Source organism: Nicotiana sylvestris, chromosome 10 (assembly GCF_000393655.2).
Source record: "Nicotiana sylvestris chromosome 10, ASM39365v2, whole genome shotgun sequence".
NCBI classification, from domain to species: Eukaryota; Viridiplantae; Streptophyta; class Magnoliopsida; order Solanales; family Solanaceae; genus Nicotiana; species Nicotiana sylvestris.
The window spans coordinates 118,308,309-118,452,487 of record NC_091066.1 but is presented as its reverse complement, the minus strand read 5'-3'; the positions used below and the strand labels follow the sequence as shown (position 1 = coordinate 118,452,487).

The following is a 144,179-nucleotide window of genomic DNA, read 5'->3' as shown; positions in this document are numbered from 1 at the left end:
AAAAAGAGATTTTGGGAAATTTTTAGAAAGAATGGGAGGGGATCCCGGTTTTGACACTCTGGAATTAAAAATAGCGACCACAGTTGGTCGCTATTTTGGTAGGTAAATCAGTTTTGAATTTTTAGAAATAGCGACCAAAGTTGGTCGCTATTTCTAAAAAAATTATATCACTCTTAATTTAATTTAAAATTATATATATATATATGTAGTATAAATTTAGGATTTTAATTCAATTTAAGCTATATATATATATATATATATATATATATATATATATATATATATATGTCACGACCCAAATCCCGGTCGTGATGGCGCCCAACACACTACTAGGCAAGCCCGACCATTATATAATACAATTTAAAATTATGTACATATGTAGTATAAATTTAGAATTTTAATTCAATTTAAGCTATATATATATATATATATATATATATGTCACGACCCAAATCCCGGTCGTGATGGCGCCCAACACACTACTAGGCAAGCCCGACCATTATTCAACACTTAACCCAATTTATCAAAAATAGCGGAAAGAAATATCAATTAAGCAAGATTAAAGTACTGAAGAATTTAACAAAATACACAATATAATCTCACTAGGACCCGGTGTCACGAATCTGAGCCTCTAGAATACAGAATATCATCCTAATACATGGTATATCCAAAGTCCGATAATGCGGAAATAAAGAGATAGGATAGGAGGGAGAAGATCAATGGCTGCGAACGCCGTGCAGCTACCTCGATACTCCCAGAGGCTGGATCTGCTGATCAACTGGATCTACTGAGCCTGAGACTGCCCTGGATCTGCACACAAGGTGCAGGGAGTAAAGTGAGTACTCCGACCCAGTGAGTAATAAAAGTAACTACAGTCCGAAGATAAGAAAATCCAGTAAATACACAAAGTAAGCTACAATCCGAATATACAGCAACATATGGAACTGAGCAGCTAAACACCAGTATAAATACAAATACATGAATGCAATGCAATGCATATGATGGTACATTCCAGTACCCACTGCGGCGTGCAGCCCGAGCCATCCATATTTATTTATCGTCGACGGCGCTCACTGGGGGTGTGTACAGACTCCGGAGGGGCTCCTACAGCCCAAGCGCAATATCTTGGTCAGTCATTGTTACCTGACCGGTCAGCCATTGTTACCTGACCAATTTATATCATACAGTGTCATTGTTACCACTGTTCAAGTATATCATCCAGTGTCATTGTTACCACTATTTCAAGTATATCATCCAGTGTCATTGTTACCACTGTTTCAAGTATATCACACAGTGTCATTGTTACCACTGTTTCAAGTATATCACACAGTGTCATTGTTACCACTGTTTCAAGTATATCACACAGTGTCATTGTTACCACTGTTTCAAGTCACTTTATAATCAGTCTAGAAAATAATATAATAAGCCCCTTGGGCATTTACAAAACAGAAGTTCCCAGCCCGGAATACATTTAAAAATATCATTTAAGTTTTCAACACTTAGAATTATGGCTGAGTTTGCAAAACAGCATTTAAAACCTTGGACTGAAATTAAATGATATGCAAATCATGCTAAGCAGTAATATCAATCCTCAAAGTTTTACAAATCGGCACAAGGCCCCAAACATGGCATCAAGCCCAGTAATATCAATGAAGTATATGTATCAATCACCAGTATAGTATAAACATCATACGGGATGGACCAAGTCACAATCCCCAAAAGTATCCGACCCCGCACTCGCCATGGAGTGCGCGTCACGCCTCAATATAGCGTTACGATGTGAAAGTCCGGGGTTTCAAACCCTCAGAACAGCATTTACATCTATTACTCACCTCAAGACGGCCAAAAGTCTACTCCGCGATGCCCTTTCCTTTTCGAATCGACCTCCTCGCGCATCGAATCTTGCCAAAACCACAAGGAATATATTACAATAGGCTAAGGGAATATAACTCAATCGAAAAGACTAAATATCGAAAATCACGAAATTTGCAAAACCCGAGCCCCGGGCCCACTTCTCAAAAAATTACGAAAGTCACATCACCGGATTCCTCGTCTCGCCACGAGTCCGTACATATAAAATTTACCAAAATCGGAGTTCAAATGACCCTCAAATCTTCATTTTAGAATTTCAATCTCAAGCCCTAATTTCTTATAATTTGGCTATGTTTTCTTGGATTTCAAGGATGATTCTTCAATAAAATCATGTATTTAACTCATAAAACTTACCTCCAATCGATCTCAGTTGAAACTCCCTTCAATCCCCGTCCAAAAGCTCTCAAAATGACCGAAAATTGTGGGAAAATGACCCAAAATCGAATATAAACTCACTGCCCAGATTTTTCGCAATTACTGTTCACCCGCGCGGTACTGTTCACGTGCGGGTTACTGTTCACTGCTGCTAAAAAAATGCACCAGCAGCCAATTTAAATTGCAGCACAACTATTTTTCACTAAAATGGCTCTAACTCCATCATACGAACTCAGAATTAGACGATTCTTATTCCTATGAGTCACAAATAATAATACGAACACAACCCTTCAATCGAAACTCAATTCGGAGCTCATTTGCCCAGTACGATATCCATTTCGCTCGTTAAACAATTACTCATGTTTCGCGTCAAAAACCTAATCGCGACTTGATGAAATTAGACCAAAATTTCCAGATCAGTCCTATAATTCATTATCAAAATTCCGGAAGTCTCGGAATCAAATTTGGATCTCTAGAACTAAAAATGAACCTTTAGATCATTACATTTATGCTCAAAACGACAAAAATCTTCCAAAAACTCTTCCAAAATTTGTCCGAGCCTCATGGGATCCCAACAAAGTATACTAACAAGTCCCATAATATGACACAAACTTAGTTGTTCCTTCGAATCACCAAAAACAACGCAAAAATACTAAATTCACCACGGATTCAAGCCTATGAACTTTGAAACTTCAAATTTTCACATCCGATGTCGAAACACGTCAAAACTAGTCCGAATGATCTCAAATTTTGCAGACAAGTCCAAAATGACATAACTGAAGCTACAGCAACTCTCGGAATTCCATTCCGAGCCTCGGATCAAAATCTTACCTATCAACCGGAATTCGCCAAAATACTAACTTTGCCGATTCAAGCTTAATTCTACACCGGTCATCACAAAAATATTCCGGACACACTCCTAAGTCCCAAATCACCTAACAAAGCTATCCGAACCATAAAATTCACATTTCGAGCGCTCTAACACATAAGTCAATATCCGGTTGACTTTTCCAACTTAAGCTTCCTTAAAAGAGACTAAGTGTCTCAAACCTTACCAAAATCATTCAGGAATGACTTCAAATTTTGCACACAAGTCACATTCGACATTACGGACTTGCCCCAACTTTCGGAATCGCATTCCGACCCCGATATCAAAATTTCCACTTCCGGTCGAATTTTCTCAAAAACCTTCAAATTTCTATATTTAGCCAAACGGCTCCAAAATGACCTACGGATCTCCGAATTCACTTCCGATCGCGCTCCCAAATCCAGAATCACCATACGAAGCTACTCCCAGTCTCAGAATTCCAAACGGACATCAATAACACTGAAATGCATTTTAAGCCAAACTGATGCAATTTCTTCTAAAATGCTATCTTCCACAATAGGCGCCAAAACGCTCCCGGATTATCCAAAACCCGATCCGGGCATACGCCCAAGTACGAAATCATCATACGAACCTGCTGAAACCTTAGGATCCCAATTCTGAGGTCTTTTACTCAAAATTCCAATCCTAGTTTATTTCTTCAATTTTAAGCTTTCAAAATGAGAATTTCCATTTAGATTTGATTCCAAACTTCCTGAATTTTAATTCTGACCATACACTCAAGTCAATATACCTGAGATGAAGCTGCTCATGGCCTCAAACTGCTGAATGACGCGCCAGAGCTCAAAATGATCGATCGGATCGTTACAATATATATATATTCGATATAATACTACCTAATACACTTATACTTAGTGCATAGTATATTATATATATATATATATATATATATATATATATATATATATATATATATATATATATATAAGCTATATTCGATACAGTATTACCTAATACACTTATACGCAGTGCATAGTATAGCGTAAGTATATATATATAATATATATATATAAGCTATATTCGATATAATACTGCCTAATACACTTATACTTAGTGCATAGTATAGCGTAAGTATATATATAAGCTATATTCGATACAGTACTACCTAATACACTTATACTCAGTGCATAGTATAGCGTAAGTATATATTATATATATATATATATATATATATATATATATATATAAGCTATATTCGATACAGTATTACCTAATACACTTATACGCAGTGCATAGTATAGCGTAAGTATATATATATTATATATATATATAAGCTATATTCGATACAGTATTACCTAATACACTTATACTTAGTGCATAGTATAGTGTAAGTATATATATATATATTATATATAAGCTATATTCGATACAGTATTACCTAATACACTTATACTTAGTGCATAGTATAGCGTAAGTATATATATATATATATATATATTATATATGTAAGCTATATTCGATATAATATTACCTAATAGACTTATATTCAGTGCATAATATAGCGTAAGTATATATATATATATATATATAGAGAGAGAGAGAGAGAGACACACACACGATTCGTAGTACTATTCATCCCTTGTATTACAAAAGTATTAACGGCTTATATTTATATTATTTAGATAGTAAATACAAAAGTAATTTTTAATTTTGACCATTGTTGACCTGAATAGAGACCAACTTTGGTCGCTATTTATTCAAGAATTTAGTTTAGCGACCAAAGTTGGTCGCTATATTTAAATCAGATTTAATTATATTTCATATAATATTTAAATTAATAATATAATTATTAAAATTGTATAACTGGGCCCCATTTAAGCGACCAAAGTTGGTCGGTATCTGCCTACCCTTTAAGTAGCGACCAACGTTGGTCGCCATTTTTATATTATATATATTTATATTTTATAATTTTTTTAAAATAATAATATAATTATTTAAATTTTGTAGGTGGGTCCAACTTTAGCGACCAACATTGGTCACTAATCTCAGTAAATGTTTGACCAAGAAAGTCTGACCAGTCCAGTCAACATTTTGACTAATATAGCAACCAAATAGCGACCAACCTTGGTCGCTATTTTGTTTCTTTTATTTATTTTATTATTTTCGCTAGTTTAGCGACCAACTTTGGTCGCTTTTTCCCACAGACCAATTTTGGTCGCTTTTTTCCGTATTTTTAGTAGTGTCTCAGTTATCGGTACTACAACTATCATGTTTATTAGTATTTTGTTACCAAATGGTGAGCTTTATAATTTTCAATATATCATTATTCAGGTGAAAACACATTGATAACTTTGGAATAGTAAGTGATAGCCACAGTTTCAGTATATAAGCTCATAAGCGTATATAGTGCTCTAAAGCTTTATTCCAAGTATATATGAAATGAAAGGGTCATGCTAGGGAAAAGAGCGAAAGTAAAACGTTTCATAGTACCATGTACCTTCAGAATCTATCAAAGTGTACCAAGACTTGGAAGGACCCCATTTGCAGGAAATCAAGAAAGAATGTGACCAAGTTTGCGCCGAAGTGCGTAGCATGCTAACAAGCTTATATCTAACCAACATGCTATTAGGAAGAACTAGTTAGACTTTGATAAATATGTTAGAAACAATTTTTTAAATTTTTAAAAGATATAGAAATGATTGTATGCCATCACAGTAGTATATAACTTCATTTATTAGACCAGCTAATAGGTGTCATGATCCGGATTTCCCACCTTCGGAAGTCGTGATGGCGCCTACTAATGTGAGCTAGGCAAGCCAATCCTTTAACTACTTACTTCCTTATCCAATTATTTCTTTTTAACAAATATAAGGAGATAACATGGTAACAACGGAAAAATCCAAATTTAAGCGGAAGACAACAATAACATATATGAAATCTGAATCTATTACAAATACTTAAGCCTGAACCATCCAAAACTTGGTGTCACAGACGGTCTAAGATTTGCTACATACAAAGTGTGAAGAAATAATAGTACACTGTTTCTAAATAAAGGGAAAATGAAACAGGAAACAGGGATAGAGGGAGACGCCTACAGGTCTACCTTGGATCTCCGCGTGGACTGAAGGTAGCCTCCAACTACGGTCCAAAAGCTGCTCCGGGATCTGCACATAGTGCAGAGTGTAGCATCAGCACAACTGACCCCATGTACTGGTAAGTGTCTAGCCTAACCTCGGCGAAGTACTAACGAGGATAGGACCAGACTACAAAATAAACCTGTGCAGTTCAAATATATATACAGCGGAAAAGAAATCCAGAAATAAACAAGTAAAGTTGGGAGGGGGAAATATGTTTCAGGGAATAACAGGTAAAAACAGGATATCAAGAGAATTATAAAGGAATCAAAATCCAACCACTAACGAGAATAAGGAAAACAAAGGCAGATTTCACTTTCTTTTCACATCTTGTTGCAGGCGTGCAACCCGATCCCATTTCCTGTATCTCGTGGCAGGCATGCCACCCGCTCTCATTTTACTTATTTTGTGGTAGGCATGCCACCCGCTCCCATTTCACTATGTCTTGTGGTAGGCGTACCACCCGCTCCCATTTCATCATATCTTATGATAGGCGTACCACCCGCTCCCATTTCATCATATCTTGTTGTAGGCGTACCACCCGCTCCCATTTCATCATGTCTTGTGGTAGGCTTACCACCCGCTCCCAGTTACAAGCCAACAATAATCACAAGGAATCCGGTAAGGGAACAATAATATCAAACAAACATCTCGTCAAGGGAACAATGATATCTCAACAATTTCCCAGGAAGGGAACAATAATATCAACCAAACATCCTGGAAAGGGAACAATGATGATAATAACATGTGAGGCACAATAAACCATAACGGAGTCATAAAAGTTTATAACACAAGCCTCAAACACCGCTTTTCCTTTTGAATTAAGCTCCAAATCAATTGTATCTAGACATAATCGACTTAATAACATCAATAAACGCTAAACAATCCAATTCCAATGCTTAATTATAGCTTTCCCATCATTCTTCCCAAAAAGTCAAAAATTGACCTTGGGCCCGCTTGGTCAAAACACGAGGTTCAGACCAAAACCTGATTACCCATTCACCCACGAGCCCGAATATAAAATTTGTTTTGAAATCCGACCCCAAAACGAGGTCAAATTCCCACATAATCAAAAAGCCCTAACTCTACCCAAATTCCTAATTTTCTACCCTTAATCTCATATTTTAGGCCTAGAAATCTAGTGGATGTTGATAAAAATGGAAGAAAATAAGTCAAAGATTACTTACCTAATAGGTTATGGTGGATAAATTCATCAAAAATCGCCCAAGAGGTGTGGAGAAGAAGAAGTTTGTGAAAAATGGGTTAAATCCCATAATGCATTCTGTTTCTTGACCTTTAAAATAACTGGGCGTATTTGGTCATCGCGTTCGCGATGAGTTAGGTCTTACAGACCTTCGTGTTCGCGGAAGATGGCTCGAGTTCACGAAGAAGTAACTCTTCGAGCCTTCGCGTTTGCGTCCAAGTGGTTGCATTCGCGTAGGTATAATTTTCCCTTCCCCCTGACCAGGCCACAAGCCTTCGCGTTCGAGATACTAGGCCCGAATTCGCGAAGGGTAGACCCCCCAAAGCTTCTAGTTCGCGACATTGGTCACGCGTTCGCGTATAAAGAATTTTCCTTCAGCACAATTAACTCATCGCGTTCGCGAGGGTCCTCTCGCGAACGTGAAGAAGAAAGTATCAGCACACCAGAAACTAGAAAAACCTACAACTTTTGAGTTCCAAAAACCTTTCGAAACACACCTGAAACTCACCCGAACTCTCGGGGTTCCAAACCAAACATACGTACTAACTCAAAAACACCATATGAACTTATCTGTGCAATTAAATCGCCAAAATAACATCATTAACATCGAATTAAACCTTAAAATCAATGAATTGTTTCAAAACTTCTTAAAACATCAAACTTTGCAATTAAAGTCCGAATCACGTTAAATGACATCCGTTTCTCACCAAATTTCACATAATCATCTTAAATCATATATAAGACCTATACCGGGCATTGGAACCAAAATACGGGCCCGATACCCTTGAGTTTTAATCAAAATTCATTTCCAAATCCTTTAAACAATTTCAAAAAATATTTTTCTTTACAAATTCATTTATCGGGCTTGGGACTTCGGAATTTGATTTCGGGCATACGCCCAAGTCCCATATTTTCCTACGGACCCTCCGGGATCGTCAAATCACGGGTCCGGGTCCGTTTACCCAAAACGTTGACCGAAGTCAAATTAACTCATTTTATCGTCAAAATTTATCATTTTTCACAGATTTTCACATATAGGCTTTCTGGCTACCCGCCCGAACTGTGCACGCAAATTGAGGTAATGCTAAAAGAGGTTTTTAAGGCCTCGAAACGCAGAATTTCATTTTAAAACACGTGATGACCTTTTGGGTCATCACATTCTCCACCTCTAAAACAACCGTTCATCCTCGAACGGACATAAGAAGCAAGTACCTGACTTGGGGAAAAGGTGGGAAAAACTGCTCCGCATATCGGACTGGGACTCCCAAGTCGATCCTTCAGGAGGCTGAACCCTCCACTGAATAAGAATAGAAGGAAAACTCTTTGACCTCAAGTGACGAACCTGCAGGTCTAGAATGGCTACTGGCTCCTCCTCATAAGACAAGTCCTTGTCTAACTGGACAGTGCCGAAATCTAACACGTGGGATGGATTGTCGTGATATTTCCGAAGTATGAACACATGAAACACTGGATGCACGGCTGATAAGCTCGGCGGCAATGCAGGTATATAAACCACCTCTCCTACTCGATCAAGAATCTCAAATGGACTAATGAACCTAGGTCTAAGCTTTCCCTTCTTCCCAAATCTCATCACGTCCTTCATAGGTGACACTTGAAGCAATACCCGCTCACCGACCATGAAAGCCAAATCTCGGACCTTGCAGTTGGCATAACTCTTTTGCCTGGACTGAGCTGTACGAAGCCTATCCTGAATAATCCTGACCTTGTCCAAGGCATCCTGAACCAGATTTATACCTAATAACCGAGCCTCTCCCGGCTCAAACCATCCAACCGGAGACCGACATCGTCTACCATATAAAGCCTCATAAGGAGCCATCTGGATACTCGACCGGTAGCTGTTGTTGTAGGCAAACTCTGCTAAAGGTAAAAACTGATCCCACAAGCCTCCAAAGTCAATGACACAAGCTCAGAGCATATCCTCCAAAATCTGAATAGTTCGCTCGGATTGCCCGTCCGTTTGAGGATAAAATGTTGTGCTCAACTCAACCCGTGTGCCCAACTCTTGCTAAACTGCTCTCCAGAAATGTGAGGTAAACTGAGTACCTTGGTCCAAAATGATAGACACGGGCACACCATAAAGACAAACAATCTCTCGGATATAGATCTCAACTAACCTCTCAGAAAAATAGGAGACTGCCATCGAACTTCCTCTGAGTCCGTGGAAGTCCAACAATGAAGTCCATAGTGATCCGCTCTCACTTCCACTCAGGAATCTCAATCTTCTGGAACAAACCACCAGGCCTCTGATGCTCATACTTAACCTGCTGACAATTCAAACACCGAGCCACATATGCAATGATATCCTTCTTCATTCTCCGCTACCAATAATGTTGTCGCAAATCCTGATACATCTTCGCGGCAACCGAATGAATATAGTACCGAGAGCTATGGGCCTCCTCTAAAATCAACTCTCGAAGACCATCCACATTGGGCACACAAACTCGACCCTGCAATCTCAAAACTCCATCATCACCTAAGGTAACCTGCTTGGCACCTCCGTGCTGCACCGTGTCTCTAAGGACACACAAATGGGGATCATCATACTGCCGCTCATGGATACGCTCCAATAACGAAGAACGAGTGACTTTGCAAGCTAACATACAGCTGGGCTCAGAAACATCCAACCTTACCAACTGATTGGCCAAAGCTTGAACATCCAAAGCAAGCGGTCTCTCACCGACCAGAATATAAGCAAGACTTCCTATACTGGCTGACTTCCTACTCAAAGCATCTGCCACCACATTAGCCTTTCTCGGATGATATAAAATGGTGATATCATAGTCCTTTAATAGCTCCAACCACCTTCTTTGCCTCAAATTCAACTCCTTCTGCTTGAACAAGTACTGCAGACTCTTGTGATCCGTGAACACCTCGCATGCCACGCCATACAGATAATGTCTCCAAATATTCAACGCGTGAACAATGGCTGCTAACTCCAAATCATGAACCGGATAATTCTTCTCATGAATCTTCAACTGCCGCAAAGCATAAGCCATATACCTTGCCATCCTGCATCAACACCGCACCAAGCCCAATACGAGATGCATCACAATAAACAATATAAGGCCCTGAACCTGTGGGCAAAACCAACACCGGTGTCGTAGTCAAAGCTGTCTTGAGCTTCTGAAAGCTTGCCTCACACTCATCAGACCACCTGAACTGGGCACCCTTCTGGGTCAACCTGGTCATCGGGGCTGCGATAGATGAAAACCCCTTCACAAACTGACAATAATAGTCTGCCAATCCCAAGAAACTCCGAATCTCCATAGCTGATGCTGGTCTAGGCCATTTCTTGACTGCCTCAATCTTCTTTAGATCAACCTGAATACCCTCTACTGATACAATATGACCCAGGAAGGCAACTAAACTCAACCAGAACTCACACTTCGAGAACTTAGCATATAACTGACTATCCCTCAAGGTCTGAAAAATCACTCTAAGATGCTGCTCGTACTCCTCTTGGCTTCGGGAATATATCAAAATATCATCAATGAAGACTATCACGAACAAATCCAAATAAGGTCTGAACACTCGGTTCATCAAATCCATAAAAGCTATTGGGGCATTTGTCAACCCGAATGACATCACCAAGAACTCATAATGCCCGTACCGAGTGCGGAAAGCTATCTTAAGGACATCAAATGCCCTAATCCTCAACTGATGGTAGCCAGATCTCAAGTCAATCTTCGAAAATACCTTGGCACCCTGAAGCTGATCAAACAAATTATCAATCCTTGGCAATGGATACTTATTCTTGATTGTAATCTTGTTCAGCTGCCGGTAATCTATACACAGTCTCATCAGTCCGTCCTTCTTCTTAACAAACAACACAGGTGCACCCCAAGGCGAAACACTGGGTCTAATAAAACCCTTCTTAAGCAAGTCCTGTAACTGCTCCTTCAACTCTTTCAACTCAGGCTGGGCCGTACGATACGGCGGGATAGAAATAGGCTGAGTGTCCGGATCCAAATCAATGCAAAAGTCAATATCCCTGTCGAGTGGCATACCCGGCTGTTCCAAAGGGAAAACCTCAGGAAACTCACGAACAATGGGCACAAAATCAATAGAAGGAAGCTCAGCGCTAGAATCATGAACATAAGCCAAATAGTCCAAACACCCCTTCTCGACCATACGCCGAGCCTTCACATAAGAGATAACACTACGGGTAGAATGACTATGAGTCTCTCTCCACTCTAAACGAGGTAAAACCGGTAAGGCTAAGGTCACAGTCTTGGCATAACAATCCAAGATAGCGCGGTAAGGTGATAACCAGTCCATCCCCAATATGACATCGAAATCAACCATGTCCAGAAGCAACAAATCTACACGAGTCTCAAGACCCCCAATCACGACTATACAAGAGCGATGGACTCGATCTACCATAATAGAATCACCCACTGGTGTAGACACATAAACATGATCACTCATAGAATCACTAGGCATGACCAGATACAGCGCAAAATAAGAGGACACATATGAGTACGTAGACCTTGGATCAAATAACACTGAAGCATCTCTATCACAAACCAGAACCGTACCTATAATAACTTCATCAGAAGCCTCAGCCTCGGGCCTGGCTAGAAGAGCATAACATCGGGCTGGGCCCCACCACCCTGAACTACATCTCTGGGATGGCCTGCTGCTGGCTGGCCTCCACCTCTAGTGGTCTAAGCTCCACCTCTAGCACCTCTACCTCCACCTCTAGCACCTCTACCCCCACCTCTAGCTAGCTGGGGGTCTGTGGAATACCTGGTGCCTGAACCATGGGACGAGAACCCTGATGCTGAGAGCTACTCGGTGCTCGAGGGCAATGCCTAGCAATGTGCCTCGTGTCTCCACAAGTAAAACAAACCCTCGGTTGCTAGGGCTGACAACCCTAAAAACTCTGAAGCAGCGGTGCACTGAGAGGAGCTGGTGGTGCATTGTAGGACTGTTGATCAGAATATTGCATCTGAGAACGACGGCCACCTAAAGCACCGTGAGAAACCTGAAGTGCTGACTGAAAAGGCCTAAGAGGATGGTCTCTACCATATGAATCCCTACCTCCAGACGAAATACCACTGAATCTGCCTGAATAACGGGGCCTCTTGTCCGACCCATGACCACCTCCCTACGACAGAACCATCTCCACTCTCCTGGCCACATTGGCCGCCTCCTGAAAAGATATCTCACTCCCAGTCTCCCTAGCCATCTGAAGATGAATCGGCTGAATAAGTCCATCAATGAACATCCTCACCCCCTCTCTCTCTCTCGGTGGGAAGTATGACAAGAGCATGTCGAGCTAGGTTGATGAATCTGGTCTTATACTGGGTAACAGTCATAGAACCCTGCTGGAGATGCTCAAACTGCCTCTGATAGGCCTCTCTCTGAGTGATGGGGAGAAACTTCTCCAGAAATAGCTACGTGAACTACTCCTAAGTCAAATCTGGCGATCCGACTGGCCTAGCCAAACAGAAATCCCTCCACCAAATCTTAGCGGATCCAGACAAGCGAAAAGTAGCAAAATCGACCCCATTGGTCTCAACTATCCCCATGTTCCTAAGAATTTCATAACAACTATCTAGATAATCTTGGGGATCCTCAGTAGATGTACGGCTGAAAGTAGTAGTGAAGAGCTTGGTGAACCTGTCCAACCTCCACAAACCATCAGCATACATAACTGCTCCATCACCGGTCTGAGATACCACACCCGGCTGAACTACTCAAACTGGATGTACCGTTGGAGTCTGAAACTGGGGAGCTACCTGCTCCAGAGTATGAGTAGCAGCAGTCTGGGCTCCTCCTCCAGCCTGAGAGATGGGTGGTGCTACATGAAGCAAGCCTGCTCGGTTGACACTCTCCATGAGGCCCACTAGACGGACCAGAGCATCCTGAAGAACTGGGGTACAATAAACCCCTCTGGGACCTGAACTGGGCCCACCAGAACTGCTGGGGCCAGAACCTCATCATCAAAATCAACCTGAGGCTCTGTCCCTACCTCGGCCTCTATCACAGTGTCGCCCTCTGCCCCTCGTGGGAGTTGCTACTGGGGGCTCGGGCTATTGATCGGTAGATGAGGAAGCGTGTGTTCTCGCCATCTGAGAAAGAACAAAGTAGAAATTCAATTGGCATTGAGAAACCAAACCGCACGACTAGAAAGAACAAGTGTGAAGTTTTCCTAACTCGGTAGCCTCTAGGGGATAAATACAGACATCTCTATACCGATCTCTCAGACTCTACTAAGCTTGTCTATGAACTGTGAGACCATGTAACCCAGAGCTCTGATACCAACTTGTCACGACCCGGATTTCCCACCCGCGGGAGTCGTGATGGTGCCTACTAACGTGAGCTAGGCAAGCCAATCCTTTAACTACTTACTTCCTTATACAATTATTTCTTTTTAACAAATGTAAGGCGATAACGTGGTAACAGCAGAAAAATCCAAATTTAAGCGGAAGACAACAATAACATATATGAAATCTTAATCTATTACAAATACTTAAGCCTGAACCACCCAAAACCTGATGTCACAGTGTCACAGACGGTCTAAGATTTGCTACATACAAAATCTGAAGAAATAACAGTACACTATTTATGGATAAAGGGAAAATGAAACAGGAAACAGGGATAGAGGGAGACGCAAGGGCCTGCGGACACCTGCAGGTCTACCTTGGATCTCTGCGTGGACTGAAGGTAGCCTCCAATTACGGTCCAAAAGCTGCTCCGAGATCTGCACATAGTGCCGAGTGTAGCATCAGCACAACCGACCCCATGTGCTGGTAAGTGTCTAGCCTAACCTCGGCGAAGTAGTAACAAGGCTAAGACCAGACTACCAAATAAACCTGTGCAGTTCAAATATATATAAAGGGAAAAGAAATACAAAAATAAACAAGTAAAGTTGGGAGGCAAAAACATACATCGGGGAATAACAGGATATCAAGAGAATTATAAAGGAATCAAAATCCAACCACTAACGAGAATAAGGAAAACAAAGGCAGATTTCACTTTCTTTTCACATCTTGTTGTAGGCGTGCAACCCGATCCCATTTCTTGTATCTCGTGGCAGGCATGCCACCCGCTCCCATTTCGCTATGTCTTGTGGTAGGCGTTCCACCCGCTCCCATTTCATCATGTCTTGTGGTAGGCGTATCACCCTCTCCTATTTTATCATATCTTGTGGTAGGCGTACCACCCGCTCCCATTTCATCATGTCTTGTGGTAGGCGTACTACCCACTCCCAGTTACAAGCCAATAATAATCACAGGGAATCCCGACAAGGGAACAATAATATCAAACAAACATTTCGGCAAGGGAACAATGATATCTCAACAATTTCCCGGCAAGGGAACAATAATATCAACCAAACATCCCGGCAAGGGAACAATGATGATAACAACATGTGAGGCACAATAAACCACAACGGAGTCATAACAAGTTATAACACAAGACTCGCGGGCATGCTTGACACTGACGTATAGATACTCATCACCATGCCTATACGTCGTACTCCACAATAAACACGTAGCAAATAGACACAACTCCCAATCCCTCAAGTTAAAGTTAGACCAAACACTTACCTCGAACTTCCACGGCCAACTCAAGCCTCAAACACCGCTTTTCCTTTTGAATTTGGTTCCAAATCAATTGTATCTAGACATAATTGACTTAATAACATCAATAAACGCTAAACAATCCAATTCCAATGTTTAATTATAGCTTTCCCATCATTCTTCACCATAAGTCAAATATTGACCCCCGGGCCCGCTTGGTCAAAACACGAAGTTTGGACCAAAATCCGATCACCCATTCACCTATGAGCCCGAATATAAAATTTATTTTGAAATCCAACCCCAAAACGAGGTCAAATTCCCACATAATCAAAAAGTCATAACTCTACCCAAACCCCTAATTTTCTACCCTTAATCTCATGTTTTAGGCCTAGAAATCTACTGGGTGTTGATAAAAATGGAAGAAAACAAGTCAAAGATTACTTACCCAAGAGGTTATGGTGGAGAAGTTCTTCAAAAATCGCCCAAGAGTTGTGGAGAAGAAGAAGTTTGTGAAAAATGGATTAAATGCATTCTGTTTCTGGACCGTTAAAATAACTTGGCGGATTTGGTCATCGCGTTCGCGATGAGTTAGGTCTGACAGACCTTCGCGTTCACGTCCAAGTGGTCGCGTTTGCGTAGGTATAATTTTCCCTTCCCCCTGACCAGGCCACAAGCCTTCGCGTTCGCGATACTAGGCCCGCGTTCGCGAAGGGTAGACACCCCAAAGCTTCGCGTTCGCAACTTTGATCTCGCATTTGTATAGAAAGTATTTTCCTTCAGCACAATTAACTCATCGCATTCGCGAGGTTCCTCCCGCGAACGCGAAGAAGAAAGTATCAGCACACCAGAAACTAGAAAAACATGCAACTTTTGAGTTCCAAAAACATTCCGAAATTCACCCGAGCCCTCAGGGTTCCAAACCAAAAATACCTACTAACTAAAAAATACCATACGAACTTATCAGTGCAATCAAATCGCTAAAATAACATCATTAACATCGAATTAAACCTCAAAATCAATGAATTATTTCAAAACTTCTTAAAACATCAAATTTTGCAATTAAGGTCCGAATCACGTTAAATGACATCCGATTCTCACCAAATTTCACAGAATCAGGCGTAGGGGAGATCGGAGCAATAGGGAACGCCTAGACGACGTTTTTCTTCCTGGGCTGCAGTAAGTAGATCGAGAGGTCGTTCCGCCCCTTGTCCCCGAATATGGGGAATATGTTCTCATAAAATCTTGCTCCAATCTGACCTAGCTGGCGAGCGATCCCAGTTCGCGACAGAGAACAAGACAGCAAGCGAGCGTACTTTTGTTCGCTTCTTCTCCACCAAGCACGGAAGTTTAAGGATAACTGTAGGTCGGTGGCTACCTAAGGAAACTCCGATTCGATCCGCCCCCCGGCTGGGAGGCATCTACCTCATCCCGATCACAAGGAGAGGTTCACTATGATGGGGGTACTTTTTTTCCCTTAAGGAAAAAATGAAATGCATATTTAACGTTGACCGAAGTAAAATTAACTCATTTTATCGTCAAAATTTATCATTTTTAACAGATTTTCACATATAGGCTTTCTGGCTACGCGCCCGAACTGCGCACGCAAATCGAGGTGATGCTAGAAAAGATTTTTAAGGCCTCAAAACGCAGAATTTCATTTTAAAACAAGTAAAAGGTTATCACAGTAGGTTGCACCATTTGAAATACCTTGTGGAAGCCAGTGTCACTATACCCTGTCAGTTGGTTCAAAGTCGCCTATGTCCAACCGCTTAGCCTAGAGTTAGTAAAAGAAGCTTTATAAGGGGTAAAGTTGATACATGACCGGTTAAAAATGGTTCTGAGTTGTCAGAAGTATTATCGGGTACGAGAGCTTAGATGTGTGATCTTCTTTCCACCCACATATATAAACATAAAATTGGTGAGATATAATTGTTAGAGATATAGTAAATATATCCTAGATCCAATATCATATTTAATTATTTGAATATATTTTTATGAATGTTATTTGATATGAAATATATGGCATTTGATATTCTTTTATCATAGTTATTGTTAATTGTTTGATTAACTTGATAAGGTCCTTGATTAAATTTTGAGACTTGTCATCGTAATGAAGATCATGATAATGAGAGTAAATTTTTTATAATTTAATCTAAATTTGTTCTTGAATGTAGGATTATTAATTTGGACATTAGTAATCCGGTTAGATCAATATTTATGTGATCGTCTTTATTGGATAAAGATTAGTTGATCTCATTAACTAAATCACATAGATAGATGATGCATATAGAGATATGATCATTGAACCGACTCATTGGATAATTCCTAATGGTTAGAATTACCATAAACTGTCAATAGGATATTCTCTTGAAGAATGTGATGTAAGAGTAATTGACACGTTATTTATTGTGCTTTGATACCAGACACCTATGGCCCTAGGGCGATAGTTGAAAGGATATCGGGTACGATTAAATACTTGTAGAATTAGTGATTGATCAAGATGGAATCTGTCAACTCTTGGTAATGAGTTTAAGCTCCATGTTGTCATGAATTATAAACGACCAAACTAAGACCTTGGCCAGGGCAATTGAATGAAAGAAAGAAAAGAGTTTCTTACGTCATTCAATGGTCGATTATATTTGACATGAATACATAGTTGGTCGCCTATTAGGATTTGACAGTTGAACTACATCCTAGGGTGATCCAGAGCTATAAGGACAGAAGAAATTATTACATTATTCTTCTACGGGTTCTTGAAAGTAAATTGTATACTTCATGCTATCCGGTCGTTAAGGAGTGTTGCTAGACGCCACCCATGATTAGTATATTAATGTGATTGATTTACTACCGGTTTAGTATTGAACCTATGGGGTCGCACACTAACGAGTGTTCTGATCTTTGCTAAAAGATTAATTATTTTATTGTTTGGTAATTAAATTAAAGAATTTAATTAGTTAAATAAATTTAGTTATTAGTCCAAATGAAATATTATTATATTCTTTGCTAGCACAGAGGATATAATATTGTGCACAAATTGAAGTTTTTTATTTGGAATAGAAAAATTAGATTATATCTCATGGTTAATATATATGTATATATATATATATTATATTAAGAAAGAAGGTTGATGGAAACTTTATCAAGTGAATTTGGATTCACGTCAAAGTCTAGAAGGACATGTCGGCGGCCACAATTCTATATTGAATGGGATTCAATTTTCCATAAAACTTACTTTTGGTTTAGAATTGTACCGAAAAAAAGGGCACTGCCTTATAACCTTTCCTTTGACATAGTGGAAAAGGATTTTCAGAGGTTATAAATATTTTCAATTGGCATAAAATTCACGGCGGAAAAATAATAGGTTCAAGAAGTCACAAAAATCAAGAGACAAACTTTCTTGACAAGAACATTTCTTGTCGTACGACTTTGGGTTGAAGTTTATGAGAAAAACTTTAGCACAATATTTTCGTCAAATTTGTTCGCGGGTTTCATTGATCAAAGAGTTGATAGCAAGGGATCGGTCTAGGTATGGATACGCATAGAGTCTTCATACTATCGAAGAAATTTTTAAAGGAGACTCTCTTCACCAGGTACGTCTTAGATCCGATCTTTGACATGTAAATAAATTTTAAATACGAAAAGGTATGCCTAGAATTGTTATTGTCTTCCGCTGCGTATTACGAATACCTATACGCAATCCTTCATTGGTATGAGAGCCGTGGTTTATTGTGTCTAAAATATTTATGAAATATTTTAAAATTATATTTGAAGAGTTCAAGCTATAATACATCTGTATTGTGCAATAATCAAATTGTTTGAATGCATATGGATTGATATAATTTTATTGTGAATAAAATATATATACATATAAGTTAAACTATTGAGATAGTTCGTAACTTGAATTTGAAATTTATGTATTAAATACGACGGTAATTCATAATAGGTTATTGGATTCTACTGTTATTTTAATTGTTATTAGTTCATGAGATGTTAATTAATAATAGTTTTCTGACATGAATTATTTTTATGTGATATATAAGATATACATGTTAGAAGATGTTGAATTTCGTTTTTATGTCACGTGCTTGTTCATTACATAATTTTGAATTATTTATTACATGTGATGTAAATTAATTTAGGACTAAGCATGTAGACAATTTGAACTAAATTCACATGCTATAAACGATTTGATCTTCATGTTATTAAAAACTGTTTTAGTAACAATGCCCTCTTACTAAAATTTGAGTTCTTAAATAATAAAATATAAGATATTTTATTATAGAGCTATCCATCAAGGTAAACAATTTTACTTATATCTTGTTTATAAGGAGCGGCTTGACTACCAGGAGACTTATAGTTCGAGAATATATTAAAATTATTTATTGCATTAAATGTATGGATTGAAAGAATTATTCAATTTTAAACTAGACACCTGGACTACCCGGGGAGTATAAAATTTAATAAGTTCTTTGCTATCATGATGGTTGAACTCAACAGTGTCAATAGGATCGACTTGACTACCAGGGGACTATTTGACATAGAGCTATTTAAGGAAATTGTATGGGAATACAATTGGTAAGAGTACCTACCTTTAAAATATATATGAGAAACGACTTGACTTCCAGGGGGCTCATACATATTGTCAAAGGATTCATTTACTCCACTAACAGAAATAAAGATTTCTTAAACTATAATGAGGGAAATAGTTTAAAATAATTAGTGAAAATATCATTTAGATAAAAGTCCATGTCTTTATGATATATGCAAATGCGTTCTTATATTATTGCCTTTTTTCTATATTTTACTTTTCTCAATATGTCTATTATATCACTGTGTGAAATACTTGAGACCAACAAGTTGGTAGGACCAAACTTTGATGACTGGTATAGAAATTTGAGAATTGTTCTCATGCATGAAAGCTCATTGATGTGATCGATAAGCCTGCAAAGATAATCCCATCAGAGAATAATGTTGAAGGCACCAAGGTTTATCAAAAATACATGGAAGAATGCCTTGTTATGAAACACATCATTCTTACTTCTATGAGTTCTAAACTCCATAGGAAACATCAGAATATGGATCCAACTACAATCATTGAATATCTTAAGAAGATGGTTGATACACAGTTGGATATTGAAAACCCTCCAGTTGTACCCTTGTCAATCATATGATTGTTCTTACCGAAGAACATGAGAAGTTGGTACAAGCTTGGTAAAGAGACTTCTGAAGATTTGATCTTGCAGTCAGTATATGATGCTGAATGTTTTCACTGTAAGAAGAAAGGGCATTGGAAGAGAAACTGCAAGGAGTATCTTGCAACTCTAAAGGACAAGAAATAAGGTAAGACATTAATGAAAAATATTTTAAAGGTTTCTTTAGCTGCTACTAATTCCTCACTATGGGTATTAGATACTGGCAATGGTTATCACATCTGTAAGATGTTACAAGGGTTCAAGATAAGTAAGAGGCTAAAGAAATGAGAAGTTAATCTACAAGTTAGAAATGGTGCAAAGGTTGTGGCCGTAGCTGTAGGATCAATTTCTTTAATAATGCCTACGGGAAAAGTACTTATGTTGGATGATTATTATTACGTTCCTAAGTTTGTTTCGAAGATAATTTCAGCTTCTATGTTAGACAAACGTTGTTTTCACATTAACATAGGCAATGGTATTTGCTCTATTTATTATAGTGATAATTTATATGTGAATGGCTATCTCCAACATGATGTTTATGTCTTACCTAATGTGAATACTAATTCGATTATGCATGTTTCAAGTCTTAAGAGGAAAAGAGATGATTAAGTAAATCATGCATACCTTTGGCATTGTAGGCTTGGTCATATTGGAGAGAAAAGAATTAACAAGTTGTACAAGGAAGGGTACCTTGACAAATATTATTTTGAATCATATCCAATTTGTGAATCTTTTCTCAAAGGAAAAATAACCAAATCTCCATTTACTGGAAGTGGATAAAGAGTTTCTGAATTATTGGGACTAATTCATACAGATGTTTGTGGGCCCATGAAAATTCAAGCTAGAGGTGGATATTCTTACTTCATCACCTTTACTAATGATATGTCAAGATATGGATTTGTGTATCTTATGAAACACAAGTTTAAATCTTTTGAAATGTTCAAAAGGTTGAGAAATAGACTGGTAAAAGTATCAAAGTACTAAGGTCTGATAGAGGTATAGAATATCTTGGTGAAGATTTTACTAGGTATCTCAAAGAGAATGGTATTCTCTCACAGTGGACACCTCCAGGAACACCACAACACAATGGTGTGTCTGAAAGGATAAATCGAACCTTATTAGATATGGTGAGATCTATGATGGGGTTCACTAATCTTCCAATAAATTTATGGGGATATGCTTTGGAAGCAACAACATACTTACTTAATAAAATTTCAACTAAGTCAGTCTCTATAACACCATATGAGATATGGAAAGGACATAAGTCTAACCTTAAACACATTAAAGTTTGGGCTTGTCCAGCTTATGTAAAGAGACTACAGTCTGATAAACTTGACTCAAGATCTGATAAGTGTAGGTTCATTGGGTATCCCAAGAAAATAATGGGATATTATTTATATCACCTTTCTGACCATAAAGTGTTTGTGGCCAGAAGAGAAACCTTTTTGGAAAGGGAATTTCTTTTAGAAGAAAATTATAATGGCGAAATAGAACTTGATGAAGATCAAGAAACTAATTAATCAATACAATGTAAAGATCATGAGACCCAAATTGAAGAACCTTTATTGGATGTTTTGAAGTTGCCAAAGAAGTTGCCATCTTTAACGGTTGAAGTTCAAGAACTAAACGTAGTTTACGAACGGGTTAATGAACCAGTTGAAAACTAAATTGAACAACAACAAAATTTAGCACAAGGTGAACAAGTTGTACAAGAACCTCTGAGAAGGTCTACACGAGAACATCATGTACCAACTAGATTAAATCTGATGGTACAAGATGAAGTATCAAATGAGGTTGATCATAATGATGATGACACTGAGACCTATGAAGAGGCAACACATGGTTCTGACAATGAAATATGGCAAATGGATGTGAAAACAGTTTTCTTAATGGTGATCTAGAAGAGGATGTGTACATGACACAACCTGAAAGTTTCACATCTCTGCATAATCATAATAAGACTTGCAAGCTACAAAGATCCATTTATGGACTAAAGCAAGCTTCTTGAAGTTTGAATATTTGCTTTAACAAGACAATTGAAAAGTTCAATTTTGTTAGATGCAAAGAAGAACCTTGTGTGTACAAAAAGGTTAGTGGGAGCACAATTATATTCCTAGTATTGTATGTTGATGATATATTGCTCATAGGGAATGATATACTGGTATTACAAAGTACCAAGATTTGGCTATCTGAACAGTTCTCCATGAAAGACTTGGGAGAAACAACTTATATATTAGGAATAAAGATCTATAGAGATAGATCTAGGAAGCTGCTTGGACTTTCCCAGTCTTTGTACATTGATATCATCTTGAAGACGTATAATATGGATAATTCCAAAAGAGGATATCTACCGATAGGCACTGGAATTACTCTCAGTATGGAGGATTGTCCTAAAACACCTGAAGAGAGAGAACGCATAAGTAGGATCCCATACGCTAGTGCAATGAGATCTATCATGTATACCATGACATGTACACGTCCTGATGTGGCTTATTAACCGATATCAGGCAAATCCTTGTGAGGAACATTGGAAGGTGGTGAAGACCATTCTTAAGTACTTAAGAAGGACTAAATACCAATTCCTCATCTATAGAGATTCTGAGTTGAAACTTGAAGGTTATACTGATGTAAGTTTCTCTTCAGATAGAGATGATAGCAAATCTATTTCTGGTTATGTATTCACCTCAAATGGTGGTGCGGTGAGTTGGAAAAGTTCCAAACAAGCTACAGTAGCTGATTCAGTGACTGAAATAGAATATATAGTAGCTAGTGAAGCTGCTAAGAAAGCTGTATAGATGAAAAAGTTCTTAACTGAACTTGGTGTGGTTCCTTCAAAAGAAGGTACAATTCCATTGTTGTGTGACAACACTGGAGCCATTGCTCAAGCAAAAGAACCAAAATCACACCAAAAATCCAAACACGTTCTGCCAAAAGGATCACTTGATAAGAGAAATCATTGGATGTGGAGACGTCTAGATTCAAAAGGTTGATGGAAAGGAAAATATTGCAAACCCATTCACTAGAGCTCTTGGCGCAAATGAATTTGGCAAGAACAAGTGGAAATTGGGAATGAAGTACAAGTGTTATTGGCTCAAGTGCAAGTGGGAGATTGTTAGGGATATAGTAGATATGCCCTAGATCCAATATCATATTTGATGATTTGAACATATTTTTGTGAACGTTATTTGATATAAAATATATGGCGTCTCATATTCTTTTATCATAGTTATTAATTATTGTTTGATTAACTTGATAAGGTCCTTGATTAAATTTTGAGACTTGTCGTCGGGATGGTCATGATAATGAGAGTAAAGTTTCTTATAATTTAATCTAAATTTGTTCTTGATCGTAGGATTATTTGGACATTAATAATTCGGTTAGATCAATTTTTATGTGATCGTCTTTATTGGATAAAGATTAGTTGATCTCATTAACTAAATTACATAGATAGATGATGCATATAGAGATATGATCATTGAACCGACTCATTGGATAATTCTCAATAGGATATTCTCTTGAAGAATGTGATGTAAGAATTTCCTTTAACCCGAGATCGTCATAGTAATTGACAAGTTATTTATTGTTCTTTGATACCAGACACCTATGGCCTTAGGGTGATAGTTGAAAGGATATCGGGTACGATTAAATACTTGTAGAATTAGTGATTGATCAAGATGGAATCTGTCAACTCTTGGTAATGAGTTTAAGCTCCATGTTGTCATGAATTATAAACGACCAAACTAAGACCTTGGCCAGGGCAATTGAATGAAAGAAGAAAAGAGTTTCTTACGTCATTCAATGGTCGATTATATTTGACATGAATACATAGTTGGTCGCCTATTAGGATTTGACAGTTGAACTACATCCTAGGGTGATCCAGAGCTATAAGGACAGAAGAAATTATTATATTATTCTTCTACGGGTTCTTGAGAGTAAATTGTATACTTCATGATATCCGGTCGTTAAGGAGTGTTGCTAGATGCCACTCTTGATTAGTATATTAATGTGATTGATTTACTACCGGTTTAGTATTGAACCTATGGGATCGCACACTAACGAATGTTCTGATCTTTATTAAAGGATTAATTATTTTATTGTTTGGTAATTAAATTAAAGAATTTAATTAGTCAAATAAATTTAGTTATTAGTCCAAATAAAATATTATTATGTTCTTTGCTAGCACAGAGGATATAATTAATATTGTGAACAAATTGAAGTTTTCTATTTGAAATAGAAAAATTAGATTATATCTCTTAATTAATATATATAATTAAAACTTATTTTATATAAGAGATGTTATATAAAATATTAGTTAAGAAAGAAGGTCGATGGAAACTTTGTCAAGTGAATTTGGATTCAGGTCAAAGTCTATAGGGACATGTCGGCGGCCACAGTTCTATATTGAATGGGATTCAATTTTCCATAAAACTTACTTTTGGTTTAGAATTGTACCGAAAAAAAGGGCACTGCCTTATAACCTTTCCTTTGACATAGTGGAAAAGGAATTTAGAGGTTATAAATATTTCCAATTGGCATAAAATTAACGGTGGAAAAATAATAGGTTCAAGAAGCCACAAAAATCAAGAGACAAACTTTCGTGATAAGAACAGTTCTTGTCGTGCGACTTTGGGCTGACGTTTTTGAGAAAAGCTTTAGCACAATATTTTCGTTCAATTTGTTCGCGGGTTTTATTGATCAAAGAGTTGATAACAAAGGATCGGTGTCGGTGTGGATACGTATAGAGTCTTCGCACTATCGAAGAAATTTTGAAACGAGACTCTCTTCACCAGGCACGTCTTAGATCCGATCTTTGACATGTAAATAAATTTTAAATACGAAAAGGTCTGCCTAGGATTGTTATTGTCTTCCGCTGCGTGTTACAAACACCTATACGTAATCCTTCAATAATATCATATAATATGACATGTTATGATTGTGTATGATGTTGAGACGAGTAGTTGTTCTAATATTCAAACCTATTTAAAGTTATGGATAGTCAAGGTGCAAATGAAACTTCACATGAATTTTTGGGAAATACATGAGTCAGTAAAATATCCTGGACCTCAAGTAAATTAAGGTGAGACATGATATGAAAAAAAATTATTAGCTCGAATAATGACCAACTGACATTCGAGGACGAATATTATAAGGGGGAAGAAGTTTTACTAACTATAACGTCCTCATTCAAGCTCTATGTCAGACACACAGGTATTATTTGATAAGTTGTGAAGGTGTATAATACCTAAATCTTCTGTTTAAAATTATATGGACGTCTATAATGGAGGGGAAGTAATTTTAAAAATCAAAATTGTTAAAGGGATGTTAGCCGCACATGCACTAACTTCAAATGATCATAAATCTTAACAAGGAACAAACTGAGCTATGAACCATATATCAAATGAAAGCTCATTTAGTCTAGCTTCTAGAACTTCAAATTATTTGTTATTCTGACATTCCTACTAAAAGTTATAATTTATTTATTGAAAGATAGCAGGGCATGTTCCGAGAAAAACACCTTAGCACGGCATGTCATGCAACATATGACATGATGTACCAGGTCAAATTTGGGTTAGATGAACAACAATTGAGTTTTTGAAAACTCTCTTGGCATGGGGTGCCATTCGATAGAGAGAAATCCACTTGTTTCTACGGCATTATGGATAGGTTTCTTAGAGTAAGAATGACTTATGGTTTCACCAATCCCATTGTATGCAGCGAAATCAGAGGACTTAATTTCTCGCTGTCAAGACACTTCGGAAGAATACTTCGAGACCCCGAGGACATGGAATTGCGACCGAGTCCCCTCCCTCGGGGCTCGTCGAGGTCCGACTAAGAGAAGACGAAAACCGAGGCTATAGCAAAGGGGGGAATTCACAAGGCACGCGACTCAATCTGATAGAGCCGGCCTATCCGGGGCCTCTGTCGAAGCGTCACGCCTAGCCGTCTCATCTCCGTACTTTACAATTAATACAAGTTGTACTATAACCGGGTTCCCCTCCTATATAAAGGGAACCCACACTACTTTGTAAAAGGGCCGATGTTGCTCCAACTATTCTCCACAAGATCAATAATATCTCTCTCTCTCTCTCTCTCTTCTCTCTAACTTGCTCGTTCTTATTAGCTCGAGGCCACTCTTAACGTTTATTGCTTTCATACTTGTTCTTCATTTATTGTTTGGTATTGACGATAAAGAGTCTTCGCACTATCGAAGAAATTTTGAAACGAGACTCTCTTCACCAGGCACGTCTTAGATCCGATCTTTGACATGTAAATAAATTTTAAATACGAAAAGGTCTGCCTAGGATTGTTATTGTCTTCCGCTGCGTGTTACAAACACCTATACGTAATCCTTCAATAATATCATATAATATGACATGTTATGATTGTGTATGATGTTGAGACGAGTAGTTGTTCTAATATTCAAACCTATTTAAAGTTATGGATAGTCAAGGTGCAAATGAAACTTCACATGAATTTTTGGGAAATACATGAGTCAGTAAAATATCCTGGACCTCAAGTAAATTAAGGTGAGACATGATATGAAAAAAATTTATTAGCTCGAATAATGACCAACTGACATTCGAGGACGAATATTATAAGGGGGAAGAACGTAACATCCAGTAAAAGTTTTACTAACTATAACGTCCTCATTCAAGCTCTATGTCAGACACACAGGTATTATTTGATAAGTTGTGAAGGTGTATAATACCTAAATCTTCTGTTTAAAATTATATGGACGTCTATAATGGAGGGGAAGTAATTTTAAAAATCAAAATTGTTAAAGGGATGTTAGCCGCACATGCACTAACTTCAAATGATCATAAATCTTAACAAGGAACAAACTGAGCTATGAACCATATATCAAATGAAAGCTCATTTAGTCTAGCTTCTAGAACTTCAAATTATTTGTTATTCTGACATTCCTACTAAAAGTTATAATTTATTTATTGAAAGATAGCAGGGCATGTTCCGAGAAAAACACCTTAGCACGGCATGTCATGCAACATATGGCATGATGTACCAGGTCAAATTTGGGTTAGATGAACAACAATTGAGTTTTTGAAAACTCTCTTGGCATGGGGTGCCATTCTATAGAGAGAAATCCACTTGTTTCTACGGCATTATGGATAGGTTTCTTAGAGTAAGAATGACTTATGGTTTCACCAATCCCATTGTATGCGGCGAAATCAGAGGACTTAATTTCTCGCTGTCAAGACACTTCGGAAGAATACTTCGAGACCCCGAGGACATGGAATTGCGACCGAGTCCCCTCCCTCGGGGCTCGTCGAGGTCCGACTAAGAGAAGACGAAAACCGAGGCTATAGCAAAGGGGGGAATTCACAAGGCACGCGACTCAATCTGATAGAGCCGGCCTATCCGGGGCCTCTGTCGAAGCGTCACGCCTAGCCGTCTCATCTCCGTACTTTACAATTAATACAAGTTGTACTATAACCGGGTTCCCCTCCTATATAAAGGGAACCCACACTACTTTGTAAAAGGGCCGATGTTGCTCCAACTATTCTCCACAAGATCAATAATATCTCTCTCTCTCTCTCTCTTCTCTCTAACTTGCTCGTTCTTATTAGCTCGAGGCCACTCTTAACGTTTATTGCTTTCATACTTGTTCTTCATTTATTGTTTGGTATTGACGATAAAGAGTCTTCGCACTATCGAAGAAATTTTGAAACGAGACTCTCTTCACCAGGCACGTCTTAGATCCGATCTTTGACATGTAAATAAATTTTAAATACGAAAAGGTCTGCCTAGGATTGTTATTGTCTTCCGCTGCGTGTTACAAACACCTATACGTAATCCTTCAATAATATCATATAATATGACATGTTATGATTGTGTATGATGTTGAGACGAGTAGTTGTTCTAATATTCAAACCTATTTAAAGTTATGGATAGTCAAGGTGCAAATGAAACTTCACATGAATTTTTGGGAAATACATGAGTCAGTAAAATATCCTGGACCTCAAGTAAATTAAGGTGAGACATGATATGAAAAAAATTTATTAGCTCGAATAATGACCAACTGACATTCGAGGACGAATATTATAAGGGGGAAGAACGTAACATCCAGTAAAAGTTTTACTAACTATAACGTCCTCATTCAAGCTCTATGTCAGACACACAGGTATTATTTGATAAGTTGTGAAGGTGTATAATACCTAAATCTTCTGTTTAAAATTATATGGACGTCTATAATGGAGGGGAAGTAATTTTAAAAATCAAAATTGTTAAAGGGATGTTAGCCGCACATGCACTAACTTCAAATGATCATAAATCTTAACAAGGAACAAACTGAGCTATGAACCATATATCAAATGAAAGCTCATTTAGTCTAGCTTCTAGAACTTCAAATTATTTGTTATTCTGACATTCCTACTAAAAGTTATAATTTATTTATTGAAAGATAGCAGGGCATGTTCCGAGAAAAACACCTTAGCACGGCATGTCATGCAACATATGGCATGATGTACCAGGTCAAATTTGGGTTAGATGAACAACAATTGAGTTTTTGAAAACTCTCTTGGCATGGGGTGCCATTCGATAGAGAGAAATCCACTTGTTTCTACGGCATTATGGATAGGTTTCTTAGAGTAAGAATGACTTATGGTTTCACCAATCCCATTGTATGCGGCGAAATCAGAGGACTTAATTTCTCGCTGTCAAGACACTTCGGAAGAATACTTCGAGACCCCGAGGACATGGAATTGCGACCGAGTCCCCTCCCTCGGGGCTCGTCGAGGTCCGACTAAGAGAAGACGAAAACCGAGGCTATAGCAAAGGGGGGAATTCACAAGGCACGCGACTCAATCTGATAGAGCCGGCCTATCCGGGGCCTCTGTCGAAGCGTCACGCCTAGCCGTCTCATCTCCGTACTTTACAATTAATACAAGTTGTACTATAACCGGGTTCCCCTCCTATATAAAGGGAACCCACACTACTTTGTAAAAGGGCCGATGTTGCTCCAACTATTCTCCACAAGATCAATAATATCTCTCTCTCTCTCTCTCTCTTCTCTCTAACTTGCTCGTTCTTATTAGCTCGAGGCCACTCTTAACGTTTATTGCTTTCATACTTGTTCTTCATTTATTGTTTGGTATTGACGATAAAGAGCCTTGTTTGATCATATCTCAACTATTATCCCATCCCCGACTACCCCCATAGCTCGAGACCGAGCCAGATATCGGCCCCGAAGCTCCTTCATCGACCAGTCCGAGGCTCGGGCGACAAGCCTCTGGGTTTGATTACTGTCCCAGTTCAGCTTGAATCTCTTTGTTAAATCTCAAACTCTTAGCATCAACTGCTCTAACAACTAGCATAAAAATAGATCACGTATTTTTAGAATCCTATTTACAAATTTAATTATCGTTACCATTTTCACGGTAAACAGTTTGGCGCCCACCGTGGGGCTAAAAATAATAGTGATTATTTTCTTGCTGGTTTCATTCCACAAACACAAGTTATCTTTCACACTTTTTCTTGTCCAAGATCTTTTGATTTCAGGTCAAAATGTCTGGCTCGGTAAACAGAGTCGAGAACGACAACCTCAAACACTACAGGGAAAACGGCGTGGTTGTTCCGGCTGCCGGAACGCAACCACAGAATCCCGATAACGCACTCGGACCGATTCTAGCGGACCCAGATTCATAGGACGCACAATAGGTCGACGAAGCCTCGCACACCGACAGAAGTATACGGCATAGCGACCGACAGGAAGCCCAAAAAAACCTAACCCGGGAAGAACAGGAAGTTAGTCTTCATATTAATTTTGAAATGTTGCAAGCACAATAGTTGGCCATCGCTCAATTATAAAGCCATCCGAAGACTCCCAGCACACAACGCCGGAAACAGCTCCCCCCGCCGAACAAGTACCTGAGATCAAGCAAATAACGGATCGGTAGCCGACCCCACCATAGTAAAGATGCTTGAGGACCTCACCAAAAGGATCGAATCGGGTGAGAAAATGATAGCAGCCAACGATAAAAAGGTCGAGACCTACAACTCTAAGGTCAATCAGATCCCTGGTGCACCCCCAGTCCTCAAGGGCATGGATTCGAAGAAGTTCATACAAAGGCCGTTCCCCGAGGAAGTGGCCCCGAAGCCCATTCCAAATAAGTTCAGAAAGTCGGAACTCCCTAAGTACAACGGTACCACTAATGCTAATGAATAGGTTACTGCCTACACCTGCGTAGTGAAAGGCAACGATATAAAGAATGACGAAATTGAGTCCGTATTGCTGAAAAAAATTGGGGAAACACTCTCGAAGGGGACCATGATGTGGTATCACAACTTGGCTCCTAATTCCATAGATTTGTTCGCCATGCTAGCAGACTCTTTCGTAAAGGAACATGTCGAAGCCATCAAGGTAGCCACAAGGAAATCCGACGTTTTCAAAATCAAGCAAAAAGAGAACGAGATGTTGCGGGAACTCATGTCCCGCTTTCAGATGGAACGGATGGAGCTATCGCTAGTTTTTGATGACTGGGCAGTACAAGCCTTCACCCAAGGCCTGAACGAACGAAGCTCGATGGCTTCAAAATAGTTGAAACAGAACCTGATCGAGTATTCGGTCGCGACCTAGTTAGACGTCCACAACTGGTACCAGTCAAAGATTAGAGTCGAGGATGACTAGTGGGGAGCCCCTTCGGGCTCAGTGTACCCAAATAAGCTCCTAGCAAAGGAACCGAAGACAAACAAAGAAAGGTATCAGCCATACCTCGAGGATATGAGGAACGCCCCGAGGCGCAACCTACCCCGCAATGATAGGAGGGTGGATCGAGGACAGGACCCTCGAGGGCTCATCAATAGAACCAGGTTCGATCGAAACATAATGCCAACAGGTGCACCCCACCTATCATAATAAAATCTCAATGTCGATGTGTCAGACATCATGTTCGCTATGAGTAAGATCAGAGATGCCAAATGGCCCAAACCGATACAGTCAGATCCTTCGTAGAGGAATTACAACTTAGTATGCGAATTTCACAACACGCACGGCCACAGGACCGAAGATTGTCATCAACTACGAGAGGAGGTAGATTGGCTACTTAACAAAGGACATATCCAAGAGTTCCTTAGCGATCGAGCCAAAAATCAGTTCCGAAAAGGGAGGAAACCAAGAAAAACGAGGCAAATGAGCCGCAACACGTCATCCACATGATCATGGGGGGCGCCGATGCCCTGCAGGAACCCGTAATGAGAAGAACAAAAATATCCATCACCAGAGAAAAGCGGACTCAGGGATATATCCCCGAAGACGCCCTCACGCTCAGCGAAGAAGACACCAAGACCTTGTCTTAACCCCACAACGACACCCTGGTAATCTACTTCCTTGTAAAATCTTTTCAGATAAAACGTGTACTCGTGGATCCAGGTAGCTCAGCCAATATTATCAGGTCGAGGGTAATAGAACAGCTTGGACTGCTCAACCAAATCGTGCCTGCCACTCGGGTCCTCAACGGAATCAATATGGCAAGCGAAACGATGAAAGGAGAAATCATCCTCCCGGTTACCGTGGCCAGCACGACCCAAGATACAAAATTTCCATGTCATTGAGGGAGACATGAGGTATAACACCTTATTCGGACGACCATGGATATACTGCATGAGAGCAGTGCCATCCACCTTTTCACCAGATGATAAAATTCCTAACAAAGGACAAAATTAAAACCGTCTACGAGGAACAGCATGCGGCAAGGGAAATGTTCGCAATACACGATGTGGTACCAACGCTCATACCTCTGCCCCCTAGTAGAAATCCATACCGCATTTTTTGCCTCAGGTAATTATAACGAATCAATCCCGAGGCATCGCTAGCATATCTCACTTCAAGGTACGACCGTCTCCTTTTTCGTTTCAAATTTAGAACTAACCCTTATGCAGGCCCCGACCGGAGCTTTCGTAACGCTAGCACTGCTTGAAGACCTCAAGGCTCTAAAAACGCACCTGTTGCACTCTTTTCCTTCAACCAAGTTTTTGTCCCAAAAGAAGGGTTTTATCGGCAAGTTTTTTAATGAGGCAACGTTTGTGAGCTGCCTAAGGAAAACTCCGAAAATGCTAAAAACTTCTCTTACAAACAACTTTTGAACGATGAGGGGCGTTCCCCCAGAAAGCCACCCGCTCGAAAAGGTTTTGAAACACCAAACGGGGTTCCTGTACGGAAGCAATGTACCAGGCCAAACGGTCTAAAGAACCGTGCCCGTATAGTCAGGCTCCCGTCGGCAAATAAGTGTACTATCGTACCAAGCAATCAAAAATATCTTTTATCAAATACACCTTCGCGAAGTAAGATAACAATTCTTTTGCCAAAAACATCCCGAACACTCGGGGATAGACGCTATCAATTCATCTCTCAGACGGCCTCCGGGTCGAAACTCCAAAATCACAAAACCTTCAGGTGAGGCGATGCAGAAATCACCCAGCATCACCAACATCAGGGGTACCTTGAGTATTCGGAGATCGTTGCCAGTCACTACGCGCTTGAAAATCCGAGGCCATAAAACCCCGAGCGAGCAAACTCGGTCTAGCAAAGATCTATTCAGCACAAGAATATATAGTTACAACAATAGATCAAAGGGTGTCTGTCACCAAAATCACCCCGTACTCCAAAAAGAAAGTTTAGCATGATTGCGCCAGGGGTCCCTCCACCAAATGCGACTCGAAATACTCGGAGACTTCGCATCAACAATTTGCACCCGCACAACCCCAGGGTCGGAACTCCGGGCTCATAAGGCCCCAACAAGGCAACTCCGAGCTCACGAACAACGGCCTTCCAGCCTAAACAAACTAGATGACTCAAAGACTATCGTCAATCACCATAAACTGAAAGACCCGAAACTGTAAGACCCCCGAGAGGGTAGACTCGATATAACCAGATCTATTCTACATAACCACAAAAACTGTAAGGCCACAACAGGCATGGCAAACTATAAGACCTCCACAGCCATGACAAACTGTAAGACCTCAACAGGCATGACAAACTGTAAAACCTCAACAGGTATGAAAATTTTGTAAAACCTTACTACAGGCATAAAACGCAATCCCGAAATTTAGGCTATATGTCGCTTTTGTAAGAATCCCGAAAGGGCATACCCTCGGTGTAGACGCCTAAACTATCACTCGGGATCAAAAAAGTCTCCGGCAAATCACATATGACTACGGCCAAAACGGCTGCACCAGCCAAATTAACGTGACTCAGAGATGCTCGGCTATCGCTAACAAAATCGCAGGCCATAACTTCGAATATACTTTGAAAAGAACCGATTAAAATAGGCTTCCCTCAACAAGCAAACGAGCTTCGACCATGTCAACTCCAAATCACAAGGCTTCGAGCTACTCAACCTACGAGCTAAGAACCTTCCGAGGTGCTCGAACATCGCCGCTAACGACTTGAAATCGAGGTTCTTCCCGAACCGATGATGGGTCAAGCAAAATCATTTCAAAAAGACCTTCACAAGAGGAAAACAAAGCCTACAAAATGCCCACGGGCAAAAGCGTAAGAGCTATTGTCGCCAGCCAAACGAGCCTCCGGGCCGCACACTAAAAGGTCTCAACGACCAAACAGCGTAAGAGCCATTGCCGCCAGCTTGAAAATTGAAAACTTGAGGATTAAAATGAGCTCGAGTCGTAACCCAATTCGAAGACTGGATCCAAAATAGTTAACTACAAATGCCTAAGGGCACATCGTAAGTGCCATTGTCGCCAGTCAAACAAGCCTACGGGCCACACACTTAAAAGGTCGTTTCGACCCAAAGCGTAAGAGCCATCATCATCTGCCCATATAGACACAAAAAAATTCGAGAGTCAATTAAAGCTCGAGTCACAATGCGACTCGGAGACTGGACCTAAAATAGTTGAAACACAAATGACCAAGGCAAAGGGACAAGAACAATCATCATCCACCCATGCAGGCATAGGAGATTGAAGGTCAGGTAAGCTCTAGTCAAGTCCTGACTCGGAGACTAGGCCTAAAGTAGTTGGGCAAAGCACAAAGGCCCTAATGCCTACTCGCGTCAAAAATCGCACTTAAGAGCCTCCGGGCCTGCCTAATTAGCTCAGGACCCACGGGGCTCCCACCAAACATCGAAACCAACCCGCCTGGTCGAAAGCAATGTAGAAAGAGATACAAAAGAGATAAAGCTTCAAGTTTTCTCTTATTTACATATGCAAAAGGCGCGTTCTCCATCTACAAACATGCTCTGCAAATATCAAATACAAAATGGAAAAACGGCAAAATCTACGCTCTGCTCCAAAAGGCTACAGCCTGCCAGCCCCAGATTTGCTCTCCATGACGTCAACAAGAAGTGACCTAGCATCGCACTCGTCCGCCCTTGCTCGATCCAACTCCTCCGAGAGAACGAAGCCCCTAGCGCCGATCTCCTAGAGTACCTCTCTTCGGGATCTGCAACAAACATATTCCTTGATCATCTTCTCACGATTGAGGGCCCGCTTCAACTCGGCTTGGGCATCAGTAACGCCCTTCATATGAATCTCCATATCCTGATTAGCCTTGGTTCGACTTAATGCTGCTTCATCCAGGGCATCGATTATCTTAGCCCTGACCTTCGAGAGATCGGATTCGAGCTTCACGATCATATCTTCTTGAACTGTAGCATTGTCACGAGCCAAGCGGAGTTGGGCCTCGAAGGCGGGAACCTTTGCCAGGCTCCCCTCTCCTTTAAAGCTTGATCCTGCAGCTAAGCCCTCAATTCACCGCAAGCATTCCTGACGCGGTCGGCTTCACCCGTAAGGTACTCCAAAGCCTCTGTCTTTTTCTGCAGCTGAGATAGGCAAAGGGATTAACCTTAAGGGTCAAAAAGAGTGAAGCGCGTACTATGAAAGGTTACCTACTCCATCAAATATCTATCGAAATTCGAGCTATAATACGCCTCAGATCGCCAGTGCATCAACTCAACCTCGTTCTCCTCGCTAAGGATCCTAAGGGACTCACCCTCATCCAGAGCTTTTCGAAGCCTGGCCCCATGATGGAGAAGCTCAGACCTGAGCCTATCAAAGACCTCCAAAAGAAAGACTCGATAAAGAAAGGAAGATGCAAAATACAGAAGGACTGCGCCGAAACTCACCATGAAGTGAAGCTGGCGGACTTCCTCGAAGGCAGAGCACACTCCTAATAGTCCTGCCCCTTCAGCCCTAGAAGAACCAATCTCGGGCAAAGCATATTCACTCGTAGGAACCACCGTTCTGGAATTAGATGCTTCGGGAACAGCACGCTCGTGCGATGTCCTCTCCTTGAAGACACGGGCCCATTGATCCCCATTAAAAGCTCTATCACACTGCGGGTGCGAATCCCATTTATCGCCATCGTCCCTTAGATCGGAGGCCGACAATTCCTTCCTCTCTTTGGAGGAACACATCCTCGCCCCAAAGAACCGCCCGATACCTGCAACGGCAAAGTCAGTATAAAAGAAAGATGGAAATATCATCTCAAATATATGAGGACCAAGGTAGGAGCAGCATAAGGGCATACCCTGGTATTTTGCTTCCCATCTGTCACGGGACACAACTCACCACTTATGCTTATCGCAAGTCGAATGGTTCGCCAACTTCTAGACCTAGCCGGGCAAATTGAGAACTTCGTCTGGCGTCCATGAATTTGCTGCAAAAAAGGAAGGAGACACAATTACACAACTAGTTTTCGCTATAAGCAAATTTAAGAGAGCGGTAGACACTCCACTCACGCACGTAATTCCATCCTCAGGAAACAACATGAGATCCATGGGGATAACGTCAGCCGTCCAGACCAGGACGAATCGACTAACCCACTCTTGATACCCATCTTCTTCATCATCGACAACAAAGGGTGTAGACGAGCGGCACCGCAAGGTTAACAGGCCTCGGTGATGAAAAGGCCGGTATAGCCTAAAGAGGTGGTTGAGCGTGAATTCAAGCCCATCCTTTGCTGCAAAGAACCTCATCATCAGCACCACTCACCAAAACGACGGATGTATCTGCGCCAAAGTAACCCGATACTTCAAGCTGAAATCAAGCATGTACCCATCAAGGGGTCCAAATGAGAAAGGATATAGGTATACGCTCAAGAATCCATCAGTAGAGTCTGTAATACTCTCCTCCGAGGAAAGCACCTGCAGCATTATCCCCTCACTCCATCCGCAGTATCTTCTCACCATCTCCAGATGTTCCTCTTTTATTGAAGACACAGTCTTCAGAGCGAACTCCCGCAGATCCTGAATGCTAGGAATGGAACTCTACCCTCCCTGCCGGGCCGGCCCCGAAGTAGCTGCCATGCCTATGGTAGAATTGATAGACTAAAGTAAGGACGTGCACCAACGCTTTTTGCGCCTGAAGATATGAAGGACCCGATGCCAAGGCAGAGGGATAGCTATCCAAAATAATGAGATCTCCCAAAGAAGCAAAAGCCACCCCATATATATGTGGGAAACAACAATGATTCGCCTATCCAGAGTAAGCCTCGGGAGTCCAGCGGCCTCGGTACGGATCTCCGGGTGGTACCGACCCTAGAGGCATCCATCGACAAAACGTTAGGCCTCAAGGAGTCAACTGTATCATCTCCAGTCTCGAGGTACTGCCCGACCTCGAGGATCTCCGCCAAAAAAGAAGTCAGGCTTCGGGAAGTCTTCAACGCCGTCATGGAACTCGAAGCGGTACCCGATCTCATGGTTTTTCTTTCTAAAAGGAAAAATAAGCACGCGAAGCCCCGATCATGAAGGCTCTGGGAGGGCTCGAGGCATCGCTTAAGTATAGGCAACCCCTCAACAAAAGTCTATCCACTACGCTTTAAAAGGCTATCTGCATCAAGTTCAAAGCAGACCCCTAGGTACCCGAAGCTGACCTTCGCTCAGGATACAACTGTCAAAAGCTCCAAAACTCAGCATACTATCTCCATGCAACTCGGAGGGCCCGATAGCCTGAGCCTATCAAACCAATTTAGGCTTGGTTTGAGGTACGAGGATGGGCTCGGAAAAGAGCCATGTCAATTGGCAGAGGATCGGAAAGAACGCTTGCATCCGAGTTAGATATCAGCTGTCAACAATAAAGGAAAACATTCAAAGGCCTCGAAGGGCATGAGAGCATACAATAATAGGGCAAGAATCAAAAATAGAAATCAAGGAAGTATCTTCATATTCATAAATATCCATGTACAACAGCCCTCGAAAGGTCCTTACATACAATTACAAAAGCCCGCAAGGGGTTCTTACGCATAAAGGAAGAAACAAAAGGGTGCACACGCGAGATAAAAGCCTAGAGGCTGGTCTACCTCCGAAGGTCCGCCTCCTGCAATAGGTGCCTCCAAGAACACATCCTCAGAAGCCTCATCCTGGCCTTCCACACTGATATCCCCAAAGGATAGGGCGATGAGCAGGGAGGGATGAAAAAACGCCATAGCTCTCCGAAGGTTGAGGACCCTCGCTGGCCAAGAGAACCTCAGAGAGACAGCGGACCGGTCGAGCCTTGGTCTTGATCTCATGGCTACTTAGAGTCCACTTCTTGGGACATCTAGTCTTGCAAGCTACCAGCTCGGGGTAGCAACAACAGACGTAACAACAACCACAACAACAACAGGATGGCATAGTTATGCTCAACAAAGGGAAGCTCCGATAAAAGGCCACAACATAGCCTACGGGAGTTCTACCAAATGGCCTTGAGGCCATGAGCCCTAAGTATAATATTCAAGGATAGAGGAAGATGATAAGAAGAAATGGGAAGATGAGCCAACGAAGGTACTTGAATAGAAAAAACAACGCCAAAGCACCCTCATTTGTAAGGGGCAATGACATGGTCATCGAGGCTTTGGAAGATTGACTGGCAGACGCAATTGCTGCGTTCTTGAAGAACCAAATTGACGACAGAGCATTCATCTTGGAGAATGGGAATCAATAGTGCATTGAATGATGTCAAATACACAAGTCCATAGGACACCCCGGTTGCCGAAAAAACTTGCGCCATAGGTTGCATCATTGGTATGACGTCACCATAAGAAGCTCGTGGAGTCATGTGTCAGAATCATTTCCCATAGATTCGTTCTGGAAAATGCGGAGACTATCTGTATGTAGCAAAATCAGAGGACTTAATTTATCGCTATCAAGACACTTCGGAAGAATACCTTGAGACACTGAGGACATGGAATTGCGACCGAGTCCCCTCCCTCGGGGCTCGTCGAGGCCCGACTTAGAGAAGATGAAGACCGAGGCTAGAGCAAAGGGGGAAATTCCCAAGGCACGCGGCTCAGTCTGACAGAACTGGCCTATCCGGGGCCTATGTCGAAGCGTCACGTCTAGTTGTTCCATCTCCGTACTTTACAATTAATGCATGTTGTACTATAACTGGGTTACTTTCCTATATAAAAGGAACCCACACTGCTTTGTAAAGGGTCGATGTTGGTCCAACTATTCTCCACAAGATCAATAATATCTCTCTCTCTCTCTTCTCTCTAACTTGCTCGTTCTTATTAGCTGAGGCCACTCTTAACGTTTATTGCTTTCATACTTGTTCTTCATTTATTGTTTGATATTGGCCATAAAGAGCGTTGATTGATCATATCTCAACTGTTATCCCATCCCCAACTACCCCTAATAGCTCGAGATCGAGTCGGATATCGGCCTCGAGGCTCCTTGATCGACCAGTCCAAGGCTCGGGCGACACGCCCTTGGTTTGATTAATGTCTCATTTCAGCTTGAATCGCTTTGTTAAATATCATACTCTTAGCATCAACTGCTCTAACAACTAGCATAAAAATAAATCACGTATTTTAGAATCTCATTTACAAATTTAATTGTCGTTACCATTTTCATGGTAAACACCAATCAAGATAAGATTTCTACCATGGATTCAAGTTAGAAACTTTAAGTTATCATTATTTAGCACCTAAAATATCCTAAAACAGACTTTCAACAAAAATTCAAAAGACCTTTCAAGAATACAAGACCTAAGGTTTTGAGAACAATTTTCAAGGGAACTTCTTTCTCCCTACTATTAACGTTAAATATTTTATAGCATATTAAGATATTTAAATTATGAGAATGATCAAATTCATATCACGACCCAGCCTTGGGCCGCGATGGATAACCGACACTAAGTATCGATCATTACTAAACCTACTGATAATCCACTAATCATGAATATAAATTGATAAACTGAACAAGCATAAGCATAGCTGATAAGAACTGTACAATATGGAAAGCCCACAAGGCTAACACAAGCTGGCATATAAAAATATGCTAACTCCACCGGTGTATATATACAGGCCTCCAAGAGTGTTGAACTGAACAAGTACTGGAGGGGACAAGGCCTCTAGCTGATTGTACATATACCAAAAGATAAGTAATTCTGGGAGTAAGCGGAGTGACTTCAACAGCTGGAGGATGGCCTACTGATGTGGCTCAAGCACTGATCTACCTATTCTTGCGTGGCATGCAACACAATGCCCTGTAAAGGACGTGAGTATGATTTGTACAAAGTATGTAGGGTGGAAAGCATACCAAAGTATGACTATATGCTGGAAATCTAAATATAAGTTTAAAGCTAAAGAAGAGTCTAAACTAGCAATTGATCTGAAATTCAATCGAAGTTTAAGCCGAAACGATGCTAAAACTAAACTACTATTTGAATTGGTACATGTGTAGCGTTACGGGCTATATCCCCCCAATCATGTAACTGTACATCTAAACTAGCCTCATGTATAGTAATGCAATTGAAATTGTAGATATATACATGTATATAACATGCATGATTGGTGTTATGGGTTATATCTCCCAATAGGTAAATATTATCAATAAGCCCAGCTACTGTTATGGGCTATCTCCCCTAGCATATAATCAACTGGACTCTCAGGAGTTATAGGATTTATTCCCCCAACATAATCAATGTAATCATGTATGAGGCATAGCACATGTGGTCGCATCATATGGACTCAAGAGATCATGAAGGAAACCACAAACGGAATCACAAACGTAATCAGACGCTTGTTGTCCATAAGTTAGACAAAGGAACCTATCCCTATTTTAGGGAGGAAATGAGTATGTACTTCAGATACTAAGAGTAATTAACTCATTATTATCCCTCTAGAATCAATTTAGAACCATGGAATTCAAAATTTGTCCAACTCTTCAAATTTCCAAAAAATTCGGTAGAGTTTCTCCTAAAACTAGATGATCCCCAAAAAACACAGAAAGCACCATAATATACAAGGGAATGGATACCCATACAAGATAATAACATCCTATTAAAGGAGATATATTTATCCACAATAGTATCAAACGATCAACAAAACAGAATTATGAACGTAGTGTCGACTCATAATAGCTAACTTGTGACATGAGAGTCTAAATATGATTTAGGAATAATATAAGAATCAACACATGATAATTAAGCTTATAAAATCCTAAATTAATCTATTAGGATCATATAGGGGGTTAGGTATACATAAAAATATCAAAGGAACGGAACAAAAGGAAATTTTTATGGCATATGCCAAATGGGCAATTCGCCCTTTTTGTTTTTGTTGAGTTTTGAAGTTCTAGCCTAAAATATTTTCTCCCATACTTGTAACGACCCAACTAGTCGTTTTGAGCTCTAGCATCTTTCGGTGGTTTGAGGATTTGAGTAACTTCACTTCATGTATTATGACTTGTACATGTGATCGGATTTGAATTTCAGGAAGTTCGGAGTTGATTTGGAAAGAAAATTCTAATTTCGGAAGCATTAAGTTGGAGGAATTGAATAAGGTTTGACTTTTGATAAACGACCTTGGAATCGGGATTTGAAGGTTCCAACAGGTTCGTATGATATTTTCAGACTTGGGCATATGTCCAGAACGGGTTTTGGATGACCCGGGAGCGTTTCAGCGCATATTGTGGAAAGTTGGAAAATTGTATTTTAATGCTATCGATATCCATTTTATATTCTGAGCCTAGGAATAGATCCTTATGGTGATTCTGGTCTTAGGAGCGCGTCCGATGTGGATTTGGAGGTCCGTAGGTCATTTTGGGGTCATTTGGCGAAAGTTGGAAGTTGGAGATTTTTGAATGTGTGACCGGGAGTGGATCTTTTGATATAGGGGTTGGATTCCGATTCTGGAAGTTGGAGTAGGTCCGTAATTTCAAATGTGACTTGTGTGCAAAATTTGAGGTCAATCGGACGTGATTTGATAGGTTTCGGCATCGAATGTAGAAGTTAGAAGTTCAATAATTCATTAGGCTTGAATCGATCTGCAATTCGTAGTTTTGATGTTAATTGGTATAATTTGATGCCTCGAGCCGGTACGTGTTATGTTATGGAGTGGGTCACTGTGATTGGACGGGGTCCGAGGGTCCTTGGGTGCGTTTCGGATGTGTTTGCGTTGTATCACACTCTTATTTGATGTTTCAACGTCGTTTCTTTGGACAAAGGGTACCATATTGAGAACAAGACCTTTGATTTGTGATTGTATTTAACCATTAGATTCATATCATATTACGGAGTCATAGCAACAAGAATTACTGAATTTCAATGTCATAGGAGAGAGTTATGCCCATTTCCGTGTCGGGAAAGATTGGTGGTTTCTGGTGCGGACTTTTTTCGGCGCGAGGGTGGTCCCGCAAATGTGAAGAAGGAAGTTTGGGTTGACAGTTCAATGCGAATAATTTCTCTTCGCGAACACGAAGAAGAATAATTGCCTGGACAGTTTTTTAACCCGAGATGTTTCGTATTTTGGGCATATCTTGAGTTCTAAAGCTCTGTTTGTGGTGATTTTTGTGGCGTTGATCTCGTCTCAACAAGGAGGTAAATATATGACCTTTATTTTGATATTTCTCCATGATTATTTCCGTTGGTTATTATTTTTATCCGTGTTTGGATTGTAGAAATTGAGATTTTGAGCCCCAAAGTTGAGAAATAGTAAATCCTAGATTTGAGGATCGATTCATGGACGAAATTGGATGATTTAATAGATATAGACCATATGAGTTATGGGTAATATTTATTTTCAATAATTTTACGAAGCTAGGCACGTAATCCCGCGGGTTGACTTTATTGACCATATGGACTTAAGAGCAGAGTTAAAAATTGTTATAAAAATATTTATTATGAGTATTAGAGTATATTTTTATTGTTTGCACATTGCTTGACTAGTTTTGGAGCAACGGGCACCGGTTTGAGGTGTTGGAGCTGGTTATAGAACTTTGGAGCAAGGTATGTCTCTTGTCTAACTCTATGAGGGGGAAAATACCACTAGGTGTTGTAATTGATATGATAAAGGAGGAGAAACACAGGACTGCAGACGTCAAGCAGCTACCTCGTGGACTCCGATATCTGCGGAGAGCTCTCAACTCGCACTAGCAGGATCCAAAACGCCTGAATCTGCACACAGAGGTGTAGGGAGTAAAGTGAGTACTCCAACATAGTGAGTAACAAATGTAAATAAAGACTCAAACCAAGAAATCACGTAAGGCACAAAACATTCTATAATGAAGCAGTAAAACAATTAAAACATTAAACCAGTGAAAGATAGGTAAAAATTTTTAACTCAAACGTAGTTTCATGAAAAGCCTTTTTCAATAATTAAATAGGTAATTGACAGTCAATTATGAAAAGTAAACACATAAAGGTTCGACCCTCAGGAATAGTATCAACAAATCCGCCCCTCGGGCAACATCTCAGTACAGTACCAGCCCCTCGGGCAATCACATAGAACAATACCAGCCCCTTGGGATCAATCTCACATCACAATGGCTACTCGTGCTCACTGGGGGTGTACAGACTCCTGGAGGGGCCCCTTACGGCCCAAGCACAATATCAAGCCACCTCATGACATCATCACTATGCCATCATCCTCATATCAAACAAGCCACCTCGTAGCATACATATCTCCGGCCCTCGGCCTCATAATCAGTGCCAAATGTTTCCTCACAACATAGGCCCTCGGCCTTACTCAGTCAAAATCCTCGCAAGACACTTGGGCAATAGTAATATATGTTTCTCAGCCCAAAATATCATTTAAAAGATCATGTAAGTGTTAAAACAGAGTAAACATGGCTGAGTACGAAAAACAGTGAAATATAACATGACTGAGTTCAGGTATAAAGTCAAAACAGTGAGGAAATACTAGTAAAAATCCCCGAAGGGTTTAAATAGTTGGCGCAAGGCCCAAATATGGCATTCAGCCCAAATCATGATGATAGCAAAAAGATTTTAGTCAAATACATGGTAAAATAATCATTCGGGATGGACTAAGTCATAATTCCCAACAGTGCACGACCCCACGCTCGTCATCAAACTTGTGCATCACCTCAATATAGCACCACGATGTGCGAGTCCGGGGTTTCATACCCTTAGAACATCATTTACAATCATTACTCACCTTGAACCGGTCAAATCTCTAGCCCGCGACGCCTTTGCCCCTCGAATCGGCATCCAGTCATGTCAAATCTATCCAAAATTAGAACGAGGACGTCAAAATATTCTAAGGGAACGAAGCCCAAACAAAAATAATCAATTTACAACATAAATCCTGAAATTATCAAAACCCGAGCCCCGGACCCACGTCTCAGAATTCAATAATTTTTACATCAATAGATTCCTTATTTTCCCACGAGTTCATACATATCAAAAGTTATCAAATTCGACCTCAAATGGTCCTTCAAATCCTCAAGCAAAGGTCTAAGTTTTCAAGCCCTAGTTTCCCCAATTTTAGCCCTTAAATTCCCTTAATCATAGCTCTAATCCATGAAAAAATAGCATAGAAACGAGTTTTAGGTCCAAATTCCTTACCTCAATGAAGTTCCCTTGAAATCCCTCTTTCAAATCGTCCAAAAAGCTCCAAAGCCGAGTTAAAAAATGGTGAAATAGCTCAAAATTCGCGAAGTCTACAATTTATACTTTCTACCCAGACATTTTCGCATTTGCGGTCCTTTAACCGCTTCTGCGGTACCGCATATGCGATCTTTCCTTCGCTTCTGCGGAAATCACTTAACTAGCCAACAATCGCATCTACGGCCACATCCCCGCATCTGCGACATCGTAGATGCGGCCACCCTAACCGCTTCTGCGGTCGCTGCTCATCAGGCCTCTTTTCACTTCTGCAACAAATGGACCGCACATGCGGTACCACACCTGTGGTTCCCAATCCGCAGGTGCGATAATACCAGAAGCAACAAATTCAGCAGCTACAACAACATCTAAACTTCTCCGTTAACTATCTGAAATTACTCCAAGGCCCCCGAGACCTAAACCAAAAGCACAAACATGTCCTAATACCTTATTCAAACTTGTTCCAATCATCAAAACATCTCAAACAACATCAACTCACCCAAAACACATTGGATTCAAGCCAAACTTTCTACAATCTTCTAAATTCCGCTTTTGATCAAAAACCCAACCAAACCACGTCCGAATGACCTGAAATTTTGCACACAAATCCCAAATGACCAAACGGAACTACTGCAACTCTAGGAATTCCATTCCGACCCCTATATCAAAATCTCGCCTACCAACTAGAAATTGCCAAAATACCAACTTCGCCAATTCAATCCTAAATCTACTCCGAACCTCCAAAACTCATTCCGATCACGCTCCTGAGTCCCAATTCACCTTCCAAAGATAACCAAACCACCGAAACTCACATCTAAGCCCTCTAATACATAAATCAACATCCGGTTGACTTTTCCAACTTAAACTTCCTTAAAACAGACTAAGTGTCTCAAACCTTGCCAAATCCTTTCCGAACTCAATCCGACCAACCCAATACCACATTAAACGGATAAACAAAGCATAAAAAAGCTGAGATAGGGAAAATGGAGCGGTAACTCATGAGACAACTGACCAAGTTGTCGGCCATTTTGCTTTCTAGCACCCCATTCCCCTAAGTAAGACTTCTCATACATGTTTTTACTCTTTTATGACTTGTGGGGATGGTTAGTTCGGGATTTGGAAGGATTGGGGTTGAAATCGAAACACTTGGTTCCTTAAGGTTTGCTAAAAAGGCTAAGTTTGACTTCGATCAACATTTTGAGCAAAAGACCTCGGAATCAGTATTTGACAATTCCAACAGGTTCGTATGATACTTTTGGACTTGGGCGTATGTTCAAATTGGGTTTTGGATGAACCGGGAGCATTTTGGCTCCAAATAGTGATAGTTGATTCTTTGAAGGTTTTTTAAGTTCTTTAAATTTAGTTTGGAGTAGGTTTTGGTGATATCGAGGTTCAAATGGAAATCTGAGATCGGGAATAGTTCTGTAATGACATTTAATATTTGCACTCAAAATTTGGTTTAATTTCGAGTTGTTTAAGTATGTTTTGGTGCATTAGGAGTAAATTGAAGAACTTGAAGTTCATATTTTTGATTCAATTGGTTTAGGGTATGATTCTTAGTTTTGATGTTGTTTTGAGCGTTTCGAGAGTTCGATAAAGTCCGTTTTATGATTCCAAACTTGTCGGTATATTTGGACGGGTTCTGGGGGGACCCGGATGCAGTTTGGACGGTGCGCAAATTGAGTTTGAAACTCAAAAGGGCTGCTAGTGCACTAGTTCTGGTGTAACCGCACCTACAAGCTTTGGGCCGCAGGTGCGAGCCCGCATGTGCGAGCCCGCGGGTGCGATGGTTTGGTCGCAGAAGCGGCTCTGGAGCATTTGTCCAGGGATCGTAGTGCAGAATTTCATGCTCACCAGCGAATGCGTAGGTGCAAGGAGGAATGGCGCAGGTGCAGACCCAGGCATAGCAGCGGCACACTTGCTGCAGAAGCGGGACCGCAGACGCGGGCTCCCGTCCGTAACCTTGACCCTCAACTTCCAATTCCTATTCCGCTCACTGCACCTAACATACCAATACGTGAGAGTGTACGAATTTCATCATAACTCCTTAACCACTAATAGGATACACACTTCATCATATAGAAACTTTTTACTTAGCTTATTTTAGAAGAAACAATGCAACACGCAACTTAATTCTCAGACCGAGGGAAATACAAACCTCATGTCGCGATCTAAACCGCCATGACTCTTCCGGAATCTATTTACTCAACCTAGTCCTTAAAACCAAATACCTCCCAAGGCAATCGAATTCTAGTGGTTGTCAAGCCTCGCACTTACTGCCACAAATCACATATATAACTTAACACGCCGAGGGAACTGATCACGGTCACATTCACGTTGATTCAACCATTACTAACCGACCCAACTTCTTCAAATTTATTCTCAACTTGTCTTAGAAATAATAATAGCTCCATTCATAAATGTAACGAAACCCAATAACACTCATCCCGAGTGGCCCAATCCACGAGACCACATCGTCTCAATACCCATGAACCATCTCATATTCTCCTTAAGTGCAAAATAGAATCGCCAACTGGTATACCCATTCTTCAAGACCATCCGTGAATCCTAAGCTACTTATAGCCTTTTTCCAATATTGCACTGCATACCCAATTATAACATAGAATATTCCTTAGGCACCATACTCAAATTCTTGAACCCACTAGGACCATTATTGAGAGTCACTCACTCTCATTTGGCCCGAATATAAGCCAAACTCTAGTGCTCTGCTAGCACATAAACACCCTATCAAACAAGCACCCAACTGAATTCTTTTCCCTTGTACATTACTTCCACCAGAAGCAGAAACTATGAGTCTTCCCAAAATTGAACATGAATCGATAAGGCCCAAATATAGTACACATTCCTCAAATCCTTTGCTCAAATTACCACTAATGCTTTCTTTCCTTAGTCATATTAACCTATCGATACACCGATAACAAGAAACCGCACAAGCAGACAACCACGTGATCTAATAATAGACGGTGGGGCTCCCCCACTTATCTTGAAGTTACAATTACATAACCCTGGAACCCACCAAGATTTCTTCTTCCCAATTACCATTATAATGCACCTTTAACCCGTCAAATTTCTCGAATTTTTTTGTTAAACCTTTCATGAACATCCCGAATCATTAACCACACATGCAAATTCGACCTTCTGCCGAGTAGTAAGTGAAATTCTTCATAGAAACCTCGTCAACCTCACACCACTACTAACCTGCTCACAGGAGATCGCCCACTTGTGCAAATTCCATGCCGACATCATCAATGACGCTACACTAGGTACAATTACTACAAATCAGTAAACCATTCTGAGCCCGTGCTCATTCAAAAGCTATAAAAATTCATCCACTCCCCATTAACATCACTAAAAGTGCGACAATACATTTCAACCCGAAGTCATGTTGCATTCCTCTTCATATCAAGCAAACTCCTTTCTGTCGTATCCAATCTTCCTCGGTATAGTAGCCAATTTTCCAAATTAAGTCCGTAGACCTAGTCACTATCCACCATGAATCCCAGATCACTCTAAACTCTCCTAAAGATATGTAGTTATCCTACCATAGAACCCATATGCTACTCTGCCACTCTCCTACTTTGGTCAAACCCTCTCCTTTAAGCAACTACTAGACTTCTATTTCTCAAACATGGCCTCCTAAAAGTTTAACCACCACAAGAAACCTCCCGCATGTTCTTCCTCATCTTTCGCTTCCCAGTTGTTTCCTTAAATCAAAATCTATCTTTGTAGCACTTGAACCATGAGACCACTACCAACTTTAAAGCCCTCCATAGATCATCCTTCCCAAGCCATCAACACTAGGAACACCGATTCGATCCTGAACCACTGCACACCCGATCTCTGACAGCCGCTTCTCCGGCACCATTTCATAATACCCTACCCCAAAGGCGAATTAAAGAAGACCATAACACCAGCAAACTTAACACATTCAATCAAGGACGACGATACCACATCATATATGAAAATTCCACCATGCTCCAAAATACCAAGTCTTGTTACTCCATCAACCCAAACCTGAACACATAGTTCGATTGCCTTTCCTCTTCTAGAAATAAAACACTGAACCTTTGAATCCTGCACCGAGAAAAACCTCATTTCAAGTCATTCACTGCCCTAACACATAGACAAACATCATGCCATTATATCCACACTGTCAACTCATGAACATCATAGCAATCTGTGCATAGCTTCAAAACCATCAGAAATACAGCTACTGAGCTGAAATGATGGAACATCCTTCCGCAAGGCAGCGACATTAGCTCAATTGAATACGTAGGGAGAAACACCCTACACTATATCTACAGTGCCATTAAAATTCCTCGATTCCCAGTTGATAACAAGCGCTTAACATCGTATAAGAATGAGTAGGAAGAAAGTAAATACATAAGCCTCAAAGGAATCAAATTGTACAATAAGGAATCAAGAAGAAGAGTGCTCCTTACAGCCCTATAGCCTCTCGAAGATAAGTGCAGACGTCTCCGTACCGATCCACAAGACTCTACTACACTTGCTCATGACTTGTGAGACCTAAGTGAACCTAATTCTTTGATACCATGTTGTCACGACCCAAAATCCATTAAAGGTCATGATGGTGCCTAACACTGCTATCAGGCAAGCCAACAATAATTGATTAACTTAATTACTCATTTTAGAATTTTTGAAATCATAATTTCCTTCAATTAAATAATAAGAGATAAAATTTACAAAGTAAATGATAATATTTTCACAATTACAATACTGAACAACCCATAAGCACCCCTAAAACCCGGTGTTACAAGTGCATGAGCGTCAACTAGGAAATATAGTAAAAGACCACATCTATCTGGAATACAATTAGACAGGGGAGTGTAAATAACTCTGATGGAGACTTTGTGTGCTGCAAACTCGTAACATAGGATGCAGCTCACCTAAGTCTCTGTAATAACCGTGCCTCCGCACCCACAAAGCGATTAAACATATATGTACATGCACAAAAATGTGCAGCAAGTGTAGTATGAGTACGTAAATCAATACGTACCCAGTAAGTATCCAGTCTAACCTCAAAGAAGTAATGACGAGGGGTCGACTCCGACAGTTTCTATGGGCTAACAATAAAATATCAATTTTATAATTAAATATGTATTACATAATATAGTTGAAAACTCAATAATCGGAAATAATAAGCAATCCTTTTACTAATAGGAATTCCCAAATTTATTTTCATCATTTAATAATTTATGTCTCAAGCCAAAGAAGCAATATCAATTATTATTAGTTCCAAAGATTTATCATGCGTAATTCATGCCGAGGTCGTGCGGTCCGATACAACATAATTATTTAAATTGGGCACTACCGAGGGTCGAACCGTACGAAACATAGATGCACCTATCTGCTACCGAGGTGTTTGGTCCACTCCACAAGAAAAGAAAATACATTAAGACAACCAATTCAAGATTTATTTAAGAGGAAAATATTCAAAGAAATTATCAATTCTCATTAACGTTCAAGTAATTGAAGTTTACCTTTTACAATTCCTTTGTCAAGTTTCAATATGATTTAAGCAATTAAATTAACAAGTAGGGTGCAAATATCGCAAGTATAACATGATTTGGGTCCTATACTACTCGAACCTATGCATAATTAGTAGCTACGTACGGACTCTCGTCACTTCGTGCGTACATAGCCCCCCTCCCACAAATAGAAGCACATATTAAATCAATTCACCTATGGGGTTAATTTCCTCTCTATAAGATTAGAAAAGAGACTTACATCACTCCGAAGTTCCATAACAAGCTCCGACGTAACTCTAACACCTTAAACCAAAGCTTGACAGTCCAAAACTACGCAGCCAATGTGCAAATCAATCGAAACACGTTCTAATACCCATAGCTAATCGATTTAAACAAATTCTCAACTCCGCTCGGAAAGTCGATAAAATCAACCCTCAAGCCCACGTGCCCGGATTTCGAAAATTTTCGAAGATAAATATTACCTATAACCTCACGAACTCAAATATATAATTTATTCTCAATTCCATGCCCAAATTCGTGGTCAAATCTAAAAATACCAATTTCTAGGTTTTTCTTCAAAATCCCAAATTTCTATAAATTTTCATGCTTAAATCTACATACATACCATGTATTTAACTTGAAATAGGTGTGAATCACTTACCTTATGATTGATGCTGCAAATGGTGATCCAAAATCGCTCCAAGATTGGCTCCCATGTAGGAAATGAAATGAAAATGGCCAAATTCCTGTTTTAAAAATTTCACTCGACCGCTTCTGCGTTTCTGCAGTTGCGGCAAAAATCCCGCTTCTGCGCCTTCCCTTCCGCTTCCGCATTCATCCAGGTGCAGAAATTCCTCGCATCTGCGGCTTTTGTCCGACCCTTCCTAGGCCGCTTCTGCGAGCCATTGCCCCACTTCAGCGACTCCGCACCTAGGGTCCTTCATGCGCAGGTGCTAAAACACCAGCATTTAGAAACTTCCAGCCCTTTCTCGAGTCCAAAAATTGAGGCCCTCGGGACCTCAACCAAATATACCAACACGTCCCAAAATGCAATACGAACATAATCGAAGCCTCAAACCATGTTAAATAACATGAAAAATCATAAATCGCGCCTCGAATCCAAATTCTATAACTTGTTCCGAAACGTATCAAATCAGTCCGGAACGACTTCAAATTTTGCACACAAGCCACATTTGACATTATGGACCTACTCCAACTTTCAAAATCCGAATCTAAACTTGATATAAAAAGGTCCAATCCTGGTCAAGCTTCCAAAAACCTCCAACTTCCAACTTTTACCAAATGACATCAAAATGACCCACGGACCGCCAAATCAACTTTTGGACGCGCTCCTCAGACCACAATCACCATATGGAGCTATTCCTAAGCTCGGAATTTCCAAACGGTATCTCTACTAGTAAAATACACTTCAATCCAAATTTATAAAATCCTTCCAAATTGCCAACTTTCCACAATAAACGTTGAAACGCTCTCGGGTCATCCAAAACCCGATCCGAACATATGTCCAAGTCCAAAATCTTCCTAAGAATCTGTTGAAAGCTTCAAAACACGATTCCAAGGTCGTTTACTCAAAATTCAAACATTAGATAATTCCTCCAACTTAAAGCTTCCGAAATTAGAATTTTCTTTCCAAATCAGCTGCGAACTTCTCGAAATTCAATTCCGACCACACGTACAAGTCATAAAACCTAAAGTGAAGCTGCTCATTTCCTCAAAATGCCGAACAATGTGCTAGAGCTCAAAACAAAGGGTCGGGTCATTACAAAAGTCTAGAACATAGCTAAACAAAATCATGCTGAAAACAAAACGAAAACCCTACATACCTCTTGTGTATTTGCTACCAAACCTTGTTCCCTTTGGTACACACCCTTTATTATTCTTGTATAGCTAAAATTCAAAGCAGAAAAGATTTCTTAGCCTGAATATCTTCCCAGAAGTTGAGTTATAAAGAGAAAGGAGGATGATAGAGTTTTACCTATGTCGTAAGGATCACATTGATGTGTTGGCTTCTTGTTTTAAGTTGCATATGATGGACATGCTTCAAAACACTATGGAACTTCTTGGAGAGCTATGGAACCTCTGCTTTTGCGTGAATTTGTTGGAAAAAGAAGACTAAGTCTTCTATTTGTAGCAAAAGTCAACCACATATGTGCTTCACCGGCCCTTCTTCCGATATTCATATCTCTTTTTTTAGATGTCGTACGAATGAACGGTCAAGAGAATTGAAAATCACTTTACAAGACCTTCAACTTGGTATATAATATATCCCCAAAAGACCTCATATAACACATAGAATTAATTTCTCAAAAAACTTCATTATAAGGCAAATCCTTAGTCGGTTTTTTCACAACTTAAATTCAATTTTTTTCAAACATTATATTCTATATCCAAAAATCATATATAGGCATACAATGAATTTAAAATCCTTTTAATCGTTATTATCAAGTCATTTACACAATATACGACATTTCAAAAATACAGGGAGTAACAATTCATGGGTAAAATTAAAGTGAAACCATTTATGTCCACGTAAAACCCTAAATTTAGGTAGATAGGTTGAGATTGTGGTTGGGTTAATAATTTTAATTGTTTATTATAGATTTTGAGGAAAGATAATACACAAGGCCATGGAGCGAGATTCTTGGCAGTTGTTTCAGGTATGTTAAGTATATTTTTCTGAGTCAAGGGCTTGACAAGAAAATAATTGTAAAGAACATGCTTGATAGAAATTGTGTAACACCCCATAAATTAGAATCAGTTGTGGATGCATTAAATTAGTATTCATGTGATGGTTATCAATTGGTTATTATAATAAGTGTACGAGGCATATCATAAGTGATTTGGGGTCCAAGGAGAGGCCTAAGTCTAAGTCAAGTTTGAAAATTTCATGATAGACTAAAATTCCAAATGAGCACGCACAAGACCAAATTTTGCACGAGAATATCTACGTTTATATAAGGTATTATATGATTAATAACCAATAAAATTAAAGATCTTTGAGTCTAGTTTCTAACGCTTTAAACCGTTCGTCATTTGGACACTTCTACCAGAAGTTATGACCAAATTACCAAAGGCTCGCAGAATTTTACACTACCGCGCCGCCCCATGCGGCGCGGCTCTGTAGATTAATAGGGCACCTAAAAATTTCGTTTCTAAATACATTTTTCATTATCACGCCACTCTATGTGTCTCCCCATGCGCCGCAGCTATGCAGATCTTTATTTTTTGTCAACCCGACCCTATTTTGATATAAAACCTTCGGGGGTTATTTTTCCCACTTCATTTGGATGAATTTTAGGGTTTTCCTCCAACCTCTCCCATCTTCAAGGTAAGTAATCCCCATTATCTTGGTGTGAATTCCATCATTTATACACTAGTATTGATGAAATCTACTCATAAAATACTTAGATTTTCAAGGGATATCTTTAATAACTCAAAGGAGGGTTTTGCAAGATTTCTTCCAAAAAGGTAATCCTACACCCTTAGACTTACATGTATGGATTTATTAAGGAAATATGAGTATGAATAATTATTGAGACTCTTGGTATGGTGATTGGAAACCATAAGTTCCCAATTTGATTACACAACTATTGTAGAGATTGAAAGATGTTTATTTAATGGAACTTTATTGGTTGGGTGTGGATGGATGGTCATATATGTGATTTTGGAAGTTATAAATTGGTTAATCATGATGGTGGGATAAATCTTTGATGAATGGTGGTAGTTAGATGAACTAATTATATGGTGATGAGATGTAGAGAATTATGCCTACAAGGTATTTGATAATATGCCTAAATGGCTTAAGTTATGGAATTTGTTACTAATATTGGGTTCCAGTGGATGTCGCTATTGTAGATTGAAGGTTCATAGTATTGTGGACCATTTTAGTACCACTAAGGGGTGAAATTGAGGAATGTGAGGCAAACTCTCTATGTTTGGGAATGTTAATGATTCAACCTACATTACGTTTCTATTACGACGTAACCAATTGCCTCAGAAATATAGTTAAGCCTAGTTCCTTGAATAGTTGTAGAACTTCTATTATCTAGCTTCATAACTCGTTCATGACTTTCATTCTGAACGTTGTGAGCTCAGTTCGTATTCAATATAGACTTGGGCTTGATGTCCCTGAGTCTCAGTATAGCTTACTCAGCATGTCATAAACAGTTAAAGTTTCAGTGTTCATAATCATTTCAAGAATACATGTCTCAGTCTAGTCCTATTTAGTATTCCACTATTATGTAACTCAGCGTGACTCAGCATTTCAGTATCATGTATTGTAATATGATTCTCAGTTCCTGATTTTATATTCTTAAATGTTGAACACCTATATTAGGGCCTGAGGCCGCAGTTTATGCTTTATGTATCGTTGGTCCTGAGGCCGCAGTTATGTATACGTATACTTGGGCCCGAGGCCGCAGTTATATATATATATATATATATATATATATATATATATTGGGCCTGAGGCCGCAGTTTCATATTTAGAGAAATAGGTCGTTCATCATTCAGAAGAGGGAGTATTCATATCCTTACTTCCTTGTTCAGTTATCAGTTTATCAGCTAGCAGTTCAGTTTCAGTTTCAGTATTTACAGTTCCTTTCTTTAGTTGTTTTACATATCAGTGCAATTCAAATGTACTGACGTTCCTTTTGCCCGGGGCCTGCATCTCGCCATGCAGGTAATGATTTTCAGGTTGACGATTCTGCTTGCTAGGACATCTCGTATCAGCTATTGGTGAGCCCCAGTCTTTCGGGGCCTTATCTCTCTTTTGTTTTAGTCATTATAGTATTTTAGTTAATAAGGTATACAGGGACCTTATCCCGGTAAACAGTTAGTATTTTCAGTATTCTTTAGAGGCTTCGTAGACTATAACCTAGTCAGTCAGATATTAGCAGGCTGTTATGTGTTATCCTTGTCGGCTACTTGTTTATACTTGCAGACCTTTCAGTATTTTCCACATCTATGATATTTCAATCAGACTCCTTAGTAGATTATCATGTTTCATATTTACCTCTAGCTCATAGTTATACCACATGTTGATTCAGCCATACAGTTGGTTCGCTCAGTCACATGCAGTATGGCACCGAGTGTCGTATTACGCCAATACCATGGTTCGGGCGTGACAATGCTTGGTATCAGAGCCATAGGTTCAAGAGTCCTAATGAGTCTATAAAGCCGTGTCCAGTGGGGTCTCTTTTATATGTGTGTGCACGCCATGCATGTAAATAGTTGACCACTAAGACATATAGGATTGTTTTATTTCTTTCATACTCTAGATCGTGCAGTTAGAGCTATGCTTTCAGAAATCTTTCTAACCCGTGCGAATTGCATATTTCAGAAAAATGCCTGCAAAAAAAAGTACACCAGGAGGGCCTCAGCTACTAGCCAAGGGGCCACAACTAATGCTTCTCAGGAGGAGGACACTCCGGCCCAGGGGATTGCACCGGGCTCAGTGCCTAATGCTTCAGACATGGATGTCAGGGGAGCTATCCAGTTGCTCACCTAGATTGTTGCTACTCAGGCTCAAAGGCAGGGAACAAGTGATGTTCACGAGATGGGTAGTTCCAGGTCTAGGGAATTCCTCAACATGAAACCTCTCGTCTTCATAGGGTCCAAAAAGGATGAGGATCCGCAAAACTTCATTGATGAGGTTCAGAAGATATTTCGAGTGATGCATGCTACGGACACTGAGGCAGCAGAGCTTGATGCGTACCAGTTGAAGGATGTTGCCAACACTTGGTATGAAACATGGGAAGGGTCCCGAGGGGAGGATGTGAATCCTGCGACTTGGAAGGATTTTTGCAGATGCGTTCCTTGAGAACTTTCTACCCATTGAGGTCTTAGAAGCTAAGGCTTTAGAGTTTGAGAGACTCAGACAGAATGATATGAGTGTGAATGAGTACTACCTCAAGTTCGTCTCTCTGTCCAAGTATGCTTCGGAAATGGTACGTGATATGAAGGCTAGAGTTAGGGGGTTTATGTTGGGGCTTTCAGATGATTTGTTTGCTGATGCTAATATAGCTGCTCAGAATAATGACATGACCATCACTAAGATGGTTGCCTTTGTTCAAGGGAACAAAGACAGGTTTAAGGAAGAAGAGCGGCTACGGAGAGAGAAGGAGAGGGGATTCAGCAAGAGAGCTAAGTCTGCAGTAAATTTCAATCATGGGGGATCTCAAGCAGGAGGTAATCGCCAGTTTTTCAAGAAATCAAAATCAGGACTTGCTCCATCTTCAGCTAGCGCATCGATTCAGAGGTCAAAGTTTAACAAGAAAAATCAGAACTTCAGAACAGCAGACTCACAGTCACAGGCTAGTGTGGGCTATAGAGTCCATGGTTACCCTATTTGCAACACATGTGGTAAGAGGCACCCAGGGTTGTGTCATTTGGGCACAAGTGGGTGCTTTGGGTGCGGTTAACAGGGCCACTTCTTAAGGAATTGTCCATCGGCAAAGCATAATAATGGAGGCAATGTAGCTCAGTCCACTAATTCAGCAGCCCATCATAACTCTCAGGCCCAACAAGGGCGCGGTGCAGCAAAGTCTAATAATGCAGGCGGTGGTCGAAATCACTTGTATGCACTGGCAGACCGTCAGGATCTAGAGGCTCGTGGAGATGTTGTCACAGGTATGCTAACAATATTCACTTTTGATATCTATACTCTTATAGATCCGGGTCCACCCTATCTTATGTAACCCCATATATTGCTAAGAAATTTGGGATAGAACCAGAAAAGTTGTGTGAACCCTTTGAAGTGTCCACTCTAGTTGGAGAATCAGTTATATCAAGGTGTATCTATAGGGGATGTCCAGTCAAAGTGCATCATTATCTTACTGCAGCAGACTTAGTAGAATAGGAGATGGTAGACTTCGATGTGATCATGTCCATGTATTGGTTAGAGTCATGTTATGTCACAGTGGATTGTAGAACCAAAATAGTAAGTTTTGAATTTCCCGGTGAACCAGTCTTAGAATGGAAGGGTGATGCGATAACACCTAGGGGTAGGTTTATTTCCTATCTTAAAGCCAGAAAGATGATCTCCAAGGGATATATTTATCACATGGTTCGAGTTAAGGATGCAGATGCTCAAATCCCCACTCTCCAGTCGATACCAATTGTAAATGAGTTTCCAGAAGTGTTTTCTGAAGATTTCCCTGGAATCCCCCCCCCCCGATAGAGAGATTGACTTTGGAATTGATCTACTTCCAGGCACTAAGCCGATATCTATTCTGCCTTATAGAATGGCTCCAGCAGAGTTAAAAGAGTTAAAAGTCCAGTTGAAAGATCTTCTAGATAAGGGATTTATAAGGCCAAGTGTCTCACCTTGGGGCGCACCGGTCTTGTTTGTACAAAAAAAGAATGGGTCTTTGCGTATGTGCATTGACTATCGTCAGTTGAATAAAGTCACCATCAAGAAGAAGTACCCTCTTCCCAGAATAGATGATTTATTTGGTCAACTTCAGGGTGCCCAGTGTTATTCCAAGATTGACCTCAGATCAGGATACCATCAGTTGAAGGTTAAGGAAGTTGATATTCCAAAAACAGCTTTTAGGACTCAATATGGGCATTTCTAATTTTTGGTAATGTCATTCGGTTTAAAGAATGCACCAGCAGCTTTTATGGACCTTATGAATAGGGTCTTCAAGCCTTATCTTGATTTGTTTGTTATCGTGTTTATTGATGATATCTTGATTTATTCCCGTAGCGAGACTGGCCATGTAGAACATCTCAGAATTGTGTTGCAGACACTACAGGATCACAAGCTATATGCAAAAATTTCTAAGTGTGAATTCTGGTTGAAATCAGTAGCGGTTTTGGGCCATGTCATCTCAGGGGAAGGGGTGAATGTGGACTTTCAGAAAATAGAGGCAGTGAAGAATTGGCCTAGACCCACCTCAGTATCTGATATAAGAAGTTTCTTGGGTCTAGCAGGCTATTATAGGTGTTTCGTAGAGGGATTTTCTTCTATCTCATCCCCTTTGACTAGATTAACTCAGAAGAAAGTCAAGTTTCAATGGTCGGATGTGTGCGAGAAAAGTTTTGAGGAGTTAAAGAAGAGATTGACTTCAGCTCCAGTCCTGACACTACCAGAAGGAACCGAAGGGTTCGTTGTTTATTGTGATGCTTTAGGGATTGGCCTTGAGTGTGTATTAATGTAGCACATTAAAGTCATAGCCTACGCGTCGAGACAAATCAAGGCTCACGAGAAGAATTATCCGACTCATAATCTTGAATTAGCAGCTGTGGTGTTTGCTCTTAAGATCTAGTGCCATTATTTGTATGGGGTACATGTTGACATTTTTACAGATCACAAGATCCTCCAGTACATCTTCAAGCAAAGAGAATTAAATCTACGTCAGAGAAGGTGGCTCGAATTACTTAAGGATTATGATGTTGATATCATCTATCATCCGGGGAAAGCAAATATTGTAGCCGATGCTCTCAATCGGTGTTCTATGGGAAGCTTAGCTCATGTTGAGGCAGACAAGCGAACTATGATGAAGGAAGTCCACTGCATAGCAAATCTAGGAGTTTGACTTTTGGACTCCGAAGATGGTGGCGTTGTTCTCTAGAACAAGGCTGAATCCTCCTTAGTAGCCGAAGTAAAAGAAAAATAGTTTAGTGATCCCTACTTAATGCAGTTGAAGGAAGGAATTCACAAACACAATACTATGGCTTTTGAGCAAGGGGGGATGATGGTACTTTGAGATACAGAGGCAGACTATGCGTTCCAGATGTAGATGGGCTCAGAGAGAGGATTATGTTAGAAGTCGACAATTCCAGGTATTCTATTCACCCATGTTCTACAAAGATGTATCATGATCTTAAGGAGGTTTATTAGTGTACAACAACAACAACAACCCAGTATATTCCCACTTAGTGGGGTCTGGGGAGGGTAGTGTGTACGCAAACCTTACCCCTATCCTAGGGTAGAGAGGCTATTTCCAAATAGACCCTCGGCATCCTTCCCTATAAGAACATCCCACCTTGCTCTTGGGGAGACTCGAACTCACAACCTCTTGGTTGGAAGTGGAGGTTATGAAAAAGAATATAGCAGATTTCGTGGCTAAGTGTCCAAATGCCAGCAGGTGAAAGTCGAACTCCAGAGGCCTGGCGGTTTAACTCAGAATATAGAAATTCCCATTTCGAAATGGGAGATGATAAACATGAACTTCATAACAGGTCTACCTTGCTCGTTCCGGAAGCATGATTTGATTTGGGTGATTGTAGACTGACTTACCAAGTTAGCTCACTTCTTGCCAGTGAAGACTATAGATTCGGCCGAGGATTATGCCAAGTTGTATATCAAAGAAATTGTCCGATTGAATGGGACTTCTTTTTCCATTATCTGAGATCGTGGTGCTCAGTTCACAACAAACTTTTGGAAATCCTTTCAGAAGGGATTGGGCACAAGGGTGAACCTTAGTACCGCTTTTCATCCCCAGACAGATGGCCAGGCGGAATGCACCATTCAGACTCTTGAGGATATGTTGAGGGCGAGTGTTATTGATTTTAAAGGTAATTGGGACGATCATCTACCTCTCATTGAGTTTGCTTATAATAACAGCTATCACTCTAGTATCAAGATGGCACCGTACGAAGCTCTGTATGGGCGAAGGTGTAGATCACCAATTGGTTGGTTCGAAGTCGGAGAAGTGGAGTTGTTAGGACCTGATTTGGCTATCAGGCTATGGAGAAAGTCACCTTGATACAAAGCATTTGAAGACGTCTCAAAGTCGCCAAAAGTCCTATTCGGACGTGCGGCGTATAGACTTAGAATTCCAAGTTAATGATTGGGTGTTTATGAAGGTATCACCCATGAAAGGCGTTATGAGATTTGAGAAGAAGGGGAAGCTTAGTCCCCGCTATATTGGTCCATATAGAATCCTGCGAAGGATCAGACAGGTGTCTTATGAGTTAGAATTTCCACAAGAACTAGTTGTTGTACACCCAGTGTTTCATGTGTCCATGTTGAAGAAATTCATGGGAACTTGTGGTTCCTACAGAGATTATAGGGGTTAAACACAGCCTGTTCCAGTAGCTATTCTTGATCGTCAAATCCGCAAGCTCAGAACTAAGGAAATTGCTTCAGTAAAAGTGCTTTGGAGGAATCAAAGGGTTGAAGAGGCTACATGGGAAGCCGGGAAGGACATGAAGTTCAGATATCCCCATCTCTTTGAAGAGCAAAAGGAAAATGTGGAAGGTAATTAACATTTCCATTCAGTTCTTAGATTATAATCTCCATGTCCTTCAGTATTTACTCATCTTAGTATTTAGTGATCACGTGCTCGTTCAGTTTGATATACATGTATTCATGATATTTCAGTATTATCATGTCCCCATCACACCCGTTTAATGTCCATAGATAGTCGTAGTTGCAGCCAGGACCATCATTCAAGGACGAATGATCCCAATAGGGAGATAATGTAACACCCCATAAATTTAAATTAGTTGTGGATGCATTAAATGAGTATTCATGTGATGGTTATCAATTGGTTATGATAATAAGTGTAAAAGGCATATCATAATGATTTGGGATCCAAGGAAAGGCCTAAGTCTAAGTCAAGTTTGAAAACTTCATGATAGACTAAAATTCAAAATGAGCACGCACAAGATCAAACTTTTCATGATCATATCTACATTTATATAAAGTATTATGTGATTCAAAACCTATCAAATGAAAGATCTTTGAGTCTAGTTTTAAACTCTTCAAACCGTTCGTCATTTAGACACTCCTACCAGAAGTTATGACCAAATTACCAAAAGCTCGCAGAATTTTACACTACCGCGCCGCCCCATGCGGCGCGGCTGTGTAGATTAACAGAGCACCTCCAAATTTCATTTCTAAACACATTTTTCATTACCACGTCTCCCCATGCACCGCGACTGTGCAAATATTCATTTTTTGTCAACTTGACCCTATTTTGATATAAAACCTTAGGGGGTTATTTTCCCCACTTTATTTGGACGAATTTTAGGGTTTTTCTCCACCCTCTCAAAACCTTAAACCCCTCCCATCTACAAGGTAAGTAATCCCCATTATCTTGGAGGATAATGATAGAATTGGAGGATCTCTATGACCAAACCAATGGAACCAAGCTATACTAAATTCAGAAGGAAATTAATGATTTATCTCAAGGCGTCCTCGACGTTACAGGTTATTAAACAAAAATGAAAAGGTTATGGGAAGAATTGAAAATTTTGAGTACCAAATCTCAATGTAGTTGCCACTGCACCTGTGGAGCCAAGGAATCCATGCATAAGGCCAAACAAGACAGGCGCCTGATCCAATTTCTGATGGGACTTAATGAAGTATATACGGTTGTGCGAGGTAGTATTTTGATGATGAATCCATTGCCATCAGTGGCTCAAGCATTTTCTCTGCTGATCCAAGAGGAAAAACAAAGGGAAGTTAGGCCAAGCAACTCACTTATGATGGAATCTGCATCTATGAATGTCAACTCTTCTAGGAATATCAGCCTACCTACAATGGAATCTACCTCTTTGAATGTCAATACATCTAGAAATGAGGGCTTCAAAACCAATTATTCAACTAGGAATCACCCAAATAGCAGGCCTCGTCCATTTTGCGATTATTATAAACATCTAGGGCATACCAAAGATAAGTGTTTCAAGCTACATGGTTATCCCCAAAACAACACCTTTAATTCTAGAATCAATAAGGGTAAGAGAGTTTCTGCAAATGTGCATTGTGCACTAGTTGAATCTATGTCAGTTAAGGATGATGGGATGAGCTCTCAAGGGTGTAGTGACAACAACAACATGAATTCCCCTCTAAACTTGACCAAGGAATAGTATGTGCAACTATTAAGTCTACTACAACAATTTCACATTGGGAATGGAGGAGAGAACACCACCAGTCCGGCTATAACCAATGGAAATGTGAATTTTGCAGGTATCTTTGCTTGTTCTTCCTCTGTCTTGTCTATTGATTTTGGTTTGCTATCATGTAGGTGCTTTACACCAAGTGCTGACCTCTGGATTTTAGACTCTAGAGCATCCAACCACATGACCTTTAATAAATCCCTGCTATCTCACACAAAAACTCTTTCATATCCTTTGCTAATTATTCTACCCAATGGCTATCGAGTGAAAGTGACAGAAATTAGAATTGTAACACTTACATCTCACATAGTATTACATAAAGTTTTTTATGTACCTTCTTTCAAGTATAATCTCATTTCCATTCATTGCCTTACTTCACAGCTTAAAAGCTTAGTTGCCTTCACTGACTCTTCATGTCTTCTGCAAGCCCCTTCAATGAAGAGGCCTCTGGAGATTGGTGGGATCAAGGATGGATTATATCATCTTTGCTCCAGCTGTCTAAAGAACTCAATTTCAGCTTCAGACTCTGCTCCTTTGAATTCTTGCACTATTTTACCTACTTCATGTCATGTAAATAGTTTACATTCTCACATTCACTCACATGTAAATGTTTCACATACTCACACTCATCCATGTTCACTTGTAAATACTTCCAATTGAAATAAAACACAGTGCTCTACTTCACAATATACTTTGCCTAATACAAACAGTGTGGACCTTATATGGCACAATAGGTTGGGACATGTACCTTTTGTGAAGATGAGGGGTATATCATCAATTCCAGTCCAATTTTCTTCAAAACAACCTTTCCTTTATTCAATTTGCCCTATGGCCAGAAATCCAGGCTACCCTTTCCTCAGAAAACAAGCTCCACCAGTAATATCTTTGATCTCCTACATGTTGACCTATGGGGACCTTATCATGAACCTACTCATGACAATTTTAAATACTTCATTACCTAGTGGATGATTATAGTAGGTGTACCTGGACACACATCTTAATATCCAAAAGTAATGCTTTACAGATCATTAAAGCCTTTGTGTCTATGGTCAGCACCTAATTTCAAACTAAAATCAAGTGTATTAGGTCAGATAATGGCCTAGAGTTTACCAACAGTGAGTCCACTTATTTCTTCCATTCCAAGGGAATCATTCATCAGAAAACATGCCCCTATACATCTCAACAAAATAGAGTAGTAGAAAGGGAACATAAGTACCTCCTTGAGACTGCCAGGGCACTATTGTTAAAATCCAAATTACCTCTCAAATATTGGGGAGAATGCATATTAACTGCCACCTACCTTATCAATAGATTACCTACTAACCATCTCAAAAACAGAACTCCTTTTGAATACCTATACAAAAGAGTACCTACTTATTCTCATCTTAGAAGTTTTGGTTATTTGTGTTTCCCTACCACTCCTAAGCCTCACAGAACAAATTTGAACCAAGAGCAACACCCCATGTTTTTGTAGGTTACCCCTATGACACAAAGGTTACAAGGTCCTTAGCCTACTTACCAAGAAAATCTCTGTTTCCAGAGATGTGGTGTTTCATAAGAGTGTATTTCCCTTTGCTATTTTATCTGACTCTATACCTTCTCCTTCTGTCTTTCAATCTGTCCCTTTTGTTGATGATTTGCCTCCTCCTTATACCAATACTGATAAATCTACAACCCTTTCTCCTTCATCCAACATACCATCCTCATCCGTTTCTCCATTACATTCTTCTTCTACTCTTCATCCCATTTCTCCTCCTATAGCTACTAGAAAGTCTTCTAGACCTCATAAGTTACCTGTTCACTTAGAGGATTATGTGTGCTCTCTTCCCAACTTAAAAACTCATGTCTCCTCTGATTCTCCTTTGTCTCTTAGTGCTTTGTTCTCCAATCATCACCATGTGTCCCTTACTTCTTTACTCTCAGATAGTCAGCATCTTGTGCAAACTGTTTGTCATGATAGCGAGCATTCTTCTTATGAAGAGGTAGCCTTGCACCCTGCTTGGCAAGAGGCTATGTCTTTGGAGTTTGGGGCCTTACATGCAAATAACACTTGGGACCTGGTTCCTTTACCTTCTGGTAAGAAAGCCATAGGTTGTAGATGGGTCTACAAGGTTAAACACAAGGCTGATAGGAGGATAGAGAGATTCAAGGCCAAGTTAGTTGTCAAGGGCTATACCCAGCAAGTTGGGATTGACTACACAGAAACCTATTCTCCTGTTGTGAAAATCACTACAGTTAGAGCACTCATAGCCACTCCTGTTAAGAAACACTAGGGCATCTTCCAACCTAATGTGAACAATGCCTTCCTCCATGGTGATTTGAAGGAAGAAGTTTACATGCAATTACCACCTGGTTTGGTAGTAGACATATCTGGAGTTTTCGGCAAGTTAAGAAAATCTCTCTATGGCCTAAAACAGGCTAGTAGACAATGGTATGCATAATTGGCAACTGCTCTATATTCTAGAGGTTATGTTCATTCCTTGCATGATTATTCTCTCTTCTACAAGAAATCACCTTCTTCCATAATTTTTGTTGTTGTGTATGTTGATGATGTTATTATTACTGGGACCAGTTCTATAGAAATCACTGAATCGAAAACCTTCTTACATGACTAATTCAAGATTAAGGACTTGGGTAGACTTCACTATTTCCTTGGTTTAGAGGTCCTTTACAAAGAAGATGGAGTTATCATCTCCCAGAGAAAGTTTGCACTGGATCTCCTGAAGGAATTTGATTGTCTCCATTGCCCTAGTCTTACTTCTCCTCTTGATCCCAATGTCAAACTAAAAGCTAAGGAGGGAGCTGATCTTTCATATCCTACTTACTACAGGAAGCTCATAAGCAAACTCAACTTTCTTACTAACACCAGGTTGGACATTGCCTTTGGTGTCCAACACTTGAGCCAATTTATGCAGGATCCCCGCGAGCCCCACTGCTGCCCTTCACTTGCTTAGGTACCTCAAGGGTGATTCTACACTTGGTATTTTTATGTCCAATGATCCTGATTGTACCATCAAAGGGTATTGTGACTTTGACTGGGCTGCCTGCCCAGATTCCAGAAGGTCTGTCAGTGGTTACTTGGTGCTGCTGGGTACTAGTCCTATTAGTTGGAAGTCTAAGAAACAAGAAACCATCTCTCTCTCCTCTGATGAAGCTGAATATAGGTCTTTTCAAAAGGTAGTTGGAGAATTGAATTGGTTGTGCAGATTGTTTGAGGAACTGACTGTTTCTTTTCCTACACCTGTGAGTGTATATTGTGACAGCCAATTCGCCTTACACATTGCTAGGAACCCTGTGTTCCATGAGCGGACCAAACACATCGAGGTTGATTGTCACTTTGTACGGGATAAACTTCAAGAAGGTCTCATATCCTTACATCATATTGGCACACACAACCAACTGGCAGACATTCTCACCAAGGCTCTCACTGGTATCAAGCATTCCACTGTGTTAAGCAAGTTGGCTGTGAAGACCTCACCTCCAACTTGAGGAGGGTATTGAGCTATGAATATTTATGTATTTCACTTACTGTTAGTTAGCTTAGCTTAACTGTTAATTAGTTAAATGTTAGTTTAGCTTAGGTGTCAATTAGTTGGCAATTAGTTAGTGTTCCATGTTATAAGTGGAGGACCCCACTCATGTATATATGTACTCACTTACTGAACAAAACAAGAGTTCATTTCAGAAGTTTATTCTCTCTCGAAGCAGCTTCTGCATTTTCTCCATGACAGCTCAAGCTTGAGCTCAAGGATCTATGTGGCTTCTCCCTCTTTACACATTACGTTTTCAAATTTATGTGTTTGGAAGAAATGACCAACCTCCATGATGGTAAAAATTGCAAGGCCGGGAAGTGGACCATCCCACAGTCACATGTACCATTGTTTGTTAGATATGAGTTTCAATGTACAGGATCTTAGCCATGTTTAGTTTCAGCACTTAACTCAAAATTTATGGCTTGTTTCAGTTTTCAAACTTATGTGCTAACTGAATAAACTGCTTACTTAATCATTATTATATTTATTATAATTTATTATCCCATAAAGGTCTTGTTCCTCCGCTTAGAGGGTGGTAAACAAGACTTACTAGATACATTTGGGGATACTTAGCCTGATTAAACTTACCACAAAGCATGACAGGCGCTGAGTATGTAGGTGACAAAACCCATAGCTAGTGGCTGGATCCGTAGACTCAGAGTACATGTTCCATTGATTTCCTCCCCGCCATAGCGAACCTTCTCAGACTCTCATATTTTCCAAACATTGTTAGTTATTCCCATTGAGTGGCCCATAGACTTATATTTTCAAACTTGCAATTAGATGCTCATGACTTTGTTAGTGGATGTAGTTGTCACACATGTTAACGTTTATAATAAAATTCAATTTTCATACAATGATTTTCTTATTATGAATTTCTTGAGTATGATGTTAAGTGCGGACTTTCAGCTAGTTAAAACAAGGCTCGCTTGATGGGTTAGATAGCTCGGGTGCCATCACATCCCATCCTAGTATCGGGACGTAACAAGAACACACATAATTTAGTCTTAGAACAAATGAGAGTATGTTCAAACTTTTTTGCCCTTTCAAATGTATTAATTATTCTTCACCTACTCTCGAAAGTAATTTATTACTCCGCCTCATCCTTTTCGTATTTGTTTTTTTAAAGTTTTAGAATACTAGCAAAAATTTAATAATATTAATCATATGAATTATTCGATTAAATTAATTTTTTATCTCTTTGCAAACTTATTCTGAAGAAGGGTACGCAGGAATTCTTTAAAAAAGATTTATAGTCATTTACCAGAAAAATAATATATTTTGAGAAATATGCTTAACCATGGGCGGATTTATAGTGTACCGAAGGATTTACGTGAACCCGTGGTCTTCGTCAAAAATTATGTATATTATGTGTATAATTTATATAATTTATCTAAATACTACCTTTGTGAACCTATAATTATATTTGTTGTGTTGGTTCACTAGTTAAGTAGCTCTAATTTTTCTCTAAGGATCGATTCTTCTTGAGTTCATTTATTCTATTTTTTTTATACTATCAAACTAGTGGTGAACTTATCCTTTAAGAATCCTAAGTTCGCCCACGTGCTTAACGTCTATATTGGCTTTCTAAATCAAAAAACTATTTTATGCCAAATAATACAAAGCATAGGAGGAAACAATATTATATTTTAAAAAAAAAAGTCAAAACAAAAAATGAAAAGAAGAGAGAAAAAGAGCAAACAAATGAAACACAGGATTTACTGTATGGGAAATTTTATACTCCACTATCTTATCAGGAAATAAATCCGAATTCTCTTTTGTCCTCCAATGGAAGACTCCCCTAAGCAGCCTCTTCTTTCACCTTGTGAACCCCAAATCACCGCACAAACTTCTGCATCTTCTTTTGTTGCTGATATTCCCCCTATCACTGGAATCCAAGATTTCTTCAGAGAGTTTTTTGTTGAATCTAAGAAATTATGGTACCTTGCTGGTCCAGCTATTTTCACCTCCCTTTGTCGCTACTCTCTTGGTGCTGTCACTCAAACATTTGCTGGACATCTTGGAACTCTTGAGCTTGCTGCTGTTTCTGTTGAAAACTCTGTCATCGCCGGTTTCTCTTTTGGTATCATGGTAATGAAGTGCCACATTTTAAGTGGCACTATTTCCTCTTTAGTAATTAAAAAATGAAGACACTTTTATATTTGAAACTCTTTAATCTTTAAATTTTATTTTATCTTAAATTAGTACTTCATTTATGATAGAATCTTAATAATACCAAATATGTCTAAGATGAATATACATGGAACGACATGGTCATTTAAAAATCATATAGCCGACCGATCCCAACTTGCTTAAGATTGAGGCATATTTTTGTTAGTGTTAAAACGGGGCAACAATGACTAGTAGATCTCGTGTTTTGCAATTCATATTGGAATCTGCTAGTTATTGGACAGATTCATTCATCTTCACGTAGTGGTGGAAAAGAATGTTTCGGAGGCAGAGAGCGATTATAAACTTCACCTCTTTTTGGACCTTTGACAATTTTCGTAGACCTGAACTGCGTGTGCGCTTCTGCCATAACATAATCCTCTGTGTACTTAGTGTATAATTTCAACATTATCTTCCAGCAGAATTCCATATTGGCTACAAATATGTCGGAACAACCATGTTACTGATTTTACTATGAATATTTTGATTTATGTTTGAAATTTTAATGGTCCTTTTTTTGTTATTTTGGACAGTTGGGAATGGGAAGTGCGTTAGAAACACTATGTGGACAAGCATTTGGAGCAGGACAAATTGACATGCTAGGAGTATACATGCAAAGATCATGGGTTATTCTTAATACAACGGCAGTAATTCTAATGTTATTGTACATTTTTGCGGCGCCATTTCTAAGATTGATCGGACAAACAGAGGACATATCACGGGAAGCAGGGAAAATGGCTTTATATATGATTCCTCAGCTTTATGCATATGCCATGAATTTTCCAATCGCCAAGTTCTTGCAGGTATAGGTTGATTCAGGATTCAATTTGATGGTTAAATTTTTAAGTTCTTGTTATTGAACATATTATACGTTTGAAATTACGAGTTAAACATTTAACATTTGGTAGAATTTTAGTAATTTTCTCACACACACATATAAACACTCTCAATGTCAAAATCTGCATTGCAGGCACAGAGCAAGATTATGGTCATGGCATGGATTGCAGCAATATCTTTGGTTCTGCATACTTTTTTTAGCTGGTTATTTATGCTAAAACTTGGGTGGGGACTCGTTGGCGCCGCCGTGGTACTAAACTCATCGTGGTGGTTCATAGTGGTGGCGCAGCTGCTGTACATATTTAGTGGGACTTGTGGACAAGCTTGGTCAGGTTTCTCATGGAAGGCTTTCCATAATCTTTGGGGTTTTGTTAAGTTATCTCTTGCATCAGCTGTGATGCTATGGTAAGTTATCCACAAAAATTTCATCTTCTTTCATTTTGTTTTGGCCTTTAACTCTTAGTGGTGCTTAATATTTGGTTTTATTATATTTGAAGAATCAATTTCTTTAAATTGCATTGACAAATAAAGAGTTTACGTTCCGCGTATTAATTGCTTACAAATCTTTTACATCACCAGGTTCAGTTGATTTACAATAATAGATAATTTTCGAAGAAAGATAGAGCCTAATTTTCCAAGAAAAATACTTGTACCTTTGTAGATTAGTGATCTATTATGTTTCTGATAATTATGGTTTTCTTGAACTGATTTAGTTGGTATCTAATTACTATGCAGCCTGGAAACTTGGTACTTTATGGCATTGGTCCTCTTTGCTGGTTACTTAAAGAACGCAGAAATCGCTGTTGATGCCTTGTCCATTTGGTGAGTGCCGGATTACTCATTTGACGCTTGTTGTCTGGCCATAATAAGAAGTTTTGACTCTTTAAGGGGCCGTTTGGTATAAGGGATAAGTAAAAATAGTGTTGGGATAAAAATTTAATACCATCTTATACCTTGCTTGGTAACCTAATCTGGATAAGTTATCCGGAGATTAAAATAAGTACCGGGATAACTTATAACTTATAGGGGATGAGATAATTAATGCTGGGATTATTATCCTAGGACAAAATAGTGAAATTCAAACAATAGCCCTAAGGTCCTCAAACCCTTTTTCTACGTCATTCACAAAAAACTGGTGGATCTTGGTTGAACCTCTGATGTGCATTTTTTTTTTTTCAAATCGCAACACATTCCATGAATATTGAGAAGACCAAGAAATCAGTAGCATTATATATATGGAAATTAGCTATCTTACATCTGAAGGAAACAGGTTAGTAAATATGATAACATTGAGACCAATTAATTTAACAAGAGTTATATCATTCCTTGGGGTGAATACTTTGCACGACAGCCTCAATCACTTCCTTGGCTCTTTCAAATACATATGGTCCTTTAACTCATCAACTGGGGTGCCTTCATCAATGTCATCACTAGTTCCGTGAGTTTCCTTGTGATGCTGAGGTTTTTTGTCCTTGTGAATCATAGCCTCAATCTCTTCCTTTGCTTGATCTATCAAATTTGGTGCTTTTACATCTTTTGCGTCAGCAGTAGATGTTGGGGCTTCATTGCCTCTGAAGTGGAGTTGGTTGTGTGTAGGATCTGGTGAAAGTGAAGATCATAGCATATGCAATATTTTTTATATAATGTTTGATGCTTTAAGTAGTATAAGTCAAGTTGTTGAACCGATATTTTTTGTATGGGCACAACTCTTGTTGCCAGGAATGGTAGAGCAATATTTCTTCAAATTTGGTTCTGCAATAGGGATTAAAGTTAGGAAGAAGATTTAGAAGAATGAAATCAGCAAATATACAATAACACAACAACAACATAGTCGGTATTATCCCACACACCGTGGGGTCTGGGGAGGGTAGTGTATACGCAGACTTTACCCCTACTTTGTAATGATAGAGACGTTGTATTCAATAGACCTTCGACTTAGGAAAACATAAGTACCACATTAATGAAAATATAGATAAGAAGGGATAGTAAGAAATCAGCAAATATATTTCAAAGAACTGAAAACTAGAGCCTCGAAAGATTATTTAATACTTGTTGATGTAAGAATTGGAAATTGACGTATGTCATTTGGATAAAGGAGCAAGAAGATGGAGGCTAAATAAGATGGAGGATATTTTTGTAAACAAACAACTTCTTCTTAGAAATTATGCAATGCATATTATTTTTAATATAATATACTAAATAGTGGATAAAAAATAATACCGGGATAACTAATACCAGCATAACTAATCCCAGCATAATTAATTTTAACGTTACTTATCCCATCATAAACTATCTTCGAACCAACGACCCCTAAAACTATATCATACTATTCTACTTTAGTGGCTATTGTAGACGACAAAGGAGTAGTTGGGGTGGTTTGACTAATAATTGTTTGAGGACAACATTTGACAGTCCCTCACTTGTCCTTTGGTGCAAGGTAATTAGAGATAAAATCTAGTAATACTAATACACTACTAGCAGGGAGTAATTTAATTAATAATTTGCAAAGATAATACTGATTTAACAAAGAATTAAAAATAATGTCATTTTTCAGAAGAGGCTTGCGTTATACTGCTATTGCTTGGAGATAAAAACAAACTTTGACAATGCAGAGAGAAGAAGTGGATTCCGCCAATGCCTAATTGTAACTTGTAAATATCATTTAAATGAACTTAAAATGTCAATATCCAGAGGTTATCTTCCCATTACATGCATTAATTGTTATTATTATTATTATTATTATTATTATTATTATTATTATTATTATTATTATTATTATTATTATTATTATTATTATTATTAGAAGTAATAATTGGACAAAAACTGAGACAACGAAATCAACTACTAAAAGAAGAGCTCTTTAATTATTCCTCGGAAAAGGCCTCCTATCTAGAACACAATTAGGGGTGTACAAAGAAAACCGACAAATCGCACCAACCCAATAATCCGAGTCAAACCAGGAAAAAGAATTCGACTATGGTTTGATTTGATTTGGTTTGGTGTTGGGAAAAAAAAAACCGACCATAATTGGTTTGGTTTTAACTAAAGAAAGTCATACTGAAACCAAACCAACCCGACATTACATATATAGAAATTTTAATAGATATATTTAATATATAAATATATTTATTGTGATGTAATTTATAAATATTTCTTAAAAAATTTCATAATTTTATCTTTTAACGTATTATTTCAAGGTTGGACTTAGAACTTTTGAATGTTCCAATAATTTTTATAGCCATTAATATTGTAAAAACATCACGATATAGCCAGTTTTCAGACTGGTCATTCAAAAATAGCCAGCGTTTACGAAGTCAATGAAAAATAGCCACTATTTGCTGCAACAGAGACCAGTCCAGCATAATATATTGGAGTTCGGTGCACCTGTGTATGAACTCCAGCATATTATGCTGGACCGGTATACTTTGTTGACTCCAATATAATATACTGGAAACTAGAGCACCGGGGCTCCAAACTCCAGTATAATATATTATACTGGACAATTATACTTGCTGGAACTCCAGTATATTATGCTGGAGTTCTAGTGTACTTATGCTAGAACTCCATCATATTATGCTGGAGTTCCAGCATACTTATCCTGGAACTCCAGTATAATATGTTGGAGTTCAAGCATACTTATGTTGGAACTCCAGTATAATATACTGGCGTATTTTCCGGGTTTTGAACAGTGTTTTCGCTCAGATTTATCTTTACATGAAAAGTGGCTAAATTTCGATTACTTTTGAAACTGGGCTATTTTTGAACGACCAGTTGTAAATCTGGCTATTTTTGAATTTCTCCAATTAATATTAGTGAATGAAATAATGCTAACAAAAGCCCAAACCAAAATCAAATCAATACTAATGCTAACAAAAGACATTCAATTCCATACATTTTTTGTTTTGCAATAATTTAGATAAAAATGCATAACCTATTTTTATTTTTTCTTTAGCATTTAGTCATGTAATTGATACTCCCTTATTAGTCTACTTATTTTAGCATGACTTAGTACTTTTAGGTTATGTTTATTTTTATTATGGCTTTTTAATTAGCAATATTTATATTACATATCTTTATTGTCTTTTTGTTGAATATTTTAGGATAATGCCATGACACATCTCATATTTTGTATTATTTTCTTGAAAAATACTTTATATAGTTATATCTTAGTAGGATTAAAGGAATATTTTGAGCACAAGTTATATGTTTGGTTCTACAAAGATTTTACCGGAAAAAAATCCGAAAAAACCCCGAATAACCCAAAACCCGAGAAAAACCGAGATTGAAAAACCCGAGTTTTATTGGTTTGATTTGGTCTTTGAATTTAATAACCCGACACAATTGGTTTGGTTTGGTAATTGTAAAATCCGAACCAACCCGACCTATGTATACCCCTGAACACAATAATGAAAATACGGAAAGGAAAGATCCTACCTAGATTAGCTGAGCGAAAGCTAACTTTAGGCATGTTCCATGAGAATTGAGATGATATTATTTGTATACTTTGGATTCAAGAATATATTCACTAGTGACACTTCTATAATTTATAATCTAAGATTTGTAAGGCTATAGTCCCTAAAATGATTACTAGTCCTTTTCACTATGTTTCACTTTCGTACTCTTTCTCTCCCTTTCACTATGCTTCACTCTCTTACTTTTTGGTACACTAATTTTTTCTTTATTTTTTTCAAAAATTATTTGAAACATCTTTTCTCTTTAAATTTAGCTACTTATATTTGAAATTAGATTTTATTTCTGTAACATGCATAGGCAACTGAGCCTGACATTAGTTCTAATAAGTAATGGTATATATGTGAATATGCATGGTGTACTTTTTTTCTCCGCATAGCTTCTTTGGATATGGGGGATGGGTTTTATTTTTTGAGAAGGTGTTAGAAATTCGGGAGGTCGTGATCGTCAAATATGCATAATGCATCCATGTATAATAATTTCTATGTGGATGAGTCCATGCCACTGGTCCAAGGAGAGAAAGAAAGAATAGAATGAAGAAGGAAAACAATAGGAAAATATATAATATTATAGTAAAATTAATGTTATAAAAATAAAAAAATTTAAACATTTTTTGGCTTCTCACTCTATTCAAGAGAGTGCATTTCACTCTCTGCCACATCAAGGGATAATATTTAACTTTCTTACCACCAAGTATAGCATGTAGTTGCATGGAAAACAAGCTATCGTGATTTAATGTTTTCACTCACTTCAACTTTGAGCTACGCAACTCAACTCCTCGGCTTACTTTATATATATATATATATATATATATATATATATTAAATCCCTTCCAATTTAGGAGGATCTATAGTGTTTCCACACTTTCCCTCCAACGTGACTCGAACCCAGGACCTAATGATAGTGGATGAAGGTGTTTTACCAACTGAGCAAGCCTCGCTTGTCTCCACGGCTTAATTCCTTGTTCTACCTTAGTCAAAGCTTTCAATTTCATTAATTTTTATTTAACATGGTCAAATACACCTATCAGATTACCTCAAATAATTTAGTAAGTGTAAATCCACAAAATCAAGGCAAAACATACATAAATTAATGTATATGATGTTGAATGATTGAACCCAATCAATTACATTAATGTCACACCCCTTTTTACAACCTCACTAACCCCCTTATAAATAATAAAAAAAAAATAGTAAAACATGAAAAGGGGTTTCAGTTAGAAAGTGACAAAATTGTGTTCAAAAGGAAATAACTCAGAGTAGCCACCTGACATTTGATTTCGATGTGCAGGTCACCATAATTTTTCCTTTAAAACACTTTGTACTCCAAATTGAGTCTGCACCAGAGATTCGGGTAAGGGGGTTCGTTTGACTCGGGAGAAAATATTAGGCACTCCCTAAGTCCCGTAACTAGTACGGTTGCGTACATGATCAAGTTGGCTTTAAAGAATGTTCAGATTGAGGTAAAAAAAACACAAAAGAAAATAAACAATCAAAAGGCTTGAGGTCGTCCCCTCCTAATAAAATAAAAATAAATATAAAACAAGAATAAAAGTACTACGAGTTTTGCTCTCGGCCTCCAAATACAAATACCTCGGGGCATACCCCGGAAAAAATATATATACAACTCCTTCGGGGCATTTTCCGGATAAATTTAACTAAGGGAACGACCTCTCGCCTCGAAACTAACAAAATCCTAAGGCTTGCCTACCCGGATGTTGCCGGCCTAAGCATACTACTAGCGGGTAAATAGAAATAAGAAGGTAAAATGTGACAAGGAGTACAACACATACAAATTGCATTTTTTAATCTCCAAGTTCCCAATCCCACTACTAGATGCAGTACTTCTAATTGATGTCACTAATGTCCTTTAAATTTATTATTTTAACTAACCTAGCAGCCAATCATTCAAACTCCAAACAAAGCTCAATTCTATGTATTAAGAGGACAATTTCATACTTGGCAAGAATTTCATCATCACAAACAAACTGAACAAATTTCCAAAATATATTGAACAAATTGATGATATAAAGGAAAAGAATAAACCTTTTGGCGAGCAAAGTTTCTCTTAATAACAGATTGATGAACTGGAATTCAACACGGTGACCAAACTACGAATAAAGTAAGCGAACTGAACCTCGAACAGATGTGAAATCCGATTGTCGGACAGTTAAACGATGCTAAGCAACTCGCGCACAAGATCCAAACTGAAAAACCTCGCCGGAAAACCTCGTCGAACTCTGGCCGGAACCTTGAGCTGACCTTCGATGGCCGGAATCTCGCTGACGAAACCTTGATAAATAGGACCGCTTTAATGGAGGTTTTGGGCTAAAACAATGGTATTCCTGCAGGTTTTGTGACAGTTTGAGCAGCTCTAGTTGCTGCGTTTTTTGGAGTAGGGCTAGCGGCTGCTTAGTGTGGAGAAGAAGGAGATGGCGTGAGGGAGATGGAGTTTTCGCTGGTTTGATAAGGGTGGTCGCCGGCGTCCAGTCAGGCGGGGGTGGCGGGGCTTGAGAATCGCCGGCGTTGCTGTGGCTTGGAGATGAAGAAGAAAATGAAAGAGGTCTAAGGCTGAAGCTTGAAGATGAAGAAGCAAAAAGGGCCGAACATGGGTGGGTGGGTCTGTCTGTTTGTGTCTTGGACTCTAGGATTTGTATTGTTGTCTAAGGTTGAAGAAGAAGCCTCTCCTGTTGTCCAAAAATGGCCGATGCCAAAACTAGCTCTAAGTTTTTTTTTTCATTAAGGAAAATGGGGTATGGGCTAACAAGATTTGGGCTTCCAAATTGGACTCTAGTATAATGGGTTTAAATTAAAAGAGATGGACTCACACCTTTGGGCCTACAAATTTTTTTGTTGGACAAAGACAAACTCAAAAAAATCCTACCAAAAATGTTAATTAAACTTAGTCAAGTAAATAAACAAAATTTTAAAATGAAACTATTTTTTGTATTTTTAAAATTTTGTATTTTTTTTTTGTATTTTGTATTTTTAAGTAAAGAAAACAGGCTAAAGTCATGATAAAATTAAGATACCATGAATAAAAATATACTAATTGATCTTAAACTAAAGATGAAAATATATAAAAGCGATAAACACGATAAATAAAACTATTTTATATATGTCTTAGGACTAAAAGTAAAAGATTAAAATTATGTTAAAATAAACTCAAATAAATATTTTAAAAATATTAAAATACTAAAATTACCTTTAAAATTTGCGCGGGTCAAAAATTACGTGCTTACAGCTGCCCCTCTTTGCTTGGAAACACGAAGAGTTTTCGGAGCAAAGAACAATAAGCAACGTAATTGATTTATGACCCGACGCTTATTCAAAAAAAAAAATAAAGATGACTAAAAAGATTGTGACCAAGCCTTGGTATTTGAGCTGCCTACTTATCCTTGGCTATAAAGGAATCAAGCCACGTGTAGTTCAGAAGTGAATGAGGTGATGGAGATACCGAGGTAGAGAGACGGTCGAGGTGCCGTTCCGTCGAGGTTCCGGTCCGCGGTCCTGTTATTACATCAAAATCAAAAAAATAAAAAAGACTAATTAAGCCTGTCAGCTATGAGTTACAAAATTCCTATCTATAAGTCTTCTGAAGCTTGATCTTGAGTCTTGAATGGTTCTTCATGCAGACTTTAGATTTGAACCTTGACGCTCGCTAGCTGCAGGTGTTGATTGACTACTTCTGTTGGTCACCTCGGACTGTTGACTCGAATTCTTGTCGCGAGCTTCTACTACTTCTAACTTAAATTGAGTTCTGAAATGGCTTCCCTCGTTCTCCAGGTGGATGCCTGCTACTGACTTGAAACTTGAAATGACTCTAAAATGAATTCTGAAATGTCTTCCCTCGTTCTTCAGGTGGGTGCCTGCAATCAAAACAACAAAATAAACAAATTTTTCTCCCTCAGTTTGTACTAGGAAGATTTGTGAGTTGTTAGCAAAACTGTAAATTACCTATGCTATTGATGCAATGATGCGAGTAAAACTAAAGACTTGATTGGGATGTGCGTCTCCCGTGAATCAAACCAAGAATATTTGACTAGCAAGTGTGTCTGCTAAGGATAGAACCTGAATAACCCAGACTAGGAAGTGTGTTTCCTAGATTTAAGATTGAGCTTGCGGAAAACTATAAACTAAGCTTGACTAAAGTAAAAACTGACCCTATTCTCCAGGTGGGATCCCTAACTTCAAGGAAAACTAAAGATTAATAACTTAAGAAAACTAAAGATTGATCCTAGGAGAAAGTTCATCAGACTAGGTCTTTTTTGTTATCTTAGGAGAAAGATTCATCCGACTAAGATTTCTATCCTAGGAGAAAATTCATCAGACTAGGTCTTCTATCTTAGGAGAAAAATTCATTAGACTAAGATTTTGATCCTAGGAGAAAGTTCATCAGACTAGGTCCTTTTTTTTGGTTATCTTAGGAGAAAGTTCATCAGACTAGGTCCTTTTTTTGGTTATCTTAGGAGAAAGATTCATCATACTAAGATTTTGATCCTAAGAGAAAGTTCATCAGACTAGGTCTTCTATCTTAGGAGAAAAATTCCTCAGACTAAGATTTTGATCCTAGGAGAAAGTTCATTAGACTAAGTCTTTTTTTTTTGGTTATCTTAGGAGAAAGATTCATCAGACTAAAATTTTAATCCTAGGAGAAAGTTCATCAGACTAGGTCTTCTATCTTAGGAGAAAAATTCATCAGACTAAGATTTTGATCCTAGGAGAAAGTTCATCAGGCTAGGTCCTTTTTTTTGGTTATCTTAGGAGAAAGATTCATCAGACTAAAATTTTGATCCTAGGAGAAAGTTCATCAGACTAGGTTTTCTATCTTAGGAGAAAAATTCATCAGACTAAGATTTTGATCCTAGGAGAAAGTTCATCAGACTAGGTCCTTTTTTTTATCTTAGGAGAAAGATTCATCAGATTAAGTTTTTGATCCTAGGAGAAAGTTCATCAAACTAGGTCTTCTATCTTAGGAGAAAAATTCATCAGACTAAGATTTTGATCCTAGGAGAAAGTTCATCAGACTAGGTTTCCTATCTTAGGAGAAAGATTCATCAGACTAAGATTTCGATCCTAGGAGAAAATTCATCAGACTAAGACTTCTATCTTAGGAGAAAAATTCATCAGACTAAGATTTTGATCCTAGGAGAAAATTCATCAGACTAAGATGTTGATCCTATGAGAAAATTCATCAGACTAGGTCTGTATTGGGAGGAAAATCCATCAGACTAGAACTTTTTTTTTATCCTAGGAGGAAAAATGTGAGGAGAAATGGTAACATTTTATGCACACTAGCAAGACAGGCGACGACAAAGATTTGAGAAACTTCTCTTTTTTTTTCTTTTTTTTTTTAAAATCATACATGTATTACAAGAATCATAAAATATATGGACTGATCCACCTCTACTTGATCTCCGCCAAAAAGCCAGGAAAGATATATTGATTGATCCGCCTTTAGCTAACAAAATTAATACGATTCCAACAACTTCAAAGGGGAAAATATTAAAGTAAAAAGACAGTAGACAAATATGTGATTGTTATTAGCAATTACAGCACTAGGATTCTTCACCTGCATCGAGGAGTAGTCCATTTGATGCAATATTTCCTACCAGTGGCCTTTTCACAGATTTGATGGACGATCCAGTAAGACAAGTCAGCCTGGATTTTGTATTGGCCTCAGCCAGTGGAATTGGCTTCTCTTTCCTAGTCATGCGAACATCCCAAACACGTATGATCCCATCTGATGACGCGGATGCTACTATGTGTTGGTTATCTTCAGCATCCCCATCATTGTTTTTGTATAAAACAACAATGCCTTTCACACGGGTGGAATGTGCATCTTCAATGCTATATGCAACTTTCCCACTAGTTATGTCCCAAACTTTAATATTGCTTGGAACTTCTCTATATGAAACTTCTCTACCCTCCTACATCAGTACACAACCAATCCTAACTCTTGAAGCATCACAATACATGGTATATGAACCTGAAGTTGATGGCAAAACCAATACTGGAGCTGTGGTCAAAGCTGTCTTAAGGTTTTGAAAGCTCTCCTCACACTCGTCCGACCATACAAATAAAACCCCCTTCTGAGTCAACTTGGTCAAGGGCGATGAGATAGATGAGAATCCCTGAACAAACAGGTGATAATAGCCTGCCAACCCAAGAAAGCTACGAATCTCTGTGGCTGAGGATGGTCTGGGCCAACTCTGAACCGCCTCTATCTTCTTTGGATCAACCTGAATACCCTCGCTGGACACCACGTGCCCTAAGAAAGCCACTGAACTCAGTCAAAACTCACACTTACAGAATTTTGCATAAAGCTTCTCCTCCCTCAATCTTTGTAACACAGCTCTCAAATGCTCTGTGTGCTCCTCCTGACTACGTGAGTACTCCAGGATATCATCAATGAATACTATAATGAACGAATCAAGACAAGGCTGGAACACGCTGTTCATCAAATGCATGAATGTTGCTGGGGCATTGGTTAGCCCGACAGACATTACAAGGAACTCATAATGACCATACCTGGTCCTGAAGGCAGTCTTAAGAATATCTGAATCCATGATCTTCAACTGGTAATAACCAGAACGAAGATCAATCTTGGAGAACACTCTCGCTCCGTGAAGTTGGTCAAATAAATCATCAATGCAAGGCAGATGATACTTATTCTTAATTGTTACCCTGTTCAATTGCCTATAATCGATGCTCATTCTTATTGTGTCATCCTTCTTCTTTACAAACAGAATGGGTACACCCCAAGGTGACACACTAGGCCGAATGAACCCATTATCTAGGAGTTCCTGAAGCTTTTCTTTCAATTCCTTCAACTTCGCTGGTGCCATACGATATGACAGAATAGAAATGGGCTGAGTGCCCGGCACCAGGTCAATACCAAAATCAATATCCCTGTCCGGTGGTATGCCCGGCAGGTCTGCAGGAAACACATCGGAAAAATCCCTCACAACTGGGACAGAATCCATACTGGGAGTCTCAGCTCCAACATTCCTCACAAACGCTAGATATGAAAGGCAACCCTTCCCAACCATACGTTGGGCCTTCAAGAAAGAGATCACTCTACTAGGAACATAATCAGTCATGCCACGCCAATCGATCCGTGGTACACCCGGCATAGCCAAAGTGACTGTCTTAGTATGACAGTCCAGAATAGCACGACACGGAGATAACCAATCCATGCCCAAAATGATATCAAAATACACCATGCTCAATATCAATAGATCCACTCGGGTCTCTAGACCCCCAATAGTCACCACACATGACCGGTATACACGGTCTACAATAATAGTATTACCCACCGGGGTAGATACATGAACAGGTAAAGCAAGAAACTCACGGGGCGTACCCAAATAATGAGAAAAGTATGATGACACATAAGAAAAGGTGGAACCGGGATCAAATAATACAGAGGCATCTCTGTGGTAGACTGAAACAATACCTGTAATGACAACATCTGTAGCAATGACATCTGGCCTGCCTAGAAGTGCATAGAAACGGGCCTGGCCTCCCCCTGATCGACCTCCCCCTCTGGGGCGACCCCTAACTGCCTAACCTCCACCCCTAGCTGGGTGGGTGGGTGGTGAAGTAACTGGAGCAGCAGCCAAGGGCTGACCCCTCTAATGGGACGAATTAGCAACCCAACGAGGACACTGCCTCCACCCATGCCCAAACTCTCCACACTCAAAACAAATCCTAGGTGCTGGAGAAGGGGACTGAAGGGAGCCCCTTGCACCGGAGTGACTAGCTGGTGCACTCGGCATAAAAGAACCTTGAGCTGACGGGGCACGAGATGAACTCTGGGCTAGAAGGGCGCCGAATGAAGGCTGGACCTGCTGAGACCCATGATAACCACGACCTGAAGAAGCCCCGCGATATTCTGGACGGGCCGACTGAGCAGGCCTGAAAGAACGACCTCTACCATGCTAGAACTGGCCCCTCAAAGGAGCACCACTATAACTGCCCGATTCTCGAGGACTCTTGGTCTCCCTCTCCTCTCAATCCTAACGGCAAACCATCTCAATATCGTGGGCGATATCAACCACCTCCTCGAACGTAGCACCCAACACACTCTCTCTGGTAATAAGAATATGTAGATGATAGTTAAGGCCATCAACAAATCTCCTGATCCTCTCACAATCTGTCGGATCCATCCAAACGGCATGACGAGCCAACTCAGAATATCTCGCCTCATACTGTGACACAACCATATCCCCCTACTTCAGCCACTCAAACTGCCTACGCAACTCCTCTTTGCGGGACTGCGATACATATTTCTCTAAGAAGAGTGTGGAGAACTCCTGCCAAGTAAGGGGCGCTACACCAACCGGCCTACGCCTCTCATAAGCCTCCCACCAAGTGAAGGCAGCCCCAATAAACTGAAAGGTGGTAAATGCCACACCACTAGACTCGAGAATCCCTGTTGTATGGAGCATCCGCTGACACGTATCTAGAAAACCCTGGGCATCGTCTCCCTCAGCACCACTGAATGATGGAGGCTGGAGTCTACCAAACCTCTCAAGACGACGCTGCTCATCATCTGGCATAACTGGCACAACAAACTCCTAAGCTAGTGCAACCGGCTGGGCTGGAGGTTCCCCTAGCGTCTGAAGTTCCTGCACTACCAGCTCAGGTGTGCGAGCAGCTGGAGTTTGGGTGCCTCCCCTGGCCTGTGAAGTAGTTGCGGCTGTAGTGTCTGAAAACGCCTAAGCCAGGCCAGTGCAAACTGATAAGATATGTGCCAAGGCCTCCTGAAGACCCAGAATCACAATGGGCACAGCTGGTGCCTGAACTGGTGCTGCTGGAGCCTGATCCAGAGCTGGGGCAGTTGGTGGATCAACAGCTACTGTCCTCGCTGCTCTACCTCTGCCACAACCACGACCGCATCCACGGTCTCTGGTGGCCTCAGTAGGTGGCACTCGTGGTCGTCCACCTCGTTTGGTAGCTCGCGTCCTCACCATCTGTGAGAGGATATAATTAGGGCTGTGCATTTGGATCAGATATCCGAAATCCGATCCGATCCACTCTATTTCGGATTTTCGGATTTCAAATTTTGGATTTTCGGATTGGATACAGATTGTGTTTTATGAAATTTCGGATTTTCGGATTGGATTCTGATTGGTATGATTTTAATCCGATCCGATCCGATATCCGAAATTATATGTACCTATATAAATACACACTAAAATTTTAGGGTTATGCTTATTCATTTTTCACACACCCCCTCACTCACTTAGATTTTTCCGCCTCTCTTGCACCTCTCTTCTCTTCAGTGAAGACTAAAAGAGTCTCAATGACTCAAACTTCCGATTTTACTTTGATTTTATGTCTCTTTCTTCCGCCTCTCTTCTCTTCTCTTCTGTCTTTTATGTCTATTTCATGTTCTATTCTTCAACTTTTGATTTTATTTTGATTTTTTTGTTTGTTTTGGTAGATGGAAGATGAGATAGAGACACCGAATGAACTTTAAATTGTTGAAAAATTTTGTGACAATCCGATCCGACAATCCGAAAAATTATCCGATCCAAAGTTTAAAATCCGATCCAATCCAATGTTAATTCGGATCGGATTCGGATTGCCCTTTTCAGAATCCGAAATCCGAAATCCGAATCCGAAATAGGCTAAATCCTATCCAATCCGATCCGTGCACAGCCCTATATAGAATAACAGAAGTTTAGTTCTCGGATCAACAAAGCCGCACGACAAAAATTTCGAGAATATGAAGTTTTTTTTTCCTAAAAAGGTTTTGCAGCCTCTAGAGGATAAATACAGATGTCTCCGTACCGATCCGCGAGACTCTACTAAACCTGCTCATGACTCGTGAGACCTAAGTAACCTAGGCTTTGATACCAACTTGTCACGACCCTAACCCCGAACCCGATTGTGATGGCGCCTCTCGTGAAGACAAGGCCAACCAGACCAAAGTAGAACACCTCATTTAAATAGTTAAATACCATAAATAGTTCTAGAACATGATATAATAATCATAATTTGCAAAAATAACGATAACAATAGTAGAAACCATCTCGACACAGCCCAAACCGGGGTGTCACAAATCATGAGCAACTAATAGTTCCGGATACTAGTCTACTAGATACGAAATCAATTACAGAAGTTCAAGAACATGAAAATAGTAAGATAAGGGAGGCACGGGGGCTGCGGACGCCAATAGCTACCTCGTAGTCTCCGAAAACACTGCCTGGACTAGGAGGATCAACACTCAGGAGCGGACTATGCGACGCCTGAATCTGCACAGACAGTGCAGGGAGTAATGTGAGTACTCCGACTCAGTGAGTAATAATCATAAATAATGGCTGAAAGCAAGAAAACACGTAAAGGCACAAAGCAATTCTATATCAAGCAGTAAAATAACTTAAAGCAGTAAATCCATGAAGAAGTCAAATGAAATTCCTTTAAACCAAGTAAAACAGTTAATTTAGCAGGTAAATAACAAGTAGAAATCTGCCCCTCGGGCACAGTAACAATCACTCAGAACAGTATCAGCCCCTCGGGCTCACTCTCGGTACAATATCAACCCCTCGGGCTCACTCTCAGTACAGTATCAGCCCCTCGGGCTCACTCTCAGATCAGTATCAGCCCCTCGGGCTCACTCTCAGATCATTATGGGTACCCGCGCTAACTGTGAGTGTGCAGACTCTGGAGGGGCCCCTTACGGCCCAAGCGCTATATCAAGCCCTCGTGGCATCATCTCTCAGCACTCGGCCTTGCATCACTCAACATATCCTCACATATGGTCCTCGGCCTAACTCAGTCCGAAAACCATCACAAGCCCCTCGGGTATTAGTAAAACAGTAGTCCTTAGCCGAAAACATCACTTAGAAATATCATTTAAGTTCAAATAAGGATAAAAGTGGTTGCGTTTGTAAAACAATAAATATCAACAGGACTGAGTTCAAGTAATAAGTCAAACAGTGAGGAATTAGTGATAAAAATCTCAGAAGGGTTCAAATAGTTGGCACAAAGCCCAAATATGGCAATCAGCCCAAATCATGATGATAACAAATAAATTTCAGTCAAATACGCGGTAAAATCATCAATCGAGACGGACCAAGTCACAATCTCTAATAGTAAAAGACCCCACGCTCATCACCCGGTGCGTGTCTCACCTCAATACAACACTACGATGTGCAATCCGGGGTTTTAAACCCTCAGGATATCATTTACAATCATTATTCACCTCGAACCGGCTACAACTCTAGCTCGCGACGCCTTTGCCCCTCGAAATCGGCCTCCACGCGCGTCGAATCTATCCAAAATCAGAAGAATACATCACAATATGCTGAGAGAGCAAAGCCCAAGCGAAAACAATCGAAAAATATCAAAAATCTCGAAATTAGCAAAACCCGAGCCCCAGGCCCACTACTCGAAACTCAGAAATTTTCACATCATTAGATTCCTTATCATATCACGAGTTCATACATACCAAAAGTTCTCAATTCCGACCTCAAATGGTCTTTCAAATCACAATTCAAAAGTTCAAAATCCCAAGCCCTAGGTCTTCCATTTTTAGCTTAAGTTCCAAGAATTTCTAGGTTAATTTCACAATAGATTCGAGTTTGAGGTTCAAAAATCTTACCTCCAATCAATCCTCCTTGAATCCCTCTTTAATCACCTTCAAAAATCTATCAAAATACTCAGCTATGGTGGAAAATGGCTCAAAATCGCAGATGAAATGTTTAATAAACTTTCTGCCTACGGGTTTTTTGCATCTGGGGGCAAAAGCCCACTTTTGCGGTACCGCATATGCGGCCCAAACAACCGCTTCTGTAGTCACTCACTTACTAGCCATAACCGCATTTGCGATGGCAAATTCCGCATCTGCGGCTTCGCAGATGCGGCCACCTTGACCGCTTCTGCAGAAACTGCTCACCCCGTCCACTCTCGCATCTACGACTTTTCTTCTGTACGTGCGACACCGCACCTGCAGTCCCCAAACTGCAGGTGCGAAAACACCAGAACCAGCAAAATCTGAAATTGCAATCAACATCAAACTTCTCCGTTAACCACCCGAAATCATCACGAGGCCCCCGGGACCTCAACCAAAAGCACAAACATAACCAAATACCTTATTCAAACTTGCTCCAATCGTCAAAACACCTCAAACAACATCAAATCTACCAAATCACATCGGATTCAAGCCTAAGTTTCTAAAATCTTCCGAAATACGATTTTGATAAAAAACCTAACCAAAACACGTCCGAATGACCTGAAATTTTGCACACACATCCCAAATGACATAACGAAGCTACTGCAACTCTCAAAGTTCCATTCCGACCCACGGATCAAAATCTCACCTACCAACCAGAAATCGCCAAAATACTAACTTCTCCAATTCAAGCCTAATTCTACACTGGACTTTCAAAATCAATTCCGATCACACTCCTAAGTCATAAATCACCGCCTGATGCTAACTGAACCATTAGAACTCACATCCGTGCCCTCTAACACAAAAATCAACATCTAGTTGACTTTTCCAACTTAAACCTTCTTGAAAGAGACTGAGTATCTCATTTCTTACCAAAACCACACCAAACGCAAGCCAATCAACTCGATCACATAAAACACCGATAACGAAGCATAAAGAAGCAGAAATGGGGGAAACAGAGCAGTAACTCATGAGACGACTGGTCGGGTCGTCACATCTTTTTGCAACTTCCGATCCATGCCGGCTTGCATCTCTTGACACACAATTTTCATAGCAGAAGATATACTGGACTCTATGTTTGCCTGATGTGTGTGACTCTTTTTTGGGAGGCTTCTTTCCATACCCTTTTCCACGAAATAGGATTTCTCTACAAGATAGTTCCAGAGAAAACATATATAAGCAAATATAAAAATAACAAATATGCATATGTGATAATAGGGGAATAATATATTTTCACCGTAGATTTCTCTACTTCTGCAAAAGACCTTGTACCACAAGCATGCTTAGTTATTTGCTTTTCCCATTTTTTTTGTTCCTTTCACTTACAACCTGCAGTAAGTCAATAGATTAATAAACAACCATTGCAAGATGGGTGTGGAGCCATTCGGTTGGCAGAATCTTCAGGTATTAAGTTACCTTAAAATTCGGACTTCCAAAATATTGTATTAGGTATTTCCAGTCCTCAAGTTCAACATCTTCAGGTCGATGAGACAATCTTTCTTTATTAGTACTGTATTTAGAATAGTGAATGCTAAGTCGAGCTTTCCAATTCCTTTCATTTCCTAAAACATCACATAAAAAGGAAAGGACTGATTAAAATAGAGAAAATATTATTAATTCATATATCAGAGCATTAAAATTAGTTAGTTGATAAAAATGTTAAAATAAAAACTGATTTTACTTCACTGTTGATTCAATTATGAAATTACGGTTTTAAACATCATGAACAAATTACATTTAGTCTAATAAGGATACAAATACATGGAACTTTCTAAAATAAGATGCAAATATAAAGCTACAAGCATCACAAACTAATATCATTGTAAGTCTAATAATTACAAACATATAGAGAACTTTTAAAAATAAGATATAGACATAAAATTTCAAGCATCAAGAACTAATTCATTGTTAGTTTAATAAGGACAAAATATAGAAAATTTTCAAAACATAATGTGGACATCTATATAATCAGTCTTTTTCTTCATAGTCTTCAAGAGGATGTATCTGTATCCTCCCCATCATCATCATCATCATCAAATAACTCTTCTTTGCTATCTTCACTCTCGGATATATTTATATAATTGCCGTTAATGAAATCATCTTCCTTATTGTGTATATTATTTTGAAAAAAGTAATTCGAGGAAGAATTACAACAACCTAATCATATAGATTAACCACATTAAACTATAAAGTGTGTTATGATAGGAAAAAAGGGGTCATTCCTTCCTAGTCCTAATTTGTTATATCAACAAAGATTATGGTAATCCTGTTCTTGCACTACATCGATAGTTATTGTTAAATTAAAAGCAAGAACACAGTTTAGAGAGTCACTAAGAAAAAAGTCTGAAGTAAAACATAAATTAGAGTAATAAAAGCAGCAAAAAACTTGGAAAATGAATTTAACATACATACCAAAAACTTATTTTTACGACGCGAACACAAATTAGTACACTATCAACAACAAGTCATTTTCACATACCTAAAGCAGAAACAATGTAGCAGAAATAATAAGAAAAGATACTTAACTGGTTTGACAAATAATATGCAAATATAAAATGCTCTTGTTTGAACACAATAAGGGAAAGACACATGGTAAGCCTCTTATTCTTAGCATAAACAATAAGAGAAAGACACTTCCGGTTGTTACTTTAATTGTTAAGAAAACCCAAATCTATAATCTAACATAAGAGTCTCTTGCCAAAGTTCCATTCTCCTCAAAGCTTCACATAATGCCAATGGAACACAGGGTAAGCCTCTTTATATAACATTAAGAAAGCGCTCTACAATTAGCAATTATCATTTGACGCTGAATCTTCTATATGATAGTTAACTGAAAAGTTGCAACAATACTAATGGCATAAATGTTTATCTAAGAAAAAAACTAAAAAACTGAAATAATAGATAAATAGGATCCTTGTCCAAAAAATTCTACCAAGTCATCTCCTATTTTTCCTACTCTAAACTCCTTTTTTTTGTAAAATAATTGGCTTCATTGATTTCATCAAGAAGATGCAAACATTACAAGAAGCAGCAAAAGCATAGAAGCTTCAAAAAGCAAAAAAGATCACTTGTTAGCTTACTACATATATGCTATCTTAGATACAAAGAACTAACAGAGTTTAAAAAGTTTCCGGGAGTTTCTATAGGGGAAATATTTGCCCAGCTAAATAAAAACATAAGGCATTTAGCTTTTAGAGTGTGGTTAGGAGTTGGTAGTCCATCTAAACTCCTTTTATAGATGACAAGAAAGCATATTACATTCAAATTATTATTTAAGTAGCCAAATACATGCATTTACCAAAGAAGTATTATGTTTTCTTATAACCTTACAGTAACATATATGTTCCTTATTAATTTTAAAAGTATGTATGCACTGATTTAGGCACATAGTCATAAAAGAAAAAAATAAGCATGGAATACCAACTTGCAATAGGTCTCTCAAGAAGAATCTTTTAACTTACCCAAAAAGAGATAGGTGAGTGTCCTGTCAAGACGGAAAATCAACAATAACAACACCAAATAGGCTTCAAATGAGTCTTTTTGCATGTTTTTTTGTATTCCAGTAGATTATCAAATGGTTAAGAGAAATTCAAGATGAAATCTAAGAATACAAATGTAAAATCACTGAAATAATAATAATCCTAACTGCATGTTGAAAATTTTACCTTACAGAATACAGAATCCTTATTAAAAAGCCCCAAACATAAATTTATATATAAATTAATATGAGTTTTCAGTTAAACATATGTACAAAACTCAGAAAAGTACCCGAGATTAGAAAAAACATTAGGTCACCAGCAGCTATATGAGATTAGGAAGAGAAATTGGATGTGCGATTCTTCCTCCACAAAACTTGATTTTGTTTATGAAGCTTCCTCCACAAAACTCGATTATGCACTTCAGTTTTTTTTCCTAAAAGAAAAAGGGGAAAAATTAGGGATTTGACCACAAACCTGATAAATGAGATTCACATCTTGATTTGAGAGATTTAGAGCTAGGTAAAATTTAAGCAGAGAAGGATTTTAGAGAGAGGGAGGAGAGATTTTAGAGAGAGAGAGAGAGAGAGAGATGTTTGAGCGTCTCTGTTTTGTGTCCTTTAATTAGGAAGACTTTTATTTATTTTATTTTGTTATTTTTAATTAAAATATAAGGGGTCTAGTAGCGACCCAGTCGCTCCAATAGTACTTTAGCTACGAAAACTTAAAAGTCGCCACAAATAATATGGAGCCAAAATTTTAGTTTGAGCGGGACAGAAAATTTCAGCCACATTAGAGGTGACCTTAGAAAAGTCGCTGTTAAATAATCATTTTTAGTGGCGACCTATTAAAGTCGCTGCTAAAAGTATAACTGTTGTAGTAATATATAGGGTCGCCGCTATATGTTGCCGCTATATGTTGCCGCTAAAAATCCAATTTCTTGTAGTGCTTGGGCTGCAATGATGTTATCTCTTTGAGATCTTTGTAATTTAGGTTGAGTACATCGTTTGTGGTTTATAGCATTCACCACCAACATTTACAAGGGTTGGTTTTCACTTGCTCACCAACAAACGATAAAGAGTTGGTTTTCATTCTCTCACCAATGACACTTTGGTTTTCACTCGCTCACCAAAGAAACGAACAATGACACAACCTCTTAGTATTTTTTCCTTTCTATCTATCTTTTATGACACTTGTAAACTTAAGAATACAGTGCTTGACTGAGGTGTAGAAAGAATAGGAAAGTTGTCTGCGTAGATGGTACATTCTTCATTTTCAAAAAGCTCCTTTCATAGTATTCTTGAATATCTTACGTTGCTCCATATGGTACTTTTTTGAGATATAAATCTCCTTGATTTCTAGACAATCTCTTCCTTAAATTCTTTTGTCACGACTCCAAACCATCCCGGTCATAATGGCGCCTATCAAAGTAATATGCCAACCGATTCAACACTAATAACATAAATTTCTTTTGTAAATTTATTTATTTTTCTAATCAAATATGATCACAAATCTTTCATTTTTAATATCTCAAATAAGCGGAAAACAAATACGCAAATACAACAACACCGCCCGATCCTGGTGTCACTAGTCATGATCCACTAAGATACAGTCCACTACTGTCTACTTAATACAAGATAAGATTGAAATATATAATACTAAGGATAAGAAGGAGGAAGGCAGGGATGCGGACGCCATGTAGCTACCTTGCTATTTCCGGAAAAATATTTAGAAGTTGCTGGATACTCTCTCTCGGATGCTCTGGCACCTGGATTTGCACACAAGGTGCAGGGAGTAACGTGAGTACGCCAACTCAGTAAGTAACCAAAGTAAATAAAGGCTGAGTGTAGTGACGAGCATTTAAATTTATACATAGTATAACATGGAATCTTAATACAAATAACAAAGTCAAATCCGTAGTTCAATTTCCGAACATCTTGTAAAACTCCAGTTTCAATAAAAATTATTTAACACATTTGTTCAATATTTTTCAATAGAGGCTCAGTATTAAAAAAGAGTAAAAATAGTAATTTCATAAATAAGCCCCTCGGGCAAAGTATCCCTCATATATATAGCCTCTCGAGAAAGCCTCTCAGTCACTCGTGACTCAACTCTCATCAATCATCACTCACACTCAGCACTCCCTCTCAATAGATATCTCATAATGATAACCGCTGGGCGTACAACCCGATCTGTAAATATATATAGCCGACTGCGCTCACTGGGGGTGTGCATACTCTGGAGTGTCTCCTACATCGCAAGCACTATATCGTTGCAGCGTGCAGACCGATCCAATATATATCGCTGCAGCATGCAAACCGATCCATATACATATAAATGTCGTTGTGGCATGCAACCCGATCTATAAATATATATATAATCCTCACCATCAGGTCCTCGACCTCTCTTAGTCATCAACCTCACAGTCACTAGGGCATTTCAATAAAAAATCAGGGAACTCAGCCAAACAGTTTTCATATATTTGAAAGTAGAGTAATGAAACTAAATCAAATAATAAACAGGTAAAAATCATGACTGAGGATATGCTTTTGGATCAAAACAGTGTGAGGATAGTAGTAAAATACCCCTGAGGATCCAAACAGTTCGGTACAAGGCCCCAAGCATGGCATTCAACCCAAGTTAACAGATTCATTTCTAAAACACATAGATATCATATAGAGTTTATCAAAATATGCAACTCTACGATTGCCACGGGACGGACCAAGTCACAATCCCTACGGGTGCACGCCCACACACCGTCATCTAGCATGTGCGTTACCTCAATTATTAAAACAGTACGAAAGTCCAGAGTTTCATACCCTCAGGTCTAGATTTACAATCGTTACTTACCTCAAACCGAGAAAAAATCTACTTCGTGATGTCCTTACCTCTCGATCCAGCCTCCAAATGCTCCGAATCTGACCAAAATCAGTATATTATCATTAGTACACGCTAAAGGAACAAAGCCCATGCAAAAATTACCAAATTAACTCAAAAATCCCGAAATTGGTCAAACCCGACCCCCAGGCCCACCTCTCAAAATTCAATAAAAATTATATCATTAGGATCCTCATCCTCCCACGAGTCTATAAATACCAAGATCACCAAAATCGGACCTCAAATGGCCCCTCAAATCCCTAATTTTAACTCTCCAATTTCAAGCCCTAATCTCCCAATTTCTTCTCTAATTTTCCCATAAATTGCATGATTAAACAATGAAATAATAACCATAAACACAAGATACAAACCCAATTAGCTTACCTCTCTGAATACACTTGATTCGCTCTTGAAATGGCATCTTGGAGCTCCAATATCGGCCAAAAATGGTGGAAGAATGACTAAAATTCGGGAAGTGATGCTTATATAGTTTTTGCCCAGGTATTCCGCATCTGCGGCTCCTTTTCTCACTTCTGCGGACCGCTTATGTGGTCAAACCAACCGCACCTGCAGTGTGCACTTAAAGGCCCCAGGTTCGCATCTGCGCCCCGGGCACCGCACCTGTAGTCCCACATATGCGCTCAATATACCGCACCTGCGGTTCTTCTTTTGATGGAAACCTCCGCATCTGCGGTCTCCTCCACGCACTTGCGACCTCGCACCTGCGGTTCCCAATCCGCAGGTGCGGAAATGACAAAAGCAACAGCTAAAGCTGCTCAATTTCAAGTCCAATCTTTCCAACAACCGTCCAAATTCATCCCGAGTCCCCCGGGACCTCAACCAAAAATATGAACCAGTCATATACCACTATTCAAACTTATTCCAACCTTCAGAAAATACAAAACAACATCAAAACACCAAATCACCCTCGGATTCAAGCTTATGGATTTCAAAACTTCCGAATTCCGCAACCGATCCAAAAAACCTATCAAACCTCATCCAAATGACCTAACATTTTGCACACACGTCACAAATGACACAACAGACCTACTCCAATTTTCAGAATTCCATTCCGACCATGATATCAAGATTTCCATTGTCGACCGAAAAATGCCAAATTTTCAATTTCGCTAATTCAAGCCTAAATCTACCACGGACCTCCAAATTACATTCCGAACACTCTCCGAAATCCAAAATCACCTAACGAAGCTATCTGAACCATCAAAATTCACATCTGATAATTTCTACACATAAGTCAACATCCAATTGACTTTTCCAACTTAAGCTTCCAAATAAGAGACTAAGTGTCTCATTTCACTCCATGACCATTCCGAACACAGAACAACCAACACGATATGACGGAATACAGCTGAACAACACATAAAGAAGTATAAATGGGGAGAAAGGGACTGTAACTTATGAAACGATCGGCCGGGTCGTTACATCCTCCCCCTCTTAAAACAAATGTAAATCCTCTAACGAGTCAAGAAACATAATTGAAGCCTCAAATAGGTGAGGATATCTGTTCTGCATCTCCCACTCGGTCTCCCAGGTAGCCTCCTCTACGAGCAGACCTCTGCGCCACAATTTCACTGAAGCTATATCCTTTAATCTCAGCTTTCGAACCTGACGCTCCACAATAGCCACTGGCTCCACATCATAAGTCAAATCACCATCTAACTGAACCGTGCTGAAATCCAAAACATGAGATGGATTGCTAATATACTTCCGGAGCATAGAAACATGAAATACCGGATGCACACTCGATAGGCTAGGTGGCAAATCTAGCTCATAAGCCACCTCCCCAATCCTCCGAAGCACCTCAAAAGGCCCAATGAACCGAGAACTCAATTTACCCTTCTTCCCGAATCTCATGACACCCTTCATGGGTGAAACCTTCAGTAGAACCTTCTCCCCAACCATGTAAGACACATCACGAACCTTCCTATCAGCATAACTATTTTGTCTTGACTGCACTGTACGAAGCCGATCATGAATCACTCTCACCTTTTGCAAAGCATCCTGTACCAAGTCTATCCCCAAAAGCCTAGCCTCGCCCGGCTCAAACCATCCTATTGAAGATCTACATCGTCTCCCATATAAAGCCTCATATGGAGCCATCCGAATACTCGACTGATAACTGTTGTTATATGAAAACTCCACAAGAGGTAGAAGCTGATCCCATGACCATCCACAATCAATGACACAAGCGCGCAACATGTCCTCCAATATCTGAATAGTGCGCTCGAACTGCCCGTCCGTCTTTGGGTGAAAGGTTGTGCTCAACTCAACCTGAGTACCCAACTCTCTCTGCACGACCCTCTAAAACTACAAAGTGAACTGGGTACCTCTGTGTGAAATGATGGAAACTGGAACCCCATGCAGGAGAATAATCTCTCGAATATAAATCTCAGCTAACCGCTCCGAAGAATAGGTAGTACACATAGGAATGAAGTGTGTGGACTTGTTAGCCGATCCACAGTCACCCAAATAGCATCGAACTTCCTCAAAGTCCGTGGGAGCCCAACTACAAAATCCAAGGGTATCCGCTCCCACTTCCACTCTGGAATATCTAACCGCTGAAGCAAGCCACCCGGTTTCTAATGCTCATTTTTCACCTGCTGACAATTAAGACACCGAGCTAAAAATATCACTATAGCTTTCTTCATTCTTCTCCACCAGTAGTGCCATCTCAAATCCTGATACATCTTCGCGGCACCCAGATGGATAAAATACTGCGAGCTATGGGCCTCCTCTAGAATCAACTCCCGAAGCCCATCCACATTAGGCATACATACCTGGCCCTGCATCCTCAATACTAAGTCATCACCAATAGTCACATCTCTGGCATCGTCGTGCTTAACTTTGTCCTTGAGGACAAGCAAATGAGGATCATCATACTGGCGCTCTCTAATGCGATCATACAAGAAAGACCGAGAAACCACACAAGCTAAGGCCCGACTGGGCTCTGAAATATCCAACCTCACGAACCGATTGGCCAATGCCTGAACATCAACTGCAAGAGGTCTCTCCCTAACAGGAATATAAACAAAACTGCCCATACTCATCGCCTTCCTACTGAAGGCATCGCCCACTACATTGGTCTTTCTCGGATGGTACAAGATAGTGATATCATAATACTTTAGCAGCTCCAACCATCTCCGCTGCCTCAAATTGATATCCTTCTGCTTGAACTAGTGGTGGAGGTTACGATGATCAGTAAACACATCACAAGACATACCATAGAGATAATGCCTCCAAATATTCAATGCGTGAACTATGGCAGCCAACTCCAAATCATGAACATGGTAGTTCTTCTCATGGGGATTCAACTGACGAGAAGCAAAAAACAATCACTCTACCCTCTTGCATCAACACACACCCAATACCAACTCTAAATGTATCACAATATACTATATATGAACCTGAAGCTGATGGTAAAACTAACACTGGAGCTGTGTTCAAGGCAGTCTTGAGCTTCTGAAAGCTCGACTCACACTCATCCGACCACCTAAATAGAGCACCCTTCTGAGTCAATTTGGTTAGGGGTGATGCAATAGATGAAAATCCCTGAACAAACCGACAGTAATAACCCGCCAAACCAAGAAAGCTGCTAATCTCTATGGCTGAGGACGGTCTGGGCCAACTTTGAACTTCCTCTATCGTCTTTGGATCAACCTGAATACCCTCAGTGGACACCACATGCCGCAAGAAAGCCACTAAACTGAGCCAGAACTCATACTTGGAGAACTTTACATAAAGCTTCTCCTCCCTCAACCGCTGCAACACAACTCTTAAATGCTCAGAGTGCTCCTCATGACTACACGAGTACACTAGAATATCATCAATGAAAACAATCACAAATGAGTCGAGATAAGGCTGAAACACGTTGTTCATCAAATGCATGAACGCTTCTGGGACATTGATCATCCCAAAAGACGTCACAAGGAACTCATAATTATCATATCGTGTCCTAAAAGTCGTCTTAAGAATATCTAAGTCCCTGATCTTAAGCTGGTGATACCTTGACCGAAGATCAATCTTGGAGAACACTCTCGCTCCCTGAAGCTGGTCAAATAAATCATCAATTTGAGGCAAAGGATACTTATTCTAGATTGTGACTTTGTTCAACTGCCTATAATCAATGCACATCCTCATCATGCCATCCTTATTTTTCACAAATAGAACAGGCGCACCCAAGGCGACATACTAGGCCGAATAAACCCCTTATCTAGGAGTTCCTGAAATTGCTCCTTCAACTCCTTCAACTTCGCTAGTGCCATACGATATGGTGGAATAGAAATGGGCTGAGCGCCCGGCACCAAATCAATACCAAAGTCAATATCCCTGTCCGATGGCATGCCCGACAGGTCTGCAGGAAACACATCGGGAAAATCCCTCACTACTTGAACAAAATCGATACTAGGAGTCTCTACAATGACGTCCCTCGCAAAAGCTAAGTATGAAAGAAAACCTTTCCCAACCATCCGCTCGGCCTTCAGAAATGAAATCGCCCTACTAGGAATAAAATCAGTCAAACCTCGCCACTCAATCTGTGGCACACCAGGCATAGCCAACATTACTGTCTTAGCATGACAGTCCAAAATAGCACGACATGGAGATAGCCAATACATGCCTAATATCACATCAAAATCCACCATACAATGTAACAAAAGGTCCACTCGGGTCTCCAGACCCCCAATACTCACCACACACGACCAATATACGCGGTCCACAACAATAGTATCACCCACTGGAGTAGATACACGAACATATGAAATAAGAGACTCACGGGGCGTATCTAAATAACGAGCAAAATATGATGACACATAGGAAAAAGTGGAACCAGGATCAAATAACACAGATGCATCTCTATGGCAAACTGAGACAATACCTGTAATCACGACATCTTAAGCAATAGCATCTGGTCTAGTTGGGAGTGCATAGAAATGGGCCTGACCACCACCGGATCGCCTTCCCCTCTGGGGAGAACCCTAGCTGACTGACCCCTACCCCTAGCTGACTGACCCCTACCCCTAGCTGACTTGGCAGGTGGTGACGTAATTGGAGCTGAAGTCGAGGGCTGACTCCTCTGCTAAGATGGACCCCCAAGAAGATGAAGACACTGTCTCCTCATATGCCCAAACTCTGCATACTCATAATAACTTCCTGGTGCGGGGGACGAGGATTGAAGGGAACCCCTAGCACCGGGATTACTAGCATAAGAAACTATTATAGAAGAGCCTTGAACTGATGGAGCATGGGACAAACTCTGGCTGGAAGGGCATGAAGTAATGAATGGCCCTGATGAGAACTGTGAGAACCATGGACCGATGATGCCCCACCATGAACTATGTGAGCTGACTGAGCATGTATGAATTGATGGCCTCTATTGTGCTGAAACTAGCCTCTAGAAGGAGCACTACCAAAGCTAACGGATCCCCGAGACCTCTTGGCATCCCTCTCATCTCACTCTTGGCGATGAACTGACTCAATCTCTCGAGCAATATCAACAACCTGCTCAAAATTAGCACCTGACACCCTCTCTCTGGTCATGAGGATCCGAAGTTGATATGTGAGGCCATCCAAGAACCTCCTGATCCTCTCTCTATCCATGGGAACCAACCAAATAGCATGATGAGCTAGCTCTGAAAATCTCATCTCATATTGTATCACAATCATATCATCCTGATGCAACTGCTCGAACTGCCTGTGCAGCTCCTCTCTGCGAGACTGTAGCACATACTTCTCAGAAAAGAGAGCAGAGAACTGCTGCCAGGTAAGGGACGCTGCATCCACAAGCCTACGCCTCTCATAAGCCTCCCACCATGTAAAAACAACTCCTGAAAACTGGAATGTAGTGAAAGAGACCCCGCTGGTCTCCAAAATACTTGCGTTCCGAAGCATCCTTTCCCTGGGCATCCTCGCCCTCTGCACCACTGAAAGTCGGAGCCTTAAGTCTACCAAACCACTCTAATCGACGCTGCTCGTCATCACGCATAACTGGTACTACATAATCCTGAGCAGGCGCAATCGGCTGGGCTAGAGGTACCCTCGGTGTTTGAAGTCCCTACACAACCTGCTCAGGTGTGCAAGCGGTGGGAGTCTGGGTGCCTCCCGCAGCCTGAGAAGTAGTTGTAGCCGTAGTAACTGAGACCGCCTGAGCTAGGCCTGTGCACACTAATAGAATCTAGGCTAGGACCTCTTGAAGGTCTGGAATAACAATCGGCATAGCCGGTGCCTGAGCTGGTCCTGCTGGAGCGTTCGCAACTGGGACCTGATCGTGAACTTTGGCGGCTGGTGTAGACATGTCATTTTTGACCCTCATCGAAATTTCATACTTTTTAGCGTAATATATTTAGTTTAGGTTTAATATTGTTATTTTAAATAGTTTTGACTCTTTTACTTTATTCTATCACAAAAAAAATACAAAAAAAATATATTTCATCTTTAGTTTAAAGATAATTAGTATATTTATATTTATAGTATTTTAATTTCACTATGGCTTTAGCTTCTTCTTCCTACTTTTTACTTTATTATAACATTTGAAAATACAAAAAATAGTTTCACTTTTAGTATTTAGTTTTATATTAGTTTATTTTAATTAAGAGTGATTTTACACTTTATAGATACATTGTATTATTTGGTCTTCTTAGCCTAAGTTCAAACCCAAAAGACATGGTCCAACTCAATTACCCTTAGCTCATTCTTCCCAACTCATTAGCCCACTTAAGTGCAAGATTTAATCCTAGCCATTTATTTCCTTCTAATCCAATGGCCATCATCCCTTCCCACCTCCATATAAAATACCCAATTATAGAAACTCTACCCTAAGATTCCAATTCCTAGACCTAGACAACAAAAACACGACAACCACTTTCTTGAAAGGAAAGGATGGAACAAAAATCATTCAATCTCCAATTTCCTAAATCCTAAAAGGAGAGATATAACAGCTAACACACGGACAACACAAAATAGAGAAGTCTCCTTTGAAACCCATGGTTCACAATCAATTTGTTCCGGTAAGCATATGTCAGATTTATTTTGTTGTACTCTATGCTGTTATATCAACCTTTTTGGATCTGGCATATCCAAAAATATTATTTAATTGAGGTTTTAAAATTGCGTTAATATTTTACCAGTTTGCTAACAGTGCTTTGTTAAAAGAAGTGCTATTACTAGTTAAAGGTTTCTTCCTATCCTTGTTTTTGAAAGAAAAGTTTGAACCTCATAGATCTGTAGTTACTTTCTAAATAATCTTTGATCATTTGTGAGCAATTAAGAGGAAATGTAAAGTCGAGATGAAATTTTAGCTTTTTTTTGGGTTAAGCTTATAAACAAGAGTTTATGCCGTGTCTGCATAACAACTCACAATGTTCTCCACCTCATTTTTTTGGTGAATTATAAATCCCGAACTTTCAATAGAATCATGTAGTGCTGGCTTATTTGGGGATTGAAGTTCTGGGAGCTGTTGGCACAACCACTGACTGCTCAAAGGGGCATCTTATTTTGGTAATTTTTTAAGGGTTGTAGCAAATTAGCTGAAGTTTCTTGATTCATCAGATTTTTGGTGAAAAGTCATAGTTTTGGCTGTTGGTTAAATCAAGAATACAAATTTTTACTTGTGTTTGCTTCAGAAATGGTTAAAGAAAGGTTCTTAAGATAATGTTTTTCTTAGTTGGGTTGTTTTCTTTCTACCCATCAAGAAGGGTAAAAGTTTATTTTTAAGTTTGAGGATATATAGAAATTAGGGATTTTGCTGGTACACCTGGTACTTTGACTGAGCTATTTTTGAGGACGACTCAGTGCTTCTTTGCTGCTAGTTCAATTGCTTCAATGGTTACCTCTAAAAACTTCTTCAATGTTACTGCTTTTTGGTATTTTTTCCTTTCTTTTATCATTTCTGTATTTAATTTTGTTGTGTAATTTACTTGTATTGATGAACTAAATTCAAGGTTTTATATAGGTGAAACATATTATTTGAGAATATTGTTTAAAGGTTAGCACTGTTATTGCACTTTTAATGATGAAATGGGTCATGATGATGTTAAATGTGGTTTGAAGAAAATTGGGCCTAACAAGGTCGATCTGCAGACCCAAAGCTGATAATTAGCACACCACACATTTATCTTTAGCTTTGTCATGCAATTAAGGAAATAACTACTAAATAGTTTATGAATATCATAGTTTGGTTTAGGCGTGTAATTAAATCATCGTGACTACGGGTATGATTCCCGTGATGTAGTTGTGATACATAATTTTCAAATCCGGGGGTATATTTATGTGGCTCGGCCACAACAACTAATAATATTAATAATTTAAACATGTTGTAAATCGTGGGTACGGTTCCCGTGACACGATTCGCAATATGTACCAAACTAACAAGTGTACGACAATCGTAACTTGTTCCAGAATAATTTCATAAATAATTAAAAACAGTCAAAAGCTAAAAATGCACAATAGGTATAAAAAATGTAATTAATCAAATAATTAGGCCAATAATAATAGTTGAGCGACCGTGCTAAAATCATGGAACCCGGAAATGCCTAACACCTTCTCTCGGGTTAACAGAATTCCTTACCCGGATTTCTGTGTTTCGCGGACTGTAAAACATAGTCAAACTTTCCTAGATTCGGGATTCTAAACCGGTGACTTGGGACACCATAAATTATCCCAAGTGGAGACTCTGAATTTGAATATAAATAATCCTGATTCGGTTATTGTCACTTTAATTGGAAAAACTCCCTTATATACCCTTTCCGGGTAGAAAAAGGAGGTGTGACAACTCTGGCGAGACTGCTGGGGATGAGAACCCAGAATCTCTGGTTCAGGATTCAAGAATTCGAGGTTAGAATAATTGTTATATTTGGATTTTATTTATTAGCTAATTTTTATTACATGCTTGGGCCTAATGTGCTAAATGTTGCCTTTTACCGCTTTGATATTATTTGTACTATATATAAACTGCTACGAAAACCCTTATATTCTAATCTGCTGGAAAGTGCATGCTGGCGTGACTTCTTTTCTGTTAGTGTCATACCCTAATTTAAAATGAGGTTCGGACAAGTTACAAAGCCGGATGGCCTTTTGGTTCCCGGTACGTAGCCCTCCCCCCGGCTCGAGTTGTCCACTCGGGTAAGCCAGGTCTAGAACAATACACCCAGGATTTAAACCTAGAATAACATAGCCTTATGTCGGATCCCTAGTAGGATCGCTTGTTTGCATCATGTTTATTTCACCTTGGGGCCTCAACATAAGGTTAGGTCCGTCTAGGACAAGTGTACCCAAAAATAAAAGACCATCATGATGCATCGTATGTGCTACATGTTGTAGTCTTCAAGGGTAAAAGGGGTCATTTGGCGGACCAATGAGGGTTGAGGGTAAATAAGAAAGAAAGGAGGGTGAAGTATAAAAATGAAGCAAGTAGGGCCCATTTATATTTTTCTTTCACTTTTTTTCCAAGAAAAAGACAAAAAAAATCCAAAAAGATTTTGCTCTTTCCTATCATTTTCTAAAAAAAATAAAATAAAAAAAGAGGATAAAGAAAATCCAAAAAGATTTTACATGTTTCATCACTTTTCAAAACAAAAGACAAAAAATATATTTTCTCTAAATTAGTTGATTTGTTTAATTCTCGCCCGTATCAAATCTTTCCGGACTACGTTTACCTGATTCTCGTATTTTGAGGTGGGATATGTAGTGTAATGACCCGACCGATCATTTTGAGCTATAGCACGCCGTTCAGCAGTTTGAGACCATGAGTAGCTTCACTTCAGGTATTATGACTTGTGCGCATGGTCGGAATTGAATTATGGGAAGTTCAGAGTTGATTTGGAAAGAGAATTCTCATTTCGGAATCTTTAAGTTGAAAAAATTGACTAAGGTTGGATTTTTTGAGTAAACGACCTCAAAATCGGGATTCGAAGGTTCTAAAAGGTTCGTAGAATGATTTCAGACTTGGACGTATGTCCGGACTGGGTTTTGGAAGACCCGGGAACGTTTCAGTGCCTATTCTGGAAGTTAGCATTTTTGGAAGAATCTCATAAGTTTGGATTGAAGTGCATTTCAGGGTTATCAATGTCCATTTGAGATTTTTAGTCTGGGAATAGATCCGTATGGTGATTTTGGTATTGGGAGGGCGATCAGAAGTGAATTCGGAGGTCTGTAGGTCATTTTGGAGTCATTTGGCTAAAGATAGAAATTTGAAGGTTTTTGAGAAGTTTGACCGGAAGTGGACTTTTTGATATCGGGGTCAAAATCCAATTCCGGAAGTTGGAGTAGGTCCGTAATGTCAAATATGACTTGTGTGCCAAATTTGAGGTCAATCGAACGTGATTTGATAGGTTTCGTCATCGAATGTAGAAGTTTGAAACTCTAAAGTTCATTAAACTTTGATATGATTTGAGGCCTCGAGTAAGTTCGTAATGTGCTTTGGGACTGGTTGGTATGATTGGACGGGGTCCCTAGGGCCTCGTCTGGATTCTGGATGGTTAATAGATCAAATTTGGAGTTTAAAAAAGGGCTTCAGTAGCTAGTATCCGGTGTAACCACACCTGCAAGGTTTGGCCGTAGGTGCGGAGCTGCAGAAGCGGCTAGGAGGGACGCAGATGCAGTTCTGGACCAGAAGTGAAGAGATCGCAGATGCGGTCATGTAGCTACAGAAGCGGGACCGTACCTGCGGTGGTTGAAGCGCAGAAGTGGAAAGGGCAGCCAGGTGAGAAACCGCAGAAGCGGGTATTGGGTCGAACCTGCGGAACCGCAAAAGCAATCAAGTGACTGTAGGTGGGGAAATGCTGGAGGCAATGAGTTCCTTTAAATCGGTGGTTGGGTTCATTTCAACCCCATTTCTTCCATTGGAGCCAATTCTGGGGAGCTTCAAGTGGGGGTTTTCATCATCAACGGCAAGGTAAGTTAACCCCACCTATCTTGAGTTAAATACATTGATTATGTATGAATATTTGCATGTAAATTGGTAGAAATTTGGAGGTTTGACGAAAACCTAGAAAATTCGTATTCTTGGATTTTGACCATGATTTTAGGTATGAAATAATGAGAAAATCATATATTTGAGTTCGTGAGTTCATGGGTAAACTTTATCTTCGAAAAATTTCAGAATCCGGGCACGTGGGTCCGAGGGCAATTTTGTCAACTTTTCGATCGGGGTTAGGAATTGTTATAAATTGGATTGTAATGAGTAATTGAACATATATTAATGGATTTGCATAATTATTGGCTAGTTTTGGAGTATTGTGCATCGATTCGAGTCTTCGGAAGAGCGTGAAATGCCGGTTATGGATCTTCAGAGCGAGGTGAATCTCCTTTCTAATTTTGTAAGAGGGAATTGTCCCCATATGTGATATAATTGGTTATGTGCTCCTATTTGTGGGAGCTACGTATGCACGAGGTGACGGGAGTCCGTGTATAACTACTATTATGTGTAAGTCCGGGTAGTCTAGGACCTAAAAGCATGCTATACTTGGAATATCTATAATCTTGTTGGCAGTTGAATTGCTTAAATCCTATCGAATTGGTAAATGAATTTCAAAAAGGATTAAACTTTATTTTATAAAATTGTTAAAAGAGAATTGGCTTTTCTTTGGATAATTGTTCTCTGTTGACTTCTTGATTGACTGTCTATATGCGTTTAGCGTTTAATTTCGGAACGGGCCAAACGCCTCAGTAGATTAAATAGATGCATCTATGGTTCGCGTCATTCGACCCTCTGGCAGTGCACAATTTAAATATTGTTGGATCGGGCCGTATGACCTCGGCATGATATGTGCATGCTTGTATTGCTTGCTTGAGAATTTTAAATGTTGATAATTGCTCCTTCATGGCCAGAGATAAATTGATAAAGATAATGAAAAGTAAACTTTTGGAAATCCTTTATTATTTGAGAAGTTGTTTACCTGCTTTCTGGCTTTATGAGTTAAATTTTGCTTTATGAAATCCATGAATTCCTCATACTTTTTCTATATTATCATTGGACCATTAGTAAGTGTCGAAGTCGACCTCTCGTCTCTACTTCTTCGATATTAGACGGGATACTCATTGGGTACACATTGTTTTCGTACTCATACTACACTTGCTGTGCATTTTTGTTGCACAGGTTCAAGTGTGGCTAGTGGCTTAGTGGCATAATGACATGGTTGATACGGAGATGTAGGTGAGTTGCATTTATCGAGACGATCCGCAGCCAGCGGAGTCCTCTTCAGAGTATGTTACTGTATTTTTCATTTATGTCCACTTGTATTCCGGAAAGTTACTATATTTTATTGCGTTCTCTAATAAATTCTCATGCACTTGTGACACCGGATTCTGGGATGATTATGGCATATCTTATATTAACTTCTTAACATTCATATTTGATTTGAAACGATTATCTTTTACTGGTAAAATTGTAGGAAAAATCATAGTTTTCAAAATTATTTAAATAAGAATTTAATTAAGTATTTTGGTTGGCTTGCCTGACAGCGATGTCCGGCGCCATCATGCCCCTTAGTGAAATTTGGGTCATGACAACATGGTATCAGAGCACTAGGTTTCCTTAGGTCTCATGAGTCATGAGCAAGTCTAGTAGAGTCTCATGGATCGGTACAGAGATGTCTGTACTTATCTTCGAGAGGCTACACGACTGTTAGGAGCACCTCCCTACTTGATTCCCCATCGTGCGATTAGATTTCTTAAGGCTTATGGCTTGTTTCTTTCCTACTAAATCTTATGCAACGTGAAGCGCTTATTATAAATCGAGAATTGGGAAAATGTAATAGTACTACAGATGTGGTGCGGGATGTTCCCCCCTGCGTATTTGATCGAGCTATTGTCGTCGCCTTGCGGAAGGTCGTTCTGTCATTTCAGCTCAGTTTCAATATTACCTAAGGTTTTGAGATTTGGCATCAATTGTTATGATGATTCGTGCGTTGTTATCACACAATATTGGTGTAATGGTAGAGTGTTTGTCTATGCGTTGAAGTAGTGACTGACTTGGAAGGATGTTTACTCAATGCAAGATTCAGAGATTCAGAATTTTATTTCCCGTTGGAAGAGAGGCAATCGGGCTATAAATATTCAACTTTGGTTTGATGGAGTAACGAGACTTGGTATTTTCGAGCGTGGTGGAATTTTCATCTGTGACGTGGTATCGTCGTCCTCGATTGAATATGTTGAGTTTGCCGGTGTTATGGTTTTCTTCAATTCGCCTTTGGGGCAGGATATTGTGAAATAATAATGGAGAGGCAACTGTCAGAGATCACAATGTGTGATGGTTCAGGATTGAATCGGTATATCTAGTGTTGATGGCCCAAGAAAGATGACCTCGGGGAGATTTAAAGTTAGTAGCGGTTGGTGGGTTCAAGCGCTACGTAGGTGGAATTTATTTGAGGTAATAGCTGAGTAGCAACGGATGATGAAGGACATGTGGGGAGTGTCAGGCAGTGGTTAAAACATCTAGAAGTCCAGGTATAAGAAGCAAAGGTCGAGTAGTAGATTAAAGGGGTGAGTTCTGCCAAAGTGGGAGAGTGGCGGAGTTGCATATGGCCTTTGCGGTAGGATGACTATGCACCTTAAGGAGAGTTTGGAATGATTTGGGAATTTTAGAGATTGGTGATTGGGGCCTACGGATATAATTTGGAGCATGGGCTATTACGCAGCAGGAGATTTGATATAATAGAAGGGAGCTGCCTGAAATGAAGAAGGATACAACATACCTTTGAATTGGAAAGATGTTGCCGCACATTTAATTGATGTCCATGAGGGGTGAATGGACTTGTGCAGCTAGAGAGTGAGCTCAGACTCAAGATGGGTTATTGATGTCGTAGTGATTGTACCCCGTGCAACAGCGTTGGAAGATGTCGGAAAGTGATTTCAATAGGTGGGTTATTCCCTGTGAGAAGGTTAGCGATCGTTTGGTTGGCAAAGCTTCTGCAGAAGATTTTACTGGCCATTCCGGTAAGAGGTCGAATATGTGAATGTTGACGGAAATTTAGAGTGTTCATGAAATACTAACGAAATGATCTCGAGGAATTTGGCGGTGGATTGCGCAAGGTTATGTCAATGAGAGATAAAGAATCTTGGCGGGTTCTGGAGTTGTGTAATAGTGGCTTCAAGCTAAGTGGGAGAGTTCCACCGCCTACGGTTGGATTGCATGGTCGTCTATTTGTGAGATTTCAGGTTATTAGCATATGGATGGGTTATTTCAGCTAAGGGAAACGAACTTTAGAGGTAATTTGAGCAAATGAATTGTTAAAGATGTTCTATTGTTAGTCGTATTGACTCATGATCAGACTTGGGAAAGGGTACAGGATTTATGCGTTGTGTAGATGCAGGTTTCAAGGAAAGTGATTCGGCCTGGTGCTTCATCGAGAAGGTGTTCATGTGCTAGAAGATTCATGGAGTTGATTATGTTCGGGACCAAGTCAGAGTGGATAAATCTCAACAACGGTCCTAGTGAATTCAAAAGATTTAAAAATGCGGTGCCTAAGGGTTCAAGCCCGCAGTATGGTTAAGAATCGATCTTTTGTAGAAGATTATGATAAGAGGCTCGGAATTATCTATGATGTTTTCGACTTGCAGTGTAGCATCGGGAGGAAAAAAAGGGAAAAGACTTTGGATTCATAGAGAGATTATCAGAATGGGTGCACCAGTTGAGGATGCGAATGTGCGCACAAGGGAGGTATGAAATAGTTCGTGGAATTTGAGACAATGTGGTCTCATGGAATGGGGTCACTCAAGATGAGTGCGGATTTATGTTGGTGATGTAAGGAATGGAGCTAATATTATCTCTAAGGCAAGTTAAGGATGAATTAGAGGAAGTTAGATTGGTCAGCCATAGTTGAATTCGCATAGTGGTGACGGTGCGCACGAGGCTCGACGGTCGCCGTAATTGATTATATTCAGAAGTATTTTACTGTTATGGCCGATTATGTGTAGGCAGATCCCGGAAGGGCTATGGTGGCTTAGACCACTACTTAGAGATTTGCATATTCTACAGTTATGAGAATTCACTTGTGTGTTGCTATGGTTCTCCTAAAATGAGCTAAGTAAAAAGTTTCTATACGATGAAGTATTAATTTATTAATGGTTCCAGAGTTATGATGAAGATTGTGTTCTATCGTATATTGGCATGTTGGGTGCAGGGAGTGGTATGGAATTTGAAGTGAGGATCAAGGTTGCAGTTTGGTGTTGAAAAGGATGTCACAAGCTCGGATGAGTAGTAAAGGAGTCTCGATGTTTAAAGCAAGTTGGTATTGTCTTCAACGTCACCTGAGATCGGTGTTTTGTGAAAAAGGCTACACATCCTGGTTAAGGATTCTTGATCGCTTTTCAGCTTTAGTGTGACCGGTGGTTTGGATGTACATACCTGTCATCTGTTACAAAAGGTTGTAGGAGCATGCCCCACGGGAAGGTTGTATATGTGTGGCATGTAGTCACTTGATTGATTGAGGAGTTAAACCAAGTATGAAGATTGTAGTGATGTCATTAAATTGATAATTGATGCCTGGAGGACACTCAGTTTATAGGGTTGTTAACTGTGGAGGATTACTACGGTCATGATGGTAGTTCTCCTGTGTATGAGAAAAAAGGGAGTTATTATGGACGTTTGAAAGGTTATTAGCCTAGTTTAGTGCGCTCAGAATAAGCTTGAGGTCTGTGGATGGATCTAAATGTGAATATGGGCTTATATTAGACCAGATGTGTTCATTTCAGCAATGCGCTCCTTATGGAAAAGTAGTCGGGGTACTATTTTGTCGTCAACTATTTCATGTAGTGATATATCGCGCCGCATGGGTTATGAGACAGCTTGGTAAATTTCTTATATGTTGAGGTTCCGCGTAAAGATGATGTTATATGAGCATAATGGCTCTTGAGATTCAGATCGTATATCGCACCTCAGTTGTGCTTGATTTTTGTAGCTTATGGCGCTATATGTCTCCCTATGGATGGTATTATGCACTTAGCGTGCTTGTGACCGACACTCGGTATTTTGTTGTAATGAGCAATCTGGCTCAGTATGTATCTTCTTATATGAATTCTATGTGTGGATCTGGTGGCATGCCGCCATGGGTATGTTGTTTGGATCGGGTTGCGCGCCGCAACAATGTGATGTTGAGTACAATTCCCCGTATCTGTTTTAATATCGGGGTCAGAATCCAATTCCGAAAGTTGGAGTAGGTCCGTAATGTCAAATATGACTTGTGTGCAAAATTTGAGGTCAATCGGACGTGATTTGATAGGTTTCGTCATCGAATGTAGAAGTTTGAAATTCTAAAGTTCATTAAGCTTGGATTGGAGGCCGAATCATGATTTTAGCGTTATTTGATATGATTTGAGGCTTCGAGCAAGTCCGTAATGTGTTGTGGGACTGGTTGGTGTGATTGGACGGGGTCCCGGGGGCCTCAGGTGGATTCCGGATGGTTAATGGATCAAATTTGGAGTTTGAAGAAGGGCTTCAGCAGCTGGTATCTGGTGTAACCGCACCTGCGAGGTTTGGTCGTAGGAGCGGAGCCACAGAAGCGACTAGGAGGGACGCAGATGCGGTTCTGGGCAAGAAATGAAGAGACCGCAGATGCGGTCATGTCGCCGCAAAGAGGGACCACACTTGCGGTGGTTGAGGAGTAGAAGCGGAAAGGGCAACATGGTGAGAAACCGCAGAAGCGGGTAGTGGGTCGCACCTGCAGAACCGCAAAAGCGGTCAAGTGACCGCAGATGCGGAAATGTTGGAGGCAGTGAGTTCCTTTAAATCGGGGATTGGGTTCATTTCAACCCCATTTCTTCCATTAGAGCCGATTTTGGAGAGCTTCAAGTGGGTTTTTTCATCATCAACGGCAAGGTAAGCTAACCCCACCTATCTTGAATTAAATACATTGATTATGTATGAAGCTTTGCATGTAAATTGGTAAAAATTTGAGGGTTTGAGGAAAACCTAGAAAATTCATATTCTTGGATTTTGACCATGATTTTGGGTATGAAATTAAGAGAAAATCATATATTTGAGTTCGTGAGTTCATGGGTAAACTTTATCTTCGAAAAATTTCGGAATCCGGGCACGTGGGCCCGAGGGCAATTTTGTTAACTTTTCGATCGGGGTTAGGAATTGTTATAAATTGGATTGTAATGAATAATTGAAAATATATTAATGGATTTGCATAATTATTGGCTAGTTTTGGAGCATTGTGCATCGATTCGAGTCTTCGGAAGAGCGTGGAATGTCGGTTATGAATCTTCAGAGCGAGATGAGTCTCCTTTCTAACCTTGTAAGAGGGAATTGTCCCCATAGGTGATAAAATTGGTTATGTGCTCCTATTTGTGGGGGCTACGTACGCACGAGGTGACGAGAGTCCGTGCATAGCTACTATTATGTGTAAGTCCAGGTAGTCTAGGACCCAAAAGCATGCTATACTTGGAATATCTGTAATCTTGTTGGCAGTTGAATTGCTTAAATCCTATCGAATTGGTAAATGAATTTCTAAAAGGATTAAACTTTATTTTATAAAATTGTTAAAAGAGAATTGGCTTTTCTTTGGTTAATTGTTCCCTGTTGTCTTCTTGATTGACTGTCTGTTTGCATTTAATTTTGGAACGAGCCGAATGCCTCGGTAGATTAAATAGATGCATCTATGGTTCGTGCCATTCGACCCTCTGACAGTGCATAGTTTAAATATTGTTGAATCGGGCCGTACGACCTCGGCATGATATGTGCATTCTTGTATTGCTTGCTTGAGAATTTTAAATGTTGATAATTGTCCCTTCCTGGCCAGAGATAAATTGATAAATATAATGAAAAGTAAACCTTTGGAAATCCTTTATTATTTGAGAAGTTGTTAACCTGTATTCCGGGTGTATGAATTAAATTTTGCTTTATGAAATTGATGAATTCTTCACACTTTTCTATATTATCATTGGACCATTAGTAAGTATCAAAGTCGACCTCTCGTCTCTACTTCTTCGATATTAGACGGGATACTCAATGGGTACACTCTGTTTTCATCCTCATACTACACTTGCTGTGCATTTTTGTTGCACAGGTTCAAGTGTGGCTAGTGGCTTAGTGGCATAACGATATTGTTGATACGGAGACTTAGGTGAGCTACATTTATCGAGACAACCCACAGCCAGCAGAGTCCCCTTAAGCATATTTTACTATGTTTTCCATTTTTGTCCACTTGTATTCCGGACAGTTACTGTATTTTATTGCGTTCTCCAGTAAATGCTCATGCACTTGTGACACCGGGTTTTGGGATAATTATGGCGTATCTTGTATTAACTTCTTAACATTCATATTTGATTTGAAATGATTATCTTTTACTGGTAAAATTGAAGGAAAAATCATAGTTTTCAAAATTATTTAAATGAGAATTTAATTAAGTATTTTGGTTGGCTTGCGTGACAGCGTTGTCCGGCGCCATCATGACCCTTAGTGGAATTTGGGTCGTGACACGTAGGCAGCCCACATAGAGTCCGATTTTCCTAGTGAGTCTTAGGTTCTTGGCTTCGAGGCTCGTAGCCAATTCTTGCATGTCTAGCCACTTTTGGCCATATCGGTCATTTTGCAAAATATGGCTATTTTCGCAAAAGTGGTTTGTTTAATTGTCTGGAGAGTCTTGAATCCACAATTAGGTGTCTCTTTACTTTAAGGTCTGTCCTTGTCAAATTTGCATGTCTAGCCATTTTTGGCCACATAGGTCGTCTTGCAAAATAGGGCTATTTTTGCAAAAGTGGTTCAGTGACCCATGTCTGAGTGTCTAGGTCCACAACAAGATGTTCTCTATGTTTAAGGTCCATTGTATTGAATTTGCATGCTTAGCCATCTTTTTGTCCACATAGGCTATTTCTACAAAAAGGGTCATTTATGTAAAGTAATTTTTCCATGTCCTAGAGGTCACTTTTGTTGAGTTTGCATTTCTAGCAACCTTTTGGCCACATAGGCCATCTTGCAAAAATAGCTTCAATCATGTCATGCATGTGTCCGATAGGAATTTTATTGTCTCACATAGTGTTCTAATCTTTAACTCTATTTGGCTTTAGTTTTCTCAGACAAGTATGGATCTACTTACCGGAGTTTGAGCATGCCAGACACCCCAGGACCATCTGGTCAGGATCGTTGCATCCAGGAGTTGCTTAAGGAAATTTTTTATGTTTTGAGTCTGTTTCTTTTTTTTTATGTTGTCTTGTACTTTATAATTATGCCCAGTAGTAATGATTCTTTTAGTTGGTGTTGGAGTTTGTTGTAGTATAGTTTAGTTGAGTCTCTCATTATCGCATTTTCTGTTTTGTATTTGAAAATAAAAAAAAGTTGTAATGAATAATCCAAAAACATTTTTATATATTTTTTAGTTTAATTTATCCATTACTTTTCCAGAACTACGCTTGGTCTGATTCATGCAGCGTCATGATACGTAGGTAACCTACATAAGGTTCGATCGAATTATTTTTTTTAGTTAAAAGAAAAAAAAGGGAAACAAAAAAAAAGAGATGGAATATAGGATGTGAAAAGAGTGATAATTAGAAGAAAAAAAGAGGAAGGAAAATGGGCAAGCCAAGAAGTGCTAGAAAAGAAAGAAAAGAGAAGATTGAAATGAACAAAATTGGGATGATGGCAAGTGACCCTGTGACCCTCGAAGTCATTCTAGAACCGTTAATTGCTGCTAGGTGAATTGCACGCAGTGTGATATTTTTAGCTGTTAAATGCCATAATGCTAACAGGATGACCCCATTTTGTTCCTTTTGTTATCTTCATTGAGCAGAATGGTGGTTGGTTTGTGGTTTTTAAGTAATTCATCCATACAATACAAGGTCAAAGAGCAAGGTAGCCATGGTTAACAAAGACTTGGACACGGGTGTTATTGATCCGTCTAAGGAGATTGTTGAGTCAGAATATGAGTTGAAAGAAGAGGTCTTAAGGTTGAAAGGACAGAGGGCCGAAATATACCAAGCCTAGATTAGTGCGTCCTCCACCATTATTTCCGACTAACTACCCTGAAAGCCTTGTCACCATTATGCCACTGTCACAAATCAAGATTCCGACTGCTGCTGATATCTCCCCACAACCTTTTCATATCCAGCCGCCAAAATCACCTCATACCCTATCCTTTGACCACTCATGTTTTTGTAGCTCCTCCACTAGCTATTCTTCCTCGATCCTCTAGCGAGACTATGGGAATTTGCTGGCTGAATTTAGTGACATTGAAGTGGGTAATGGTCTTGATAATATTGACGTGGAACTCAGTGGCTAGGATGTCGAGCTTGGTAATTGGAAAGATGCTCCTTTCTTGGATAGCCAGGGGAGTCCTGGTGGTTTATTTTATTGTCATTTCTGTTGTCCGGGTTAGTCCGGGTTATTTCAGGGTTGTAATCCGGATATTGTCTTATGACTCAAACCCTTCTATCCTTTTATTTTGCCTAGTTCCTCTAGTCGTAGTAACTCATTTAGTGATGTCTAGGTTTGTTCCAAGGTTGTAACCCTAATTTATTCTACTTGTTTTGTTGCTCAAACCCTTTCACCGTCTATCTAATGCAATTTTCTGTTTTTCTGTTATTTCTAGTCATTTTTTGTTTAGTTATTTTCTCCTTTTACAGTTCTTTTCATGCTGAATCTACTGACATGACATGTACGCATAATTCTAGTCCTGGTCTTAAAAGATAGTTTAATCATGAAGCAATGAAACAATTTTGAAGATGATAGGGACATTTGAGGGAAATAAGTACAAATTTGGACATTTTGAGATCATTTAAAGCCCGAACTATGTGAAACCGGCGCAGATAATCGGGAAGTTAATAAGATGACAAGAATTCGTTAAGGGAGAGTGCATCCCGGACAATTTGAAGCAGGCAACTTTGAGTTCAAGTGCATCTATAAAGTCAAGAAAGTTTTCTCCGACTTGACGGAGGATATCCATTGTGAAGAGGGAATCACCCAACGAGGGTTCTGTACTTGACAAGGCACTAAAAAAGGTGGAAGGCATATCAGTGATATCAATACCGAAGGTGCAAAAGAAATGTTGTGCATGATCTTCCTTTTTCATTCTCAAGTTGCATGTGTTGTACTTGACATTTTCAGAGATTGGGAGGCCCACTTTTAGCTACCCAAACACTTTTATACCATTCGGTACCCCTTTTAAGCCTGTGCTAATTTTCTTGACCTCCCCTCTTTTGAAATCAAGTCAGAGTCATAAAAAGAAAAGAAAAAAAATTCATGTCCCCATAGGTTGGTTTTACAAAGTTCATTCTAAAAGGAAAGTCAAAAAGAAAAAAATCAAAAGAGAAAATAGAAAAAAAAAGAAGAAAAAGAAAAAACAAAAAAAGAAAAAAAAAAGAAAAAAGAAGAATAGCAACGAAAAGTAAGTATCCCATTGAACTATGTTTGACCTGATTCTTGTCACCGCAAGATACGTAGGCAGCCTTATAGTTCGTTCATACCAAAATAAAATATTTCATTATCCCATGAAGTCAAGAGTGTGGCAATCTTCTTAGAAATTTCATCTCAAAAAAAGAAGATTCAAATTCCCTTATTTTAGAAATTAGGGCAAAGTTTTTAGAATGGATTCCAAAAGTTGTAAATAAATTAACCCCGATGTCTTAGTTGTTTTGAGCCTTTCTGATTCCTTTCTTTCTAACCCTATCCAAAAGCCACATTAGAGTCCAAAAAAGACCTCCTAGATAATCTTTGAGAGTTCTGAGCTCGACATGCAAGGAGCATATGATGTTTTTACTATGGTCAATGCCTTGTCATCTACAAAATTAGAGGAAATAAAAAAAAATAAGAGAGACTTATTGGTGAAAACCTTCACAGGCATCATAAGGCGATGGTAAGTTGTGAGAAAGAATAAAATGAGAGATGTTTGATGGTGAAAACCCTTCGGGCACTACAAATCGAATAAGGACCGTTAATCAGATAGGATAATCGGAGCATGGAAGCCCAGTTTCACGACTCAGAGGTACAACGAGAGTTGAACATTAGACTTGTTCGATAGATTAGGCCACTTAATCCAAAGGTGCATATCATGGTCATTAGAATCGGTATCCACATCTTATAAGTTTCTACTTTGTAGTTTTCTTGTTAGGAATCATCTATTTTCATTGTCCTTTACTCTGTTTCTTTTGTCTTGTTTACTTCCTCTTCCTGAGTCTGTTTGGTCAGAACAAGTGAGAAATGACTTCAAAATTTGCCACCAGTTTTCCAATTGCATAAAACGGAATCTGGCTAGCACATCAAAGTGGCATACATCAAGAAAGAACAATATGCGCACTGAGTTGGTAACAATCAACGTGCTTTGGGATTCATGTGAAATACAAAGGTTCGACATATGTCAATTCATGAGCACAATGCAACAGATAAAGGGTATTGGGTTTGAACGGATAAGAGGTATTTTCCGTGATAAGGGTGACAGAGAAAGTGGTCAGTCAATAAACAAGCAAGGTCTTTCGAGTTGAAATCAAAGTTATCATGGGAAGTGAAGGAGCAATCGCCCTCAAAGTCAAGGCCACAAACCAACCACCATGTTTAAACTCACAAGTTTTCTTTATTTGAAACAGGTATGGAGACTATGTCCAAATCAAAGCTTGGAAACTTGAATTTTTTTAAGTGTCATGCCCAAATTTTGTCAGCACAAAGGCGGTTTGAGAAGGGGCAAGAAAATTTGTTCGATCTGTAGGAACCTCCTTGAGGAAAGCATAGTTAAGAGGCAAGGAATTTTGTTCGTTCAGCAGAGATCCTCAAGGAAGAGAGCATGGCTCAGGTAAGTTCATTCTCAGCTTCTCAAGACCCTCTTAGATAACGGGATTTAATTTCAAGTTTTCAGGACCCTCTTGGATAATGAGATGTAGTTTTAAGTTCTCAAGACCCTCCTGGATAATGAATTTAATTTCAAGTTTTCAGGACCCTCATGGATAATGGAATTTAATATAAAGGTTCAGGACCCTCCTGGATAATGGGATGTAGTTTTATGTTCTCAGGACCCCCCTGGATAATGGAATTTAAATTCAGGTTTTCAGGACCCTCCTGGATAATGGGATTTAATATAAAGTTTCAAGACCCTCCTAGATAATGGGATGTAATTTTAAGGTTTTTTAAGACCTTCGTAGATAATAAGATTTAGCGTAAGTTTTACCATTAGGAAATAGAATTTAGCTTGGAAGTTTTCACTCTTAAGATGAGATTTAATTTTAAATTTTCAGCACTCTCTTGGATAATGGGATTTAGCTTTTAAATTCTTATAGCTCTTTTGGATAACAAGATTTGATTAACACTCACAGATGTTCCCGGTACCAAACTGGAGCAGAAAAGTTTCTTTTGTTTTGTTTGTTTTGTCACAATGCAAACGCCCACCTGGATAACAAGGGAATTCATTTCACGTTTTCGTATGAGGCACCCACCTGGAAAACAATGGAATACATTTAAAGTTTTGGTATCAGGCGCCTACCTGGAAAACAAGGGAATACATTTCAAGTTTTGGCATCAGGTTCCTACCTGGAAAATAAGGGAATTCATTTTAAGTTTTGGCATCAGGCGCCCACCTGAAAAACAAGGGAATATATTCAAGTTTTGTTATCAGGCGCCCACCTAAAAAACAAGGAAATACATTTCAAGTTTGGCATCAGGCTCCCACCTGGAAAACAAGGGAATACATTCAAGTTTTGGCATCAGGCGCCCACCTGGAAAACAAGGGAATTCATTTCAAGTTTTGGCATCAGCCGTGTTACACCCCAACTTTTCATACGTGAGAGTACATCGTAAGTCATTGATGCAAGCTCGGAAATGAGATTATATTTGGAAGCAAATAAAGTAAGTTAATCATGTTACCTTGGAGGATACAAATATTTAAGATCATGAATAACGAGTACCAAGAGGGTTGGAAATCTTAGAAGCTAAACCAATTGAAGAAAATAAGTTTTGTCAAAAGTCGACAAGTTTGGAATGTTATAACATGTACTTTGGGGTGAGACTAGGGTTATTAACATGATAAGAAGGTTATTCTATGAGTTATTTTAGTCGTATGATATTGATTTTCTACATTTTGAAGGCAAGCAAGTTGTGGAACAAGAGTTGGCAAAGGTCATCACAAGTTACATTCATAAATTTGCTGAAATTTAGGTCAAATGTATCTGATAATTTCTCCAAATATACTTGGAATCATGGGGTGTTCTACCTATCAAATTGAACGTCTACGAGTCTATTTTCTAACGCATTAAACCGTTTGTCAATACGACATCGGGGTAGAGAGATATTCGCATTTTCGCGAAACCGCGCAAGCAGCTCCCAATTGGACCCACTTAGGCGGTGGTTGACCTACTTCAATTTATAAACGATTTGGACGCCTATTTTTACTCATTTTTCAACTAAAATTCGTTTCCAAACCTCTCCTAACCCTCATAAACTTATACCACAAGGGTTTGAAGTGATTACACCATATTTCAATATCAAAACTTAGTTCTAGTGAAGAACAACACCTCTTTGAGGTTGTGTTGTCATTGAGGATTGTTGTGGGCTGTATTTGGATGAAATTCCAAGTTGTTGCTGCTGTCTAAGGTGAGTATAACAACCTACTAATTGTGCTTAAGCTTGATTGTATGTTGGTTAAGTTGTTAGGATGATAAACTACAAGATAATACTTGGATTAACTTAAGTCACTTCTATGGTGTTGTATTGCTATTAAGGGTTGTTGTAAACTGAATATAACTTGGATTTTGACTTGAAGTTACTGTATAAGGTATGTATATTGTGATCTTGCTTGTGCCTAAGGTTATCTTGATGTTGATTAAGTTAAATGGATGGGCTAGACATGAACTAGTGAATAAAGTTGTTGGTATATGGTATTGGAGGAGGCCCTTGTTACAAGGGAGATGCTGCCCAAATTTACGTAAACGAGCTACTAGCTTAAGTTATAGACTTAGCCTTTGCTCAGCACTGATTTTGAATCTCCTTATACTATGATAGATTGAGTTGACTTGTTTGAAGAGTTGCTTGGAAGGGATTAGGGACTCAACGGGTTTAAGGTATGTTAAGGCACTTTCTTCTTTCTTTTGGCATGATCTAAAATGAAATGAACATAAACGATACGCTATTTCATAATGACTCTACTCCTATAAACTAAGGTTGTCCATGTTGTTCTTTCCTTATAAAATTATTCTAAACAAGTGTGTATGATCCTTAAATCCTACTAAGGTTCATATTGATGGTAGGGATGTCCATAATGTTCTTAAGTCACTCCAAAAGGTTTAGAATGTGATTCCATGAGTCGAGCATGCATTATGTATATGTATCTATTTTACTCTACCGAGTCGCGCTATAGTCGGCCGGGTACGACACATATTGTGCAACCACTGATCAGTTGGGTTTTACCGAGCTCCACGTGGCCGGGTACGATGCTACCGAACCTTATGATGGTCGGGTACGCTTTTACCGAGTCCTCTTTGAGGCCGGGTACGATATGATGATGATGATACCCACAGAGGCGATTGTTTTTAAAATTTTTATGTATATATATGTATTATGCATTTAATATCATAGCCCCTAGAGGCACTCAGATGTTACAGGTTGTATCTCCTCTATCTCTCTCTTTACATTACTGTTCTTGTTTATGCTTTCCTGTCTAACATACTCGGGACTTTATTCGTACTGACGTCCCTTTTGCCTGGGGACGCTGCGTTTCATTCCTGCAGGTCCCGATTGATAGGTTGACAGTCCTCCTAGTAGGCTATCAGCTTAGCGAAGGTGTTGGTGCACTCCACTTGCTCCGGAGTTTCCTATTTGGTCAGTATGCTTTGGATATGTATCGATTGGTATAGCAGGGCCCTGTCCCGACCTTTATGATTTTATGTACTCTTAGAGGCTTGTAGACAGATGTCAGGTGTATGGATAATCGTATGGCCTTGTCGGCCTATGTTTCGAGTCTACTAATGGTCATGTCGGCCTTATAGGCCCGTATGTCACATATATTAGTTTGTATATCATGTTAGGTCTTCATATGTTGAGTATTCCCTTATGTTTTATTCTTGTTATCTCATGACGGGTTTTCTGGCTCATTTACTCATGATAACATGTTAAGAAAGATATGTTACGTTGGTACTCGGTTGAGTAAGGCATCGGGTGCCCGTTGCGGCCCTTCGGTTTGGGTCGTGACAAGGCGCCCACCTGGAAAACAAGGGAATTAATTTAAAGTTTTGGCATCAGGCGCCCACCTGGAAAACAAGGGAATACATTTCAAGTTTGGCATCAGGCGCCCGCCTAGAAAACAAGGGAATTTATTTTAAGTTTTGGCATCAGGTGTCGACCTAGAAAACAAGGGAATTCATTTCAAGTTTAAGCATCAGGCGCCCACCTGGAAAACAAGGGAATACATTTCAAGTTTTGGCATCAGGCGCTTACCTAGAAAACAAGGGAATACATTTCATGTTTTGGCATTAGGCGTCCACCTGGAAAATAAGGGAATACATTTCAAGTTTTGGCATCAGGTGCCCACCTGGAAAACAAGGGAATACATTTAAAGTTTGGCATCAGGTACTCACCTGGAAAACAAGGGAATATATTTCAAGTTTTGGCATCAGGCGTCCACCTGGAAAACAAGGAAATACATTTCAAGTTTTGGCATCAGGTGCCCACCTGAAAAACAAGGGAATTCATTTTAACTTTTGGCATCAGGCGCCCACCTGGAAAACAAGGGAATACTTTTCAAGTATTGGCAGCAGGCGCCCACCTGGAAAATAAGGGAATACATTACAAGTTTTGGAATCAGGCGCCCACCTGGAAAACAAGGGAATATATTTCAAGTTTTGGCATCAGGCGCCCACCTGGAAAACAAGGGAATTGATTTCAAGTTTTGGCATCAGGCGCCCACCTGGAAAACAAGGGAAAACAAGTTTTGGCATCAGGTGCCCACCTGAAAAACAAGGGAATTCATTTTAACTTTTGGCATCAGGCGCCCACCTTGAAAACAAGGGAATAAATTTCAAGTTTTGGCATCAGGCGCGTACCTGGAAAACAAGGGAACTCATTTCAAGTAATGGTAGGCGCCCACCTGGAAAAAATAAGGAAATTCATCTCAAAGTTTAAGTTGCAGGTACCCACCTTTAAAACAAGGGAATTCATTTCAAGTTTAAGTCGCAGATGCCCACCTAGAAAATAAAGAAATTCATCTCAAAGTTTAAGCATCATGCGCCCACCTGGAAAACTAGGGAATTTATTTGAAGTTTCCAATCAGTAGCAGGCACCCACCTGGAGAATGGGGGAAGTCATTTCAGAATTCATTTCAAGTTTCAAATAGGAGGTAGCACGAGTTTCTTGAAGAATTAGGTTTTTATCTCGAGGAACGGGGGTTTGAGATGACCAAAGAAGAAGTCTCAATCCATGAAAAAAAGAAAGAAAAGGAAAAAAGTGGGGCGTGAATCCAAATGTAGAAGCAGATGAAAGATGTGAGCTGCTCAAGACTTGGCTGAAGTTACGAGCACTACAAGTCCGGTCTTGATCCGAAGAAGCCGTGGAAGAGTGAACTAACACCTGCAGCTAACTAGCATCAAGATTCAGATCAGAGTCCGCATGAAGAACCAACCAAGACTCAAGTTCAATCTTCAGAAGACTCAAAGATAGGAATCTTGTAACTCATAGTTGACAGGCTTAGTTAGTCTTTTTTATTTTTTCTGATTTTGATGTAATAACAGGACTGTAGACCGGAACCTTGATGGAACGGCACCTCAATCGGCTCTCCACCTCGGTATACTCCACCACTGTTCCTACTTCTGAACTACACGTGACCTGATTCCTTTATAGCCAAGGATATGTAGGCAGCTTAGATACCAGGGCTCGGTCACATTCTCCTTTCTTTTAGCTTTTGGTCTCTCTAAATAAGGGTCAGGTCAAAAAACTTGTCTCATCGTTTTTTGTCTGAAAACTATTCGCATTTCCAGTCAAAGAGGGGCAGGTGTAAACATGTCATTTTTGACCCTCGCCGAGATTTCATACATTTTAGCATAAAATATTTATTTTAGGTTTAATATCATTATTTTAAATAGTTTTGACTCTTTTACTTTATTCTATCACATAAAAAAATTACAAAAAAAAATATATTTTCATCTTTAGTTTAAAGTCAATTAGTATATTTATATTTATAGTATTTTAATTTCATTGTGGTTTTAGCTTATTCTTCCTACTTTTTACTTTATTATAACATTTAAAAATACAAAAATGAGTTTCACTTTTAGTACTTAATTTTATATTAGTTTATTTTAATTAATTGTGATTTTACACTTTATAGATACATTGTATTATTTGGTCTTCTTAGCCTAAGTTCAAACCCAAAAGACATGGTCTAACCCAATTACCCTTAGCCCATTCTTCCCAACCCATTAGCCCACTTAAGTGCAAAATTGAATCCTAGCCATCTATTTCCTTCTAATCCAATGGCCATCATCCCTTCCCACCTCCATATAAAATATCCAATTATAGAAACCCTACCCTAAGATTCCAATTCCTAGACTTAGACAACAAAAACACGACAGCCATTTTCTTGAAAGGAACGGATGGAACAAAAATCTTTCAATCTCCAATTTTCTAATTCCTAAAAGGAGAGATATAACAGCTAACACATAGACAACACAAAATAAAGATGTCTCCTTTGAAACCCGTGGTTCACAATAAATCTGTTCCATTAAGACTATGTTAGATTTATTTGGTTGTACTTTATGCTGTTATATCTACCTTTTCTAGATCTGGCATATCCAGAAATATTGTTTAATTGAGGTTTTAAAATTGCATTATTATTTTACCAGTTTGCTGACAGTGCTTTATTAAAAGAAGTCTTATTACTAGTTAAATGTTTCTTCTTATCCTTGTTTTTGAAAGAAAAGATTGAACCTCATAGATCTGTAGTTACTTTCTAAATAATCTTTGATAATTTATGAGCAATTAAGAGGAAATGTAAAATAGAGATAAATTTTTAGTTTCTTTTGGGTTAAGCTTCTCAAACAAGAGTTTAAGTCGTGTCTGCATAACAACTCACAATGTTCCCCACCTCATTTTTATGGTGAATTATAAATCCCAAACTTTCAATAGAATCATGTAGCACTGGCTTATTTGGGGATTGAAGTTCTGGGAGACGCTGGCACAACCCCTGACTGCTCAAAGGGGCATCGTATTTTGGTAATTTTTTTAAGGGTTGCAGCAAAGTAGCTGAAGTTTCTTGGTGAAAAGTCATAGTTTTGGTTAGTTGTTAAATCAAGAATACAAATTTGTCCTTGCATTTGCTTCAGAAATGGTTAAAGAAAGGTTCTTTGGATAATTTTTTTTCTTAGTTGGGTTGTTTTCTTTCTACCCATCTAAAAGGGTAAAAGTTTATTTTAAGTTTGAGGATATATAGAAATGAGGGATTTTGCTGGTACACCTGGTACTTTGAATTATGGGCTATTTCTGAGGAAGACTCAGTGCTTCTTTGCTGCTGGTTCAATTGCTTCAATGGTTACCTCTAAAATCTTCTTCAATGTTACTACTTTCTGGTATTTCTTCCTTTCCCTTTATCATTTCTGTATTTAATATTGTTGTGTAATTTACTTATATTGATGAACTAAATTCAAGGTTCTATATAAGTGAAACATATTATTTGAGAATATTGTTTAGAGATTAGCACTGTTATTGCACTTTTAATGATGAAATGGGTCAATGATTATGTTAAATGTAGCTTGAAAATAATTGGGCCTGACAAGGTCGATCTGCAGGCCCAAAGATGATAATTAGCACACCGCACATTTATCTTTAGCTTTCTCATGCAACTAAGGAAATAACTACTAAATAGTTTATGAATATCGTAGTTTGCTTTAGGCGCATAATTAAATCATCATGACTACGGGTACAGTTCCCGTGACGTAGTTGTGATACATAATTTCCAAATTCGGGGGGTACATTTATGTGACTCGGCCACAACAACTAATAATGTTGATAATTTAAACATGATATAAATCGTGGGTACGATTCTCGTGACACGATTCGCAATGTGTACCAAACAAACAAGGGTACGACAATCGTAACTTGTTCCAGAATAATTCCATAAATAATTAAAAGAGGTCAAAAGCTAAAAACACACAATAGGTATAAAACATGTAATTAATCATATAATTAGGCCAATAATAATAGTTGAGCGACCATGCTAAAACCACGAAACCCGGGAATGCCTAACACCTTCTCTCGGGTTAGCAGAATTCCTTACCCGAATTTTTGTGTTTTGCTGACTGTAAAACAGAGTCAATCTTTCCTCGATTCGGGATTCTAAACCGATGACTTGGGACACCATAAATTCTCCCAAGTTGCGACTCTGAATTTGAATATAAATAATCACGTATCGGTTATTGCCTCTTTAATTAGAAAAACTCCCTTATATACCCTTTTCGGGTAGAAAAAGGAGGTCTGACAGCTGGTGAATCTACAGGTACTGCCCTAGCTGTTGTGCAGGCTACACCCCTGTCCCTACCACGACCTCGACCGCGACCTCGGCCTCTAGAGGCCCCAAGTGGTGGTACTGGTGGTCGTCCGTCCTGACCGGTAGCACGTGTACTCACCATCTTTGAGAGAATAGAATAACAGAAGTTTAGCTACCAAAATCAATAGATTCGTATGATAGAAATTCAAGAATATGAAGTTTTTCCTAAAGGTTCTGCAGTGTCACGACCCGAATTTTCTACCACCGGGAGTCATGATGGTGCCTACTCATGGAAGCTAGGCAAGCCGAATATTATACAATCATTACCATATTCATTAAACATGTTCGACAATTTAAAATAATAAGTGATTAATCAGCGAAATAAATTAAATAACTCAAAATGCGGAAGACGAAACTTAATATTTCAAAAACACTGCTACATAATTTAAAGTACAATACTACCCACAATTTGGTGTCACAAGCCACGGACTGTCTAAGAATACTACAAATAAGGTCTGAATGAAATATATAAGTCTGTCTCTGAAAAAGTAAAAACAGAAAGAGAAAAGATAGGAGGAGCTGCCCAGGCCCGCGGACGCCTACAGGACTACCTCGAGTCGCCTGAATGGACTAAAGACATCACCCTCACTGCGGTCCAAACGCTCCAGTATCAGTATCTGCACACAGTGCAGAGTGTAGTATCAGCACAACCGACCCCATCTGGTGGTAAGTGCCTCTAACCTCGGAGAAGTAGTGACGAGGCTAGGACTAGACTACCAAATAAACCTGTGCAGTTAAATCATATAAAGTAGAAATAAAAGTAGATAACTGCAACTAAAGTTAGGCGGGGGAAACATGCTGCGGGGAGTAACAGGTAACAAACAGAATAAAAGTAGAAAAATGTAAAGAACGCCATAAATCAAATACTAGAAAAAGATAAGGAAATAAGAAACAAGTACACATGTAATACCGTTGCAGGCATGCAACCCAATCCCATTTCATATATTACCGTTGCATGCGTGCAACCCGCTCCCATTTCACATATTACCGTTGCAGGCGTGCAACCCGCTCCCATTTCACATATTACCGTTGCAGGCGTGCAACTTGCTCCCATTTCACATATTACCGTTGCAAGCGTGCAACCCGCTCCCATTTCATATCTTACCGTTGCAGGCGTGCAACCCGCTCCCATTTAATATACTGCCGTTGCAGACGTGCAACCCGCTCCCATTTCACATATTACTGTTGCAGGCGTGCAACCCGCTCCCATTTCATATATTACTATTGTAGGCGTGCAAGCCGCTCCCATTTCATTTATCAACACTAATCATAAAAGAATCCTGGCAAGGGAACAATAGTATAACCACAACATCCCAGCAAAGGAACAATAATGTAACAACAACATCCAGGCAAGAGAACAATAATATAATAACAACATCCCGACAAGGGAACAATAATATTACAACAACATCCTGGCAAGGGAACAATAATATAATTCTCATATGAAGCACGAATAAACCATAACGAAGTCATTAAATTTAACACAAGACTCATGGGCATGCTTGACACTGACGTATAGATACTCGTCACCATGCCTATACGTCATACTCCACAGTTAAAACATAGTAATTAAGACTCGACTCCTATTCCCTCAAGCTAAGGTTAGACCAAACACTTACCTCGATACCACGAACACAATTCAAGCCTCAACTATCGCTTTACCTCATGATTCCACCACCAATTTGCTCGTATGTAGCCACAAGTTACTTAACTATATCAATAAATGCTCAATGAATCAATTACAATGCATGAAAATAGGTTTTCTAAAGTTTTTCCCAAAAGTCAAAAATCGCCCCCGGGCCTACATGGTCAAAATCCGAGGTTCGAACCAAAACCCGATTACCCATTCCCCCACGAACCCAAATATACAATTTATTTTGAAATCGGACCTCAAATCGAGGTCCAAATCCCCAAAATTTTAAAAACCTAGGTTCAACCCAAATCACCCAATTTCCCCCATGAAAACCTTTGATTTTGAGTTGAAATCATGAGAAAAGATGTTAAAGATTAATAAAAACAAGTTAGAAATGACTTATAATCGATTTGGAAGAGTACTTGTCTTTGAAAAATCGCCCAAGAGAGTTTTGGTTTTGAAAGGGTTTGAAAAATGAGAGATTTTGGCTAAGTTATAATTTGCACAGGTGCAGATATCGTATTTGCGAAGTCAGGATCGCAAATGACACCCAGTCTTTGCAAATGCGAAGCTAGGCCAAATCCTGCTGCCTTCGCAATTGTGAACAATTATTTGCATTTGCGGTCCCTATTGAAGCCGCATTTGCGACATAATCCTCGCAAATACGAGGCTTCCTGCCCCAGCCCATCATCGCAATTGCGAAGGGTCTCTCGCAAATGCGAGCTCGCAATTGCGAAGCCTGCAGACCTGCAACACACAGCAGTTGAAAATCTAAAACTTCCTAAGTTGAAAACACTCTGCGGCCTATCCAAAACTCACCCGAGCCATCGGGGCTCCAAACCAAACATGCACGCAAGTCCAAAAACATCATACGGACTTGTTCGTGCGATCAAATAATCAAAATAACAAGTAAAACTATGAATTAAACCTCAAAAACTCATCTTTTTCATCAAGAACACTTAAAGTTCATAACTCTTCAACCGAAGGTCCAAATAACGTCAAATAAATTCCCTTTTTCACAAAATTTCACAGTTATCATTTAAATAATTTAACAAGTTTGTACCAGGCTCCGGAACCAAAATACGGGCCCGATACCAATGGTTTCAAACATTAATTCTTTTCTTTAGTTCATAAATAATTTCAGCAAAATAATTTCTTTCAAAAATTGATTTCTAAGGCTTGGGACCTCGGAATTCATTTCTGGGCATACGCCCAAGTCTCATATTTTACTGCTGACCTCCCAGGATCATCGAAATACAGATTCAGGTCCGTTTACTCAAAATGTTGACCAAACTCAACCATATTCAAATTTTAACTCTAGAAATGTCTATTTCTCATATTTTCATATAAAAGCTTTTCGGATATACATCTGGAACATGCACACAAATCGAGGTGAGGTAAAAATGAGGGTTAAGGCCTCAAAACACAAAATTTGTTTCTTACACAAGTGATGACCTCTTGGGTCATCACATCCTCCACCTCTAAAATAACCGTTCATCCTCGAACGGACATAAGAAGGAAGTACCTGAGTCGGGGCTAAGATAGGGATAACGGCTCCGCATATTGGACTTGGACTCCCAGGTCGATGCCTCAGCAGGATGACCTCTCCACTGAACACGAACAGAAGGAAAACTCTTTGATCTCAACTGACGAACCTACTAGTCTAGAATAGCTACCGGCTCCTCCTCATAGGACAAGTCCCTGTCCAACTGGACAGTGCTGAAATCTAACACATGGGATGGATCACCGTGATACTTTCGAAGCATGGACACATGAAACACTGGATGTACGGTTGATAAGCTCGGCGGCAACGCAAGTCTGTAAGCCACCTCTCCCACTCGATCAAGAATCTCAAACGGGCCAATGAATCTAGGGCTAAGCTTGACCATCTTTCCAAATCCTATCACGCCCTTCATAGGTGACACCCGAAGCAATAACCGCTCACTGACCATGAATGCCAAATCTCGAACCTTACGGTCGGCGTAACTCTTTTGCTTGGACTGGGCTGTACGAAGCGTATCCTAAATGATCCTGACCTTGTCCAAGGCATCCTGTACTAGATCCGTACCCAACAACCGAGCCTCTCCTAGCTCAAACCACCCAACCGGTGACCGACATCATTTACCATATAAAGCCTCATAAGGAGCCATCTGGATACTCGACTGGTAGCTATTGTTGTAGGCAAACTCTGCTAGAGGCAAAAACTAATCCCACGAGCCTCCAAAGTCAATGACACAAGCTCGAAACATATCCTTCAAAATCTGAATAGTGTGCTCGAACCGCTCGTCCGTCTGAGGAAGAAATGATGTGCTCAACTCAACCCGTGTGCCCAACTCTTGCTGAACTACTCTCCAGAAATGTGAGGTAAACTCAGTAACTTGGTCCAAAATGATAGACACAGGCACACCATGAAGACAAATAATCTCCCGGATATAGATCTCAACTAACCTCTCGAAAAAATAGGAGACTGCCACCGAAATGAAATATGCTGACTTTTTCAGCCTATCAACAATAACCCACACTGCATCGAACTTCTTCTGAGTCCGTGGGAGTCCAACAACGAAGTCCATAGTGATACGCCCCCACTTCCACTCAGGAATCTCAATCTTCTGGAACAAACCATCAGGCCTTTGATGATCGTACTTAAACTGCTGATAATTCAAACACCGGGCTACATATGCAAGAATGTCCTTCTTCATTCTCCGCCACCAGTAATGCTGCTACAAATACTGATACATCTTAGCGTCGCTCGAGTGAATAGAGTACCGGGAACTGTGGGCCTCTGCTAAAATTGACTCCCGGAGCCAATCCACATTAGGCACGCAAACTCAACCCTGCAGCCTCAAGACTCCACCATCTCCTAATGTAACCTTCTTGGCACCTTCGTGCTGCACCATGTCTCTAAGGAAACATAAATGAGGTTTATCATATTGTCGATCTCGGATACGCTCCAATAAAGAGGAACGAGCGGCTGTACAAGATAATACATGGTTGGGCTCAGAAACATCCAACCTCACGAACTGATTGGCCAAAGCCTGAACATCCAAAGCAAGCGGTTTCTTACCGACCGAAATATATGCAAGACTGCCCATACTGGCTGACTTCCTACTCAAAGCATCGGCCACCACATTGGCCTTTCCCAAATGATATAAGATGGTGATATCATAGTCCTTTAATAGCTCCAACCACCTTCTCTGCCTCAGATTTAGCTCCTTCTGCTTGAACAAATACTGAAGAATCTTGTGATTTGTGAACACCTCACATGACATGCCATATAGATAATGCCTCCAAATCTTCAACGCGTGAACAATGGTTGCTAACTCCAAATCATGAACTGGATAATTCTTCTCATGAATCTTCAACTGACGCGAAGCATATGCAATAACCTTGCCATCCTACATCAATACCGCACCAAGTCCAATACGAGATGCGTCACAATAAACTGTATAAGGCCTTGAACCTGTGCGCAAAACCAACACTGGCGCCGTAGTTAAAGCTGTCTTGAGCTTCTAAAAGCTCGCCTCACACTCGTCCGACCACCTGAACTGGGCATCCTTCTAGGTCAACCTAGTCATCGGGACTGCAATAGATGAAAAACCCTCCACAAACTGACGATAATAGCCTGCCAAACCCAAGAAACTCCGGATTTCTGTAGCTGATGATGGTCTAGGCCAGTTCTTGACTGCCTCTATCTTCTTCGGATCTACCGGAATACCTTCTACTGATACAACATGACACAAGAATGCAACTGAACTCAACCAGAACTCACACTTCGAAAACTTAGCATACAACTGACTATCTATCAAAGTCTGGAGGACCTCTCTCATATGTTGCTCATGCTCCTCCCGGCTGCGGGAATAGATCAAAATATCATCAATGAAGACTATCATTAATGAATCCAAGTAAGGCCTGAACAATCGGTTCATCAAATCCATTAAAGTTGTTGGGGCATTTGTCAACCCAAATGACATCACCAAGAACTCATAATACTCGTACCGAGTGCGGAAAGCTGTCTTAGGGACGTCGGATGCCCTAATCGTCAACTGATGGTAGCCAAATCTCAAGTCAATCTTCGAAAATACCTTGGCACCCTGAAGCTGATCAAACAAATCATCAATCCTTGGTAATGGATACTTATTCTTGATTGTAACCTTGTTCAACTGTCGGTAATCTACACACATTCTCATCTATCCATCCTTCTTCTTAACAGACAACACCGACGCACCCAAGGCGAGACACTAGGTCTAATGAATCCCTTCTCAAGCAAGTCTTGCAACTACTCCTTCAACTCTTTCAACTCAGGCGGGGCCATACGATACGGCAAAATAGAAATGGGCTGAGTGCCCGCCGCCAAATCAATGCAAAAGTCAATATCCTTGTTGGGTGGCATACCCGACAGATGTGAATGAAATACCTCAAGAAGCTTACGAACAATAGGCACAGAAGTAATAGAAGGAACCTCAGCACTAGAATCACAAACATATGCCAAATAAGCCAAACACCCATTCTTGGCCATACGCCGAGCCTTCATGTATGAAATAACACTACAGGTAGAATGACTAGAAGTCCCTCTCCACTCTAAACGAGGTAAACCCGGCAAGGCTAAGGTCACAGTCTTGGCATGACAGTCCAAGATCGCGTGGTAAGGTGATAACCAGTCCATCCCCAATATGATATCAAAATCAACCATGACTAGAAGTAACAAATCTACACGAGTCTCAAGACCCCAAATTACAACTATACATAAACGATGGACACTATCTACCATAATGGAATCACCCACCGATGTAGACACATATATAGGAGCGCTCAAAGAATTACTAGGCATGACCAGATACGGTGCAAAATAAGATAACACATAGGAGTACATAGATCCTGGATCAAATAGAACCGAAACATCTCTACTATAAACCAAAACTGTACCTGTGATAATTAAATCGAAAGCCTCAGCCTCAGGTCTGGCTGGAAGAGCATAACATCGTGGCTGAACCCCACCACACTGAACTACATCTCTAGGATGGCCTCCACCTCTAGCGTCCTAAGCTCCACCTCTAATACCTCTACCTCCACCTCTAGCACCTCTACCCCCACTTCTAGCTGGTTGGGCGGGCGGTGGAATACTCGGTTCCTGAACCATGGAACGGGAACCCTGGTGCTGCGAACTGCTCGGTGCTTGAAGGAAATATCTAGAAATGTGCCTCGTGTAGCCACAAGTAAAACAAGCCCTCGACTGTTGTGGCTGACGACCCTGAAAACCCTGAAGCGGCTGCACACTGATAGGACTGGTGGTGCACTGTAGGACTGCTGATCAGAATACTGCATGTGAGAACCACGGCTACCTGAAGCACCATGATAATCCTGAAGTGCTGACTGAAAAGGCCTAGGAGGATGGCCTCTACCATACGAATCCCTGCCTCTAGATGAGGCGCCACTGAATTTGCCTGAATGACGAGGCCTTTTGTCAGACCTTGGACCACCTCCCTGCGATAGAACCATCTCAACTCTCCTGGCCACATTGGCCACCTCCTGGAAAGAAATCTCACTCCCCATCTCCTTAGCCATCTGCAGTCGAATAGGCTGAATGAGTCCCTCCATGAACCTATTCACTCTCTCTCTCTCTCAGTGAGGCGTATAAGTAGAGCATGATGGACCAAATTGATAAACCTGGTCTCGTACTAAGTAACAGTAATAAAACCTTGCTGAAGATGCTCAAACTACCTCCGATAGATCTCCCTCTGAGTGACGGGAAGAAACTTCTCAAAAAACAGCTGAGAAAACTAATCCTAAGTCAAAGCCGGTGACCCAACTGGTCTGGCCAAGCAATAATCCCTCCACCAAGTCTTGGCAGATCCAGATAAGCAAAAAATAGCAAAGTCGACCCCATTAGTCTCCACTATCCCCATGTTCCTGAGAACCTCATGAAAACTGTCTAAATAATCCTGGAGATCCTCAGAAGATGCACCGCTGAAAGTGGTAGTGAAGAGCTTGGTGAACCTATCCAATCTCCACAATGCATCAGCAGACATAGCTGCTCTATCACCGATCTAAGCTACCACACCTGGCTGAATTGCTCCAACTGGCTGAGCTGCTGGAGTCTGAAACTAGGGAGCCATCTGCTCCGGAGTGCAAGTAGCAGGAGTTTGGGCTCCTCCTCCAGCCTAAGAGACGACTGGTGCTACAGGAAGCAAGCTTGCCCCGGTGACACTCTCCATAAGGCCCACTAGACGGACTAGAGCATCCTAGAGTACTAGGGTAGAAATGAACCCCTTTAGGACCTGAGCTCGGCCTACTGGAACTATCTGGACTGGAACCTCATCATCAAACTCAACCAGAGGCTCTGATGCTGGTGCTGCTACTCTGGGCTGAGCACTGCCCCTACCTCAGCCTCTAGCACGGCCTCGACCTCGCCCTCTGTCCCTCGTGGGAGCTACTACTAATGGCTCGGGCTGCTGATCAGTGGATGAGGACGTGCGTGTTCTCGCCATCTGCGAAAGAATGGAGTAGAAATTCAATTAGCATTGAGAAACCAGACAACACGATGGGAAAGAATAGATGTGAAGTTTTTCCTAATTCTGTAGCCTATGGGGATAAATACGTACGTCTCCGTACCGATCCCTCAGACTCTCCTAAACTTGTCCGTGAATTGTGAGACCTATATAACCTAGAGCTCTAATACCAATTTGTCATGACCTGGATTTCTCACCCTCGGGAGTCGTGATGGCACCTACTCGTGGAAGCTAGGGAAGCCGAATATTATAAAAGCATTACCAGTTTCATTAAACATGTTCGCCAATTTAAAATAATAAGTGATTAATCAGTGAAATAAATTAAATAACCGGAAATGCGGAAGACGAAACTTAATATTTCAACCAAACACTGCTACATAATTTGAAGTACAATACTACCCAGAATTTGGTGTCACAAGCCACAAACTGTCTAAGAATACTAAAATAAGGTGTGAATGAAATACATAAGTCTGTCTCTGAATAAGTAAAAACAGAAAGAGAAAAGATAGGAGGAGACGCCAAGGCCCGCAGACGCCTGCAGGATGACCTCGGGTTGCCTGAATGGACTGAAGACAACAGCCTCACTACAGTCCAAACGCTCCTGTATCAGTATCTGCGCATAGTGCAGAGTGTAGTATCAGCACAACCGACCCCATGTGCTGGTAAGTGCCTAGCCTAACCTCTACGAAGTAGTAACGAGGCTAGGACCAGACTACCAAATAAACATGTACAGTTAAATCATATACACCGAAAATAAAAGCAGATAATTGCAACTAAAGTTGGGTGGGGGAAACATGTTGCAGGGAGTAACAGGTAACAACAGAATAACAGTAGAAAAATGTATGGAACGCCATAAATCAAATACTAGCAAAAGATAAGGAAATAAGAAAGAAATACATATGTAATACGGTTGCAGGCGTGCAACCCGATCACATTTCATATAGTACCATTGCAGGCGTGCAACCCGCTCCTATTTCACATATTACCATTGCAGGAGTGCAACCCGTTCCCTTTTCACATATTACTGTTGCAGGCATGCAACCCGCTCCTATTTCATATCTTACCGTTGCAAGCGTGCAACCCGCTCCCATCTCATATATCCCATTTCATATATTACCATTGCGGGCGTGTAACCCGCTTCCATTTCATTTATCAACACCAATCATAAAAGAATCCCGGCAAGGGAACAATAGTATAATCACAACATCCCAGCAAAGGAACAATAATGTAACAACAACATCCAGGCAAGAGAACAATAATATAATAACAACATCCCAATAAGGGAACAATAATATTACAACAACATCACGGCAAGGGAATAATAGTATAATTCTCATATGAAGCACGAATAAACCACAACTGAGTCATTAAATTTCAATACAAGACTCATAGGCATGCTTGGCACCGACGTATAGATACTCGTCACCATGCCTATACGTCGTACTCCACAGTTAACACGTAGCAATTAAGACTCGACTCATAATCCCTTAAGATAAGGTTAGACAAAACACTTACCTCGATGTCACGAACACAATTCAAGCCTCAACTATTGCTTTACCTCTTGATTCCACCACCAATTTGCTTGTATCTAGCCACAAAGTACTTAACTATATCAATAAATGCTAAATGAATCAATTCCAATGCATGAAAATAGGTTTTCTAAAGTTTTTCCCAAAAGTCAAAAATAACCCCTGGGCCCACATGGTCAAAACCTGAGGTTCGAACCAAAACCCGATTACTCATTCCCCCACGAACCCAAATATACAATTTGTTTTGAAATCGGACCTTAAATCGAGGTCCAAATCCCCAAAATTTTAAAAACCTAGGTTCTACCCAAATCACCCAATTTCCCCCCATGAAAACCTTTGATTTTAAGTTGAAATCATGAGAAAAGATGTTAAAGATTAATAAAAACATGTTAGAAATGACTTACAATCGATTTGGAAGAGTACTTGTCTTTGAAAAATCACCCAAGAGAGTTTTGGTTTTGAAAGGGTTTAAAAATGAGAGATTTTCGGCTAAGTTATAATTTCCACAGGTGCAGATATCACATTTGCGAAGTCAGGTTCGCAAATGCGACGCAGTCTTCGCAAATGCGAAGGTAGGCCAAATCGTGTTGTTTTCACTATTGCGAACAATTTTTCGCATTTGCGGTCCCTGTTGAAGTCGCATTTGCGACATAAGCCTCGCAAATGCGAGGGTTCCTGCCCCAGCCCATCATCGCAATTGCGATGGGTCTCTCACAAATGTGAGCTCGCAATTGCGAAGCCTGCAGACCTGCAACACACAGTAGTTGAAAATCTGAAACTTCCTAAGTTCAAAACACTCTGTGGCCTATCCAAAACTCACCCAAGCCCTTGAGGCTCCAAACCAAATATGCACGCAAGTCCAAAAACATCATACGGACTTGCTCATGCGATCAAATTATCAAAATAATATGTAAAACTATGAAATAAACCTCAAAAACTCATTATTTTCATCAAGAACACTTAAGGTTCATAACTCTTCAACCGGAGGTCCAAATAACGCCAAATAAACTCCATTTTTCACCAAATTAACAGTTATCATTTAAATACTTTAACAAGTTTGTACCGGGCTCTAGAACCAAAATACAGGCCCGTTACCAATGGTTTCAAACATTAATTCTTTTCTTTAGTTCATAAATAATTCAGCAAAACAATTTCTTTCAAAAATTGATTTCTAAGGCTTGGGACCTCGGAATTTATTTCCGGTCATACGCCCAAGTCTCATATTTTACTGCGGACCTCCCAGGATCGTCGGAACACAGATCCGGGTCCGTTTGCTGAAAATATTGACCAAAGTCAACCATAATAAAATTTTAGCTCTAGAAATGTATATTTCTCATATTTTCACATAAGAGCTTTCCGGATATACGTCCGGACCACGCACGGAAATTGAGGTGAGGTAAAAAGGAGGTTATAAGGACTCGGAACACAAAATTTGTTTCTAACACAAGTGATGACCTTTTGGGTCATCACATGCAGCCTCTCAAAAATAAGTACAAACGACTATGTACTGATTCGCAAGACTCTACTAAACCGGCTCATGACTGGTGAGACCTATGTAACCTAGGCTCTGATACCAACTTGTCACGACCCCAAAACCACCCCGGTCGGGATGGCACCTATCAAAGAACTAGGCCAGTCGATTCAACACTAATAACATAAAGTTCTTTTGTAAATTCATTTTTTTCTAATCAAATATGATCACAAATCTTTCATTTTTAATATCTCAAATAAGCGGAATACATCAACATTGCACGATCTTGGTGTCACTAGTCATGAGACACTAAGATACAGTCCAATATTGTCTACTCAATACAAGATAAGATTGAAATATATAATACTAAGGATAGGAAGGAGAAAGGCAGGGCTACGAACGCCGTGCAACTACCTTGCTATCTCTGAAAAAATACTCAGAAGCTGCTGGATGCTCTCACTAGGATGCTCTGGCACCTGGATCCGCACACAAGGTGCAGGGAGTAACGTGAGTACGCCAACTCAGTAAGTAACCAAAGTAAATAAAGGTTGAGTGCAGTGACAAGCATTTAAATCATATACATAGTCTAACATAGAATTTTAATACAAATAACAAAGTCAAATCCATAGTTCAATTTTCGAACATCTCGTAAAACTCCAGTTTTAATAAAAAGTATTTAACACATTTGTTCAATATTTTTCAATAGAGGCTCGGTATACAAAAAAGAGTGAAAAATAGTAATTTCATAAACAAGACCCTCGGACAAAGTATCACTCATATATATAGCCCCTCGGGCAAGTCTCTCAGTCACTCGTGACTCAACTCTCATCAATCAGTACTCACACTCAGGACTCCCGCTCAATAGATATCTCATAATGATAACCATTGCGGCGTGCAGCCTGATCCGTAAATAAATAGTCGACTACGCTCACTGAGGGTGTGCAGATTTCGGAGGGGCTTCTACAGTCCAAGCGGTATATCGCTGCAGCGTGCAACCCGATCCAATATATATCGTTGAGGCGTGTAGCCCGATCCATATACATATAAATATCGTTGCAGCTTGCAGACCAATCCATATATATATATATATATACACTCACCATCAGTCCTCAACCTCTCTCAGTCATCAACCTCACAGCCACTCGGGCATTTCAATGAAAAATCAAAGAACTCAGCCCAAACAGTTTTCATATATTTTAAAGTAGAGCAATAAAACATAATCAAACAATAAACATGTAAAAATCATGATTGAAGATATGTTTTTGGATCAAAACAATGTGAAGATTGTAGTAAAATACCCCTGAGGGTCCAAACAGTTCGGCATAAGGCCCCAAACATGGCATTTAGCCCAAGTTAACAGATTCATTTCTAAAACACATAGATATCATATAGTGTTTATCAAAATATACAACTCCATAGTTGCCACGGGATAGATCAAGTCACAATCCCTGTGGGTGCACGCCCACACGCCCGTCACCTAGCATGTGTGTCACCTCAGTTATCAAAATAGTACGAAATTTTGGGGTTTCATACCCTCAGGTCTAGATTTACAATCGTTACTTACCTCTATTTCGAAAAAGAACAATTTGGGACAATCCAAATACTGTTCTTTCACAAGTAACCCTTCACAATTTTGAACCCTGCCGATTTATTAGCGTTTTCGAATCGATCAATCTCTCTTTGTTTCACTGCTGTTTCATGTTGTTTTAATTTATTTGTGCTTACATGGTCTATTTCTTCTTTTTGCTGCAATTTCGTGGATTTTTCTTGGTGGTTTGCCGACGTTCTATTTTCTTTTTGGTGTCTTTTTCATGTATTAAGAAAGTCGCCGGCGGCGAAAAACAGAAGCAGGCCATTAATTTTCTGATCTGTTAAAGGCAGAGTATAATCTGTTTTGTTCTTCTTCACTCAAAATAATATATACGCATTATCGTTCATTTACTTTCTTAATCCTCTGATTTTAACTTCTCTATCTCTTTCTCATTACTTTCTTCTCTCTTTTGCAAAGATCTTTGAATTTTAATTTTTTGTCAGCCATTTTTACTTTTGGGGTTCGAAGTTGACATTATTCTTCTTCTTAAGAGATATGATTTTGATCGGCTTTCTTCCTTCAAATTTGTTGATTTTTATTCTATTTCACACTGATCCTTTCTGGGTTTTCTATTTCTGAGGTAAAGATTTGCTTTTTTTCTATTTTTAAATGATTTTCTTGGCTTTTCCTCCAGTAGGCTGCTTTCGACCACAAAAATCCAAACTTTGGTTTCTACTTCTTCTGTTGCAACTAATTCAAAAATGATTTTTTTCTATTTAACTAGTACAATTTCGATTTGTTTTAATTTATAGAAGAGTACTGATTATTTCTTAATTTATAGTAGTTATCAAGTGTTCTGGCAATATATTTCATTAGATATTTGTGTAGTTCTCTGCTTTTTCCATATATTTCCCCCAACTACTATCAGGGCTACACCAGTGGTAGCAGTGACAACCCTTTTTGGTTTTCGGGTCATGGTATTTTTTGTGTTTTCAGGAAAATTCTCGAAGTTGTGGAGACAAGTTGGGCGCACGAGCACTAGCAAAGGAGAGCAACCAGGACGAGCGTCCACAACGGGCGGTGGGAAGCGGTGCGTGAGTGTACAACTACACCAAGTAAAACAATTCAACACAGGTTTGGTTCTCGGGAGTTGGTACCTCCCGCTCTACTATCTCCCTTTTGGTGTTAGATAAATTGATGTTACTTTGGTTCATAATAGTTCAATCATTCAACTAGTGTACTTGTAGTCACTTGTTTCCTTCTAGTTTGATTCGTTGTTCGTTGTGCACTAGTGAGTCTTCTTGAGATATGTTGTAGGTGTAGTGGCTGCAATCTGGGATGATAGATTAAGGGCATGTCATCGGGTGGGGAAGAGTGTGGGGTCGGGGTCAGGGTGTGGGATGGGAGGTAGGGGAGGTAGAGGGGGCAAGGGAGCCTATAGGTTGAGAATCGGGTCATGGAACATAGGTTCGCTAACGAGTAAGTCTATAGAGTTGGTGAAGATACTTCATAAGAGGAAGATTAATATAGCATGTGTCCAGGAGACTAGGTGGGTTGGATCAAGGGCGAAAAACATGGATGGGTATAAGTTATGGTACTCTGGAGTCCTGATGGGTAAGAATGGAGTGGGTATCCTGGTAGATAACCATCTTAGAGATTCAATGATAGAGGTCAGGCGGGTGAATGATATACTAATAACTATTAAATTGGTGGTGGGTGAGTGTACTTTAAATGTCGTTAGCGCGTACGCGCCGCAAGTAGGCTTGGATGAGGAGATTAAAAGGCATTTTTGGGAGGGGTTGGATGACATCGTTCGTAGTATTCTGCCTTCGGAGAGGTTATTCATAGGAGGAGATTTCAATGGTCATATTGGGTCGTCTGCAGCTGGTTATACCGAGGTGATGGCGGCTTTGGTGTCGGGGAGCGGATTGGAGGGGGCACTTCATTGTTGGACATTGCTAAGGCATTCGATCTAGTGATTGTGAACTCAAGTTTTCCGAAGCAGGATGAGCATTTGGTTACTTACAAAAGTTTGGTGGCGAAGACTCAGATTGACTATCTCTTCCTTAGGAGATGTGACAGAAGGTTGTGCGAGGATTGCAAAGTTATCCCAAGTGAGACCCTAGCAACGCAACATAGGATTTTGGTGATGGACATTGGTATTAGGATAAGGAGGAAGAAGAGGTCAGTACGAGGCTGTCCGAGGATTAGGTGGGGCGCCTTGACTAAGGATAAAGCTCATGAGTTAAAAGGAAGGTTATTGGCAATGGGAGCTTGGAGAAGTAGTGGGGACGCAAACACTATGTGGTTGACGACGGCTGATTGAATAAGGAAGGAGGCGAGAGAGGTGTTAGGGATATCTTCGGGCCGCACCGGTGGTCACAAAGGAGATTGGTGGTGGAATGCAGTTGTCCAAGATAAAGTGGAAGCGAAGAAGGCAGCGTACCTGCAGTTCGTAGGGAGCTCTGGAGAGGAGGAGAAGAGAGCGAAGAGTGAGAGATATAACGTAGCTAGGAAGGAGGCGAAGATGGCAGTAAAGGAGGCTAAGACGACAGCTTTTGCTTGTCTGTATGAGGAACTAGGGAACAAAGAAGGGGAGAAGAAGTTATTCCGACTCGCTAAGGTTAGAGAGAGGACGGCTCGGGATCTGGACCAAGTAAGGTGCATAAAAGATGATGACGACAAAGTTTTGATGGGGGATGACCAGATTAAGAGGAGATGGCAGACCTACTTTCATAAACTTCTAAATGAAGAAGGGGATCAGGATATTGTGCTAGGTGAATTGAGGAATGCCAACAGCCCCCATGAATTAAGTTATTGTAGGGATATTGAGGTCGATGAGGTCATGGAGGCAATGCGTAAGATGAGGAGGGGCAGAGCTACCAAGCCAGACAAAATTCCGGTTGAAATTTGGAGGTGTGTGGATAGAACAGGCTTAGAATGGCTTACTAGGTTGTTTAATGTTATATTCAAGACTAATAAGATGCCTGAAGAGTGGAGGTGGAGTACAATGGTTCCGCTGTATAAGAACAAAGGCGATATTCAGAGCTGTAACAACTATAGAGGTATCAAATTATTGAGTCATACCATGAAAGTATGAGAGAGAGTGGTAGAAATGAGAGTGTGAAGGACTGTGTCTATTTCAGATAACCAGTTCGGGTTCATGCCGGGGCGATCTACCACAGAAGCTATCCACCTTATTAGGAGGATGATGGAACAATACAGGTATAAGAAGAAGGATCTCCACATGGTGTTTATCGATCTAGAGAAAGCGTATAATAGGGTTCCTATGGAGGTCCTATGGAGATGCCTGGAGGTTAAAGTGGTCCCGGTTAACTACATTAGGGTGATTAAAGACATGTATGATGGATCTAAGACTCGGGTTAGGACAGTAGGAGGCGACTCCGACCATTTTTCGGTTGTTACGGGGTTGCACCAAGGGTCTGCGTTTAGCCCTTTCCTATTTTCCCTGGTGATGGATGCCATAACACATCATATTCAAGGGGAGGTGCCATGGTGCATGTTATTTGCTGATGACATAGTCCTAATTGACGAGACATGACGCGGCGTCAACGAGAGGCTAGAGGTTTGGAGACATGCCCTTGAGTCTAAAGGTTTCAGGCTGACTAGGACGAAGACGGAATACCTCGAGTGCAAATTTGGGGCCGAGCTCACGGAAGAAAGAGTGGAAGTGAGGCTCGACTCACAAGTCATCCCTAAGAGGGGTAGTTTCAAGTACCTTGGGTCAGTTATTCAGGGGACCAGGGAGATCGACGAGGATGTCATACATCGTATAGGGGTGGGGTGGATGAAGTGGAGGTTAGGAATAGGAGTCTTGTGTGATAAGAAAGTGCCACCGTTACTAAAAGGTAAGTTTTATAGAGCAGTGGTTAGGCATGTTATGTTGTATGAGACCGAGTGTTGGCCAGTTAAAAATTCACACAGCCAAAAGATGAAAGTAGCAGAGATGAGGATGCTGAGGTGGATATGCGGTCATACAAGGATGGACAAGATTAGGAATGAAGATATTCGATAGAAGGTGAGCGTGGCCCCCATGGAGGACAAGATGCGGGAAGCAAGACTTAGATGGTTCGGGCACATTCAGAGGAGGAGCACTGATGCACCAGTGAGGAGGTGTGAGCGACTGGCTGTGGTGGGCACGAGGAGAGGTAGAGGGAGACCTAAGAAGTATTGGGGGAGGTGATCAGGCAGGACATGGCACGACTTAGGATTTCTGAGGACATGGCCCTTGACAGGGAATTGTGGAGGTCGAGCATTAAGGTTGTAGGTTAGGGGGAAGTTTGTGAATATTACTACAGCGCATTAGAGGGAGACTAGCCATTTAGGAGTTAGACTTAGGATGCTACTGATCAGCTACTGATGCAGGGCTATATCTGTTGGATATTAGTATACCTTACATCCTTTCCGTATTTCCTATATTTCTTATATTGTTGTTATTTTGTTATTTTATGTTATGTATTTTATATTATTTACTATGAGTCTATTGATAGTACTAATATACTGTCTCTTGTTGCTCTCTTGAGCCGAGGGTCTCCAGGAAACAGCCTCTCTGCCCCTCCTGGTAGGGGTAAGGTCTGCGTACATATTACCCTCCCCAGACCCCACTTGTGGGATTATACTGGGTTGTTGTTGTTGTTGTATTTACCTCAAACCGAGCAAAAATCTACTCCGCGATACCCTTACCTCTCGATCCGGCCTCCAAATGCTCCGAATTTAACCAAAATCAGTATATTATAATCAATACATGCTAAAGGAACAATGCCCATGCGAAAATTACCAAATTAACTCAAAAATCTCAAAATTGGTCAAACCCGACCCCCTGGCCCACGTCTCAGAATTCAATAAAAATCACATCATTAGGATCCGCATCCTCCCACGAGCTTATACATACCAAGTGTCACGAACCTAAAATCGGTCAGGTCGTGATGGCGCCTATCATGAAACTAGGCCAGCCGATACAACTCCCGAATTAACCATTTATCAATAAAAGTCATTCTTAAGCTTTTTAATTAATTAGATATCTCATAATGTAAGTCTAAATGAATAGTGCGAAAATAATATACAAGCCCGACATTGGGGTGTCACAAGTCACGAGCATCTACTATAATCTGAATACAATGAAGAGTCTAAAAATATACGAAATACAATCTAATGGAAACAAGAGGGAGAAAAAGTTGTGCTGCGAACGCCGGGCACCTACCTAGCTAAACTCCGATGACTCTGCCTATGAGAAATCAATACCCGCTACCGGGTTCAAAAACACCTGAATCTGCACACAAGGTGTAGGGAGTAATATGAGTACTCTAGCTCAGTAAGTAATAAAGGTAAATGAAAGCTGAGCAGTTAGAAAACACGCAAACCACGTCATAACACTGCAGCAAATGCAGTATATTTCCAAAACAGTGCAGAAATCATTTAATTCGTAACTCAAGCTCAGTTTCCGTAAAAACCTTTTAAAACAACTTTCAATAGTTTCAAACGAGTGATAAAATAGTGAGTAAAAAGGATTGAACCTAGGGCTACCTCACAATCACTCGTAATCAGCCCCTCGAGCATATCATAAATCACGATCCACCCCTCAGGCAATAACATGGAACAACATCAACCCCTCGGGCTATTTCACATATCTCACACTAGGTACCCGCGCTCACTGGAGGTGTACAGACTCCGGGAGGGGCCCTTTAAGGCCCAAGCACAATATTAAGTCATCTCGTGGCATAATCAAATAGGCTCTTGGCCTCATATCAAGCCACTTCGTGGCGTAACACATCAGGCCCTCAACCTCATAATCATAAATCGGTACCACACCGCTGCGGTGCGCAGCCCGATCCTATAATATTCTCACAATACAGGCCTCCGGCCTCACTTAATCAAAAATCTCTCAAGCCACTGGGGCAACAGTAACACATGATACTCAGCCCAAAATATCATTTAAAATGTCAAAAATGGAGTAAAAATGGCTGAGTTATGAAAATAGTAGATTATAGCATGACAGAGTACAAGTATAAAGTCAAAACAGTGAGGAATAGCAGTAAAATCCCCTAAGGGTCCAAAACAGTTGGCACGAGGCCCAAATATTACATTCATCCCAAAACATGATGATCGCAAACATTTTTTCAATCAAATACACAGTAAAACAGTCATTCGGGATGGACTAAGTCTCAATCCTTAATAGTGCATGACCCCACACTCGTCATCTAGCGTGTGAGTCACCTCAATATAGCACAACGATGTGAAATCCGGGGTTTCATACCCTCAGGACAAACATTTCAATCATTACTTACCTCTAACCGGTCCAAACTCTAGCATGTGGAGCCTTTGCCTCTCGAATCAGTCTCCTATTGCTTCGAATCTAACCAAAATCAGTTCCACATCATTAATACACGCTAAAGAAATAAAGCCCAAGCGAAAATAATCGAATTAACTCAAAAATCCCGAAATTGGCCAAACCTGGCCCCCGGGCCCACATCTCGAAACCTGATAAAAATCACATCAATAGAATCCTCATCCTCCCACGAGTCTATACATACCAAGAACATTAAAATCGGACCTCAAATGGCCCCTCAAATTCCCAATTTATACTCTCCAAATTCAAGCCCTAATTCCCATTTAGGCTTTAATTTTCACATATTTCATGTTTAAACAAGTAAGAATCAACATAGGATTGAGTATTGAGTTTAAAAATCTTATCTTCAAGTGTTTCTCTTTGATTCCCTCTTCATTTCTTCTCAAAAAGCTCTAAAATCGCTCAAAAATGGTGAAATTTAGACCCAAAATCACGGACAATGGCTATTTAAACATTCGGCCCAGGCATTAAATTCCTTCTTCGCAAACGCGGTCAAAGCCTCGCGTTCGCGAAGCACAAATAATTCACAGATCCAATTTCCTCTTACACGAACGCTAACACACCCTCAAAAATGCGATGCCTTACTCAGCTTAGCCTATGCGAACGCGTTACCTCAGTCGCGAACGTGATGCCTTACTCAGCTTAGCCTACGTGAACGCGTTACCTTAGTCATGAACGCGATGCTCAATCAGACTCAACCTTCGCGAACGCGGGACCAACATCGCGAACGCGAAAGGCAACTAGCCTGCCTCACTCAACATCTCTTTGCGAACGCGTGAGCTCTCTCGCAAAAGCGAAGAGTAAAACTCTGCAACACTGATCTGAAGATATCTGCAACTTTCAAAATAAGAATTTGATCCGTTTAGCCACCCGAAACTCACCCGATGACCTCGGCACCTCAACCAAATATTTCAATATATCCCATAACCTCATTCAAACTTGTTCCAACCTTCGGAACGCTCAAAACAACATCAAATCACCAAAATCACACCAAATTCAAGCTTAAGAATTTCAGGAACTTCCAAATTCCGCTTTCGATCAAAACGTCTACCAAACCTCGTTCGAATGACCTTAAATTTTGCACACACGTTACAAATGACATAACGGACCTGCTCCAATTCCATTCCGACCCCTATATCGAAATCTCACCTATCAACCGGAAAACACCAAAATTCCAATTTCGCCAATTCAAGCCTAACTCTATTCCGTACCTTCAAAATATATTTCGACCACAATCCTGAGTCCCAAATCACCTAACGGAGCTAACCAAATCATAAAATTTTTAATCCGAGGTCATCTACTAATAAGTCAAATTTTGATCAAACCTTTTAAATTTTAAGCTTCAAATTGAGAACTTTTCTTCAAAATTCATTCCGGTTACTCGGAAAACCAAAACCAACGATTTACATAAGTCATAATACATTACACGGGGCTAGACATGCCCGAGAACCGGCGAGCAAAGTGCAAACACTCAAAACGACTGTCACACCTCCTTTTTTCCTACACCCCTGGAAGGGGTATATAAGGGAGTTTTTCCAATTTAAGGACAATCGAAACGGGATTCATTTATTTAGAAATTTAGAGTCGCCACTTGGGATAATTTATGGTGTCATAAGTCACCAGTTCAAATCCCGAATTGAGGAAAAGATTGACTCTGTTTTACAGTCCGCAAACACAGAAATCCGGGTAAGGAATTCTGTTAACCCGGGAGAAGGTGTTAGGCATTCCCAAGTTTCGTGGTTCTAGCACGGTCACTCAACTATTATAATTGGCATATTATTTGATTTTAGTACGTGTTTACACCTATGTGCAAATTTTAACTTAAACCACTTTTATTCATTTTTTTTAAAAAAAAGAAAAGAAAATTGCAACGTTATTAAAATAAGTCTTGAACCACGTCACGTAAATGCACCCGTGGTTTTTGGACATACTTTAACATCGTTGGGATTTGGATTTGGGTCACATAAATGCGCACCCGAGTTTAGGGAGGTAATGTTATTAAAATACGCGCCTAAAGAGACTAACGCGTTATGATTTTGGGGAAGGCCGTGAAATTCGCTAAATGGCCCATCCCGAAATCTAAGTATTTTAATATATACAATTATCGAGGGCCCCGCAATTTACGTGTTTTGTTTTGCGAGGCTCGTCTCATTTTATTTTAGAAGGCAAACCTAAAGTGACTATGGTTTTCTATCTTTGTTTGTCTCTAAAAATAAAACAAAAGGCCCTAGTTAGTTATCAATATTTTTATCTAAGAGAGGGGTGGCATTAATTGAATTCAGGCCGTTTGGACTTCAGTATAGACCCACGGAATTTCAAACTGGCCAACCGTGATTCTTGGCCCCAGCTTGGCATGGATTGCATCACAACTGGGCCTTAGAAAGAGTTTCATTCACAAAAATTATAATTAAAAGAAGGAGGAAATCAATTCATTTTAGCCATGTTAAAGCTTAGGAATGGATCAAAATGGCTCCATCAGCTGATTCAACGGATGATTTTGTTTCGTTTCTTTTATCAAGGACAAAGAATGGACACAATTGTTCTATGTGAGATTTTGTTTTAAACCATAAGTGTTCTCATTTATGCTAAGTTTCAACATGATTTGTTAATAGTACTAATACTACTTCAATTTCTCCCTAATTACCAACACGAACACATAAGTCCAAATGAGAGTCCAGTAGTCCAAATTTACAGTCTAGAATCAGTCTAAGTTATACAATCCAATCTTCAGCTCAGTTATACAATGTAAAATCTAAAGTAAGTCTAAGCAAATACAAATCAACTATTATCTATTTTTGGCATAACAACTTGGACCCACACATGTTAAGAGGTGAATATGCAATCATTTCATTTCAGCATTTTCGAACCAAAAGAGCTACATCAACTCAAACTGAGAATGTGTACCTGAAAGCAGAAAGGAATAGGAAGAAGGAGAGGTTAGCAACAGTAGCACACAGTGGATCACAACAACCAAGTATTTGAGTTCAAACAACACCAATCAACCCAGCTTCAGCCCAGAAATATATTTATCAATCCAGGAAGAGTTCAAAAATGTTTTAAACCAACAAGATCAATAGATCAACCCAAAACAGATTCGAATAAACCCAAATGACCTTCAAACTGAACCTAGAAACATACCACAGCAACAACACGCTCAAACTCATCCTAGAATGTCTCGACTGAAACCAAAAGTCTACTAGAAAACCAAGCAGAAAACACTACTGACTCCAGTAGCTAGCAATCTGAAAGCTCTCAAAAAAGGACTCTTAAAATTGATATCTTAAACTCTATGTATGTTTCAAATTAGAACTGAATGCCCTCAAAGTTTTCAAAATGCTCCCTAAGAACTGAAATCCTAAAAAAGCTCTCCAAAACTTTCTCAAACTGATTCCAGTCTTTAAACTCTCTCCAAAATTGAATGCCTTAAAAGCTCTATATCTCTCTAAAACTGATTCAAAAAGGAAGACTCTCTCAAAGACTGAAAAAAGGACCCTTAACTCTGTCCAAAATCCCCCTATTTATATGCAAACTATAGCCGCTTTTACAGCTCTTAGGAGCACTCAGACCCATTAATTAAGCATTTTTGCCCATGATATTCTCTAGAACCCCACCCCTATATGTTTTGCTCTATTTTTAATTCACTTGTTCCCCCACTAACCTTTGTCTTTTCTTTATTTAATTCAATGGTTATGGGTAGTACATACTTTAATTACATTCCCATTAGGCCTCCCCATGCTATTATGTTTTGTTCCCCACTAATACTAAACAAATGCATTAGTTTAATGTTACATTAGTACTTATTGGACAGAACACTTAAACTAACCATTTTTAAACTTTTAAGTCCCAAATTATCCCCTGAAACCCCTGTGATTACTACCCATCATCTATAACCAATCCACTTAACAATTAACTAATTAACCACATGAAACTAACTCCTAATCAACACTATCACACCAAAACTGAATTTAAACCAATGATAGATTCATATCAGACCTTGAACATGACAACCTTAGGATTCAATTCATCAAACTCAGACCACAGTTTAAGCTCGAAACTCAAATTAAATGAATAGCATTAAAACAAAGATGTAGGAACAGAAAGCATACTAACAATGAGCCCTGAAGCTGGGAATCTAAGGATCACAAAATGAGTCAATAGACATCAAATAACTTGACAAGGACTACTAAACTACAAACATGAACGGACTAATCGACGAAACTATTTAATCGACTCAACAATTTATAGCATATGCTAATCAACAGAAGAATACTGGACCAAGAAAAAAAGATCCGAAAGAGGAGAAAGAACTA

The 144,179-nt window shown here is 39.8% G+C and overlaps 3 protein-coding genes across 12 annotated transcripts; 2 read left to right on the top strand and 1 right to left on the bottom strand.

The window, feature by feature from the left end:
- Positions 1–8,579: 8,579 nt before the first annotated feature.
- LOC138879859 (uncharacterized) lies at positions 8,580–11,563 on the bottom strand. The gene is made up of 2 exons (XM_070159499.1): positions 11,129–11,563; positions 8,580–9,149 (listed from the first exon to the last, which is right to left on the bottom strand). The coding sequence occupies exons 1-2, from the start codon at positions 11,561–11,563 to the stop codon at positions 8,580–8,582; spliced, it is 1,005 nt and encodes a 334-aa protein (XP_070015600.1).
- Positions 11,564–66,586: 55,023 nt separating this feature from the next.
- Positions 66,587–109,733, top strand: LOC104212226 (protein DETOXIFICATION 31-like). Of its 10 annotated transcripts, none has more exons than XR_011402992.1 (7): positions 66,590–66,954; positions 67,566–67,835; positions 68,003–68,274; positions 68,605–68,691; positions 102,484–102,540; positions 108,398–108,454; positions 109,398–109,484. XR_011402992.1 is itself a non-coding variant. In XM_070160346.1 (6 exons), the coding sequence occupies exons 1-5, from the start codon at positions 66,652–66,654 to the stop codon at positions 102,497–102,499; spliced, it is 948 nt and encodes a 315-aa protein (XP_070016447.1). In that variant the 5' UTR covers positions 66,590–66,651; the 3' UTR covers positions 102,500–102,540; positions 109,398–109,733. The 10 variants fall into 10 exon arrangements, 6 of the variants coding, with proteins under 6 accessions (XP_009759744.1, XP_070016444.1, XP_070016445.1 ...); XR_011402991.1 differs by having other exon boundaries at positions 102,484–102,590; XR_011402990.1 differs by lacking the exon at positions 108,398–108,454 and having other exon boundaries at positions 102,484–102,590; positions 109,398–109,486.
- Positions 109,734–135,076: 25,343 nt separating this feature from the next.
- On the top strand, positions 135,077–135,828 carry LOC138879858 (uncharacterized). Its single transcript, XM_070159498.1, has 2 exons — positions 135,077–135,285; positions 135,387–135,828. The coding sequence occupies exons 1-2, from the start codon at positions 135,077–135,079 to the stop codon at positions 135,826–135,828; spliced, it is 651 nt and encodes a 216-aa protein (XP_070015599.1).
- The last annotated feature ends 8,351 nt before the right edge of the window (positions 135,829–144,179 follow it).

Excerpts from the sequence above, each read along its gene's own strand:
- LOC138879859 (XM_070159499.1), bottom strand. The coding sequence starts at position 11,563 with ATGGTCGAGAAGGGGTGTTTGGACTATTTGGCTTATGTTCATGATTCT. Across the intron at positions 9,150-11,128 it reads ATCAGCTTCAGGGTGCCAAG|GATGCCTTGGACAAGGTCAG; the intron begins GTATTTTCGAAG and ends AATCTGGTTCAG.
- LOC104212226 (XM_009761442.2), top strand. The coding sequence starts at position 66,652 with ATGGAAGACTCCCCTAAGCAGCCTCTTCTTTCACCTTGTGAACCCCAA. Across the intron at positions 68,275-68,604 it reads GCATCAGCTGTGATGCTATG|CCTGGAAACTTGGTACTTTA; the intron begins GTAAGTTATCCA and ends ATTACTATGCAG. Across the intron at positions 68,692-74,689 it reads GTTGATGCCTTGTCCATTTG|GTTTTGTGACAGTTTGAGCA; the intron begins GTGAGTGCCGGA and ends GTATTCCTGCAG.
- LOC138879858 (XM_070159498.1), top strand. The coding sequence starts at position 135,077 with ATGGATGGGTATAAGTTATGGTACTCTGGAGTCCTGATGGGTAAGAAT. Across the intron at positions 135,286-135,386 it reads TTGGATGAGGAGATTAAAAG|CTGGTTATACCGAGGTGATG; the intron begins GCATTTTTGGGA and ends GGTCGTCTGCAG.